The sequence below is a fragment of the Rhea pennata genome, chromosome 3 (genome assembly GCF_028389875.1).
Source record: "Rhea pennata isolate bPtePen1 chromosome 3, bPtePen1.pri, whole genome shotgun sequence".
Lineage (NCBI taxonomy): Eukaryota > Metazoa > Chordata > Aves > Rheiformes > Rheidae > Rhea > Rhea pennata.
The window spans coordinates 94360585-94504763 of record NC_084665.1 but is presented as its reverse complement, the minus strand read 5'-3'; the positions used below and the strand labels follow the sequence as shown (position 1 = coordinate 94504763).

The 144179-nt window shown below is 36.3% G+C and overlaps 1 protein-coding gene across 1 annotated transcript; it reads left to right on the top strand.

Annotated features, from left to right (window-relative positions):
* Positions 1 to 53191: 53191 nt before the first annotated feature.
* MEI4 (meiotic double-stranded break formation protein 4) lies at positions 53192 to 114016 on the top strand (the record flags this gene model as incomplete). The annotated part of the gene is made up of 4 exons (XM_062571059.1): positions 53192 to 53444; positions 64580 to 65139; positions 82602 to 82733; positions 113765 to 114016. Coding segments are annotated over 4 exons (1197 nt in total), but the record flags the coding sequence as incomplete, so codon positions are not given.
* Positions 114017 to 144179: the final 30163 nt, after the last annotated feature.

The following is a 144179-nucleotide window of genomic DNA, read 5'->3' as shown; positions in this document are numbered from 1 at the left end:
CTTGTGACAGATTTTTTCATTTAATTATCTATATCTCACATTTTAATTTATATTATAGTTTTTGACATTGTTAGTAACTTCTAAATATAATCTATTTTGAAGTAGGTGGCTCAATGAAAATATAAGTATGCAGAATTAAAGTCTATTACCTAATCACATTTTGAACTGAATAACAATACATTCTGGAAAGGATAATGGGCATCTTGTGGCTCTGCAATTTTTAAAGAAAATATCCAAGTAAGTATTAGTAGTACAAAAATACCATTTTTATTAGAGCAGTGGAAGGATTTGGAAGGTTTTGGTTGTTTTTTTGGTGGAGGGAAAGCTAGGAGCTATTGCAAGTAATGGTTGCCTGGTAACATACCTAGGATTATGAGATAGCAAGGTCATTGCTGTAGCTTTATTTCCACGGTAATGCAGAAAAAAACCTTAAAACCCACCCCAGGAAACTCTGTTGTTTGACAAGTTCTGCTTTTTAGTCTTTTGTGAGAAACTTAGTTGTGCCGAGCTTTTAGAAATATATTTTCTAGAAATGCAGGAACAGAGTAGAGCCATAGTAGTCATTGCCATTGTTGCAGCAATAACAAATCCAGCTTTGCCTTTGGGCTTGGATTAGATTTATTTTCATTTGGCTTGCACGTCAGTTTTCAAATATACAACAAGCTTTGGATGCTCCTTTGAATGCCCTTCTGCTTTAATAAATACTTGTTGATTGGTCTTTTGTAATATCTTTGGACTTGGTTCTGCAAATCTAACTCATATTGAAAGCAAAATTTATATAGTAAGATCGCTCAGGTATTCAGTTACTACTTCTTATCACTAAGAAGTGATGGTGTACTATGGAAATGTACACCAGTCAGATTTTCTAGCATATCAACTTAAATCTATATTTAGGCATTCGGCTGCTGAAACAGTATTCTAATTTTCACTGAGATTGAGTACCTACAATGAACTTTGCTTGCCATGGACATTTTTGCTCCTCAGCATACCTTGATTTAAGTAGCATTTAACAATTTTGATGTTAAAGTGTGGCTGAAATACAGGCAGCTATGCTTGAAGTTGTTGGTGAGCAAATATAGTTGTTACTGCCGTATTCTTAAACCCACCTTTTTTTTGCCAAATATGTCCTATCTTTTTGACAGAAAGTCTTCTCCAGCCAAACTGGGGACAGCTACACAAGTCACTTAACAAGTGATTTCTCAAAGTTTCTGCTTCTTCCCCTAATGTCTTTTATTTAACTTTCCCAAAGTCTTATTCTACTGCTAGGAACCAGGAACTCGTATCACATCATATTTTGTCTGTTGTTAAGTTTCATTTTAAAGCCTTGGTGTAAACGGGAGCTGAAAATGATTGATGGTGAATCACATGAGCAATGAGTTTCCTATGCACCAAAATTAATCATCTTGTTATTTGCATGTGTGAACTCAGTCCATGACATAACATCTATTGACCTGAAGAACAATGCAATGAATCATAGAGAACCTTGTAATAGATTTGGTTGGAGAAATTCTCTTTTGTAAACCCCCTGGAATTTCTTCATAAGAAATAGAAGCATAATCACATCAGACAGTGTTACAGTGCAACTTACTCAAATATCCAAAAGGCTCAGTCAACGAAAGAAAGGACTTTTGTTCTATACACATGTCTTACTCTGATTTCTGATTTTTCTGATCTGCGTTTTTGCTCAATAAATGATTTTGTTTTTAAACTTTTGTTAGTATTCTTTGACTCCATTGGAAAAATTTAGTTTGTAAGTAGTTTGCCATATCTGCTGAGCAGTCTTTTAATATCAGGTGTGGAAACGCTGGCTCCTTTGGAAATGGAAGCAAAAAATGGGAGAACCACTGCTATCAGCTTTTTCTTGGCATCCCAGTCATACTTCTCTTTCTTCCCTGCAAGTGGTGATCTGCCTTCCCACAGAGGAGCAGAACCTCTTCACATTCACTCTGTCCTCACAAAGTCGTGGTCCGTTGGCGCCTCTCATGTTTGTGCCATGTTTTGATCTACACAAACCTGCACCTTTTGACAGACAATATTTTCTCAGAATGTTTTAGTTATCCCTACTGACTAGTAAATGTGAGAAAGCTACCTTCATTCCTTCTACCTTTATAAAAACAAAGCAATTAAACTGTTGCTTCCTCAGGTGTCCTCACTTAGTTAGCACAGCTTTTCTGTAGTGAATATTTTTTTTTGCCTTTTCTGGTTTTGATTTATGCTCATGAAAGATCTTTACTTTTTAAATCTTCTTTGGATTTTTTTAGCATCCTGTAAGGTCTCATTTCTAACATTATTTCATAATTAAAGTAGATAGAAGCATCTCCTCTCTATTTTCTATCTTCACCAAAAAAAAAAAAAAAAAAAAAAAAAATCTCTTGAGTATTCTGACTCTTTTAATTATACTCCCAAATTTGATTTAGTTTTTTTGTCACTCAAAGTTATTTTGCTTGCCAGCAATTAGAGATAGCGTATTGTACGACAAACTGTTCCAAACACTGGGAGAAACCTCAGAAAAATAGTTTCCATGGCGTTTAGTTAGACTTGCATAACTGTTGCTTAGAGAGGAAAATTATACAAGGGTGCTTAACAGCAAGAAGACAGAGGGAACTTGATGTTCTGGGTTTCAAACTGTCTGTTTGGTTATACTGGCCAGTATTAGGGTTCATCCAGCCAGCATGCTTATGTGCTGTGCTATAGTACGTGGTATTTTACAGAAAATAATTTATTCAAGGTTCTCAGTCCGAGGGCCAGAAAATCATCTGATTTGCTTTCCTTTTTACTTTGACAGCTACGATGAATAAAAGATGCTGATAACATAATTTATGAGGGGGTAGATCTTCAGAACTCCTTCCTTCAAAGTCCACCTTTCTTTCCTTAGCTTATTACTCACATGCAGGAGAACGTCACTGTTCCCTGAAGAAATTTCCTTGAGACTCACGGGTATCACTCCAAAGCTTCACAGAGCCACACAGAAGTCAGAGGCCAGTGACCAGCCCTGAGTAAGTGGCAGCTCAGAGAACCACAGTTGAAACCACTGAAATGCATTGGAGCTTCTTAAAGTTAGAAGTACTGTTTATTGCTTGTGCCACCCAAAGGGCAGGGTAATCTGCATTTGTGACAGAATGCCTTATAAAACCATGTAAGAACTGAAAATTTTGTTTTAATTTGGATGAACGTACAATTCAGACACCAAACTGTACCCAGACAGGGAAAAATTGTGCTGAGAACTTCCCATGGGGTCTCCTGACGTTTCCCTCAGAAATGAAGCCAGCCCTTTCCCTTTCAAAATAATGCTCCTAAACAGAGAGGAGTAATGTGTTTTTCCTGTTTGTTTACTAACACAATCTGACAAATCTTTTTCCTTCCCCACTTTTGCACAGAGGCCTTAAATGTAAGCCTCACTAGCCCCAGCACAGTTCTCCAGAGCTGCTTGTCTCACTAACAGAGCATCTAGAGGCCTGGTTTGAGGTGGGGAGTCCCGAGTCTCGGTGGCACAGCCTCTGCCGTATGGCACACTGGTTGGTGCGGCTCTTGAGCCCCCTTTGCTGAGGCTGGAGGCCCGGGAGCTTCAGCTGGGATAAATTTAGCTTGAGGAGCTCTTGTCCCCCAGTTCCTTGCTGCTGTGGCAAATAGAAAAGCAAATGTCTCATATATCACTCCTATGAGGCAGCTGGTCTGAGGGACATGAGATGGATAGCTAAATTGCGTTCTGCTTATGGGCACACTTGCATCTGCTTGTTTTATTACCCTCCCTAAGCAAAGTTCCTCCAGCAGCGCTGTGCAAATGGTATAGAGCCCTGGCTCTCTCTGGGCTGTTCCCCATCTAGCTATGGCTTTAGTTATTACATTACACTGACTTAACAGTCTCTATTAACTCCATCCCCTGTAGATACTGTCCTGCATTTTTCGTCAAGCTAGAAAAAAATCTTTAATGAGTTAAGCCAACTTCTGCCCACAAGTGATCCATTAATTCTATCAAATCTATTTTGGTCTTACTTTTGCCATTCATTTTACCATGTTTTGTGCCAGTTTAAACCAACAAGCTAAATTATTAAGGCTCAGATAATATGGGCACTTTCTGAGCAGCACAGGACAAAGGTTAGCAGCAGAATTCAGTAGTGGAGAATGAAGCATAGAAGGAATGTAACATAAATCTGTCTCTAGTTTTCTAGCCAGTCCTGGCATTAATGTGGTTATTACATTTCCCATGACCATCCTCTATCAACTTAGTTTTGTAGATTGGGACTGGGGAGGAGAACTGCTCTTCTGTGGAAAAGGGGAGAGAAAACTATTTGAGTATTAAAGCAGAAATAGCAGGAATGGAGACAGGGAAGGCGATAGAATTGTCTGTGAAAAGGAAAGTGTTTCATTTGACTTTCCTTGCACTATAAAATAAGTGTGCAATGAATTCCACTTTCATAGAATTGGTAAGGTTGGAAGGGACCTCTGGAGATCATGTAGTCCAATCCCCCTGCTCAAGCAAGATCACCTAGAATCACAGAATCGGGAAGGTTGGAAGGGACCTCTGGAGATCATCTAGTCCAACCTCCCCGCTCAGCACGGTCACCTAGAGCATGTTAGACAGAGTTGCATCCAGGTGGGCCTTGAAGATCTCCAGAGAAGGAGACTCCACAACCTCTCTGGGCAACCTGTGCCAGTGCTCCATCACGCTCACAGGGAAGAAATTCCCCCTCAAGGTTAGGCAGAACTTCCTGTGCTTCAGTTTCTGCCCATTGCCTCTTGTCCTGTCACATGGGACAACTGAAGAGAGTTTGCTTTGGTAATAATTTTAGTTTAAAGTACATCACAAATGCAACTGGGTTCATTTCTGGATGAAGCTTATTTTTTTTACTGAAGAATTGTACTCTGCCTAGGACAGAAAGTAAGGACTAAAACCTGGATTTATTCCTTCTAAACGGAGGAGTTAGGTGTCAAGATCTCATATCCCAGCCCATTTCATTCCCCAAATATGCCTAAAACTGCAAATACGCCTCAGTTTGCATACGGAGGTGAAACATTTGAATGATTGGGCTGAATCTTTCCCCATATCTTGTCCATACTATCAACAGAGATTTTCCACTGTTGGTGTGCCTTTCTGATTCATAATATTCAGGAGGTGGAGGGGAGATCCTAACCCCACTTAACTTTCCATAAATGACTTACACATGATTGAGTCCACCTAATGCAGGGAATACTACCATCTGTATGCAGAGATCATCTCACCCTGACTTTCATGTTAGCTGGAGAGGAAGCAAGCAAAAAGGGATTGAGTGAAATAAGCAATGATTATTTTTTTTTAATGGACATTTGAAAATTAGAGCAGGTGTGAGGATAAACTAAACTGCTGTGTATTGGAAGTTATCAGCAGGTTTTAGGGAGAAAGCTTAAAAGGGAAAGAGGGCTACAATAAAGGACAATCAGTTGAGGACTTGTACTTTCCTTGAAGAGCTTGTGAACTGATCAAATTCTCTATGGGATGCTGGCAGATACATGACCTATGGGCATACTATGGGTATTGACATACTATTGTATGTATGTCAATATCAGGGAGTTCATGAGAAAACAAAACATAGCTAAAAAGACACTAGATCAGCTCAGTATAAATGTGGCAGAGTGCAACCTTTCATTGTTATCTGTGGGGCTCTGTCATGATACCCTTACGTAGTCCAGGCTTGGTTTCTTCACCCTCCTCCCCTTCACGCAATTCTCTGAACAGGAAGCCCTTTGGTAAGTAAGCATCCTTCCAGTAGACCCTGTTCCTTGGGCTACTCTTCCCTCTTAACATAAACCAGTAGTGAGTTCCCACTCTTCATGAGTGCCTGCTAGTAGTTGGCTAGTTGCACCTTGTAACTTCACAAGAATTTGTACCTCCTTTTTCTTTCCCTTGCCTCCATTGTACATTTCCAGCCAAAGGAGAGCTTCAGGGACCTCATCCATCACACTGTGGCTTCGTTCTGGAGTGGAGATTTTCCCATTGTGGTACAGGCATCTGCTGTTACGAAAAGATGAACAGCTCTGAAATTTTTGCTGTAGCTAGAAAATTATCTTTGCCTTGGGAGATAAAGGATGAGGACAGTTTGTCAACAATATGGAGGAGAAGGTAGGGGAAGAAGAGGAGGTTGCTTGAGCTAAGAAGTCATATACACTGGAAGTCTGTGAAAAAGCATGTGTAAACTAACAACAGACTGGCAAGGGAATCAAAAAATCACTTCAGTTTGTTTCAACTCCCACTAGTTTGAATGCAGTTCTCAGGTTGGAACAAATCACCTGAGCTTAGAATGGGTGGTGGTAATTGCTCAAATTTGGTTAGGAAATTGGCTCTGTAAAGAGTCAGTGACCTCTGTCACTCACAGGGTTGTCTGCAACCTTGAGGGACCTAATGTGGACTCATTGCACTTTACAGCTGATACTGCTTCTGTGTGGTGCTTTTATTATGGGGACATTGATTAAGTGTATTTCAGAAGGAAAAATGCCATCTTCTAAATCAAACAATTTCAATTTCCTTCCAAATCTGGATTTAATATTTGTAGACTCCCACATTATTTTCCTTTTTTAAAAAATATATTCCTCCTCCAAAATCTGTGTCAGAAGGGTAAAAAGGAGAAGCATGCTTATTCATAAGATTAAATTGCTTTTATCTTCCTTACCACCAGGCCTCACTTGAATAAGACAAGATAGGTTAGGATGTCTCTGTAAAACCCAGAGTTCCAGTTCTCTTCTTTCATAGTAGAGACCTTTTAATCTCTTCTTAATATTTCTTATTACTCCCATCTACACCCTTAGAAAGAGTATATTTTGAGACAGGTTAACCTGAGGACAGTACTCCTAGCTCAGCAGATCAATCTTGTTATATACATAGGATTATGATCTTTTTCTTTTTTATTCATAGGGCTACAAAGATGATCAGACGGCTGGAGCATCTGCCCTATGAGGAAAGGCTGCAAGAGCTGGGCCTCTTCAGCCTGGGGAAGAGAAGCCTGAGGGGGGATCTTATCGATGTGTAAAAGTGCCTGAAGGGAGGGTGTCAAGGGGACAGGGACAAACTCTTTTCAGTTGCCCCATGTGACAGGACAAGAGGCAATGGGCAGAAATTGAAGCACAGGAAGTTCTGCCTAACCTTGAGGGGGAATTTCTTCCCTGTGAGAGTGACAGAGCACTGGCACAGGTTGCCCAGAGAGGTTGTGGAGTCTCCTTCTCTGGAGATCTTCAAGGCTCGCCTGGATGCAACCCTGTCTAACGCTCTACGTGACCCTGCTAAGCAAGGGGGGGGGGGTGGACTAGATGATCTCCAGAGGTCCCTTCCAACCTTCCCGATTCTATGATTCTGTGATTCTTCATACCCAGCTTTTGGAGCCTAACATTCTATTTGCTTTCTGATATTCATCACTGTTGGGCAGTGACTCCTAGCAAGCTGTCATTAGTTAATTTAGGAGAGCATCCCATTTCACTTTAGCACTGAAATTCGTATTGTCGCCTCACTACACTGCCTATATCCCAATGTTAGTCTGTATAGCTTTTCCTGGTTTCGCTTGACCTGCACAATTTTGCTATCTTGCTGTTTATTGCCCTCTTCATAACACTGCTGCACATATACAACTGCACAGACCTTGTGAAGATTCTTGCTTTAGCTTAACACTCACCTTTAGTTTGGTTTGGGTTTTTTGTCTCTCAGCCAATTTCTAGTCCACGGCAATAAATTGCCTCTTACTCTGATGAATTTTCTTACTCAATTGCCTTACTGAATTTCTTTAGCAGTCCCATGTGAGGGATTTGTCAAAGGCAGTTTCAAAAATCTAAATAAATTATGTCAATTAATGTTTTTTCCCCTACAAAATATTTTACTGGCGTATTGAAAGAGAGCTAAATGGATAAAGAGACACTATCTCCCTTTTGGCTTACTCACCCTGACTGAACCGTGTGGTCATGAGCTTTTAGAGGAAATATAATTCTAGTTACGATTATCCCCATAACCAATTCACAAAGTACAAATTCAAGAGATCAGAATTTTTCTAATTGAAAGAATGATATTTATCAGGCATTAACAATATATTTGAATAAGAATAAATACTTCAGTAGTCAAAAGCTAATGCTTTTGATTCATTTTTCAATAGCAAACTAATTTAGGCACTGTGGAAGCTGACTGGCATTCAAAGGGTAAGCTTCCCCTCCGCAAGTCATTTGTGCATCCAAGGGGAGGCCACATGGTGTTATGCTGATCCTTTAGAATAAGTTAGCCATATGGGAGATCTCAGCGCTACTGGTGTTTTCAATTACAGTAATCTTGTGTAGCAAAAAAGTCCTTCTAACAGTTAGGTGAGTTTTTCCTTCAGGACCCTCTCAGTTGTTACATGGGCCTATTGTCTCCATCCATCTGAGAACTTGTTGAAGTATAATGGCATATATCAAACATGATTATATAAAATACTGATTCATTTTGCTTTAGTGCTGACCTGGCATTAATTTGACATATTTGCTCATTTAGACAAACAGTTTAATTAAAGATTATAAGCCATCAGATTGCAGCACCTTAAAGACTAACAGAATGGCTTTTCTGATTAAATAGAAATCAGCTTTGTTAAGTAGCAAATGAAAATATTAGATCGTATTTTTTCCTCAGTTTGCCTCCAAAATCTTTCATCATTTTTATAAGAGATTACAATTGGTGCTATTCCTAATTTAACTGGTCAAAATATGTCATCCCAGTATGCTCATCTCCATAGGTTCCTGCTCTTTTTCTATGTGATGACCATTTTTCCCCATTTCAATTTGCCACAGTCTGTTATTACAGACAGCTCTGTTGCAACCCATTCTAAGCAATGTACAATTTTCTCCACATTATTCCCCTTTCTTGTAAATGAGATAAATGGGATAAAGCTTTCCTAAGCTTTAGAAAGGTTTTGGAGGCCCCAGAATGAAACATGCATCTTTCAGAGGGAGATTCAACCCATCCTCAGGCAGGCAACTGAAAGAGCGAGCATATATTGCCTTCTGGAAACACCTCCCTCTCCCCCCTGACTACATGAAACGTGGTTTGGAAACCCGTACCATACACGTGTATGACGCAGTGCAGTGCTACACAGAGATGCCTGAGCTTGCACCATAATGCGAAGCACCGTGGCCACCTCAGCTGCATGAATTAGTCCTTATGAAAAAGCACTAAGGTGGCTGCTTAAAGGATCTGAGCTGGTACCTCTGCTTGACACTGGTATTCGGAGCTGCCCAGTGATCTTTACAACGCAATACACTGCATGAAGCAGGCGTGCCATACAAGCCTAGGCAAATGCCAGATGCACACGGCAAGTCCAGGCTCAGGAGCTGTCAGGAATGCAGATATATTTTGCTTTCGACACCATCCTCATCAGAGTCTCACAGAAACCCAGGGTAATGTGCTAATGCTAGAAAGTCTGATGGGAAGCTTCTGGCTTTAAAATTATTGAAATAACATCATGGAGAGAATAAAATTTCTCTAACAGTTTAAGAATTTCAAGTTCTTGACTGATTATGGAAGATATTTTTAAATCTATGGATTCATTTCCCTATTATAACAATGAATTTCTTTCCATTTTAATGTGTAGATTTTCTGTGTTTATAGAAAGACAATCTGACTTTTTTATTTTATTTTAACAGACTATCACTCTGAATACAGATATAATGTAAGACTGCTTGAAGAAAAACAGATTTTCATGATGGAAAACTGTAAGAAGAAAACCAAATAAAGAACATTACTTATAACAAGTTAAGGCCGTTATTTGTGTGCTAAACACTATTTTCTACATGCAAATCTTGACAGAATAAGATGCAACAAGTGGAACCTTCTCTAAGGTACCATATGCAACATTTTTTTAAGAAAAAATGATTACTGTGTATGACTTATGTGCCTTGTTTTCTCTCTAGAGCCCAGGCTAGTTGCTCGCTGAAGCTGATAATAGATCTAGTCTAAACAGGACTAATGCTTTTAACCAGATGGCTGTACTGATAGCTCTTTTTCAATTATTTTTTTCAATATTTTCTTCCTGGGTCTCTTATCTATATTTAAGCTTTTAGCACTGTGCATCCATTTTACATACATTTTAATTACTTAGACTTGTTTCATTTTCTTATATTTTTCTTTTTTTTTCATGAAAGACTCCAGAAAACAGTGAAATAACCAAACTGTTAAAATTCATGGCCTTTTTTTTCCTGGTCACACTCTAATATCTTTTCATCTTCCACTTAAAAGTAATTCTGGTACCTTATCCAAATACTGCTGCATCTTCTGAAATATTCCAAAGAGCTTTATTTTCAGAAAATACAAAAAGTTTGTCCATTCATTGAGCAAGATGTTCATGAAGACCAAGTTCTGTATCTATCACATACCACTGTCAGGTGGTGAATTTGCAAGAAGTGAGGTTGTTTTTACATAGAAAAAAACACATAATCTTCCTTTATAATGGGAATCTGTGTGAATGAACAATTGATTTTGCAAGTAATTTTGGTGACTGCACAAATATGTCTCCAGTTTGGGACTGTATTCTCCACTGAGGTTTTTAAATTTTATTTATTTGAATAATGTTATGCAAATGCTCTCTTTCTGTAAAATTAAACATGTTGCATGTACATTTTCTAACTAATATTATATATATATATAGCAGTATTGGTTCTTGAACAAGAGTTTCAGATAATTGCTGAAGTAATCTGCAAAGATAAGAACTATTTTAATATGTGCAACCAATTGTTTCAGCAAAAAACACAGCTTCTATCGCAACACAGTTTCTATTGCAACTAACTATTTGTCCTTAGGTGTCTTAAATTAGGCATAGATCATATTGATTCATTACATCTTCCTGGATGTACCTTAGGAAAAGAGGGACTTTCTTCTTATTATCTTTGAGTCTTTTGTTCAGCGTCTCTTTCTACTTGTAAAATATTGGCACATGGTTTCTTCTCATCACCTCCAAGCTGCCAGTACAATCATCAGTGTATATTTACATAATTTTGCTGGTAATTTTGTTTGTGCTATCTTGAATAAAAGTGAAATTGCTTCTCCTTTGGAGGTAACAACTCTTAAACTTTTGTCTTAATTTGCTGCTGTGAAAACAGTACCCTCTAAAAAGTCAAAATGTATCATGCTGATGCAAGCACTTTTAAATACTTTCAGCAGAGCTTAAATAAAGTCTTTCAACTTCTGAAAGATTTTATTTAAAGAATTTTGTAGAGAGAGGAAAAAAACCCTCGTTCTCAGAAAGAAGAAAAGCTAATTAACATTGGCAATGGAGCCACACAGAGGAAACAACATTTCTTTCATATAGTCAAATAAATGATACTTTTATACTCACTAAGTCAGAAAGCTGACATCTTGCCAAACAGTACAGTTCTGTGGTCCAAATACCACATTCTGAAACTAAATAAAAGCAGATTGTGGCACATGTGCTGGACAATTTGTTCTCAGATTGCCTGTAACGCAATGTAATGCCCTTTTCCGCAGAGCGTGGTGGGCTCAAGTGGTGCCTCCAGAGGGTGGGCGAGATGGTCGCCAGCCCCACAGCACGTGGGGCCTTTCAGGCTGAAGACTGAGACCACGCAGAAAAAAAGGGGGAGAATAAGTGGTCTGAGAGTGGGAGAGTCATGGAGAGAAGCTAGGAGCCTGCAGCCCCTGGAGACGCTGCTGAAGAGAAAAGGGGCTGCTCCGCAGCTCCATGCCCACAGCAGTGGAGAGAAGCATTTTAGGCATCAGAGGGGATGCTGCTCTTGGGTTTGGGGATTGTTTGGCTGGTTGATTTTAATTTTTGAAAATTCCCAGTCAGCTCTACATGTCAGTTATAAAACTACTACACTTAATTTGGGTTAGAAATTTTTACTGCATTCTCAAACAAAAAAACTTTCAAGTTAGTTAACAGTCACTGTATTTTTTTAGCCTGGCACTAGGAAGCAGTATGGTTGGGACTGACCTACTGCTTCTCCCACTGGCTGCTTTCCCCATTTGGATTTAGTCCTAGATCATCCAGGAACTTGGGAGAAATCTCCAAATACCCTAACTGTTTTTGACTTACAGAAGTATTCTTCTTCTGATTCATATTATTCTGATTCACGAAGTATTAATACTTCAGGAAGGTATTATCTTCCTGAAGTATTAAGTAATGACCATACGTTTCTGCTTATAGGTATATAATAGAAACCTTACATTTCAATATTACTTTTAATACTGTTCTGTAGCTAGATAAGACCTACTTCAATTCCCAGAATAACTGCGCTATTTTCAGTCTCTGACTCTCTGTCTCCCTATTCGTGCTCTCCCCATATCTCCTCCTTCGCAGTATTTCCGTTCTGTCCTGCTAGCTTTGTATGGTCTCTTCCATTTACCACAAACATGACTCTCGAGAGCTGAGAAGGGTCATCCAAAAAAGCTCCTTAGTTCTGTGGGAAAGGCATAAACAGTCTTGGGTTACCATGTTTTGTTATTTCTTTACATACAAGCTGAGATCCTAATTCCTTAGTTTGAGCTGATTCGAAGTAAACTAAGAGTTGTATTAATTTTGGCCAAGCAGCTGAAATTACCTATAACTGATGTTTCTCTGATTTTTAACCAGAGTTAAATGCTTAACAAAGCTATGTTTGAGATGTTAAATAGATTCCTAACCCAGGTACAAGAATATATTTCGGGTATCCATTTTTTTGTTTCAGAAATTTTGATTTTTTTTTAGAAATTTTGATTTATAATGTCAGGTATCTAGGAAATTCTTATCAAACATATTTCTGTTTATTTCCCTCCCTACTTTCTTAAAAATTGAATGTTGAAATTGCACAATAGCATGTCTTTACATTTAGGATTCTGTTTTACTTATTTTCTTTGGTTTTTATAATTATAGTAAAATTCTGTAATGTCCTCTAACACTTTCTAGTTGACAATCTGAAAGCAGCTGTATCACTTCTTTATTACATGTGGTTACTATTTTCTTCAAACACGTAACATTTTCTATAAGAGTCTACATAGCTTGTGCTTTACTATTTACCTTTGGTTAAAAGTAAATGAGAACATCTCAAAGCACATCCAGTTTTCTCATTCCCACACAGTTACATAGGTATATATCTCTATATGTGTGTGTATGTACACATATCCATACATATATAACAATTTTAAACCCAGAAGAGAGGGTTTTATAACTGCCCCAGGTCCATGTGTGAATATTCTGAAGCTATTGAATGCTTTACTTTTACACCGACATTATGCAAGTTGTCATAGAATATATGGCATTTTCTATTTTAAGGATCTAAAACTCTGTAATCTCTATACAATTACATTATTATTATTTGTAAAAAATGTTCCAAATGTTACATTGCCCACAGTAACTCTTCTCAGACCTGGGGAAATTTGGACAAATAATTAAAAAATCTTCTGCCATATTCCTTTGTCTTGTTGAGTTGATGGTTTGATTTTGGATTTTTATATTGCTTATATGCTTTCAGAACATCAAGTTATGCTAAACTACAATTTGTTGTGTATGAAATTAGTTTTCTGGAATCTCTGTTACTAAGATCTAAGACTGAAATAATGTATTTTCTGTCTTTCTATAGATAAGAAATCTTTCCGATGCTTTCAGATCTGTAGATAACATCTTTCAGAATGTGAAGGTCTGGAAATTATTCTAATGCATAAATTGCCTTTCAGGTACTTCAGTTAAAATAATATCTATCATCTGTAACGTGTCTAGCCTGTAATAGTTCTGTTCCTTGTTTAGCCTGATTTGAAAGGCTAAACCTTTCAGAGATAACCAATGAAAGGCTGAGGAACCAAGGATTAGTTTGAGGACATGACCTTATGCCTTGATCTTTAAAATGTTGAACTGTTTTTCTAGATAAGTTGTATGTTATGTTTCCTGACACCTTAAACTTTTGGGTTAACAGCTGCCTTGGAATAAGCATCCAGTAAACAATACTTTTGCCTCAATCCACTTATTTTTATTTTGAAAACAGTGACAGCTATGCAGAAATGGAATGAAAAATAGAAAACAATAAAAAAATAAACAGCTAGACCGGAAATAGCAAACTAGTTGTCACATTACCCAGATGACTTATCCTGTTACTAGTTAAGAACTGCTTGATCTCCAGAGGTCCCATCCAACCTTACCAATTCTATGATTCTATGATTCACAGTTTTACAAAGAAAGCTTCTTCATATGTCTTATTCCAAGGGAATCGCTATATTCTCTTGCAGACAAGATTTTTTTCTGTACCTTTTCTAATCTAATGCTAAGAACTTTAATACACTTAATCTTCACTTGATTTGTTCATCTACTTTATTTTTAAAACAGTGATTACATATTTGATCTCTGGGATGGGTTTTCTCCTGTATTTTTATAAACTTGCAATCCTGTGTGCTGGAAATTTATCAGAAGTCATCTTAGTCAGGCTTGAATTCAATTACATGGCTGTTGTGTTTTACCTTCCATATTTGTGTAAGGTGATTTCATCTGGAATAGTGCTTGGCTTGTCCATTATCATGCAAAACAGTATTTCTAAATAATTTCCCCTCTTATTTATAATTTGCTTTCTCCTGGCTCCTTCCTACTGCTTCAAAAATTTCCTGTTTGATTTTCCACTGTCTGACTCTCTTACCAGCATACAAACCGGACTACTTGGCTATCTAAGTATTTTGAAGCTCCTCAGATTGCTGCTACTAGTTTCCTTTCGTCTGAGCTCAGCATCCCCCTACCCTCCCCTTTTCCCATCACTTTAGCAATCTTCTTTCCTTTGAGTGTCTTGCAGAGCAAGCATCCTGTGAGTAATGTGGTGCTTTGCTGGCTCTCTAATGCTGCTTCTCTTATCCTGTGGAAGACTTCCAATTATACAGTTCTGCCTCTAACAGTGTGGTTGTCATGATATGTGAAGAGCAGACAACTTTTTAGTTCTTCACATTTTTAAACCAGGCTATCTTTGAGGTACTTTGTAGACTTTTAAAACAACAAAAATCCTTTCCAAGGTCTGGAAATCATTGTACAAAAGCAGAGATCACACGAATCTCTACACCACAAGCAGGTTGCCTGTATGCCACCGAAGGGCTAGATCTGGAGACACAAAAATGCTAGTCATTAGGCATAAATTTCTGTGCTTCAGGAGCTATAATCTTAGAAGCTCTTGGGATTCCAAGCTTTCTGATAGATGCAAATAAAGGTTTTAGCTCTACCTATAATATCTAACCCTGAGAAAGGTAAGGATAGTTCTCAAATGCACAAAAGAAAGTATATACATTGGGCTTGCTGCCCAAGAAAGATAAGATGAAAGTGATGGGGCTAAGAATCAATGCGGCAGTAGCCAGCAGTGAAATAAAGGTAAGAAAGTTGAAAACAGAAAGAATTTTGGTCAGTTGTGCTTTGAAAGGATTGCAAAAGAGATTTCTCTGAGGCACTGTCATCAGGTCAAGTGAATGAAGATCCCTGTATTTCTAGTAAATTCATGCTACTGGGAATAAAATTTTCAAAGTATATGCTGGTGGATGTTTATAAATAATAATTATCAGGCCTAGTTATTATTAGATAACCAGTGGCACAAGAATAACAAACATACTGCAAAAACAGCCTTAATGAAGATATAGGTGTCTGCAACAAAAGGCTGAAACTAAAGGCTGGGAGTGTTGTATTCAAGTGAGGGTATTATAAAATAACTGTTTTAAAAAACCCAAACAAACAAACAAACAAAAAAACCCAACGTAGATGGGTAATTTGAAATTGTTTAAGTTTAAATGAAATAGAATAATACATAAAAATAGTTGGTAACTTAAGACTTTCTAAAAGACCTGATTTTCAGAAATGAGGAACACATAAGGACTCTAAAGAAATTATGCCAGACCAATCAGAAAAATCTCTTTAGTCAAAACTAATATCCTAAAAAAAGGATACGTGGTAGGTTTTACATCACAAGGTGTTAACGAGCAGTTCATATTTGAAATAGTGATACTTCATATTTGGGAAAAGATTAGTGGCACAGATAATTTATAAATCTGTAAAATGTGTGGGTGACTGGTTACTTGAGAGGTACAAGAGGCTGTGTCAGAAGAATTGTTTGGCCTAAGAGAAGTCACTAGTGAAATTCCCCTAAGACTGGGCTTGAAACTGATCTGTTCAAGATTCACATTAATGACCTGGGAGCAAATCAAGGAACTATGCTAATGAAACATGTAAATGACACAAAGGTAGGAGGCCTTATCAATAGAGGAAGAACTGAAATATCATATTTGGAGAATTAAATAAATGGATTAGTCTGAGTTATTGGAAATGAGACAACATTTAGCAGCACAAAATGCTAGGACAAGGATAAGAGAGCAATTTCTTCAGTTTCCGCAGTAAGCTAGGTGCTCACCTAGTTGGAAGAATAGATGAAGAAAATTGCTATCTGGAAGTCATCCCATGACAGACTGATGTGAAGCAGCCATATAAGAAGAAAAGAAATGCTCAGAGATGTGAAAGCACTGAACAAAACTCTGTCAGGAGTTTATTTGGAATCTCACGTACAATTACAGCCAATCATAGAAATGAATTAAACAGGATGAAAGAGAGAAACACCTCTAAGGTGATTAGGGAAGAAAGGTTATCTTCTGAGAAGAACTTGGCTTCAACAAAAAGAAGGTCTATAATGTTGTTACACTAGATACACTAGAGAAAAGCCATTTTAACTAAGGGCCAGTGTTGGCATAAGAGCAAATGGATATAAACTGGCCATTAATAAATTTATCCCGAAAAGTAGCAGAAGGTTTCTAAGCACCAGAGCAACAAAGTTGTGGAATAGATTCTGTAATTGCAAGAAAAAAAAAAATAATAAAAAAAAGTGGCACGATCATCACTAGGATTAAATGATGTGATTGACCAAAATAACACAACTGCAGTGCTTTCCTACAGTGTATATTACTAGCAGGAAACATTACCTGAGGGCAATAGAGGTGTAGATCCCGTATTTCTAGAAATGTTTCTGAATTCAGTGCATGCATAATACAATGTCTGTTTTTTGCTGTTTTTAATCTTTCATCGCTTCCTGCTTGGTAAGTACTGCCTATATGTGTTGTTTATAACCAAAAGTTCATGAATTTGATTATATGTTGATTTCCTAGTGTTTAGGTACTCAACAACATCTCAGGCAGTAAATATGCATTTATGCTTTTCATCATATAAATAAAATTTTATTCTTACAGCATGACATATCTTTTTAATATACGGTGAATCTTTTAGTTATATTGTTACATTTCAATTTTTTATGCCTATGTGTGATGTCCATTCCCCTCTCCTCTTGAGGTTTTATTAATTGCCCTAGCTACCAGCTCTTGTTCTTCTCATGTCACTTATGTAGGCTAAATTCTTAATGACACTAAATGTGTCATCACATCTATCTTGTTGTTTCTGTTTTGTGGAATGGTAAGGCACCCAACTTGTTATGAAGAACATTTCCGAAGAACTGAATATAGCTTATCGGCATGACAGTCTTGACTCACAGAGCTGAGCCGCTGCGCTGACATATTTTTAAAATCCATATTAACAATAACCCAGCAAGGTCTTGGACGTGCTGCAACACAATCTATCTTGATATTTAATACTTAATCTATTAAAACACTTGGCTCTCTTTGCACACAGTTGGGGGACCAATTAAAAGTCCAGAAAAACTATACAAAGTTTCTTGTGTAATTAGATGTTTTAGAGCATGCTATTAAGGGCCATCTGTTCTCCTGGTTGACTGAGTAAGACTGAGAAATGAGACACTTTCTTTTTGTACTTGAGGTTCTGACAGTATTTGATTCCATATTTGATTAACAGATTATGGGAGTGGGGGATGAATTTATTTAAAGATTTTAATTTGTATAGTACAGTAAGTATGGTTTATTGGTAGGATGTTGAACTGTTTAGCATTCTAGATGCACTTTATTGTTTCAGTGAGCATAACTCCCTAAAACATTGGTCTAGCATGATCTAAGTTGTTTTTATCTTGTTTACTTTTCCCTATCATCTGTTTCTCCATTTTACCAGCAATCCACTGTCTTGGAGTAAATGGGTACAATCACAAAGAAGTCAGCGTAAGTCATGCATTTTAAATTTTGCCAGCAAACTCATGCAGATCAGAGCATTAAAGAAAGTATGTTATAAAGTTACGAGAACTGGCTTAGTGTGTCCTCTGTAACATCTGTGCTGTCCCACTGCAGGCAACTCAGAATATGTCTGTATCGCAGACTGCAGCACAATGTGCAGATATCTAAACTAACTTTTAATTCAGGTATTTCTGCTATTCTGCCAGCCCTGATGAGTAAATATATTTAAAAGCAGAATTCCGTCACTTTATATCAGTACAGCTGCTTCTCAACATTCTTCCTCCTACACACCTCTAAATCCTAACAGAACAATCAAACTAAGTCAAACAAAAGTGCTACTGTAAGTTCAGGCAAATAAGATCAGAGGTCTCACATGCTCTGCATACAGCAAAATATTTACAAATCTGCGTCAAGCCATCTGACCATCCTGTCTTGGATAGGGTACAGTGTTTTATCTACTGTGCTTTAACTGTAAGTTCTTTGGGACAGGTGTTTATGAAGTTCATTCACTATATGTACAGCACTATGTACAGTGATAGCACTATTCAGACAACAATCATTTTGGACATTCATTCAAATTCATAAGTTCATTCACTCAGATGCTATACTGTATGAAGAAGAATCTGAAAAATAAGTTTATGGAAGAGATGGCCGCTGCACACTGAGCACTGCTAATGCCACTGCTCTGGCATCACCCTTAAGCATGTTATCCCTGGCACTTGTCCAGCTGGGATGGCTTCCTGTTGATTTTAGGAATGGTTGCCAAAAATCAATAAGCAATTAAAAATATATATTTGAAAGTAATTGTGGTCATTTAGGGTAGTATCATCTCATCAAAATTTAGACATCTAAAATTTGGTTAAGGACTAAGCTTGTTATCTTGGCTCCCTTTAGAGTCAGCAGAGATAAATTTCCAAACACTGGAATTTCTAAGTGACAATTATATTCTCTATCATCTACCTAATTTAGAGTGAGACAAACCACCTAGGAATCTGCATCCCTCATCACTCCCTATAAGAGGAGCCCAGCTCTGACCTCTGCTTCCACCTTTCAGACATCTGAAATTAACTTCATCTCCTCTAAGAGCATACGTGGTTTCATGGCCTTAATTGGGATGAAATCAGCATTTTTCACTGTTCAAAGCTGACTCTGTCTGGAGATACTTGTTCTCTCTCTGGAGGGGGAAGGATATGTATTTTTCAACATGAAAAGTATGAGTGCAACCACTAAAACTATGAAGCTCCAGCTGTTCATGGCATACACCAAAACTAACATGGTTAATACAGTCATTTGAAATTTATTATCTAGTGAGAAGGAGATGTGTGTACTTTTGAATGTAGTTGTGAAGAGGACTTAACCTCTTTTCTAAAGAATTCTCCCTGAAACAAAGACTTCCATCTTTTATTTAAAGTGGTCTTGCTTAAAGAACAAAATAAAAGCTAGTCAAAAACTTTGTTGGAAGTTTTGCTCTGGTGCAATGTAGAACTGTGTTAATTTTAACCCAAATATAACCCCAATAAAAGAGACAGAATTAACTATATCATAACTTTCTGTTATAATAGTTCTACAGACTAAAATATGTATCATTTTTTCCTTCACAAATTATTTCATTTCAAATTTTGTAATTACTTTATAATCAGAAAACTGAAATTTTATAGATTTTTTTTCTAGGATGTTTCTTTTTTAAAGCATTTGAAAGGTTCAGGATTAGGTGAGAAATTAGATCATTCAAGAACTGGAATTTTCATCCTTACAGAAACTCTGCTTAAAGGGTCACCTTACAAATGATTTCTCATCTTGGCAATGTAGTTCTTGCAGTTTATATAAAATGGAGAATGATCCATATCATTGCAGGTTATATCATTACTAGATAATAAAAATAATGATCTTATGGGTATTTTTGTATAATATGTGAAGTTACATGCATTTTAAGATCTCTATCTTCCAGGTGCTACTATAATGGCTGCTTTTTCAAAATTAAGTGTTTTCACAACCATCAGGAATCACTGGCATATTCCTCACCATTTTTTTTTTTTTTTTTGCCATTTTCATGCTTCTCAAGAATATATATACTGTTACACAGGAACTGAAAAAATAATAGGGACATGAAAGCCAAGGTCCGAAGAATGGCTACACTAGAGTAGGATGAAATATGGTGATTTCCTCAATCCTCTTAGCTTGGCCAGGTCCCAGGGAAAATATACACACTCCTCAAGCTTCTCCCCAGTCTCAGCAAAACTGTTTATAAATAACTGAAAGGGCCAAGATTTCTTATCATTGAGATCCAGTGGTCAGAGATTCAGCAGTCTTTCCTTTTCGGTAGTAATTGGCCTTTGCAATGTTTTTCCTAGAGATACAGCAGATCCTTTAATCCTATGACTATAGATGTGTGAAAGCTCTCCTTTTAGGCAGAATATTTCAGACTTGTTTGTGTTTGATCGTTATTTTAATCAAGGATACCATATATACCAAAATAGTTTGTAATATAGACTGAACATTAGTGATATTTTAACAAGAAAAAAGAACGATGAGTTCAGCAAATTAACACAGGAAATGCCTGGAAAATCAGATTCAACGACCTTTTAATCATTGGCTTTCTCAGTCACTGGCTTCATTTATTTTCTCTATTCTTCAGTTCCTTTCTGTACAATGGGGACAGTAACACTGTTTGCTTGACATAAGTCTTGTGGAGAGAAATGTTAAATATTGGCAGTTGCTCATGGGTTTAGATCAAAGGGTCAGAATAGCTACTTAGTTGAGGTAAGTAAATTATATATGTAGGTATAGTATTTCAAAGTAAAATCAGTCATGAAAGCATGGCATGGTAGGTAGCAGTCCTTCCAGACTCTGAACAGAGGCTACCAGAGCACCTGTCGTATTTTACAAGACATCTGAGCCACGGGGGAAAAAACAACTGGACATTAAAGAATCTTTGACAGTTTTCAAAGGAGAAGAGGAGGGATCACGTTTAAATCTGGAATTATAGATAATTGCATTTTCCTCCCTCAATCCCTCTGCAGTTCTGATTAGAGATGCTATTTCTCCAATCCCTTCCCAAAATGTGGTGCACTGCTGCTATGCGTTATTGAACAGTGACCTTATTTGACCGCCGAGGTCCAGCAGGAGGACTCAGAAGACGACTGCTCTTTGGAGCTGCGTGGAGTGAGCCGCACAGATTCCTTGACTACATCAGAGATATTCCGACTAGCTTAATTAGATAATGCTCAGGAAGTGTTGCGAGATACTTGGATTAAAGGCATTATGCGCGGCCAAATTAATTACGAAGTTTAATACAATCTTATCTAAAGAGCAATTTGAATAAAGGGTAAAATAATAATGAGATATATGTGAGTCATGTATCAGAGTGCTTTGCTTCTCCATGTAAAATATCTCCCACATCATTTATAATGTTTCTGGAGAGCAGAGCAGGGTAGCGCCTCTCAGAAGTGACAGTAATATGCGCTGCCAAATGTGAGTCATAGTTGAACTCCAACATTCAATTCTTTGTTCATATTTTCAGCATAAGACATCCTGTTCCCTACTAGAGAATTGCCTAAAGGTACCTTAATAGAATAGAAAGTGAATCTGTCAGACTAAGGGAGTTTTGTTTTGGTTTGTTTTCTTTTCTTTTCTTTGGGGGGGTGTAATTATTTTCATCCCTTATGAGAACCTGTGGTAATATTGCACACCCATACTTGTCTCCGGGGGAAATTCTGACATCTCTGAAATCAAGGAAACTTTTCCGCTGATTTCAGTGGAACCAGGACTCCAACCACTTAAATGATTTAGATTTTTCTTTCAGACAAGGAAATGTGGAAAGGCTGGAAATGATGTTTCATCCCCCCCCCCCCCAAAAAAAAAAAGAAAAAAAAAAGTAGAAAATAGAAAAATCAGACTGCACTGAAGCTTCAACTCTGTCTTGAGATGTGGGTAGCCAGCAGAGGTTTCCATTTCAGCTTTTTATTTGATGAAGTTTATACATTTTGTGAGTACTTAGAAAAAATCGTATCAAATTTATTAATTTATTTAATGAGATCTGAATGTATGGGGATCTGATTTCTAAGAAAGTCTAAACTTTTTATGTCATCTAGGGTGGATTCTTTTGATTAAATATACATTTATACAAGATATATATAAAACTTTGAATTTAGGATGAACTGAGTTGTTCTCTAGATCTCTATTGACTCTAAGAAGAACCTATAGTAACAAACTACATTTAATCAGATGAATTTTATGGTAAGTGTTTGGGGGTTTTAATGAAATAAGTCTGAAATATTGAATTATTTAATGTTACTAAGCTAGTTACCAAAGAAATATGAGCACAAAATTGTATTTTAAGGTTAGAAGCAGTGTATCTCTGCAAATTTCTCACTTTGATTCCTACTTAATTATTTGAACTGAATAACTATTATGTTTTCAGATATTGGACAAGCATCCTTCATGACTATTCTTCCCACAAACTCCACTTAAAATACTAGATTTTCACTTTCAGACTTCCTTGCTATGTAAAATCTCAGTTGACTGACTAAAGCAGAGCATATAAATGACTTTCTGAACATTTGGCTCTAGTCCTTTTATTTTTGTTTACTTCCATGCTTCATTATAATGAGATACACACATTTTTGTGTATCTGGTATTGTAATTACTCATGCCCATAGAACAGCTCACTAGAGAGTATAATTATTTCTTATATTTTAGCTCAAAGCAAGAATTAGACTAGAAAGTCTGACACGGTCATGACTCTTACATTTTAATTTGTTCACCTCTCTGTAGCACCTAACAGATTATCTATGCCTCTCTTAATTTTTCAGTACAAAAGGATTAAACTCTTGCTTCCACATTCTTTCTTGTGAGGAAGATACTCATATTTCAAAATAAACATCTTATTCACAAAGACACAAGACTGTCTGAATTGTCGCTTCGTGCAAGGACAGGGATGGCACACAGGGCCAGCTGGCTGCATGTGCAACACATCTAATGGTACTGAAACACCTGAGGCCGAAGAGATACATCAGAGACAGAGGGAGAGTTCAGCAAGGGCTTGGGTTAAGCTATGGATCTACTATGGCTATTTATTCAGGCTAGCAATTGCATATCTGTTGTTCATGAGCTCCATGTAGATGAAGAAACAGCTAATGTGGATTCTGAGGACTCCCTGAAGATGCAGGCTACCGGGGCATACGCACAGGGTCTGCATCACACGCTCTGTGTAGCTGCTCTGCATGGTTCTCTCTTTCTAGGTGCAACTTGGTCCAGAATTCAAAAGTGCTTTTTGCACAGGAAGAAACTGGATTGCCTTTTATTGGCCTGAAGAGTGAGAGCAGAGGGAGGCTACCTAGCACAAGTTGCTATTCCTTTGCTATGGGCTTATATGCACTTATTATTTGTGTATGGATTATATGGACTTGTGCACTACTGGCACTGCTGGTTTCTTTTATTTTTTATCTGTGGTGCACAGTTTAATTTCCTGGGAACTGTAACACTTCAGTCTAACAAAAGTCTTCAGGGTTTAACATAGTATATTTAATAAAGCATTAGGGTCTGTGATATACCTTGGGCTAAACTAAACAAGTTAAGCTCTATCAAGCAATAAAAACTGGCAACATCATTTTGTCTCTTACCAGTGAATCCGAGGCCTCTAAATTGAATAATATCTAGCAGTCAGACTTTGCCTGGGCTGGATTAGTCTGAGTTTGTGTAAGGATTTTTACAAAGCAGAGAACAAAGCCCTGACTTCAGAGTTATATTGCAGGGCACATTATGCATGAACATAGCTTGGGAACTACAACCCTCGTTATAACACTAATGTTCACCAAGACTTCTCCATGAGGCCTTGGTGAGGTGCTTTAGTGCAATGTCTATAGAAAGGTGGCAATTCTGCTCTCTGTGCTAGGAATGAGTGACAGAGAGGCCACGTTCTCTCTGCCCTCTTGGTTCAGATCTTTCCTTTCACAGTGATATTGGTTATAGCTTGCTGCACTGATTCCAGATGGGCTGTGTCCATGTCTGCCGTTTCATTCCTTCTCCTGAACATGGTTTGCACTTTATCACAACATTTTTAACGTTAGAAATTAGTTGTTACGTATGACCATTGTATGAGCATTAGGAGCTTTGCTGAATATGATATCATGCTTTTTTATAAAAAAAACTTAAAAATCATAATTTTGTAATTCAATCTAGGATTAGAACTCATGAGCACCATACAGACACAAAATTTTAATGACTTAAAAAACACCACTACTTATCTCATGCCTGAATTTAGTGCAAAACAACTTATTACAAAGCAATAATAACCTTTCAGATAATTATCTGCATTCCAGAAATGCTGGAAATGGTAAGAGGAGAGTGAACAAGCTAGCTGTAAAATATTACACATTCAGTTTCAATATCTCTCAACAGTAAATGTTCATAACCAAAAGTAAATCAAGAAGCTCATTCTGCATCTTTTAAATTCCTTTTGCCTACTTCTTTTTTATTTCTGTCTCCCAGCATAGTTTTAGATGGTTTTACAAAATTGCTTCTAAAGAGACCATTTCGTAGTATTTACATACACTTGATATATATATCTTTGTAATCATTCGTTATAGTGCATCTTTTTAGTTACAGAATAAAGACTTCTCAAATAAAAGACTTCTGTTGAGACAACCCATGTAATTTCTTTATAACAAACGGAATAGAAAACATAACATTAAAAGATTTCAAGATGGGAAAAATAAACTTGCTCTTGAGAGCAAAACTCTTGAATGATAACATCAACAGTGACGCTGAATTCCTAGTTATTTAATGAAATCCTGGTAAGCAGTACTTTATCCCATATATGTTATGATTTCTCAGTGTGAGAAAATGAACATTGGTTCTGATGCATGCTCTGGGACAGCAAGACACTCAGATAATACTATTGCAAGCCTTTTCAAACTTAATTTGCTCAGTTATCTTTGATGGCAGCTTGGGTGCTGATAACAGCAATTCCTGATTCTCTGCCACGTCATACACATGTGCAAGAAAATACTTGCCCCTATCCTTTCCTTCCCCTCTGACCTCTTGTGTTCCTTCATGTTGACCTATAATCCATGTCTCCACCTCTCTTCCCCAAATCACTAACTGGGACCCACCTACTACATTCACCACAAATCCTTCTTCACTATCATGCCACTTTGCTTGTCCTCTGCAAGTCAGAGTCTGAACACGTGCTCTTGGTGGTACTTTGGAGGCCTTTGGAAAGCTTTGTTTGCACACAGGAAGCATGTGTCTTCCTGACTCCTCAGAGCAGGGTCCATGTTTGGGGTGCCAACAGCTGCTGTAGTGCACAGCAGTGAGCTGCCCTCACCCATCGCTGTCTGCCACCTCTACGCGAATGCTCTGGTCAGCATCTTCAGTCAGCAGCTGTCACTCTGAGGCACCCCGTGTTGTCAGCGGTACCTGTTCCTCAGCAGCGTAATGTCTGCATTAATGTGTTAAGCCTGAGGATGGAATTCATCTCGCCTAACTTCAGGTTTCTAAAGCTTAGACATCTAGATGCCTATTCGGATCCCTTTCTCATTCATGGAAGGAGACAGGAACAGCTGGGCTCAGAGCCTAGGCTTCAGGTAGACCTAACCACTTTCTGAAGGTGTCTGTCCTGCATCTACAGAGACTTTAGTAGGCTGACACTAACTGCATATGTCACTCTTAGGTCTCTAGAGTCACCAGAGATAGATCTTGCCCTTAATATGCACCAGACTCATTCTAGCATTAACAGAAGTCCCTTTTCCCAGTCAATGAATAGCTACACATAGGGAAAGATACACACATGGTCATTGTAGCATCTAGTTTCAGTATTTCAAATTTCTTTTGCAGATTATAAGTGCAATGCAAACAAAAATATATTCTCAGTGATGAAGAAACATTGTAGTTAGGAGCCAATGAAATAACTTTCTACACATTCTTACACTGGTTTGCCAATAGCCTAAGACCAGACTGAGCTGCCTCAAAAGGATTTTAATGACTGACTTTTGAAAATAAATAAAACAGATAAAAATAATATTATCTAATATTATCTGAGCTAAATTAAAGATGCAATAAAGAAAGGTAGAAGTAAATTATTTGCAAGTTTCAAAGAGTATTGCTAGAAGTGTATTTATGTCTATAAATAACAAAAGCAAAAATTGAAACTCGCATATGCTGAAAGTCAGCATATCCGAAGTAATTTTCCATATATTGATCCATATAGCACAGAAAAACAGTGTTTTCATGATGTGAACTGTTTCATAATAAACAACTGTGCTAGAGTTTGTGCAACTAGATATCCAGTGTAAATCTGTCTCCTTCATAACCTGCACAGAACAAGATAAAATTGATCAGTGGCATAAAAAACATCAGCTGTATCAGGTTTTGTACAAAATAAAGTTGTTGTTTAGAGCCAAATTACACTTTCTTCGACTTATTCTCATGTAACTGCTTTCTGATTTTTTATGTTAAAGAGTTATAGTAAACCAAAGTCATATCTTATATTTGCAACTAAGAAATAACATGAAATTTGATTAAATATACTTGATCAAATGTCAAGCCAGGCACAAGGTTGTAATTGTGAAGCCCATACAATACAGTAAAGGACTTCTAAGCTCTTTCTATCAAGGAAAAATATACTTGCTTCCTTTCTAGCATTAGCGTTTATGTTTTAAAAATACACTTTCTGTACCTTACTTTTTGTAATGGAGTTCTTTTGTCTGATCCTGTATTTTTAAAAGTCAGTGAAAAATTCTTTTCCTGAAGCAGGACCCTTGATCAGACTCCTTTTTTTTTTTTAACTCCTTTTAAAGCTGAAATAGATATAGAAGTATTTTTGTTAGTACCTTTACAGCAACCTTTTCTTCTGCTCATGGACAAAGAACTCAGGAATGTAGAAAAAAGGGGATTGCTGAGGGATTTGTCTGGGCAGAATAGAAAGGTTAAAATAAATGAAAAAGAAATCCATAGGTTCTCCTTAAACAGGCCATCTCTATCCTGTTTCCTTCCTCTTCCGATGTGTGTCTTGCGGACGGAGGGTTTCGAGCTGCTTAGCGACATTTGAGGACTGGCATAACTACCAGGTGTGGCTTGGGGGTGGGGGCAAGGGCTTGTGGTGGTGGTGAGGAATGTTTATAAAATGCTTCTTCCAGCCTGACCTGGCAGAAGGACTTTGCACACTAGAGCAGGTGAGCCTTCAGCCATGGGAGAGGAGGCTATCCAAAGTGGAGAAGGGAATAAAGCATGAAGCTAAGCCTGAGCTAAGCTCCTCCTCTGTCTTTGCATACACTGGAGAGTGTATGTACCCAAGTTGGCCCACCTAGTAGCTGTGGCAGATGCAGAAAGAGGAAGAAACAGAGTAAGATGCTTCTAATGGCTCCTTTTCTCTGTCATCTTTGTAGATCTGAACCCAAATGAAAAGAGTACAAGTGGGCTGGAGAAGAATGTCTCTTTTTTGAGAAACTTGTAGGGGGGCATTTTACAGCTGTGGGCTTGGAAGCATACAGAAGACAACAACAGCTTGTAAAGGAAGTTAAGGAATTTCTTGGGTCCTAACACAGCAGTCTTAACTGCCTTAATTTCTAGTAACCTTTCAGTATGTTTATCTCCCATCATGATCATATGTCACTTAAGGTTTTCCTATGTTTCAACAGCCATTATATTCTTCCCCTTGTTTTTCTTTTCATGTTTATTGAAATGAGGGAAAAATAGTTCTTTAGGTCAAACACTTCCATATTCTTTGCATGTCACTAGACTCATCTGCAGTTGTTCCTACTCCAGTAACTTTTCTGCACTGTTAGTTTAGAAAGTCATTAGAAGAGATGAGATTCTTTTCTTACATTGCATCCATCCCAGAAAATGCAAAATGAATCATCTGAGTGTGAATGTTTATGTACATATATGTGTGTACACATATACATATATACATGAATATATATGTAGATATATACATATATATGAATACATACACATACCCACACACCCACACACTATATGCACACACATACACACATTATTACCAGTCATACTTCCAACATCTACACCAAAAAATAAAAAGGAGGACTGTTTAAGATGCCCATACTGAACCAAAAAGATGAGGATATCTCTTTTTTAAAAGATTCTTACTAAGACTGCCAACTAATCTGACATAGGCAACCTACCTATCATCAATTAGCTTTTTAATTGACATAAATCTAAAAAACATATTTAAAACAAAGACTGAGGCATGAAATTCCATAGTTACATACTACTCCACTAAAACAGTCAAATCTCTTCAGATTTAATTTACTGACAGGAAAATATCAAGGAATCTGAAGATTTTCTTTGATCAACCTTTAAACCTTTTGAGATCTCTGGCAAGACTCAATCATTATCAATCATTACTCATTGATATAAACAAGTTAAACATTGGTAAAGAAAGTGATTGAAATGTCTGAAACTATTGAAATACTTAAGAGAATGGGTTCCCTCTAGAAGACTTTTTCCTGAATTAACTGACCTGAGAGTGCCCAATAAAACTGAATAGCTTATGGTAGCAAATATCAGAAACTATTTGTTCTTTTGTTAGTCAGCTTCTTGACAAGAAGTTGATGTAACCGACAATAACCCTTGTGTCCGACTGGGAATACATCTGGCTCTAGATAGCATTTAAGAGCAGAAGTTTTGTCAACAAAGTAACAAATAGTTTCCATGTAACTTTAAATTTTCATTTTGTTTCTTTAAATTATATAAGGAGATGGCATTCTATTTTCTCACATACCGAAAAGGAGCTAGGGAAATTTAACAACTACCTTAATAGCCTAGATGGTTACACATGATATACAGCCTATTGCAATAGGATGTGACATGTTGCATATTGTAAATGACACGAATCATTAAATACTTGAATGTTAAAGACCCTTAAGTAATTCATGTAATTTTTTGTCTAGTCCACAAGTCAGTGTTTCAAGATTAATATTACACAGTGATGGATTGTTGAACACTGTCAGTGGTCAGTTCCTTTCTTTTCCTGCCACCTGATTTTGTGGTTATCATTACTGATATCACTAAATGCTTTATTGAACATCCATTTGCCTATTTTCTCAGTATGCAGAAACTTACGATATTTGTGGTCCCTGCAGCCAAGTGCCAACAGAACAGTACAAATACTTTCTCTTTAAAATGTGTCACACTGAATACATTCTTAAGCACACAAAAATTGCTCAGATTCAATGGCCAGTAATTATTGAGAGAGGGTAACAGTGATTAAATATGCTTGTCAAGCCAATCTCAAATATAATTACCAAATTCTTATTTTTCTTCTAGATTCATACATTTATTGAATTATATGTTTGCACAGTTCATAAAAAATACTGGGATCACATCCTGACTTTGTCATTTCTGCTGATTTTGTAACAGTACACGCTCCACTACATCATCTTAGAAAAATAGGCAGGCAAAAGAACGACAATTGTATTTTTCTATTCATCATTGCTATTCTGAGCTATCTGAAGTCGTTCGTGAAGATTTACTATTAAATAGTTACTGAAATATACACACAACTATAGGGAGAAGTCTGTTGACTCAGTTAAAATGAAAAATCAGATGTCGAGCACCAAAAATTCCACAAATCGTTAACTATTCCTTTAACATCATCAAGTCCTATCAGCTAACTATGAAAACAGATGACTTCTTTGCTGGAGAGAATACCAGGCCAAATGCTAGTACTGCACCTTTTCATTTTAAGATAATTTGCACAATGTCAAAATATTTTAAGTTATCTCATATTTTATTTTTCCAGTGCACCTCTTTATATGTGTTAAGAGATTTGTTATCATGAAATGAATGGAAAGAAGAGAACTGTGGAAATAAAAATTAGTAAATAATAAAAAAAAATCAAGACAAAAATAAAGTATCTCTAGTTATCTATCTCTGTAAAAAGCATAAATATCCTTGACATTAGGATAATTGACTGGTATGTGTGACACAAGTGTAGAGGAGGCATTGGCTCACTCGGAAGTCATACCACCTTTTGCCGGTGACATTCATGTTTATGGGGTCCTTGCAGCATGAAGTCCACCTGCAGATGAGCTGCAGTTCAGTCCACATCTACTATGTGCTTTGACTTGGTCACTTTTTTCACATGAAACCTCTGAGGATGTGATTGGCATGATGTGACTTGTCTCACTTTTTAGGGAGGTAGGATAGGAACAGCATGTCCTAACTGTGGCTGGCGCATGCAGCATTTGTACCCTTCATGGCATGATTCCCTTGCACTACTCAGTGATTCCCAGCATTAAATTAGACTCACCCTACATGAGAAATCAATTACACCCATGAGAAATGTAAATACATTATAAAGTGCAGTGAAGAGAGGATGGATAAATAGAGACATTTTTGTGGTGAGCATTCCTCTTCTGTTAATCATACGAATAAGCAAAATCACTTGCAGTCTTAGGTCTGGGAATACAAGCAACTGTAACGGCTCATCACCTAGTTTACATTTTGCAAAACAGGCACATATTCTTGTATTCTCATTGCACGAACAAGACAAGATTGCAAGAGCTCAGAGAAACAAAGACAGCCCCATGGGGACTGCAGGTATTTATTTAATCACTGCACCATTTACCTGATTTTGTTAAGCTATGCATATATTGCTCAGGAATAAACAATTCACCAAACTTTGAGATATCAGAACAAGTCTGCTTTATCTGATTAACTAAACTGAAAGGAAAATTTCAGAGTCTCTGGCACATTAGAAGATAAAAATCTTCCCTCCTCCCTTTGCTGTCCCCCACACGCTTACTCCTTGCTTCTAGCAGTATGTCACATGAGAAAGAAACTTGTCACTTACCAAAACTTTTACCACTAAGACTGGGATTAGAGAGTATATAGAAACATGTTTTCAAAATTAATGCAGTGAAGAAATGTGGCAGTAATAAAGGCAGCCTTATCCTTTGTTTTAATACTTCCTCAATTTGGTTATTGGTTTGTGATATTGGCATCTCATTAGAGCCTAAGCTACAAAGAAAGCTTCAAGATAATAGACCTTGCTTTAGGCTCCAGCATTTGAATGGAAAAGGACAATTTAATATTTTAAAGTCAGTGGAACTATGTGTGGGCATTAAGAGGAAGAGAGGCTTATCTTTAGATTTGCTGTGGAATAATTACACTCCTGCGAATTCTAAATCCTTTTCCTACTCACAATTAAAGGCATAGGTAACTTCTTAATGTACGCCAGCTGACGGTTCAGATGACTGAAAGCCAATATCTATCAGTCTCTGTTTACCTCTTAGTCTGTATGGGGAAAATCAGACACATGCAGAATCCATTTGGGACAAAAAGAGCTTGACTAGTAGTGCAGAGATTATTTCTAGTATAGAAGTTTCATCCATCAGCTCCCTTCAGCAAGAAAGGATGAGGTGCTTTGTTTGTATGGCACAGGAGGAGATACCTGTTCAACAAGAAAGGGAAAACTTCATTTAGGCAGAATTTTAAGCTACTAAATGACTTCCTTCAGAGACCTTGAATGGATCTTTGACTTTTTCTTTTTTTAAGAAAGGCAATTCCCACAAAACTTGATTTGAACTAGCAAATGTTCATGGGGAAAGCTGTGGAAAAGGATAAGGTATAGGATATTTACAGGATACCACGGATCAAACCCTGAAGTTTTTTTCAATTTGTATTTTACAGCTTATTCAAAACTAAACAAAACTGGTGGAAATTCCAGCACTTCAGAGATTCCAGAATATGGCCTGCTTTTTTTGGCTATGGAGCTTCTACTTCCACCTATTAAACATTATGTTTTAATATTTGTGCTTCTAAATTTAGTTTATTTCATTAGTAAAATTTATCCAACACACCTACAAAGGATATGTTTAATGTACATTTTTACTGTCCTCTAGCAGAGCAAAAGGTTATTTTTAGTGCACGTTTTTACTGTCTTCTAGCAGGGCAAGCCATGAAAAATTATTCTGTGGCTCTCCCCAGGTTCTTTGGAGACAAGAGGCTTGCCCGTATGTTACAGGATTGCACGATCAAGGAATTATTGCTTTGGGGATTCGACCTGCACGACACTTGGATTGTCAGCTTAGAGACTTTTGTAACTCTCTTTTGTGTCCTTATTTTTCTTATCAACCTCATAGTTTAAAGGAAAACTGACAAACTAAACCGTGCGAAATAGAAGTTTGAATTTCCTCCAAAATATCAGTTAAAGCATCTAATTTTTCAAATTAATTTTCACATTTCTTTCTTCTCCCTCCTGCACTTCCCTGACAAATCCATAGAAGATTCCAGGCTCATCCTTACTTGTCATGATTTTCAAGGAATTTGTTTATTTAAGAGGAATTTAATAAAGATGATTATAAAATGTCACTTGTTCTAATTATAGATTAACTGCGTATGGGCAGAGGAGACCGAAAACATGACTTCCATCTGCCAACATTTGTGGGTCCAAACCCAGAAGCCTGATGCTTTGTATATGCAAAAAAACCATGAATCTGTTTGCACGTGCAGTGTCCATTTGCCTAGATTACCTGCCTAGGCCTAGCAGCAAGATGAAAGTCCGTGAGACTCCCGCTAAAAGCTGAAGAGCAGTAAGTTCTTCTGTTGACCTCAGCAGGAAATGAACCAGTTTCCTGAGCCCTAACCCAAAGGCCAACTCTTCTAAGAGACGTGTGGAAGGAGCTGAATGTAAACTGTGAGGATTCTTTCTTGAAAAAAAGGGAATATTCTTCCCCACTACTGATAATTCAAGTCCCTCTAATTCCTTGACCTCCAAAACATTTGCCAGAAGAGACTCATAACCTACAATCTTGGGAAAATCTGGTAGCTGGTATATTGTTTCACCTCAGTGACACAAATGATACAAAACCACTCTGTGTCATTTGTGCTCCTTCAGGATTACATTGCTGGTTCAGTGAGACCGGTAGCAAACTAGGCCAGAGGTACAGATAGCTGGTAGTGATCTGAAGTGAAATGACTTATTTCCTTCTTATTAATTGATATAAGTGACTGAAGATCACCCTTGTCGAAGCTGGTATCAAAAAAGCAGGATCAGCTTTTTCACATCACTGGTTATATTAGTGCATGTCTTTACAGTGGTGTTTTTAGTTTTGGAAAGGAAGGATCCTTGTTTCATGCAATTTATATCAATAATTTTTTTTAATCAGTTCAGTTATACCTGAATAGCATATTTATATTCTTAAACGTGACTGAGCAGAGACTTGCATCAAGGAAACCAATTAAATGTATTGTAATGATCTGGAGATCTTGGTGGCAGTTTCTACGCAGACAGTTTCTATAGTTTTTTCTATCCAAGACTCTCTCTGAGTCTTGGTGTTAATTTGCATTACTATTATTATTATTAGTGACTATTTAAACAAGAAGGCATTTTATTATGACTGTTGGGCTTTTTTTCTGATTAGATATCAGAAGAAGCCTGTCTGAAAAAATTTAAAAACATACTTTAAAATGAGGTAACTACCGGAATGTTTAACATCTTTTGAAATCAGTAGTGTACTTACCTCTAATAACATAGAGACAGCATAGAACAGCATAGTTTTTGTATTATTTACTGCTGGGATTTTGGGGAGTTGGCTACTAAGCAGAATACTGCTTTCTTTTTCACTCTTTGAAACTATTAAGGGATTGTTCAATGTACCCTTATTGAAAAGCACCTTCTAATCACCATGGAAGTCACTTCTAAGAAGTGATCTTAGAAATCAGAAAGAGGTACTACTTGTTAACCTTTATCATACGGGGAAAAAATAATGAAGAAGCTAGAAAAATTTCCAATACACTTTTCCCTGTGATTTTGGAAAGTCTCAATATTATATTAAATCTTTTTATTTCAATTTTAAAGATCTAAAATAGAAATCTAGGTTTTTTATTTTTTTCTTTTTAGCTTGAACTGTTTTAGTCACCTAATAATCCATTATTCATGATTTTCTGATATTAATACCTCTAAAATTCCCTTTCAAGGATCTCATTTGAACACTTACTGTTTAAAACCTTTTAAAAGTCTGATTTCAGTTGCATTTATGATTTTTTAGTCAAGAATCTGTCAGTTTTACTATTGTAAAGTTTTATTTTCAAGGACTTTTACATGATCTTTGAATCCTTTAGGGACATCTGAATGATCCTTTTAGGGTCTCCTATATTTGATGGGATTTTGCAAGGTTCTGTGAGCTACTTAGATATTTCACAGGGACTTTCTTAGCCCCATGGTGCAAACTTACCGCAAATAGCTAGTAGAACTGTAACTTAAGCATAGAAAATTGGTGTAGGATGAAATTTGTCACAGTACTTGGTAGTAATTTGCTCAGGTACAAATAGGGTAATATCTTTATTTGGGAGTGTATTACAAAAATGTAAATACTCTGTCCTGAAAATTTGCAGAGCACTTAGAATTACATTTGGAATAGTGGTTTGGACACATGTTAAAACCTACTCAATTTAAAAATAATTTACCTAAGCATCCAGTTGTCTGAAAATATGAATTAATATCTTTTGTGTAAGGATTTCTTTAGAGAATATATATAGTGATGTTGTATATAGCTACAGCATGAATTACAGCTGTCATTTCACCAAAGAAGCAAAAAGAAAAAACTGTTCCCTACTGTGTAATTCAAGTTTAAAAAATCAGTATTGCCTTCACTTTCCATTAGTTTCATATGTAGAAAGCTTAACATTGTTTAACATTCACATTCAGAAGAATCTTTCAGGAAAAGAGTAAAGTAAATACTTGTAAAATTTAGACTACACTGAGTAGTTTTGAGGGCAATATGAGTGGAAAGCGGCTAGTTTTTAAAGAGAAAGGCAAATTAATGGAAACCAACCTCCCCTTAACATCTCCAAGTTTTTTTACTCCATGCTTTGTCAGCGTCCTTAAACTCCTCCTTTATGCTCTTTTACTGAAGACAACTCCTTCATCATCTAAAGATTTTGTTGTCTTCTCCGATTGACCTATTTCCATCGTTAATGGAATGGCTAATGGCTAAGAGATTTTTCCTATGGAAAACCAGCCAGTCATCTTGAATATGATCACCAGCATTTGGATAAGCTCTGATTAAAACCAACAACTAGAACAGTAGTGAACATCTGTGTAATTTGCATTTTTGGTTTAAGCATCACAAAAAAGAAAATTTAATGGAAGATCTTGAAAATAAATAAGCACACACTGAAGAAGGTAAAATAAATTATCTACAAATCAGCTAGGTTAAATAGAGTTGGCAAGACTTCCGTTAGTTGTCATTTAACATCTTTGTCAATCACATGGGTCAAATAGGCTAACTAAATCTAATTTAGCAGAGTGTTAGTAACGAAGCTGGAGACGGAAGTGCACTTGATTCCCTGCACACCTCTGCTTTGTAAAGAGGAAACAATAGCTCTTCCTACCCTGAAGACGGCCAAATAAAAACATCAAGATGCTCAGCTATGGCAGCAAAGGGTGGCTCAAAACTGCCTAAGAACTGAAACAACATGCACTGCAGAAAACAGATGCCAACGAATAATCTTTAAGTAATATCCTAGCAGCCTTTCCCACTTTGATCTGACCCACTGGGACATTTCTTGTATTTTTACTTGGCATATACTTTCATTTCTGGGGTTGCTGCTGGACTTACCAGATGGAGATTCAGGTGAAATCCTATTGACAGACAGTGTAAGGAATGAACTGTTAGACAAAGGGAGGATTTATTTGGCTGTTGGTATCAACTTGAGGTCGAACTAAACTCTTGGAGCATTCTGATTGTCTCTTCTGGTTTCCACAACAAAAATAAAAATAGCAAGGGGCAGCTGGTCTTCATGAAAATTAGCAAAGCAATTTCTAGTCCTGAAAACAGGCATAGAAGTAATTATTTCTGAGGAAGAGAAAGATTCTTAATGGTAAGTAGTTAATGTTAGCATAACTTTTAGTGTAATTAGAAAATAAGTATTTTAGTTGAACTAAGTTTCTATTAATATGAATTGCTGCTTTGTATTGTTGTAACTTGTGTAGTAAATTTTGAGCTTTGAGACAAGTTGTGGAGTCATGTAGTAAATCTCCTTCTCTCCCTCCTCCCCTTCCTCACACCACGTGAAACCTCATGGTCTGGGACTGTAAAGATAGTTGGTCATCCCATGACTTCAGTGATTTAAAAACTGTGACCAGTCTGGAATATTTAAAGTATTATTCCTTGAAGATATTTAATGAAAGGAATGCTGTTCTGAGGGCTATCCAAACAAACATTTCAAATGAGTAAACAAATAGCAAAACGTCTTTTTTACTTTTTATAGCATCTCACTTGCAATGGCCATAATTATGTTTGAGAAGGTATTTCTATTATGACATCTAAAGGTTTAAAAATATGAATGGTGGTGTTAATATTTTTCATGTTTATTCACTACTCAAATACAAATTATTGAGAAAGTGTGCTAAAAGTCCAGTCTGGCTGTTCTCAGTTATTGGATATGAGCAAATAGATTTTTCCATCATTTGAAAAATGTCTAGGGCGCCCTTTTATACTCCAATTCAAGTAACTTTCAGTTTGACATATATCTGCTGTTGGCATGTTTGAAGAAATCTGGTTTTGAAATAATCAAGTCACGCATCTTAAAACTGCCTTCCTCAATCACAACTCTGCCACATTGCATATTTATTAAAGGCCACGTTTTCCCTTGAGAGATGTGTGCATGATGCCCAGTGAAGTCATATACATGCCAGTTGGTAGAATTTGACTATAAAGCATTATAAAATAATGGAGTAAGAGAAGGAATGAAAATTATAAACATTCCCCTCCCTTCCAAATTCAAGATGCATGGTAATACAAGAGGATTATCTCTTTAAATAGATTGCTTGGTCTAATTTCACCTCAGGGTCTCACAACTCAGTGCAGAGGAAAACTTCTCATTAAACTTCAGTTTCAACTCTCTTACAGACCTTAAAGATATCACTGAACTCAGATTTCTTTATTTTTAGATATGAACTATTCAAGCAGCCTACCTAAGAATTTTGCTCTGTTGACTTGCTACTTTTTCCTTCATTTTCCCCCTAATCCTCAAGATCTCAAGTTATACACCCAATTAAGACTATACTAAAGAGCATGTTTTATACAGATTTAACCAAATTTTACAATGAAAATGAAAAAAACTATACATTAATTTTACAAATCATATCTTGAAAATCAAATGGATTATTTCAACAAAAGTCTAGAATCAAAGCTATTGCTTGCTTAATTCAGTTCATTTTCATGATCTGTAATCTTTTCATGGATTTGAATGAAGCATCCTCTGCTCTAATGGGAGTCTTAGTGAGGTCAGAAGTCATGACATCAGTCTAGTCAGCTCAGACTAAATATCCAAAAATATACATATCACAAAACTTAGGTTCACCTTCATTGCATCCACTTTCCTCCTAATAAAATTTGTTCTAGACAGATTTATTAATTGTGAAACAGAGTTGATAACCTTGTTAATTTTTTTTTTTTTTAATATTTATTTCTGAGGTATCTCTTTTCCATCATTCAGCAGAAACATGACTAAGACTGCTCACATTCTTTGGCAGACCAGTGAATGCCTGTTAAATCCTGTTATGGAATGGAAATTTGGGGAGACCTACTGGCATGTGCAATTTTCTCCCTTTAAATAAGCACAGTCTGGAGTTTGTGGTTCTAAGCTGTGGGCTGAGGCCTGCTTACGGACCTTCAGCTTTCTGGACAATTGCATCTAGAGATGGCTTGTACTGACTATATTTAAATTTGAAATTGTAACTTGAGTCATGCCATGCCATCCAAGTTTTAATGGTTTTTCTTTAATCAGTCTCTCTACTGTTCTGTACAGAGAAAACAAAAAAGCTCTTACAGAAGTATTTTGTTAGGTCAATGATGAAATGCAAATGCAGAAAATTGACACATCGTCATATGTGTATTTAAACATGTTTACACTACAGAATGACTATCATTCTGATTACTTGTTAAAATATTTTACCCTTTCTTCTTACCTAGTGCTATGGGAGTCTATATTGGTTTCCAAACAGTAAAATTCTTTGAAGTAAAGCTTTTATCTGTGTTCATGTATAGCTTACAGAAGAGAATGGAATCTGTTGTCATTATCTTCTGTGTTTATCTAATTTTATGGTGTTATATAAGGGCTAACATTTAAATAAAGCACTGTAAAGTATCTACCCATACCATCATAGCTGATAGTATGTTGCCTCTTATTAGTAGCGAGTTTTATTTGTTTCCCTGTTTTCTGCAAATTAGGTCTAATCTATTGTATTTTGCTTTTGTAGTGGATAGGTTTTCATTGCATCTGATGCTGAAGTGTTATATTTCTTTCCCGATGGTGCTGCTTTATTTCCGAACAGGAACAAAGAAGTTATTGCATAATTCCCTGAACATCCTAAACCAGGTGATTCATTGTTTAGAATTTCAGCTTATGATCAAAAGGGCTAATATATACTTCAAACACATTTCTGTCATCATAATTACATACAACATAAAGCCATTGTAAACACATTATAGTCTACTCCGATAAGCGTGTGAAGCTGAATAATGAAGAATCATGATGACAAAGTTTTTACCTTTGATTAAATACAGGGCTATGTCACAGAGGAATGAAAGCTCAAACAAGAAGATACCTACACTCTTGATAGTGATTCTCACACATTCTTCTCAAGCTGGTATATCTCCTGTTCCAGACTACTTAAACACAATTGCAAGAGACATCAATTGTGACAACTCTTTTCACACTTGAGACATCTCCAGCTCTTAGGCAAACTGAGATGCATTAAAATATAAAGCAAATGTCTAATGAATTCTATCAAATGGTAGTTCTGCAAACGAAAAGTTATTTTTCAGGCTTGCTCAAATTGTTATTGATGCTGTAGGCATCCAGTAAGAGCAGGGCCTGTATGACCTACAGTAAGATAGTTTATTTACTCTTCACAATTGATTGAAACCTGTGTCTTTGGAATTTGTTAGCATAGAAAACTTAGTGGACCATTGACTTATCTGTAATTATTCAGCATATAGATTGGTTAAATACTAATGTATGAGCCCTAATGTGATCAAAAACCCGCTCTGATTTGATATTTAATTATTAATAAAAGCATCTAATTATTTTGCATGACCTTTTGCCATGAACCTATCCTTTCACTGTTTTTTAGATCAAAAGTCAGATTTAAAAACAGAGATCAAAAGAATTTATCTGCAGCAAGTAGAATCAGAATCCTTCCTGATGTACAAACTGCTTATTTGAAATCAAAGCTTGATTTTACTGTTGGTTCACTCAAGATTATGTATAATGCTAATCACCCACTGTTTGGATATTAAAATGGAGATTGTATCTTATTTTTTATTTATCGGACATAGCTATCATACACACGACACATGCACACACAAACCTTGTTCATATAGTATAAAGCTGATAGACTATGTAATCAGTGTGAATATTCTGTGCATAAAGTTGATAGAAGCTTACAAAAAGATAAAATGTTCTTCACACATCTCAAAGTGAATCTGCAGCTGATTGTGCCCAGGCTTTGCTGGTTTCTGATGAATAACGAAGTCTTTAGAGACTCTTCTCTGTTTAGGGAGGAAGAATCAGCTTTTTTGCACTTTAAAAATATTGGGGCACTTCAATTTATTTGAAAAGCAAACCTAAAAACTGTAAAAAGTGTACCATGGCTGGTATTCTGAAAGATGGATACAATAACTTTGAGAGACATTCATGTTAGCTACTACGAGCTCCAAATCCAAGAAAGGACTATGCATCTAAAACCAAAATTAAGCAGATCTTGGATGTTTAAGTACAAAATAATAAGCCAAAAGAAAACTCCCTTAAGGCAGCTATATAATACTAGGAGGTCTCACACTTGCTAGGTGCCTCTTAATATTTCCACACTTGCTGGTAGGACTGGTACACTCACAAAAATTAGTCACAGCCATTTTCTTTTTTAAAATAGTAATAATGCAGCTTTTGCTTAATTCTGCTTTTTAAATTCAACTCTCTGGAAGGCTGGTCCACAAAACACAGGTTTGCAGGTATAAGCTCCAATGCCTCTCAGTCATTTCTTCTTTCAGCTGTAATTCAAAAGGTCACCCGAAAATGTGGAAATTTCTTTCGACATAATGAATGTCCAGTTCTGGAAAATATCTGCATCACTTACATATTCTGTCATGGTAGATGAAACTAAATCTGAGATTGATAGATTCAGCTACTATCCTTTGAAGATAGTTGCTGAAGAGAAATGCACAGAAATTTAGAAATGCTAAATAGTGTAAGTGCTGATATGTCACTACAGTAAAAGACTGGAGAATGTTTTGTTTTGCTACTTTTTCCGTAGGGCTAGACTGAGAAATAAGTAGTGCTATCAGTCTTTAAATTATTCAGGGTAATTTATTTTTATCATTTTAAGTCTAAAACGAAAGCTCCAATGTGTTAACAGTTTTCTGTAGTTGGGATGCTAAGTTTATTTTTCAAATTATAAAACTAGAAGACACTAGATCAGAAGCTTATCACTAGGTATCTCGATAAAAAAAGCTATTCAGATTTTCCAAGAACAGAAAACAAGGGTGAGAATTTAAAACTATCTATTTTTTTCACATCTGAGTACCCCTCTGTTTTACTTAGGTCAATCCTACTATACTTGAGATTTTTTTTTTTTCATTTTGATAAGCCTAACTGTATCTAATAGATCAGACTTAGTTGCTGATTTCTCTCTCTCCTGTTCTCTCTCCTCCTCTTCCTCGACTGAAGAGACTTAATTTCTGGCCAAGACTGTCAATAAGAACTATATAGCAAGGTTTGTGTAAAGAATATTATTTTGTGTATAATAAGAATTTCCTAAGTTGACTAGTGAGGTCCGATCACAAGCCTTCAGCTAAAAAGGAGCATGTATTTCCAACGTGCAATTAAACAACTGCTGTTTTGATGTTTCCAAGTCTAATTAGTCTTAGGGTATTCAAAACCAAGAAATGTTTTAAAAGACCTACACTAATCAATAAAACAGTTCAAGGCACCTCCATAGTAGTAAAAATAACGTGGACTTGAAACCAAGCATATGGCAGTGTAGAAGGGCTCCAGGGCCCCCCCAGTAACAGCCGAGGAACACGGTACCTGCGTTTATTTCCATGCCGAATCCCTCAGGGGGTGGCGCAGGGCTCGAAGCCGAGCCCGAGAGGCCCCTCCGAGCCCCGTGGGCCCCGGCGGCCGTGGGCCGCGGTCGCGGTCAGCACGACGAAGCACTAGGCCGCCCCGAGCCCGGGCGAGGCCTGGCAGCGGCGCCCGCTGGGGCAGCCGCCCGCCGCGGCGCCCCTCAGCCGCGGCCGCGGGCTGGCGCCGCCCGCGAGGGGGCAGCGCGCGCCCGGCTGCGCGGGGCGCCTGTGAGGGCGCCCGCGGCCGCGGCGCCTGGCATGGAGGCGGGGGGCGGCCGCCGTGGCGGGGCTCCCGCCGCAGGTGGGTTGGAGCCTCGGCCCGGCCGCGGGCAGGTTCGCCCGCCCGCCCCGCCGCCGGGCACGCGGGGAGGGAGGCCGCGGCCGCCATTTCGGGGTGGCTGTGGGCGCGCTGCCCCCGCCGTCGCGGCGTTTGGGGACATCATTTGCGTCTGTGAAGTGCGCTGCTTTGCACAAAGACCTGGTTGTTACCAGAACAGCAATGGCAAGTCTAGCAAGAGGTGCGGGCGTCTTCCTGGAGAGCAGGGTGCCGCCTGGCTGGGCTCGTAGCCGGGGCCCTGGGGGAGCTCCGCGGCCGGCTTCTCTCTGATGGGCTGTGCCCTGCACCCAGGGCAGATCAGTTTGGGTCTGAGGGCTAGTTCTGATGCAAGTCAGCACGCAAGCGACTTCGCTTTAAAGAGCTGGGGATTAGTCTTCTGTGGCAGGAGGACTTGAATATTTTGGGGGTAAATTTCCTGAAGAAAGGTGGTAATTGGTTTATTTCTTTGTTTGTTTGTTTTTTAAGAAGGGCCTTCACATAAAAGGTGATCTGATTCTCGCTTTTTTTATTAATGAAGAAGCTAGGCTGTGAATAAGTAAATACTTGTGTAATTTCACTACATTTATTTAGAGTCTTAATTTTTTTAACACGTTAAAAACTGAAGATTTTTTCTTATTTGTCTGATGAATGACAAAGAATCAGTTGTCAAGTTGTCAAGAATCAGAGTCAAGTTGTATTGCATGGATCCTGGAAGGCAATTAATACCTTTAATGCTCTGCTTTTTAGTTAAGGGTGCATTAATTATGCAGATGCATCAGAAAAAAATATAGTTTTTACCGAAAATTGATTATTTCTAATGTCAGTGAACTAAAATGATTGTTTCTGATAACTTTAACCTTAATAATGTAAAAATAATAGAGTCAATTTTTCATTGACTGAAAGAGAAAAGTAGTTTTTCTTTTCATTTCTGATCAGTTTTTTATTTTGAATAAACTAGCTATTGAGCTGAATTAAAATGAAGTTAAAAATTAACTTGCAGAAGGGATTGTAAGGGTAAAAAAATATTTTTACAGACATAGATGCAAATGCTTGGCAAGTCAAATCTGTTGTCCGTCGTCTTTTACATCTTCTAGTCCTTCATAAACTAATATTCAAGTAGTACATATTTAATAGTGGTTATAGTTCATTAGATACTGTACACTTTATAGAGTGCTAGATTCCTAGTGTTACTACCATTCTTTCTCTGCCTTGGCTGATCTTCCTTTGTTTTGGCCAGTCTCACCTTTCATTCTGCCAGTATGCAAGTTCTGTAGAAAGCCAAGAGTTGGGGGTTTAGAATACAACAGATGCTTTCTGGTAAGTTATCTGAAGTAACCTTGTTCATTGAAAGATATTGATCTTGAAGGCTGAAAAACTTCTGGAAATGGAAGGATCCAGATAAAGGTTGCACTTGCAAAATTGAGAAGGAAAAGTTTGGTGCTATGTTAGTTAATGTATTTTAATATGGGAAGAGGAGCGATGCAAAATAAGCAGTGCATAATGACTCAAACGATTCACAATTGCCTTTTTTTTTGGACTCTAAAGTTCTAGAGTCGAGAATTAATGCAGTAGTTAAAGTATGTAAAACCTGGAGGTATTGTTTCTTTGTTGTTGCTGCTTGGCAGTATATAAAGACTGGGATTATTTCTAAAGTCCTCAATGTCAACTGAAAATCTATAGTTAATGTAATTAAGTGTTAGTAGCACATGTGAAACTATGTAAATGATTAAGGGTCTGACTTTCATGGGCTCTCTTGTAAAGCTGTAGTGAAAAGTATAACATCAGTTTGCAAGCCAAAGGGAGTTACAACCTATTGATTAAGTGATTACAGCTTTGTTTTGGGAGATGAAAAAACTTTATACCAAAATAAGAATAGATAAATCTGCACCATTGAGTTAGATTTTAATTTCTGAAAGCAGGCTTTATAGAATAACTTCTCTTATTTTATACTTTTATGTGTGTATACAGTAATGAGAATAGTGGTGGTAGGGTGGTTTTTTTTAAGTGGTGGTAACAGTCTGTGGTGCCAGATTCACTAGATATCAGTGTGACACAGCAAAAGTAGTCTGTTGGAGAGGAAAAGACAGCATGAAAGGAAGAACAGCTGGTAGGGAGAACATATACATAATTTAAAACTGATCAGAAATCTCAGGTTTACATTAGGGTTTTTACTTGGCCTGTTCTAATGGGAATAAAACAGAAGAATCCTTTTATCTTTTCAAGGCTCCTGTAGTGGATAAGCTGTCCTTGTCATCAAGACTTTGTAATTTTTCTTTAATAATTGAAGTTGACAGAGTTGAACTCTTGAGTAACTTAGGATTCTTGTATGTAAAATCTGATACAGTATTTTTCTTCTGATCATGTCACTATAACAGCATATTAGAAGACAGATAATAATAATAACAAAAAAAGTCGGCTGAATCTGACCAAAAAAAAAAAAAAAATGCCAGAACTGTCAAAACCTGGGAAGATTTAATCTAAACATATAATATGGGAGTATCAATAACTTGTTGCAGAGAAGGAAGTTTTATTTGGTAGCTTAAGATGGAAGTCTACACATTTTTCAAGAGGAAGGGAAAAAAAGTATAATCTCATGTATGATCTTACTCAGGAGTAATGCACAGTAACTTTATAAGGGGTGTGAAGGTTCAGTTGCTTTGTACTCCTTCTGGGCATTCCTAACACTTCTCATGCATTTTACTTTGAAGCTGTACGCTATTTTTTGTGTGTGGACAATGTATAAATGTTCACAAGGTTCTCAAAAATTTTTTCCATAATTTGGGGGAATTTTATTCTAAAAAACTTAAATTTTTCAGAGATACTCAGAAGACAGTATTACAAACTCCTTTTGAAATGTACTGACTTTAGATCTGCAGAATTTCACTCATTGGTCAGGTGCTTAAATACTTCTAGAGGCTCTGGGCTTTAGTCATCTGTGGTGCACCAACTCATCTCACTTTAAGTGAGCTGTTCACAGTACAGATGTGTGCATCTGAGCCAGTCTTTTCAATTTCCTTTGTAATCTATGCAGGGAAATAGGTGTTTCTGGGGATGACTTACCTTACTAAAAAGCGGATGTCAAAAATGAGCCAAATAATTTGTATTTTGGAAGTCTCTATTTTTGTCCATTGATCATAAAGGGAGTCTGGACAGGTAGTTCAGCTGTGAGCTTCTGGACTGTAGATTTCTAGTTAGGGGAGGTGCATCCTACCTCTAAAGTCTCAGTGAAATCTCGTGGAGTTAGCCTTGCTTAAATTCTTAAGTGCTGTGAAACACTTATAATTTGTGAATGTTAAAAAGCTTTAAAGTATTTCTCTGATTCCTCTTATTTATTCGTAGAGAATTTAAATGGCAAGATATTTACAAGCTAAAATGATATAAGTATTTGAAGAAATACACCCAAGGTTTATGTTTAATCAAACTTCCTTTTGGCTTTGATATATTTAAATAGTTACTATTTTCAATATCATTTTAGCATCCTGAGTCATTAAAGAAAGAGTATACTGGAGCTTACAGCAGTAAAACTGAATTTTTCTTTTGGAGAGTATGTCCATGTTACATATCTTTTAATATTATGAGTGTATGTTGTTTAAAAATGACACTATCAACTAGCCTCAGTTTAATATACATTTTTACAATAAGAGCTATTTAATTACAGCTCAAGACATATTTTAGTTCATCTTGATTATGCAGCTGTGCCATTATCATTATTTATTATATACATAAAAGACTATTATCATAGGCATACCAATTATATCAGGTTTGTTTAAGTGTTGTTTAATATTATAGCCATATGTGTCTAGAACTTAGTTCTGGTAGAGCACTTGCATTATTTTGTGACCTATTTTGTGTTTCACTATAATAGGTCAGTATCTTGGTTGCTAGTATGTAATTCAGAATGCGATTACAAAAATGTGGGTAATTTTTCACCTTTATCTGCAGTATGTAATTGACAGACTAGCTAAAGTAAAATCATGCCAGCTAGACAGCTTTTCCTGTTATGTTTGTGCCATTAAAGTGACAGACCACACAATTTAGTAGGAAAAAGTTTCTTGATATTTTTCTTGCATACTGTTATTTAGGATTGTTAAAGGTTTTAGGTGTGTGGCAGGGGTGGATGACAACTTGTTTCTTTCCTGATAAATCCTTTAGTATGTTCCATCTGTTTCAAATATAAAGGAAACTAAGCACTTGAATGACTTGGAAATTGAGAAACTGGCTATTTTGTGATTACTCCATTATTTTTTTGTAATGTTCAATCTTAGCTGATAATGATCCAAATAAGGAATAAATGTCCTGTTGTAAACAGTACGACTTTTGTCTATCTATCTCATTTGAAGATTTTTTTTTTCAATTATTGTCCATGAGCTATGTGGGTAAACATGATGATCATGTCTAAGGTGTGCAGTCCTGCATTGACAAGAGTGAATATTCCTAAAATACTGAATTATTTCCAACAAGTTTAAATTTGTTCTTCATTTTGAGATGCTATATCATTTTAAAGTGCAGTGTAGCTGTGTTTTTATGAAAACGTTCATTTAACCTTTCCCATCATTCTATGATTTCCTTGTTTCCAAGGTCAGTCAGAAAACTATAGGTAGCATTCAGAAAGATAAGTAATTTAAAATTTGCCTCCTTCAGCCATAAACACCTCTTGAAGGACTTCTTTAAAGTATTGAGTTGAGGATTTGTCTCTGGCAGCTGATGAGCTAGGTGCAACACCCACTTTTGTGGGAAGGAAATGGTAGAGGAACCCAAACCTGGCTGACAGGCACCACAGAACTTGGGCTTCAGAGCCAGGAGGGCCAGGGCCACTGAGCTTTTTTTGTCAGAGAACAGTACATTTTGACCTGGCTGCAGTCTTAAGTTTAACTCTTTCTGGGTCAATCCTGCTTGAGAGGCTGATTCACTTGTTTATCTGTACAAATACAAAGAATAACAAATAGGTCATCCCTGCACTTCTGTTAAAGACTGAGAATTACTGTTACCTGTCTGCCAGTTGGTGCTAGTTCAGTTCTGTTGCAGGAACAAAAAAGAGACCCAGATAATATCCAGGAAGACTTTTTGTCTCATGCTACTCAGTGTTGTGTGCAGCAATGAAAGTGACTGTTGTCCATAGAGGCAGTGAATCTAGCTGCACTCATCAGCTGTGTGTAGTTAACAGTGAAAAACGGATCAGCAAAAAGTCAGGAGGTTAAGAGGTAGAAAGGCATCTTCTGACAGCCAAGAGAGCATTAGGGAAGGAAGGGAAGCTTTCTTAATGTTTTTGTGCCTGTAGAGGGCTTGGGAAGTTGTCTTGTGCAGTTGGATGCATGGATGACCTCAACTTTCACGCTTTGACAACGTGGTATCAGTAGGAAAGTGGAGCCCACTAACTAGCAAGGTGCATAGAGAGCCATCTGTGATGCTGCCTTTGTTCTGCAGCCAGCTGATATGAACAAGGATGCTTGACTTTCTGACAGATCTTTACTAAATTTCAGAGCTTTCACCTTGGTTTCCAGCACATGCAAATGTATGTTCCTCACAGGTATTTCTGTTCATGGTCAAATTTTATATTTCCAAACTAGGCTATTTTAATTTTTTTTTACATGTAAAATAATTCAAATCTAAAGTAAAATAGGATATTTTGTAGCTTTTTAAATGATACCAATATACCTTTTTAAATGAGTAGTTTAAATTTATCTGCAAGTTTCTTGGCTTTAATGGATGTTTGGAGTTACCAAAAACTTTAATGAATGATTTGAGTCATTTTGTATCAATGATGTGAAATCATCTGCCTTTAGTATGATGCTAAATATGCAAAGTTTCAAGCTGAAAAGAAAACTAACAAAAAAGGTAATCAGCTGAAAATAGCGTGTGTGTAATATGTCAGGCGTTGTTTCCTCTTTACAATTAGAAAACTACATAAAACTTAACGGAAATTTAGCCTGCTGCAATTAATTGTTTAATATGAGCTTGTACATCAAGGGCCACTACAAAACAGCAGAACCTGACAAATTAGTGGAGTAGGGTAGAATTTACGATTCAGATTTATTTTGATTCTTTCTGTTACCCTGTTTCCTGTTTCTGTGTAAGATCCTTCAAGGGATGTTATACGACCTCTTAGTTCCCTTGGTTATCTAACACTGAGCTGTACAGGACAGTTCAGGGTTCATTTGTAATTGCTTCAGCAGTTACAACTAAGTTTGCTGGAACAGCCTTTCATAGCCAGGACCTGAATGGGGTTGTGGGTCCTCAGTACCCTCTTGCTCTCTGAAAGTAGGAAGGCTGGAAATAGAGGGTCTCTTTTGTGTATCAGAAATCTGGAGACCCAGTCTCATTCCACAGCTGGTTTAGCTGATTCTGCCTGGTACGGGTTGTGCATTGAGGTTTTACTTAGGGCACCTGTGACCAGATGGTGTTGGTGGTTAGAATGCTGTTCCCCACTCCTAACAGGGCTTGCAGGTGGTTAGGGACTCTCTCCTTAACACCAAGTAAAAATACGAATGCAACTTTATTAGCAAGTAGTTACTCTTACTGAGTAACTCGAGTAATCAAGTAAAAATACAAAGGAAGCCCAGGTTCCAGATATACTTTTTTTTCTACCTAATCATTGATGTTATTTCTATGCTGACATGAGGAGAAATATTATTGATGAAACTCTGTAGCTGCCAATATGCTCTTAGCGGAATGCATTCGCGTTTGGTGATCTTCAGTGCAGCACTTCTTCAGGGAAACAGATTACTGTGCATTTTTTGCTAATGCGTAGTTGGCCGACATCTCTGTATCTCTGACAGCATCATCCAGTGAAATTTTGAATCAGTTCTTAGAATTGTCTGCCTCTTATCCCACAAACTTCGCTTTTTCTGATTGGGAAAAAAGAAAAGAGGAGAGAGGTGTGGTGGTAGTGACAGTAATAGATGAGATGAAAGAGTTCTGCATTCTCTATGTAGTTTTTATGGAATCTACTGTTGCCAGAAATACATGCAGGTGTATCACTATTTCTCACTACCTGCTTTTAAACAAGTTGTTTTATGATTATAGTAGAATTACTCATCCAAAAACTGCCTTGATTGTGTCCTGTTCCTAAGGAAGACCAACTTTATGTGAGTTATTTAGCTTTTTTTTTAATGTCATCTCTACAAGGAATTATTGTGGAATAGAAATCATACAATCATAGAATCAGTAAGCTTGGAAGGGACCTCTGGAGATCATCTAGTCCAACCTCCCCGCTCAGCACGGTCACCTAGAGCATGTTAGATGGGGTTTCATCCAGGCGGGCCTTGAAGATCTCCAGAGAAGGAGACTCCACAACCTCTCTGGGCAACCTGTGCCAGTGCTCCGTCACTCTCATAGGGAAGAAATTCTCCCTCATGGTCAGGCGGAACTTCCTGTGGCTCAATTTCTGCCCATTGCCTCTTGTCCTGTCACATGGGACAACTGAAAAGAGTTTGTCCCCGTCCCCTTGACACCCTCCCTTCAGGCACTTATGCACATTGATAAGATCCCCCCTCAGTCTTCTCTTCCCCAGGCTGAAGAGGCCCAGCTCTCGCAGCTGTTCCTCCTAGGGCAGATGCTCCAGCCCTCTCATCATCTTCATAGCCCTACACTGGACTCTCCCCAGTACCTCCATGTCTCTCTCGTACTGGGGAGCCCAGAACTGGACACAGTACTCAAGATGAGACCTCAACAGGGTGGATAGGATCACCTCCCTCCACCTGCTGGCAACACTCTTCCTAATGCACCCCAGGATACCGTTGGCCTTCTTGGCCACAAGGGCACATTGCTGGCTCATGGTCGATTTGTCATCCACCAGCACTCCCAGGTTCTTCTCTGCAGAGCTGCTCTCCAGAGGTCAGCATCCAGCTTGTACTGGTGCCTAGAGTTATTTTTCCCTAGGTGCAGGACTCTGCACTTTTCCTTGTTGAACCTCAGGAGGTTCCTCTCCACCCAGCTCTCCAGCCTGTCCAGGTACCTCTGAATGGCAGCACAGCCCTCAGGTGTGTCAGCCACTCCTCCCAGCTTGGGATCATCAGCAAACTTGCTGAGGAGGCACTCTGTCCCCTCATCCAGGTCACTGATGAAGAAGCTGAACAGGATGGGACCCAGTATTGAGCCCTGGGGGACGCCACTAGCCACAGCACTGAAAGCCTCTTGCAAGATAGCTTTCTGCCTTCCTTAATTTGTGGCTCTGCTCTACAAAGGAACTTTGTAAGAATGGACTTTTACATATGCTATATGAATGATACTAGCTGAAATGTCTGCTAAAAAGACCAGCTAATTTGGGGAACACCTTTCAAGTTCAAAGCTAAAGATTTTGTATACTTTATTGTTACTACTTGTTACTGTTTCAGTATGGCTCCATATGTTTCATTCATTGCTTTGAAGGCAGCTGCATTACTTGCATGGATCTGTGTTTGTAAAACGTTTCCTTTGATGTATAAGGCAAAAGAAAAAAAAATATCTTGCATCAATTTTTCAAGAGAGGTGTTGATTCTTTGGAGCTGAGAGAATTAACTTCCATTAAAATAATATTTTTTAACTGGAACTCTTAGATATGAGTGAAAAATTGTATGAAATAAGTTTTCCAGTAAGAAGTCATGCAAAGAATATAATTTATTTAGCATATAGGTGCTTTAGAACACAGGTATTGATAGTACAGTTTATACTCTTGTACTCATTATTAACTTTTTCATTGATCTTTAGTAGCAGAAGACAAATTTCATCATATATAACTTAGTTCATTATTTGTTCTGTATTTCCTACCAAACTACTATCCCAGCAAAAGTAGGTTATATGAATATTTTCACTTGTGTAATTTTAAAAATTTTACTGCTGTTTTAATGCTGATCATTGTAATCATTATTTAGAAAACAACACAATTTGAACAAGTAATCATTATTCATGAGTGCATTTCTAGGTCTTCCATAAATTACTGTCTAAATTTAAACTTTGCATTTGCTGTAAAATTAACTTAACTGATCAACTGAAATTGAATTTAATACCTTTTCATGTAAGCCTTCTATTAAAGGAGTTCAGTGTGCAGCATTGTCTTACATATTCCTACTTTGTTAAATCATCATAATTTCAGATACTATATCTGACAGAGGTTATGGTCTCTACAGACACCTGCAAAAGGTACAACTCTCAAATAACTGATTATAGAAAATCTTACCTTTGTTACAGTAGTCAGAATAACTCAGTTTAAAAAGAAGAATTTCATCAAGAATACGAAACCTGTCTATTTCGGGCATGCAGGCTGCCATATGTGTATTGTATGGATTTATGGTTCTTTTATTGTGTCAAAAAAATAATTTTCACATTTAAGAGAAGAAGAAAAACAGAAGAAAGAATACAAGAATGACAATGCCAGAACTTTCAGAATTTCCTAAACTTGTTTTCTATTTTCAAGCTGAGTGTAATTTATATCATATTTTAGCTTTTAAGGTGAAGTATTTAAACTGTGTAGGACCCATTAGTATTAAGTATGCTGCATAGCTGCAGTGCACTGGTGCTTTGAAATTAAATTTCTTTTCATCTTCAGTTTTTATTTCTGGTGTTACTGTCTGGCTCCCAAGAGGTCTCCCAGGTTCTGTGATTATACCCTTGCCTCTCTTACTCCGTCTGGCGGCTTGCAAGGAAACCTCTTGTACAGCTCTGGGTCAGTGTCTGCAATGATGCTGCCTTTCTGGTAGATCTGTGCATTCAGTCAAACTGAGTTTTGGCTGGTTTGCCAAACGGGATACTTTTCATGTGTTTCAGTTAGTACTTGCAAGTGTTTTTTCAAGAATTGTTATTAACTAGAATCCTTAGTTCTTTAATGCTTACTCCCAAATGTAGTACGCCGTACACACATGAAAAAGATTGTTGTAATGATTTCCTTGAGCTACTTGTGTATAAAGTAAGCCTGTATTTAACTGATTTTGTTTTGCTGAAATCATAGAATCATAGAATGGTAAGGTTGGAAGGGACCTCTGGAGATCATCTAGTCCAGCCCTCAGCATAGCCCATATGGGGATCGAACCCGTGACCTTGGCATTAGCACCACCACGCTCTACCCAACTGAACTGAGCTAAACCTGCCCCCCAATCTGAACTGAAATTATTGATCAGCATGGAAACAGCTTTATGTGGTTGAGGAATACAGCATTTTCACTGGTGCCTTAGGCTAGAATAGTAAATTACAACAGAGCGGTGGGTATGCCCCAAGGAATTTTTACAGCCACTGTGCTTTCTACATTTTAAAATGTGACTGACTAGTGTATCTGAATGAATGTACAAGGAATCTACATGAATTGCTTGTGCATTTCAGAAGTATTTAAAAGATGGAGTAGAATCCTCTTTTTGTAAGTGACTTTGCTAGATAAATAAAAACATGATGATATATGATTTGTTCTCCAAAATTGAGGAGAATTAAAGGAAGTAATCAGCTTAGTTGTATCAGATGATTTGGTGAAAGAATGATATAAAATACTTAAACCAAAACTGTTCTAATACTGAACAAATTTATTATAAGCCTAACTTGCAATTTTCTTGGATAACAACAAAAATAGTAGTAGTGTGTTATGGAGAATTAGTTTGTACAGAGACCAGCATGAAACTATAGAAAGGTATTTTGGGGGAGGGGTGGGGAGGTATTTTGTAAGGCGTATTTTTTTTCAAGTAAAAAAAATGCAGTGAAGTACTGAAAGAAAATGATGTGGAATTATCACCTGCACGCACACACACACACACACACACACACACACACACACACAGAGAGAGATTATGTAAGCTAGGTATTATTCATTTTATTTTATCTTATTTTTTCCCCTTCTGTTCCCAGGTTCCATGCGGTTGCCCATTATGTAATTATCTAGATAAATCTTTTTCTCCTCCTCTGAATTTTTTGCTCCTGCTCTGTTTGTAACAGTGCTGATACTATCTTCTTTGCTTATGTTGATAGCAATTTACATCACTTTAAATAGCTTTTGTCTCCTGTTGCGTTGTAGCCACATTCTGTTTTCACTTGAAAGTCTTTCCTCTCTACTTTTCTCTGTTTGCTCTTGTAATGTATAACATCAGAAAAGCTTTAGGCCTTTTTTCTTTTGGTGATGTTATTTGTTATTTGCTTGAGTTTATTTTATTATAAAATTTTGATTAATATGGACTTACTTAGCTTTATTTCATCTTTAATCTGCATTTTGTAATGGTACCTGTCTGCACAGATCATTCTATAGGTTTGAGGCATAATGTACAGTTAGAACCACAAGTGCAGGAATCTCCAAACTCAGAAACTGTCAGTGTCATCAGAATTTTTTTTTTTTTTTTTTTTTTTTTTTTTTTTTTGAGATTTGGGAATTTTTTGGTTATATTTTCAAGAAATAGTATGTGTTGCATACTATTTCTCAGTATAACTCAGTATGCATTTTCAGCCAAGGAGTTAGAATTTACCTAGTGTTTGAGTGGGATAACATTTGCATTTAGAATTTTGATATGATTATAATTTCCCTAGAATAAACCTATTTGAAGTACTTACTATTCCTACAATTATTTTCAGTCTCCAGCTGAGTTTTACAGTTGTAGCTGGAATGCATCCTATGTATATTTTATTCTCACATTGTGGACAGCTTGTTGTGTTTTTCTTGATTGATTTAGGAATACTCTGGAAATAAAATAATTGATGTTATTGAGTTTTCTAAGCAAAGAAAATATTATCCATAATTTGTTTAATAAAGTCATGGTAAAGTTGCCTTTTGTTTTCTATTTTTCTAATCTAACAGAAATCAAAGGCAGAAGAGAAAATCAAGTCTGGTATTTGAAAATATCAAAACTGGCACTGGCTTTTGCAATTATCCACTCGAAACCACCAGGCAAGAGCTGTAAAGAATATACTGAGCATCTTGCCAAAATTGTATCTGAACAAGATTTTGGATGGAAGTCAAAAGTTGAAGCACTGGAAGCTGAAGTTCTTCGATTACGTCAGGAACTTCTTTTGAACAAGATCTGTCCAAGATTCTGCTTGGAAAACAGTAAGTTTCTGAAATGATTTCTGACTATGTTGCAATAGAAAGGAAACAAACTGCTTTCATGTTGTCTACCCCACTGCTTTTGCCTAGATACTAGTCTTGAAAGTGCAGAGTGCAGTGTCTCAAAGTGTTATTTAGTATCCCAACACCTGTATGTCATTCTTGAGAGATTTTTATTTAAGTTCAGTAGTCATTCCAGGCACTTTGTTTCAGTGCTTCTGTAATTGTATTAGAGGAAGGATTTGTTTTGTTTTTACTGGTGCATAATGACTTTTTCATAATGAAGAACTTAAGTCTTTTTGTTTTGCCAAGGCGAAGTCTGACATTTTTTTTTTCATCTTAAGCCTTTACAAGTTCATATTGGAATTGGTTTAAAAAGTGTATGTAGGGGGAAGCATTCCTTGAACACATCAGATTATTTCTGTTACTTGGGCACACAGAGAGAGCCTTCTTGCTCCTCTCTCTGAGAGATCAATGACACAGGAGGAGTTTGGAAATCAGGCAGTGGAGTATGTCTCTGGGTTCTGGAGAAACATCCTCTTGGAGATACGGACGAAAGCTCTCTAAAGTGGAGAAGACGGTTCATACTTGAAGGTATCTCTAAAATCAAAATATCTAGCTAATTGCTTTCTAACTTGTGATTGTTAGAAAGTTCTCTGCTCAAAAAATTTGATGAGGCCTTTATACTGGAACAGTGGTTACCTTTGGAAAAGATTTGGATTTTAATTTTTAATTTAATCTTTTTTAATTTTAATCTTTTTGACCGGGAGGGGTATATTAGACTTTCAAGTAGAAGTTTTAATGATTTCTTTTTAATAAAGCCTTCTCTAGAGAAGTGATTTTAATGACTATTCCTATTTAGTTGTTGTTTGTGTGTTCTGGCAGTTATTCAGCTTATACGCTATCAGAAGACTAGAAATTAAATTGATTCATCTGCAACCTCTGCATTCAAAATCTAATATTTTGTAGATTTTTTTTTATCACATACTGTTGAGCTGAACAATACTTATATCTCATTTGTCAAACAAGGAATGAGCTCTTTTCATTGTGAGACAGGCAGAGAAAAGCATCTGTCCATGGCAAATAACATCTCTTCCAATGTATATTAATTCTCATTGCCCTAGTCACAGTACATTTGGTTCATAGACCTAAAATGAGCTAAATCTCATCTAATTTTAGATGTCTATAGATGCACGAACTTCTCTGTGATCTCTTCATTATCTTTAGATGGAAGTAACACACAAGGTACAGTTCAGTTGACCCAATTGTGATATCCATTGATATGAGGGGTAAATTGTCCTCAGAAGATAACCTTCCTGCCCTACTGATAAGGGACCATAAGGGACCAACTGGCTTAGATAGTCCCATGATCCCTAATAACATCTGTTAAGCGAGGCTGTGCTCTTTTTCACAGATAAGCTGTTAAGATCTCTTATGGTCTTAGCAGCCTGGTCAGACATGACTTGAATAGTTGACCAAGCCTCATTGTTCAGTGAAGTCAAACATTAATTTTAGGCTTTGTTTAACTAATGAAATCACAGATAGTAGAGAAGATATGTTATATCTGTGCTTTATTTCAGTTCTTCCAGAGGACCAATACCCTGTTATCTAAAGGACCAAAGTGTAGCTGCTTTATCCTTCAAGTATTTGTTTTTATGTATAATTACACTTAATAAACCTTTTAGCCAGAAATATTTGATGCTGAAATATTTATAAGAGCTCATATCATTTCCTCGTACATTATATGCTGTAGGACATAGTATTTCACTTCAATTTCTTTTAACCACTTACATGAGAAGGAGCAAAAATGTCTAAAAATTTGGCTTGTATTAGTCTCTCTCTTTATACAGGTTTTCCATAACATTGCAGAAGATCCTTTCTAGTCTTGAAAATTAACTTTGAGACTGCTATTTTTGATGGCTATTCTTTCTTTTACTGACTTTTTTTCTCCCTCTAAGCTTAGATGGGCGTATGGATTCTTCCCATTTGAACAGTATATTATTTTGCAAGGAATACATTCTTCATCAGACAGATTTAGCTGCAGGTGTTGGTTCATGGTTACAGTTGTGTTAGAGACAGATATTCAGCCTGTTGTCTTTGAGTTAAGAAAGATCATTACTGGTATCTGATGATATATCTGTTGATGAGATCTGTGCACTCTTATGTTGGTCCTACTGGCAGTGTTTATTGAAAGTACCTAACGTTGCTATTTAAAGGAAGAAGATGTTTGTAGAGCAGAGCCTTCCTGAAATAAGTGTGACTTTACTGCTGAAATCTGCTCCAGGGAGAAGTATTTTCCTCTCCTGTGTGCTTTGTCAGTTTTGAGATTTTCGAGTTCATGGAGGTTAGATACTAAGAGGTACCTGCTACAGTGATAGGAAGCACGAAGAATTTTAATAAGTTGAAGCGGAAAGTGGTACAAGTAGTGGTCCATCCTCTTCATCTGAAGGCTACTACTGATCTGTTAAGCCATTGTTAAGGCTTATTATTAAGAGTATATATCTTGCATTTGCTACCTAATGTTACAGCAGAGTAGTTGTCTTTAGTGTTGAGGATAACTGTGGGCTTGTTCCTGGGGCCAGGTAATCTAAAGATATTATGGATCTTTTTTCTCCTCCAGTTGTTTCTCCAGCCTCAGTTTTTCGTTTAGCACTCTGCCTAAAACAAAGCAGCTTATAGAACGGTTGAAACCCTTAGCTCTTGTTTGGCTCCCTTGTGTTCTAGTTAACACTTCTGTAGATGCAAGAGCACCAGTCTTTCACAAAATCCATCACCAGAAAGATCTCATAAAGGAATAAAATGTGTTAAACATCAAATATTGCATATCTATTTCCTACTGCATATTTAGAGCTGAAGAGTTGGAGTTCTTCAACCAAGGTTCACTTAGCAGCTGTACCTTCCCTGCTGTGTGTTCTGAATCTGAGGGTGTTCCTTTCCTGCCTGCTGTTAGTGATAGTAGGTCTTTCAGAGGCTTAGGGAATGATTAGAGACTGCCCGTTGAAATTTATTTCTCTCATGTGGGAAATTTGAGAGGCCCATGAAGGTGTAGTGTACATAAAGGAGAAAGAACAAAGGACCCATTTTTAAATATATGTTGTCTAAATTATTTTTATTCTGCTGTACTAAACTCTTGTCCTCTGAGGCCCTAAAAAGTTTGGGTTTCCTTGCTGAGGAGGAGGAGCATGCCTTGCTGCAGATAAACAATCTATTTTGCAGTATAGATTGTTACAGCTTACTGTGTGGTTTATAAAATCTGTGTGGTATTCAGTGACTCTGTTTTGTCTGGAAACTCATTATTTGACTCAATGTATAGTTGCCTTTCTGAGTACAAGGATGCTAGTATTACTTTTATTATAATGGCACTTCCAACTGTACATCAGCCATTCAAGGAGGAAAAGCAAATCTTTTTGTAATTTTCCATTCCTTACCAATACTATCCTGACAACTATGAAGACCCATGGATAGAAAAAAAAATCAAAGTTTGTTGCCTTTCTTTTGATTAAGATTAAAATTTGACAGAGAGAAGAGAGAGAATCACTGGCATTTTTCCAGAAATAAGAAGCTAAAGCATTTGAGCATACTGTTGTCTCTTTCTTTGTCTTTTCATGTAGTTCCAAAGCAGAAAGTCTTACAAAGCACTGACTGATTGATTCATGGGTTGAAGCACCTATCCTCTAAGGCAAGATTCCTTAACCATTATCAGCTCATCAAATCAACAATCATATTGTTACTTGGCAGCCTCTATTAAAGAGATCTGTAAAGCTTGCAGCTGTTTTTTCCAACTCAAGAAGACATAAATGGAGTACTTTACCCTTTTTTGTCCAGCATGTATTTGGGGAATGATGATTTAGAGGATGAATGTTTATTGCCTCTGTTGCTTTAGGCCGATACACTTGAATGATTATAATTGAAGATACAGCCATTTTTTTTTAACAAAACTTTTACACAGTATATTCTCTATTCCTTATCTTCACTACTATCTTGGTTCATATTATTTCCTTCTTAGTTAGTGGATAGGAATTTATAGAACTGCTTGTTCCTCTAATAAGTAATCTTTTCTTCTCCGCTTTTTTAGAATTAGTTTATTCTTCCTTTTATAAATAATTTACAATAGAACTTCATCTTCCATTCACTGAAGTTCTCTCCTGTTTTCTCAGCCTCCATAGTAGTAGACAGCTACCAGCCCCCTCCTTCCATTGTGGGTGTGTGTTAGGGAGATGCTGAACTCTGAATCAGAACACGTGATTAACATAAATGTATGATTTTTAGCTGTCCTGAGGTTGCATTTGACTTCTCAAGACACTGTCCCCTAAATTTTGCTTCCGTGTGCTGAGACATTTGCAGCAACTTGTGTCCCTTCGAGGAATAAGATAGGGACAAAAGAAGTTTGTATCCCTTACTTCTTACTATCTAACTTTGATTTAGCCCTTTAGCTGTACATGTGGAAAAAGGAGTAGTTTCCTTTGTAGGTTGTTGTGAATGGAGACATTTCAGTCTCATTTTCTCTTGCTGGAAGCTCAAACTTTCTGCAAAAGCAGAAAGTCTGGACTGAGCAGAGGATTTTAACCAACCAGCTCAGCAGCTGAAATAAACTCATCTCCTTAGGTTTACCAGCAGCCTTGTTTTGTGCCACAGAATTCAGCCATCTTTTCCTTTCCACCTCTGTGAGTTGCTTGTTCAGTAGCAGAAACTTCTCAGCTCAACTCAACTTTGACCCTGTTAGCATTGCCCTGGAGGCAAAAGAGGGAGTCAAGTAAGTTCTGCTTCCATGAGAAAAGGAAGAGTGCTAGCCAGTCAAGACCTTTTCTGAATAATTTGATTCAAGTCTCTGAAAGGGCAAGACTTTCCACAGTGACTTAAATAACTTCATTGGTGGTGCTTTTCCTGTCTGCTTACATAAAAAGGAGCAATAGAGGAAAATCACTGGTGTCAGATTTTTCAACTCATTTTCGGAGAGAGATGAACCAGATAAATTCAGAAAGGCCAGATCAAAACATATGCATTCCTTAATGAGTATGTTATCTGTAGCCCTGTAAAGGAAACTGCTACTTTAGTGGAGGGAGCAGCCGTCCCAATCAGACTGAGTAGTAATAGTAAAAACCTATTAGAATATTAGGAGAAATGACTTTCCTCCCCAGAAGGTATACAACTGGTGTGAAATGTTTACAACTGCCTAAAAGAATATATAGCTGAACTTTCCAGTTCCTTCAACGTGGTGTAGAATGGGAAATAGAAACGTACCCCTATAACTTGAAAATTCTGGTTTACATATAGCTACTTCTTCAGGACTGTATGTTTGAAAGATTTACTTTTTTCAGATTGTAGTGTCCTGTCACCTACTTTTTTTCTGTGACATTTGGCAGGGGCCAAGGAATGCAAAAGGACAGTTGCAGAACTGTCAGGCTCTAAGGGGCATCTCTGGCTTCTTTCTTTTTCTAGCTTCCTTTTTCCAAAGTGAGCAGATTCCCTACTGGGCAGCAGTCAACACTCAGTTTGATGTTGGTATGGAAAATAGATCTGATTATTTTTGTCCAGTGCTTAGGGAAGCGGTATGTCTACAAAAGTAGATTCCCTTTCCTCACCCAGTAAATGTGATGCACTCTATACAGACCCAAAAGAGGCAGCTGAGTCTATTTAGCCATCATCTCAGCCTTTTCTCTAAGGCATGATGGTATCAGACAGACAGAGCTTCAAAAATAAGCTGTCATTTGACATCTTATATATGCTAGTGTACTCCCATTTTTCTATCAGCAGTACTAATGAGAGTAGGCAGCATTGCAAGGAAAGTGTCAAAACCTAAGTATTTTATTTTATTTATTTAGGAGGAGAGCAAGGAAGTGAGAGAACAGATATGTGAGTTGACAAAAACGGGGTTAAAAAGTTTTTAGTGCCAATTTATGGGAACACAGCTCTTGGAATAAGATGATGAGATAAATCTGTTCCCCTTAATTGTAGTGACACAATGGGGAACTTTATGAAAGCTGAGGCCTTTTCGGGATAATTAAATAAGTCAATTTGCAATCTGGAAAAAACACCAGCTGGAGCATAATGATTCACTGAAATCTCAGAGTGCTGCTCCTTCCATGGATAACAGGTCTGTTCTGCTTGTGGAAGCTTCCTCCCTTTGAAAGCAGATGCTCTCTGTGTTGTCAGGTGGCATTGCTGCAGCTGTTCTAAGCACATACTTGGGGCAGAGGGAAGGAGGAGGACATTCATCCTGTTCTTTCCAGTCTTCTGTATAAGGAACCCATTCAGAGACAGAAACAACTCAGTTCTGTCCCCAGGAGAAGGGGTTTGTGATTGTCTCTACCTTCCCTGCTACATGTTAAGCTCCTGATGTGATGCGTGGTGATTTTTAGGAATAATGTTCATAAAAGTGACTGGAAATCAAAATTAAATGCAGAGCCGCTGCCTTTATTTTCAGGAACAGAGTGGTAGTTTGTGGGAAAACTGAGTATGTATTGTAGAAATTAGTTTAGGAATGTGGCTGTGGTAATGGGGATCCTCTTATGATTCTAGTATGGGGACTAAATCTCTTTTCCTCTGGAAATATTAAAGTTCACTTCAGCCTCTAAATCAGGATCTGTGGTTCTTATGTGGTGAATGACAACATGTGTAAGAACATTGATAGCTACCTTTAACTATCAGATATGAGAAGAGTTCAAATATAGAAATGATACTCTTTTCTCTTTTTTGTCAGGATATAGGCATTAGCATTCATGCCTGTTAATGTGCCTTTAGTTAGGTCTTAGAATCTTACTGAAGAGGCTTGCTGGTATACAACTAGTTTATATACAAACTTTGTTCCATTTGGTGGTGCAAAGTGCACATTTAATTACTGTGTTCAGTCAGGAAACTTAATTTTGAATTCCTCAAGCTGATTTTTTTTTTTTTGGGGGGGGGGGGAGGGGGAGGCTTCTGGGAATATGTATGAAGTACAAACTTTGTAATATTTGATGTTCAAGAAAATAAACATTTTTGGGAATTCTTCTGCTAACTGGTTTCTTGGGGACTCCGCTTAGGTCACAGAGAATAACTTTGGAACTACATTCTACTCATTACAGTACTATCCAGGTCATTGCTGCCTGCATTTATTTATAATTCTTGTCTGTTAGAAGAGCTGATGTTTTTTGACAGTGCAGATTGTTTTTAGTAAGACCTAATATTGTATTTCCAATTCAGACAGGTAGTCTTCACAGGTAGTTCACTAAATATCTTGAAATATTCCCTCTCTAGTTTAATACTCAAATTCCAGTCATTTCATTGATGTAGTCAGTATTTTAAAGAGTGTATCAATCTTCGGTCTTGAGATTTGCCTGGTAAGCATTAGTTGACCAAAATATTTGTTGATCACCTGATTATAGATCCTTCCTTATGACTTTTTCATTTTTCATTTGACTTGAACCACAAAAAAATTGCCTTCTACCTTCTACAGAAATTCTCTAAAAAATGTTTGTATCCTCAAAATTCTTCTCAGTTATTACTGAATTCTAAATGTTAGCTGCTTTGTGTAAGTAAAATCCCTAACAGATTGAAGTATCTACTTTTAAGATTTCTCAGAAACTTTTAAATCCTAGCACTAAAGAGTTAATTTGAGAATTCTAGGTACTCCGTCCTGTGTTTATTTCTGTGAATTACTCCTAAATGAGACAAAGCTTGTCAGTATCAAATACTTTACCTTTAAATAGAAGAGCTTTCTTTTCCAAGCTGCTTATAAAAATCCACTGAAATGCAGACACAAAGTGCTTATTTTTTTTTCTTTTTTTTCCCCAAGATCCTTAAATAATAATGACTTGAGTATTTGAGAGACTTGGACAAAATTGCTTTTATATATACAGAAATAGGCCTTGCTTTCAGATCAGGACAATCTCTCAGTGTGATAGGTAGAAGTTCATGAGAAAGAAATTGAGTTTTATGGGGTTTTTTAGAAGAGAATAAATTTGATTCATCATCCATGGAAAGTGCACTTGTAACGAATCAATCAGTGAAGATTAAATGAAGGATAACAGAGTCCTGAAAAATCCAGAAGTGAAGCAGAAATGAACACAATGGGGGGGGGGGGAAAGCTGAATCATTTCTCATGTGTTTTCTTCTCTTTTCAAAAGTTATTGACTGTGTGCTTACTTGGACGTTTTTAAAATTGTGGTTATTAATTTTATTTTATAAATTAACTGTATTTTTAGAAGTGGAACTGAGTCTATTAATTTTAATTAAGTTTTAAGAGAGTTTTAGATGTCCAGTATTATTGTTTTTGATCTCAAGTGGTAATCTACATATATACTCATGAAGCGAGAGAATGTCTAATGCTTGAGACTGTAGTTAAATATATGTTTTTTTTCTGTGTAGAATTCAGATTATCTCTTCACTTCTTCTCACATCTGCCAACTTCAAGCTTGCTTTCTGATTTAGAATCCTTGCTCATGGTATTGCTGTAGGTATATGAAGTTTTGCAGAGGACTTGAAGGCCATTTTGCAGTTCCACAGCAATTTCATCAGTTGGAGAATCCACTTCAATTCTTAAATTTTGCAGACGACTTTCCTCATTCAAAAGCTGTCCTGTCTGTGTCAGCTAGAAATGTAGTATCTGAGACAACATTACGCCCAACCCCCTTCCCATCCCAACTACCACATGGGTATTATAAATGCTGTTTTTTCTGTTTCACCTAGGTAGGACCATGAAAAGTATCATTTCCTTGTCTTGTCACAGCTGGCAGTGGGTACTCTGGAGAAAATGGTGTTTCTGTCATCTTAAGTTCAGATTTCACAGATATTTCTGTATCATTTCTTTTCTTACCTTTTCCTGTCTTTCATTCCCCTTTTCTCCCCCATCTAGCAACATTTTTACTTCAGCAAATCAACAAATATACATGTTTTTGCACACATTTCTGTGCTTTGCTTCTCTTGAAATTACTTCCCCTTGAGCAATTTTCGTGTAGTCCTGTGGGAGTAAGAACTGAACAAAATACCCATGCAGTGATATTATAGGAGTAGAAGCTTATTTTCCTTAAACAGCAACAAAATATATATTCTTTTTCCTGGAATATTTTTTTGCTCAAAATACTGGGGAAAGAAGACATGGAAAATTGATTGCTTGTTTTTGTTAGTCAGACAATGTGCTTTGCTTGTTTGCTTGTTTTCCAAGTTTGGGAATCCAAGGCATTTGAGAGCAGTGTTAATATCTAAAATGCTAGGTTATCCTTACAAGCCCTGCTTCTCCTGCTTCCTAGAAATGTCAGTTGATTTCCCTGGCAGTTCGCTTGTTCGTCATGAGTCAATTGGTGCTGATCTTGTTCAATGCCTGAGTATGCCTGATTATTAAAGTCATGGAATTGGTAAAGTCATGGAGCACCCCTCCACCCCCAGTAAATAAATAAATAAATAAATAAAGCTTTATTTTAATTAGGATGCTATTTCTGAGGTCAAAACTCATCTGGTATGTGTTCAGAAACAGAAGTATAGTCAGAATTCAATTATAAATTGTGTATTTATTGAAATCTGCATAGACTTTTTCTGAGTAGTCTTTCATTAATGATCATAATACTGTACATTGTTTGTAGATTGCTGCCCTGTGACATTTCATTTGTTAAAAATACCTTTTTTAAGCTTGTCAGGGAATCTTCTGTTTGTTTAAGAGTATAAAAGCAAAAAGGTAGATCGTTGTGAAAGATATGGACAATATACTTTTTTTTAATGATTTATTTTTTACTGATTATTTCAGAGGATGTTTCCAGAAGAGCATAATTAAAGTTGTGCATGCAACAATATGTATTTCATTAGTTTAGTGTATAAGAAAGGTTAGGAAGCATATAAAGACTAGCATATTGTTGCAATGGATCTGCGATGGTTCTTGGGGATTTTTTTATTGTCACTTTAATCTCTTTCAGTAGAAGCATTTTATGAGCCATACAAAATGATGCAAGATTTGTTCTGCTGACAAAAATATCTCCTTTTCAATTGTTCCTTTTTTTAAGTAGTAGCGGAGCTGGCTACATATTTTGGATTTCTTTTCTATTTCTTTTTAGTTGTGTTGTTTTGATTTGGGGGAGCTTTTTTTTTTAACATGACATTTACATATGTGATCCATTTTGGAATGCTATTTTTCTTTTCCCTCAGGATAAACAAATGCACAGATTTGCTATTGTGAGTGGATAGTAACATAAAAATGGTGTACCAAGTCACACTAAAAATCTTCCTAGTATGGTGACAGTAACAAGGTGGCCCTTAAAAAAGGACATAAGAACAAAGCAAGGATACTTTACTCTCATACAGAGAGAAATTGAATACTCTCCCAGGCTTTGAAGTTTTTTAGCATCACCTGAAAACCCATATTTAAAGCACAGATTCAGACATCTTAGGAGCTAATGTTTTTTATAGTCAGCCTTGAGTAACTGGCACTTCAAGAACACAAGGCATCTTCTCCTAAGGCAGGTACCTCAACTAGACCAGAGGTGTACATTGAATGCAAAGGGAACTGAGTGAGTACTTTAGAGGTAGACCTCTATAGTACAGGCACCTCTGCTGAAAGAAATCCTACTGGTAGCTTGTGAGAATTTTTTCATTCCACAGCATAAACGGAAATAAACAAACTTTCTTTATTTGCTTAAATCGTAAAGTTAAAAACAAGAAACAAACAAAGCCCTTTAATGTAAAAATATTCCTACAGATTGGGAAGACTGATTATCTGATGCAATTACAATAACAGCCTTTTTTCTGTTCTCTAAAAAAACCCCTAAGTTCTTGGGGATAGAAGCAGTGGAAAATGTTTTGACAGGCAGAATTTGCATACATTTTCTTCCTGGGAATATCCATGGACATACAAATATCCACTTAAATTGTCCATATGAAGACTTTGAAGCCATCAGGATTTCTAAACTCACCATTACTGTTAATATTACCATCTACATGAGACATCTGGGTCACAAATAAAGTCTATTGACTTTATCTTCTGAAAGTTTTGACTTTAAATTAAACACGTCACCTTTCTTCTCAGCTAAATTCTGGTGGTGTGGAATTCGTGGGGAACGAGCATATGTGTATGACTTGCAATTTTGCATGGAAGTAAAAGGAGAAGGAGGTAAATACATATTTATGAAAGTATCTTCAGTATTATAAATGTAACTTTCACATTTGTATTTCAGGAAAACCAGGTGCCTCTACTGAAAATCTTCTGGTTCAGGAATGCACATACCCTATGAGTTACTCAAGCCAGCTAGAAGACTCTGGGTGTGATGTATCTAATGACTATACATTTGATTCTTTAGACATAGCTTCTGATTTTCAGCAATCTGAGCGTAGTCTTGACACTTCCAAATATTGCTTGGAAATAGTTCCTCCATTGAATATTTGCTGTACTAACAAGGAAGAACCTCTGACTGCTCCAGTACAGTTTTTGCAACATCTGCTTGAAATAAGAAAACTGTCAGAAATAGGAATTCTGCAAGCAGACTTCACAAAGCTTGAAAATGATTCTTTCACCATATGCAGTTCTGTGTCTCAGTTGCTTGATGGACTGACTGTTTTTTACAACAGTCCTAAATTTCCAGTTTCAGATATTCTCTCTGAAGCAATTTGTGTTTTGATCAGTTTAATAGCTGATACTAAGTTATCTAATCATGTTCTGAAAAAGTGTTTCAAGAAGCTGGAAGAATTTAAGAAAAAATTAATTCAAATTATTTTGAGAAACAGCAGTACCAATAGGGTAAGTTTAAAGCATATTTTCTATACTATTTCAGTGTAACATAAAACTTGAATTGATTTTTTTAATATTAGTTTGGCTTATGATATTTTGAAGAGCACTTTTTATAGAATAGATCATTTTTGTAATTGTTGTTTTGTGATATAGCCAATAAATGTTTTAATGCATTTTTAAATTTTTTTGTTCAAGCATGCAAGTTCTCCTCATCTATTCCTGCATACAAGATTTGTTAAAACCATTTAAATGGCAGATTAAAACAATTTTTTAGAAAATACAGGTGAAAAACATGTTTCTCTTTCTATATGTGAATATAGTCTAGATAGTCACAAAGTAATGAGTAAACAATTTCTTTATCCTTTGTTGTGCACCTAGATTAAATGTTTTGATTTGCTTCAGACACTCTACAAGTTTGCGAAATGCATTTAAAAATATATTAACAAAGAAAGAATATATGCCATGAATGACATGTCCCTGGCACTTTCATCAAAGAAATCTGAGATGTATGTTGTCTATATTCATCACTTTGTGTTCTTCTATGCACCTTCTTACTAGTTTCCTCATCCAGTTGGCACATCACTAGTTTCTCTTCACAAGACTTTACACAACTAATGCATTTCATTGTCTGTCTTAGAATTTTTGATTTTTATTCTATCTTTTAGTAGTATGACTGGAAAAAAAATAGTGGGGTTGTTTGAGATTTAGACATCTAAATTTGTTTTCTACATATAAGTAACTACAGTGCCATCATAGTTGATGAAGATTATATCCTTATAATCAGTGGAGCCTGAAGAATGATTCAGCTTACTAGTTACTAGGTGTTTATTTTAGGATGAGCTTTCCAGTTCCTTTGAATAAAAAGAGAGCTTAGACATCTGCTACACCTGTAAACATATATGTGCATTTGTCTTAATTTAATGAATCCTGCCCACTGTGTACTAATTAGCCCAGAATGCAAACGTCAAAGAAATATCATTAGCAAAACAAAAAAGGAGGAGGCGAGGATACGCCTGTATTTTGGTTACAAGTAGCAGAATTAAAGCATTCAAAAGGAACTGTTCATACACTGTGATTTTTCCAGAACTATAGCCTTGGGTATCTAATATCAAGGTGCTTTCTATTCAGTGTCAACGTGGTATGATATTTAGAGGTGTCCCTGGCCAGTATTTCAAAAGGATGTGAGCCATCAGACATCCTAATTCTGTGGTGCTAGGAATGTGGAGTTACACAGGTGTGACTTAAAAGGGAACTTATGAACTTTTTTTTTTTTTTTTAAGTAAAACTAATGTTAATTTTAGGAGAGTATCTAAGAGATTATCCAAAGAAGGATTAGTCATTGATTGGAAAAGTTTGGAGAAAAGAGAGAAGGAAAAGCAAAGTTGTAGTTAGAGATATGACATTTTAAATGGGGGAAAATCTGCTAGTAGATCAGAGAAGTTTGAAGTCTTCAAAGTGCTCTTAGAAATCTTTCAGAAAGAGCGAAGTATGTCCACATAATTTGCAAATGTCATCCTTTTTGTAACTATCTTCACTGAAACAGGTGACTTTCATGAGATGTTTTATGACCCCAGTGTTGACCTAGTAAGAGATAATCCTGGTAGTTCCTAGATCTCCAGGGAAAAAGTGAAGATGTTAATGTAGTAATCACAGTATTTATAAAGCTTTATCAAAAAAAAAAGTTTCTTCAGAATGTTTTAATTGAATCACAAATGAAAAAAAATGGGTGGAATTTAGAATTAATAGTGGAAATTAGGCAACTAATTCTTCATGTGCCATGTACCAGATATCTCCCAGAGACACTTTATGTTTTAATCATCACTGTTTATTCAAGTGGTGATTGAAATGTCAAGATTATAGGTTTAAAATAAAATTACCATTAATTACAGTGCTGTCATCTGGAAAGAGTGGTAAACTGCATGAATTTTGATTCCAGGAGGATGCTTAAATGACTGCAGTACAAAAATATTAGAAACTCTGTTGTATCTAATGCTACCGAGTGTTGAAAAGCACTGGTACAAGCTGCCATTAATGCACATGCAGTAAACTCTCTCTTTGCCGTTCTCACCTATAAAGCTGTCAGGAGCTGTCAGGGAGGACAACAGGCCATGAGAAACACCTTCAGAAAGTGGAAAAAAAAGGCAAAATGACTGTGGATTACTTTTAACACCTCATCTCCAAAAGCAATCGGAGCATTTTGCAGGGTAGATTAAATAACTTAAAAGACCTCTGAGAATTGGAGAAGACATAATTATCTCAACATTAGATGTAAAGGGGAAAAAGAACAGTAGTAGACATACTAGCTATAATTGCCAAGTCCTATTGTTTGTGATGTTTCTATTTATGAAGCAATAGAAGTACTGTAGGATCCTGCAAAGGCTTCTACTCAAAGTTCTCTGTGTAGATTCAGTTGCCTAGAACTGCATTTTGGCTAGAAGTTTTTAACTTGAAACAAACTGACATAAATATTAAAAGGAAAAAAAAAGTCATGAGAGATAGAATAAAAGGAAATATACTTAAAATATAAAACCATTTTAAATCAAGAACTACAAATAAAAGTAGCCTCTTGAATTTCCCTTACTTTTCCTCCTTTCTCTCATCTTTGGGGAGGCAGCTCAGAAGTCTGCATGCAACTGTTGAGCACACCAGATGTTTGGGAAACCTTCTAGAAGGAGTCTTAAATCACAGCTGCTCAAGGTGGATCCTGGGTGCTACAAGGCTAAATCTTCTGCTAGAAGGCCTGCCTTTACAACCGTAGACTGACATGATCTTGCAATCTTCTATAGCTAACACAGAAAATCTTGTGAGGATCTGCAGCTTGATCCTGTGTCTAATTTGGGTACAGATGAGCTGTTGCTTTGTGTTACAAAATCTGTGACAGTCACTGCCGATCTAGGGATCAGGTACTTTGTCACTAGTTCTTGACTATTCAACAGTGAGAGTCTTGGAGGACTATATGCATCCACATTGGTGCCTTACCTTTCAGTGTGTGAACAGTTCATATTAAGAGTCATTCCACTGTCGACAAAACCACTGTCCTAGGTATGCAGCTCCTTTTTTAGTCCTGCTTAAAACATAGCTCTACTTTTTAAATCAACTGTTCTCTGATACCTAACCAAACAGGCATTATTTCTCTCAGAGAAAACTTCCATGGAACCTGCAGTATATAATCACAGCTCCAGTGGAGTAGGAACTTAGTGTCTCTTCTCTTTCAGAGAGGAGGCACAGAAATGTTAGTCTTACTTAATCTATCAATATGGGAAGGGACAACAGCTATCTCCTTCTTCTTCTACTGAGACATAGTGTATGTGCATCTCTCCTGTTCATCTATGAACATCTCCATGATGTGTCACTTGAGGTGGATCTGTTCTGTTGAGGTGCATCTCTGTTGTCCAGAACGCCTTGGAACAAGGAATGCTTTCTCCTGTTTTAGAATATTCAGGTCAGAGGCACTGAGGGATTTCTAACCCCCTGTGCTGTTCAGAATAGCATATATGTTGCATACTTCTATTGAGGATTTTGCACAGCTCATTGCAGTAAGTCACTTGAGAGGACAGCAAATTCTTTTTTTCCTGTGCAACATTCTGGATCCTGTTCATCTACTGTGGTGAGCCTGAGCTTTCCAGTTTCATAGCACGTGCAATCATCTTTAAAAGTCGAGTCCCTGCAATCCAGTAACTTTATACATATTTTAATGCTATCCCTTTTATATACAGCTATTCAAAATAAGTATAAAACAATTCTTGTTAAGGAGTTTACTGTCTCACTCTCTATTTTGGAGAGAAAAGAAAAATACTTTCTTATCTAGTTTCTTTCAGTGCAATTAAGCTGTTTACTAGGCTGTAGTAGCTAAATACAGTCACAGAGTGCTGAATTATGTAGTATTTATGCAATCCTGAGTGTGTGATCCTTAGTGGTGCTGCACTAGTTGCAGTTCCTCAGCGTTATTGGCAAAATTTCAGTTCACTGGTTGTACTTCTTTTAAGTGAAGCAGATACTGTAACTCAGGGCAGGCTTTCACACTGGGGCCTATATGGAGATCTGTGTGTGTATTTTGGACCTCTTTTTTTAAGGAGTTAATCAAAACACTGTGATGGAAGAGATGCTACATCATTTTCAGGATTCTAGAGTAAAGTTAAGTTATTTAGGGCTCTCAGAAAAGACAACTTTCTGGTGTCCCTCTTCAACAAATACCTCAATGATCTGCCATTGTCACATTTTCATAATCTTTCAAACAGAACCCAGAAAGAAAAAGAAAGGGAACAAAAGCCTACATTTCAGTAAATTGTGGTTGTTTGCTTCTTCTGGTGTTATGTTTATTGCATCAATACTGCCTTGAGAAGATGCTGTCAAGAATCATGAATGGCCTACTCCACTTAAAAGTTGTATGCCATTTCCATTCCTTTTTTTCCCTTAACCCTTTGGAAATTGGCTATCCTACCTAAAGCTATTTGTGTTGGAATATCTGGATGGATACCAAGACATGAATTGAGTGTCCAGGGTCTTGTCTTTTCCATCCTGTTTGGGCCTTCATTGCCCCTTCTTTTTTCTCTCTTCTATTCAATCTGAGAGTCTTTATGTAAAATTTTATAAAAACTTAGATGTTACTGATGATATATTTAGTAGAAAAGGAAATGCAAGAATTCTAAGTAGTACTTTAATGCTTTTTCAGATTTTTTTTCTGAGAAAGTAGTCACAATTCTTAATGAAAATATCACATTGAAATGTAGCACAGCTCACAGATGGTGAGCAATGTTTGATTTGGGGGTTGGACTAGATGATCTCCAGAGGTCCCTTCCAACCTTACTGATTCTATGATTCTGTGATTCTCATTGGTAATTATAAAATGTATGGAAGCATGTTTGTACATGTTAAAAAACAAAGATTAATCAGAACCAGGGTTTTCAACTTTTTTATCTGGGATGCAATTATGTGATTCATTAATGACTGAAATTGCCTAAGAGGAGAGTAACCATAACTTATTCTGATGGCTTTATTACATGCAGTAGTGCTCAAACTAACTCTTGGTGACAATAAATTCTCCTAGACATATATAGTTTGGAATATCTTTTGTCAGCAACTGCCAGGAGAGTACTTGACTCATCAGTTTTGCCTGCTCAGGGACAAATAATATTTAAAAATAGATTTACTCATGTTTCCAACGCCTTCCAACTATGAAATTAGTGGGCTTTAGTTTTCCTAAATTAATTGAATCTCAAGGGGAATATCATGGCTCTTGAGACACAGTGCATTTTGATCGGCTGAAGAACTTTGCTTATATAGTGGAACAGCAGTTCATTTGTATGAATATTAATATGTTATACCAGGATTTTATGGTCTAGTAAAAGAGTCAATGTTTGAATCTTGATCATTGAATTAAGTTTTCTTAGCAAGCTGTTGTCCTGTGTAAAGAGCTATTTAAGTGAAATTATAATCAAAATCCATTGTCTTCTAAAGCACCGAAGTCTAAAGCAATCACCAAGTTGACTGACTGTTATTTACTTCAGTAAAGTATATCATAAGAATAATCAGACAGAGGAATGAATGAAGAAAATTTGGTGTGCCTTTTGGACTCTTGTCCCCCTTCCTTCCTCATCCTTCCTCAGTTAATACACATCATACACTAAAGCTACAATTGTTGAAGAGTTACAGGACTAAGTTTGATGGATTTTTCCTACCATGGGGCAAAGAAGTTTCACTGATGGTTTCTAATGTGCCTGTAATGCTGTATTGGCAAGATTGAGCTTTCTGTCTAGTAAAAAAGCACTATTAGTGTCTCTTTTTATCCAGGTGATTAACTAAAATTCAGGGTGTTGCTGGCTATTTCTGCTAGGTGGAGGAAAAAAGTGATGGAATGGGACATGCTTTTACCATTCTGTTGATATACAAATTATATATACAGGAGCCCTTTATGCAAGAATACAGGGAGTTCTAGCTTGTGTTCAATATGATAATGTTTGTTTATCAAGAGCTTTTTTTTTTGTATTTCTTTTGCCCCAAATCTATCTCCAATGAATGTTTTCTGTAAAAGCCTGCTTAACTTTCTGTAGCATCACATTATCAGTATTGCTGTCTTCGGCATGTCTCTGTGATGTTTTCAGCTGAGACCATGTGGCACAGTTGTGTAAACACCTTTGTCTTTCACTTATCACACCTGTGTAAAAGCATTATTTTCTATCGTTCCAGCAGTATTACTGAACAAAAGGGATAGAATTATTCTCTCCTTTTGATGTTAGGGTGTATAACATTAGGTAGCTATTCAAAGAATTGATTTATCTGCTTTAGCCCCATTATATTACTAACCCCAGCTGTTTGGTTCATGTTAGTTACTTCCTGATGGAGATCTATGGTTGTTCTTGTGTAAGGCATGTATTTCTCTTCCAGAAGTTCAGAATTTCTTTTTTTAACCGAGATGATGCTTTTTTTGTCTCAGGAGAAAATTACCTGTTGTGTCCTCTTGGATTTGAGGATGGCCATATATCCCAAGTGGAAAATTTGTGTTGGGTTTTTGGTAAGAGTCCCCAACCATTGCTTAAATGTTTTTGCATTCTTTAATGAAGAGAATCTTAGGGGTTCTCTGTTTATTCTTTTGCTTGCAACTAATGAACCTTTTCTCATAGCTGCAGTTCATCGTCTTTCTCTAAGAAATCTTTTTGTGTGACCAAATAGTGTTTCTTATGTTCTTATGATGATAGAATAGAAATTAAAAATAAGCTAGATAGTGTTATTTACAGCCAGTTCCACAGAGAGTTCAGTTTTCCTTTGCCTAACTTTTTGGTGCTTAGCTGCAATAGTGAAATCCACAGCCCTGAAGAAAGTACCTCTGTTCTCTTTATGTAATGCATGCCAGTTTCTTGGCAGCTGTGAGTGGTATTCAAAATAGCCTACACATTGTGGACAGAGGGGAGGAAGGAGTAAGATTAGGAAATAAATATTTGAAATAGGTATTCTTTTCCAGGTGCTGTCTGTAGCTCTTAGTCACTTAAAAGAGGACCAGTTCCTTCTTTAGGGAAAAAGCTAAAAATTAAGAAGTGTCTACTTTATGTATTTTAGCCGATGACTGTTTCTAAACACTTCTCATGTTAAAGCTTGAATCCATATATTTTCCAGTGCTGGGCTACACTCACAGTTGTTGCTTATTGACTTCTGGATCCATTAATAGGGCGTAGTGACTCAGTAGCAGCAGGAGAAACAGGCTATTCTTCCACCTTGCAGGCTTCTGACCAGGACTAGTTAAGAAGTGGAAATCAAGAGAAACATTGATTTTAATCTCTTGGGCAGAGGAAGATGCATCTGGAGTGCATTCTTCCTAATCAGTACAATATTTATTTATTTTTTTTTAAACGGGCAAATGCAACATCTGCAAGCATTCTCCAAATTGAAGTTTTTGTCTGATAGTTTCTTACTCTTTAGAACGTTTACTGGATCTGGCCTCTTGGGTCATTTAGATATGGAGATAACTACTCTGTGAATCCCAAAACTTAGGTTCAAATATTGAGCTCTGCCAAGACAGCATTGTTTGAAGTAAATTTATCAGTCAAAACTGGTGCCTGTAGCATCTCCAGTGTCTTAAGTAGTTAGCTGGAGTTCTTTGTAGATCAGTTACTTAGTCTTTAAATGAATTGATGACTTGTCTGTGTGGGCTAAATGGTAATGTGTTTTCTATAAAGTTGAACATTGGTGTGAGCAAGGATATAAGCAAGATGCTTACTTTTGGTGTATGGAAATGGAAATTACCATGTTGAGGTAGAAGCTTAAGTTAAAGGACTGATTTACAGCTCTTTAAAGATGTCAAGTTCACTTTTTAGTTAAGACAACAACAACAAAAACCCCAAGCCCCCAAACCTATACACAACAGGGTCTGTTTTACCTCTTTTATTTAACAAACTTTATGTGTTTGTTTTATGTATTTTCACCAACAGAGAAGAATGTAATGTGTTCAAATTAGGAAAGATAAGATAAATCTATCCTATAAAATTGAATAGAAAAACCCTTGTGAAATTAAAAGGTTAGAATCAAAGACAAATGCATATACTAGCTTGAAAGTGGTGTTATCATGACTGTAAAATTTCTAATATAGCATGCTATATATTGGAGAGTGAAAGTTAAGAGGAAGTTATGTGGATAGTGGGTTATCTCAATAGCATACAAAGCTTTAGAGCAAAGTTGAAAGAAAGAAAAAAATAATTAAAGATTCATAAGTAAATGATATAAAATGCAACATGAGTTTACCGGAGGTAAGCTGTGGCAGAACAACCTAGTGGTATTCTTTGTAAGATAGACTGTGTTTATAGATGGAAGATTTGGTAGCTCTTATCTGTCTGGCATTCATTAAAGCATTTGATACGGTACTCGTACTAGAAAATATTAGTGAAACTGAAAAACATTTTCTTTAATGCAGTAGTCTTTTGGAATTGGATAAGGAAGTGGCTGAAGAAGTAACAGCAAGTTGTGCTAGGTACTGAGTGCTTATCCTTGACAGGAAGAGGGGAAATGTTTGTATATGTCAGTCGATCAAAGGGGACTTTGACTGACTTAAGCATAGTCCAGTCTCTGCAGCTGCCAGAGCTAATCTGAGTCTATCCTCCTTACTTCCGCAGCTATAGCTATCCCCTGTGCAAGGAAGGGGAGCAAAAACACATAGAAAATAGTCTGGGAAGCCTGCCACTGCCAGAGCACTGGATGGTGTGAATAAGAAGTAAGGGGGGCAGATAGGAAGATGGCTGCAAGTGTGTGCAACGAAATCTTCACAGTGATGCCTGCGGTCTCTCAACTCTTCCACTCCTTCCTGTTGTGGCAGTAGCAGTGTGGGTGATTGTGTTAGCCTGCGGACAGGAGCTAGCAGATGCATTAATTATTGTATGTTTACTTAGGAAACTATTACTCGGTTGGATAAAATGTTGCTGGATATTGGGAGCCAGCAGGATCGTGCTAATCAGAGAATCAGAGGGTGTCTTTTAGGCAGCCATGGAAAGATAAATCTAAGAAAGGTATTTTCAATCTGTGAGTGAAAGACGTCCACCCTCACACTTCTGCTCCCACATTCCAGCTTCATGGACAGCAAAGGAGACAGGGAGTTCATGAAGTGCTCCTTCTTGGAGATCTTCACTCCTCACTCCACAAATCCATCAAAGCTGCACTTAAAATTGCACATTCCTTTCAGTGAGTACCAGAGTACCAGAATCATGTTTTTCCAGCATCATTCACCAAAGCATTCCCATTTTCAGAACATTTAACAGGCTGACTGTTCCCCATCCCCACCCCCTGCACTGCATGCAGTCATGGTATTACCCCAATACACTTCCCAGAAAGCGAAACAGCTTATTTTTGCTTTCATTAATTTCCCCATCCCCACCTTTTCCTTTGTTAGAAAAATTGCACGTGCCTTTTGCATTTTAGTTTGATTTTTGTAAACATTCATGCTACATAAATTAGAATGTGTTGCAAATAGTCTTGGCTCTATTGTATGTTATGCTGTCTGTTAGAATAGATTTCAGCCAAAACTCTGCAGCCAAAACAGTACTGAAGTGTTCTAATAAAAAAGGCAGCTTGCAGCAGTGCAGCTAGATGATGGTCCTAGAAGAGAACACAAGGTTTGGAGGAATGGAAAGATGCACAAAGATTATAAAGGGGTAAAGGGAGCACAAGCCTTTCAGATGAAGCTTATAAAACAAAGAATTGGAATAATATGTAGCAAATTACCAACACTTGAAAATAGAAATAGTAGCATAAGCAATGAGAAGAAATGACAACCATGAAATTAGCTAAGGAAGTAACATGACAGTAAGGTAAGAGAAGGGATACTAATACTCTCTGTATAAAAATGAAAAATATGGCATTGATGAATTGGGAGTGAAAGTTATGATGGATTAAATGGGCAAAGTAAAGGAGTGATGTGACTGAGGGTAAAATTGTTATTTTGCTTGTTTTTAACACCTGCCTGCTTCCTCTACAATTTGAGGATACTTGTTTAATTACTTGCCTTAGTTCTGCATTGCCAAATATGCCAGTCCCTTGAGGAAGAGAGGAGAGCTGTTAATTGGCATGAAAGTTGTAGATTTGTCAAACAGAAATTAAGGTCCGGTTTTTGTAGTTGCAGGGTGCAGTGAATCATGCAACTCATGCAGGGATTATTTTGCTTCTGTAAGAATTGATAATTTTAAAACTTGAGTTCGAGATAACCTGTTATTAAAGAAAAATTTAACACACTATGATAAATGAATTCTAAATAAATAATTCATTGTTCAAAAGCTGTTCAAAATTACTTGGAAAGAGAAGTGGAGATTTCAAAGATATATGATCCACTAGGCTTCTTTAAAATGAGTCTCTGAGTGTGAGGGGGGGAGACCAGATTAGTATGTCTGAGGAAGCAGAACACTGATTTTATACATTAATTTTTGCAGCAGTCAGGTAGACAATTAGTTCACATGTCTTTGTCAGCCACTGGCTGCAGCATTGCTACCTCTTTCTCAAGAAAAATGGGAAAAGAGAGGCAGCTGGGGAACGGAAGGAGGGCTAGGGGCAAATGATACAGTTCCAGAATAGCGTACTGGGCTCCGTTGTTGTCTTGTTTCTGATAACCAGTATGACTTTCAAAATTTAATTTTGTGACTATTTTTTAACAGAAACTCTCTAAACAGCATAGATTTAACTTCATCTATGCCATTAAGCAAGCTCAAGAGATTAAAAGATTACTTTTAAAACTTTTATTTGATGGATTTGAGAGCTGATGATTTTTTTTTTTTAATGAAACTGCATATTATTTGAACTATTATCAGTTTAAATGTTTGCCATTGTTTCCAGAGATGAATTAACGATACAGGAACAACACTATGAGAGACAAAATTTTGTCTGTTATCAGGTTTGTTGTAAAGTTGTGTATGAAGTTAATGATAGTCATGAGGGTTATTTTTAACTTTAATCCTTACTTTATTACATACATATTTTTAAAAAACACATTAGAAGAACTACCAAAATGCAAAAATCAAATCTATATTTTTTAATAAATCAATTAGCAGATGGGTTTTTCAAAGTAATCAATACCCATATGCCAAGCACCCTAACTACTGTTATTACAAAATCCCTATTTACTTTGATTAATAGAGCCATAGACTTTAATTTTGAAGATTCCCATCTTTTTCTGGTCCTACAAAATTCCTGCTAGAAAATGATAACTCTTGTCAAACAAGGAAAACTACAGGAATTTTGTAAAAAAAAAAAAAAAAAGGGGGGGGGGGAATCCTCTTTTAGGTAAATTTTGATTGCCAGCACTAATAATTAGGGGAAGTAAAATTTACATTTGTCTCACTATCTACCTTAAATTCCTGTAATCAAGTAGAAGTAGGAGAGCCTAAAAAATCATAATAATATACATACATACATATATATATATATAAAAAACATGTATTTTTTAGTATATCTGTTAGTTCTTTAGAGAAAAGTAACATTAAAAAAATGCTTTGTTGCTTCTATTGCAGACTGAATTCCTATTTAGTTTCTACATTTGAACTGTTGCTAAATTACAAGTGCCTGTGTGAAAATTGGGGAATATTGATTAATGAAATTTCATTCATTTTTTTTACAGATGTTAAGCATGTTATGTGTGACTCCTTTCTTTTTCCTCTAATGTAAGATTTATTCACACTTTTCATGTAGTAAAGCTCAATGTAGAATAGAGCTATCCTTGATAAGATGTAGGCAAAACTTCTTCATTCTGCGCAGAGAAACTTTAAAAGCATTTAAAATAAAATAGCTAAATTTACTCTAGTTTGAACTTATTTAATGTAATCAGTTCAAATGGCTTTTGCAAAACCGTTATGTAATAATTTCCACTATCATTCTACTGGGAAAAAAAAAAGATGTTGATGGTGATCTTACTGGCTAGAAGAGGTGATTTGTGAATGGAGAAGTTGATAAGCTACAAAGGGTAGACTCTGGAGTGTCTTCAGAGTATGTTTCATTCCTTCAGTTATTTGGCGCTTTTTTTTTTTTTTTTTTTTTTTTTTTTTTTTTTTTTTGTGCTAGTGATAGCTGTAGGTATTGTTTATGGAAGAATTATGCAGAACATAATAGGTAACTTACACTAAACAGGAAAATCAGGAAATCATATATTAAAATACATCAGTTTCCATAGACAAACTACCTAAATGTGTGCATTTAAATTTGAGTTATAGCTAATGCTTACTTTATTTATGATTAGTTTAGGAATGTCATATATTATTTAGGAAAAATATTTTACTGTTCTGTATTCAAGCCATTTTTATTGTAACTGCTAGGAAGAAAGGATTACGATTGGTAGGCTGCCTTATATTCTGCAAGATGCACAGCATAGTGGATCTCAGGGACATCCAAACCAATTTTCTTGTTCTCAAACATGAGGTTTCTACAAAAGACTGAGAAAGCAATGGTGCAGCAGTAGCTAATAAAACAAATAGACACTCTGTGAAACATGCAGAAGATTCTGTATATATATTTATAGTTTTCATATTGAAATGAAACTGAAACTTTGTAAATACGTTCTTTGGGGCAGAAGAAAAGTGTAAGGAGAAGGAAGGAGGGATCATAGGCCTGGAATAGCCAGTAGGCACGTGACTAGAGCATTTGCAGGAGTATTGATTCACTTAGGTTCAAGTATTCACACTAAGCAGAGTTCAGTGTTCTGACTTCAGACAGCATATATTTGGGCAGGAATAGCTTATATCTCTCGCATCTCACAGCGAGTGCTGTAATTCAGCAAACAGGAATTCCAGGGTCTCTTGTTCTCTCAGATATTGAAAAGTAACACTGCTCTGAATTTTGTCTAGTTCTCTGGTCACCAAAGGCAAATTAGCAGATATTCTCAACGTTAAGTCTAAAATTGTAGATCTGTAAAATATGTATCCATCCTTAATTAATTTTAAAAAGTACTAAAGTGAAAATGAGTTGTGGACTAAAATAGGAAATTTGATATTTTTTAGCATTTGTTAAACCTCTGAGTTTCAGGGTCAGGGTCCAATCACTATTTGGAGCATATTCCATAATCTTACGGAATATGCAAGCAAGAAGGCAGAACTATCTAGGTATTGTAAACATTATTTCTGTCATAGGGTTGAGTTGATACTGTGGAGATCTTAAATATTTGGAGGAGCCCTTCCTTTTTTAGAGTGTGTATACTTCCAATGTATTGTCTAATTTTGAACTTACATATCCTCAAAAGATATATAGATGCATTCATTATGTTATCCTTTCCTACCACTTTAATTGTTCAGAAACAATTTCTGTCTTACCTTCATTCACATTTAATCTTGTTCAGTCTTTCATGTTTATGTTTATGGAGGATTTTACTCTAACTAAAGTTTTCAAAACTCTATGTGTACAATTTAGGAATTCTCTTTAATATTGGGAGTTCACTGAGATGCTGTGTCAGGCTACAGATCTAGTACTGAGCATAAGACTTGTCTATAGTTTTCTTTTTATATTTGTTTTGGGATTACATACTAAGATGAGGTCATTAACAGCAAAGATTAATTAAAATATGTTTGTTATGACTGGGAATAGGAGATTGTCACATATTGTGCACAGGAAAGCTGAGCTGATCAAACTCATCTGCTGTGACAGGCTGGTAAATAGGCATTGCCTCAACTGGCAGAGACAATTTGATCATCTGATCAGACAGATAAGCAGTAACCATAAATGGGAAGCTATCTTATGAGCTGTTTTTACAGCAAAGGCAAGAGACAGATGAGAGGAGGAAGATCATGCATTGCTTTAACAGATTGTGATCATATGCTCCTTAGTCATGGAAAAAACAAATTTGAGAAACTATTTATTATCATTTTCCTTGGATAGTATGCTTTTGTTCTGTTTGAATTGAAAACTAACTTTCAGGATATATTTCTGAAATCTTAATACATTCAAATAGCATGGGCACTCAAATAGAATAAATGTAAATTACAAGGTCATTAATGATGTTGCCCCATGGGAGAAAAGGGACTTGAGCAACTGGAGAACTGGGGGAAACCAGTACAAGTTACGTGGTGGAATACAGAGCCTCAACTCCCTGACCAGCTGGAGTGCAGGCAAACATCTGCAGTATGAGTGTGCCTGTAGATACAAAACTGGTGTTGTGGATGTTTCTCTGATTCCATAAGCTTAAATAAATCAGGTACAGTGTTTAGGATTCAAACAGCCTGATAAATGTCCAGCAGAGCAAGTGATACTAAAAGTATGATATAACTTCTAGTGGACTTAGCTGTTAAATGACAGTCAATCCTTTTATAACCTGAAAATTGATAAAAAGTGTATATTCTTTCTAACAAGTGGACTGAGAGGGGATCTTATCAATGTCTACAAATACCTTAAGGGAGGATATCAAGAGAATGGGGCCAGATTCTTTATAGTGATGAAAAGTAACAGGACAAGAAGCAACAGGCACAAACTGAAACACAGGAAATTCTGTCTGAACATGAGGAAAAACTTCTTTCCTGTGAGAGTGACAGAGCACTGGAACAAGTTACCCAGAGAGGTTGTGGAGTCTCCTTCTCTGGAGAAACCTGCCCAGATGCAATCTTGTGCAGTGTGCTCTAGGTGACCCTGCTTGAGCAGGGGGGTTGAACTAGATGATCTCCAGAGGTCCCTTCCAACCTCAACCATTCTGTGATTCTGTGAAACCTTTAGAAAGTAGATAACCAGACACTTGAATATATCCTATCTATCATTTAATCACTTTGAAAATATGGTTGTTTTTGTGCCTCTGCAAGCTTTTTTTTTAAGTAAAACTGAAGATATCATTAACTATGTTTTGGTACTCACGAACCTTACACTAGTATTTTCCGGTATATAGGCACTACCTTTTAATATGTGAAGTCTGCTTGTGTTGTTTTTGATCTTTAGTTGTAGCAGTGGTGTAATGCAAGCTAGTACCAGTTGACTTGCATGTAATATCTTGAAAAATGACAAAAATATAAACATATAATCAGAATGGCTGAGGTTGGAAGGGACGTCTAAATATTTTCTAGTCCAACCAACCTTCCTCAAAGCAGAGTCAATTAGAGCAGGTTGCTGAGGGCTATGTCCAGTCAGTTCTGAATATCTCCAAGGATGGAGACTTTACAGCCTTTCTGGGCAACCTGTTTTAGTGTTCAGTCTCCCTTACAGTAAAGCAGATTTTTTTCTTATGTTTAAACAATTTCTTGTAATTTCATTTGTGCCCCTTTTCTCTTCTTCTCGTTTCACTGGGCACCACTGGGATAGTCTGGCTCATCTAGTTTACATTCTCTCAGGAGGTATTTGCAAACATTGATAAGATGCTCCTGAGCCTTCTCTTCTCCAGGCTGAACATTTCCAGCTGTCTCAGCCTCTCCTTCTATAAGAGATGCTATGATCCCTTCATCATTGTCTTGTCTGTTTGTTGGTCTCAATCCAGTGTGTCTTGTCTTTCTTATATTGGAGAGCCCAGAACTAGATCCAGCACTCCAGAGGGGTCTCACCAGGGCTCAGTAGATGGGAGAGATCACCTCCCTCTGCCTCGTGCAGTCCAAGATGCTGTTGGCCTTCTTTGATATGAAAGCACATTCATGCCCTCATGCCTCAGCTTTTTGCCCAGCAGGAAACCCAGGTCATTTTCTGCCAAACTGCCTTCCAGCCAGTTGGCCCCCAGTGTGTACTGTTGTATGGAGTTACTCCTCTCCAGGAGCAGGACTTGGCTCTTCCCTTTGTTGAACTTCACAAGATTCCCATTGGGTCATTTCTCTAGCTTCTCAAGGCCCCTAAGAGTGTGAGCATACCCATCTGGTATTTCAGCCATTCCTCCCAGTTTTGTATCATCTACAAAATTGCTGAGGGTACACTATGTCCCATCATCTAGGCCATTAATGAAGATATTAAACCTACTGGCCCTGGGGTTTGACACTTGTGAGTCGTCTCCAGCTGGATTTTGTGTTGCTTATCACAACTCTTTGAGCCCTGCAGTTCAGTCATTTCGGTCCACCTCATCATCTATTTATCTAGCCCCATATTTCATCAGTTTGTCTGTGAGGATGCTATGGGGACAGTGTTGAAAGTCTTGCAAAAGTCAAGATAATCGGCATCCACTGCTCTCCGCTCATCCGCCGAACTACATTCATCTCATCACAGAATGCTGTCAGGTTGGTTAAGCATAATTTCCCCTTTGTAAATCCATGCTGACTACTCCCAGTCACGTCTTTTGTCCTTCATGTGTTTGAAAATGGCTTCCAGGAGGATTTGTCCTATACGAAATCGCTAAATGGTAGGTAAGTTTAGGATGCAAGTATACACCTTATAGCCAGACAGCATAGGCTGGGAACAAGAGGTAGTTAAATTGCAATATGATGTATAGTCATGTACAGCTAGATGAACAAAGATGTGATGGTCTCTTTTGAGTTGTTCAGATATTTTAACTCTTAGACCTATGAATGAGGGATGGAGTATCCTTCTGTCAATCAAAAATATTCAGCAATAGTATTTTGTCAGTACGAACAGAAAATGTGCAAGAGATACTGAATATTAATGCTATAGGGGTATAAAAGTTTTATAGTCATTATTTTTAAGGTACTCCTTTTTTTTTCTTTGAAGGGACTTGGATACATTTATATACAGAAATGAGAAATTTTTATGGTAGTGTTTAAGAAATAATGACTTGTTTACTTTGTAGAGCAGTATATTTCATGACATAATGACTATACATTTCTACTTCTGAGCAGTAAGAAAATAGTTTTTATCTTTTTAATAGGAAAGATTGTATGGCAAAAAAATTACAAATATAATTCTCATTTATATTCAAATCACTCCTATGATTTGAGAGTAATGTCTTGTTTGCAGCTCATTAAATGACAATATGAAAGTGGTCTGTTTGAAAATTCAGTGCATCCTCTGTCAGTTAACATTTAATCAAGTTTATTCCTTATGACATCGTTGACTATAAACTCCAGTTTAACTCTTACTTATGTGTTTGAATTTTAAAAAATTTGATTGTTCATTTGTCTGTCTGAGACAAAGAGTTACTCTTTATGCAGGATAGTCACCCGCTTTCTGTGGCAGCAGAATGGGCTTGATGACAGCTAATGCTGAAAAGATATCTCCTGGGGAATTCGCACTCCTGGAGGAGTTTGTTCACATGACAGTTTCCTGTAGTACTAACCTTTGAAAAAGGTTTCTAGTTAATGGTTGTGAACTTCAAATACGTACATATGCATATAGGCACGTGCACACACACACACACACATATATAAGTATATATATGTGTGAGTATGTGTATATATGTGTGTGTGTGTACATATACAAATAAATATATTTATATTATATTTAAATATTTAATTTAGTTTTAAGCTGTATAAAATTTTGAATTTGTTGACTCTTTTCCTTTAAAAAAAATTAATTTGTAAATCCTGTTTTGGTTTAAGCAGACCCTTTGGGGTAAAAGACTGTGACAGATTTTGAAAGATGAAATTTACTGTTACTTATTTATTGTTCAGTTTCAGGCACTGTATGCTGTATCCCACATGCTTGTTTTGCTAGGAAGGAACAACATACTAAGAAATTCTTTAATATCTCTCCTACTCTCAGAAGTGCATCAGTTTGCTGAGCTGCTGTGGCAAGCTCACCAGGTACTGTTTTCTTTTCTTTTGGAGAAAGACCCAAGAGTAATATTGGGGAATATTTTATCTACATCTGTTTGTCTCATAAAATGTAATGAGTGGATCATTCTGTAGAATATGCAGGTTTAAGAGCCCGATGAATGTTTGCCCTTAACTTTACCTAGCAGATTCAAAAAAGAGATACAAAGTAAAAGAAAAAATCCTTATGGACAAAATTTATCACTCTGTATAATAAATAGTGTATGTAGGTTTTGAGATTAAGCTGTGAAATTTTGAAAGTACTTGAAGCAGATAGTTAAAATAATTATTGCTACCTGTAACATGTGGGTTATGAAGGCTTGTAGTTTAGGTATCTGGTTGGATGAACAAAACATTATGGTTCTCTCTAGCTCATGTAGACCTGGAAATGAGCTTACGTTATTTTCTTTCAGAATTATATTTCACATTTCACATTATAATGCTAATTTGTATGCGATAAATGTTATCCTTGCCTATCTACTCTTCTTCTCCCATGCATTAAAATAACCTAATTACATTTTAAGAGCAGAGTAGAATGGAGATCATATTTTCTGGTAAAATTGACTTCTTATGTTAAATTTGTATTTTGAAACTATGCAATAGGTGGAACAAGCATAACTTTTCCAGTAAACTATTGATTTAAAAACAAGACAGAGGAAGTAGATGTTCCTTTAACATCTGTAGAACAGATGTATGAAATCAGTTGGGTATTCCTAGATTTTTAATGAGCCTCTATGTGTGGGCATATATTTAATGCAAACTGTACAGTCTCACTTGAGATTATGACTTGATTGTATAATACTCTGGAAGAATCAGTGAAAAGAAAGCACACAACACTAGTAGAATATTTGATGGAAAAGCAAACTATTGACATGTATAGAGAATACTCATCTTAAATGTATCAGCAAATACTCTGGTCAGTTTAATAACTGTTTTAGGTGTTGCTCAAACAGAGTTAACTTGGTTTTCTCTAGCATAGGATATGAGAATTAGTTCTAACTACTCACAAGTGAACGTGTAATTTCCAACCTGCATATATAGTATGATAAATTTATGTTCTGAAAAGGCTTCAGAAAGACCATTTTTGAAGAAGTTCAACAATGTGTCTTACTTAAGTCACTAGTAGCATATCAGAGTTATTGGTAGTAGCCAAAAGCACGCATACTTTAAACAATTGTAAAGATAGGGAAATATATAATTTAACTCGCCAGATAAAGTTGTTTCAATCAGTTTCTGCTGTGCTCACAGTGATAGGTGGCTTGCACTGGATTATAGGCACTTTTCTTGCATACTGAAATTATTTTTATGTATTACTTTCCTGTTTGGTTCATAAAATTTATTTCCAATAATTTGTTAGGTTTGGCTCCTCTTTGGCATTGCTTTATATTGCAAAGAATCATGTATTTTATTTTAAGATTAAAATAGGATCGATTGTAAAACTACCTATCTTGCCATTGGGAAAATGGAAGTAAATTAATATTCTGTGATTTTAACTATCAAAGAGCCTCTTTTAGTCCATGAGAGAGGTTTGGCTCTTTCTAGTGGCAAATGTTTTTATTACTGGCACTGTAATTTGTAAATTTATGGGAAAATAATGAAAGTTGATTCATATAAAAATGTAGAGAAGTTGGTAATTTATTCCTTAAACAATTCTTATACAACGGCTGATATGATAAATTATTTAAATCTCTGTGTCATAGGATGGTTTGATGCCCCCTTTATTGACATGTAGAGCAGCTTTCCTCTTTTACCTGTGGGAAGGCTGTCTCTCTTCCCAAATTTTTAGTGTCAAAACCAAAGCCTTCTTCCTGAAATGTCTGAAGAAAGTTGTATCCAGCACTGCAGTGAAGGTGCCTATTGAGAGAGAAAGAGGCAACTTTGTCATGGAAAGGGACGAGCTATCCAGACTTCACTTTGGAGAAAACAGAAGTAAAGCCCAGACGTTGTTTTGGGGAGGCCTGTTTACCATTTCCTAAGCATGAAAGATTTTGATGAGGTATCGCTGGTACTAAGCTAAGAACAGAAGAGTCTAGCATAGTATATGCAAAAGAACCCTGTGCTCAGAACAGGAGCTGCTTCTATAAGAAGAGTGTAGGAGAAAACTATTTCAAAAGATGCTGCGGTATTTTTCCTTCCTCCCTAATTGGTTCTTTTTTCCCCTCTATAAATCCGTCGGCCAACCTTCTTACCATCTTCCTCCTCCTGGAGGAGAGTCTTCATGCAGTAGTTCTTCATGTTGAGAGCTGACCCAATTTAAGAGCTCGAGAGAATTCCTGAAGTGACAGGCGTTTGTACTCCTTTATTCAAAAGGAAAAATAAATATGTTTTTGATCTTGTACATTCATTCCATTTCTTCTTACTTAATATATGTGAACTGAAATTCAGGACAGTTTGATCCAGGCACTTAATCTTCCGGACTAACTCTTTCTTTCAGCTTTAAGACTTTGCTGTCCATAGGCCTCCATCTGTCTGATTTCAATTACTTTCATATTTGTGCTTGCTGCAAATCTTAGTTTTGTCAGTACACTGTAACAATTTTTAGATTTTCTACTGACAAAATCCTCCTCAAAATGTGTCCTACCTTTACAAGTGAGCATGTGTTTACGTTTACTATTATGCAGAGAGAAAATAGGAAGACACTTTATAAGGTTCTCTCTCCCAATTTTATCAGTAGCCCTTTTTGTTCACCCAGAGAAATAACTTATTTCTCTCAGATTCAAGAATTCTTAGAGCTGTGTTAATATTAGGAGAGATCCTTGTTCTGCTTTTGTTTCTTTTCCCTAAGTGATCAATCTTCTGCTGTTGAAACATGTTACTTTCCTCTTTCATTTTAAACAGGGTCATTTGGTGGTAATAAAGGCATATTACCTTCTGATACACTATTTAATTTATATTTTCCTGACCTAGTGCTGGCAGTGGTTCTTAGAAGAGGAATGCACTTCGATCAACCAACCAAAAAAAACTCATCTGAAATAGGACTTTTGTATAATCTTTCCAAAGCTTATAGAGCTTCATTCTGAGTCCCTTGTGATATGATCTTTTTATCACTTTTCTGCATTTAAGTGACCATTAGAAAAATAAGTGAGCTTCAGGCACTTGGGTAGACTCTCCGATGGCTGTTTTTACAGTGACGAAGTGTCTTGTACGTTATGAAATGTTCACCCCAACATAATGTCAGTTTCTATTAATCACAGAGTTTTACCCATGTCCCTGTAAACATATACATTGTATCTGTGGAAAAAACAATGCAGGTCACATTTTTTTGTATGTCTGTTCATTCAAGAGCTGGCTGCTCTAAACATGAGGCCCCTTTATCTCAAAGACTAAATGGATAACCCACCGCCCTGTACTACCAGTTGGCTGAAATGTCAGCCCTGCTGCCTACTGAAGCCTGCTTGACCACTGACGTCTTCCTCTTTTCAAAGTGTGCCGTATGCTAACCATCTTCAATCAAATAAAAGACTCCTGACCGTATCTGGCTGCTAGAGCTGATGCTCAGCTGCTGGGAATGATATTTTTAATGCCACAGATCTAGTGGATACTACATATGCATGCTTTTGATACTGCACGTGCTTGCCATCTTCAAGAGATGTTGTGATTTGTTGCTTTCATCTACAAGGAAAAATACTGGAAAAAAATAAAGTTATATGACCTGTGGAACCAGATGCTTCAAAAAGCTTTAGTCGTTGAGGTTGTGCTCCATCTCCATCTTGATCGTTGCTGTTCATTGTGCTTGATGAAGGAGGCTTTGAGCTAGTGGAGTTGAAGGCCTTATTTTTCTAGTGATTTTTTTTAACCTTTACAGTGAGCAGCAGGGGGCACAGGGTGGCTGAATTTGCAGCTGCCGATGTTCTAGAGTTTCCAGTACTGTATACGTGTATCTGTAGGTACGCACATCAGAGGACAAGATCTTGAAATGCTGCAGTTCATATATTGGGCAGGTAACTAAAATTCTAGTTTGCTTAGCTTGCTAAGAAGTTAATGTTCCTAAAATCTATGCATTATTGCGTAGATTTATTTCTGTGCTGTTTTTCAAACTGCAGTTTAATCCCCATGATAGCTTTAGATATGTATAATTGGCATAGTTCCACTAGATGTTTTATGTTCATTTACACTTATATTTTCTGTATGTAACAATTAAAATTGGAAATATAGAATACCTTTTTTTACTTATCAAAAGAAGTCACTAAACTCTAGTATTCCTGGCAACCTGGTTTATGGGCCTGCTTCTGAATGTTTCTAACGTTGTGTAACGTTGCCTTTGGGTGGCATGATTCTGGAAAGGATTAAAATATTTTTCTTATTTTATAATCTAAAGTAAAAATAAGGTATCAGTTTGAAATATATAAAGTGACAGCTTTAGAAAAAATTACTCATAAATATTTAAATAACAATTTGCCAAAGGGTAATACTTAATACAATCAAATTTCATTAGTTGGCAAGTGTCCTAATCCTGTTTGTTACTCAAGCAAGACTGCTATTAATTGCCAAGGCATTTCACGGCTACCCTTTGAGTCAATTACATTATGGACTTTGAATCCTAGTTATGATTAGAGGTGTGCAAATATCTGCTTTTTCTTTTGTTTTGTTTTGGGTTTTCTTTTGTTTCTGTCTTCTTGCTTCTGTATCTTTGTTGGCAGATAAGAAAAATCGAGAAGTCAGGAGGAGAATGTATTCATATTAGCCTGCACTTAATTTTTGAACATGTAGTGAACCACAGAAACTTAAAAAATAGGTTTTGATCCCAGCAGTTTTGTTTGAAAAATTATGTATTTTTTTAGTTTGAAGATGTTTTTTAACATTGGTTTGGGTTGAAAAAAATCCTTTTGACTTTTCCAAATTAATTTGCTAGATACTTCAGGTTTTTTTAAAAAAATTTCCTTGATAAGACTTGAGGAGAGCCACAATTATTATATAAAATGTTTGCATCCCAGAATGTACAGCTTTCTGTTTAATCATTTCTGCAATAAAAAATGTACTCAGCTCAGCTAATGTATGTTTGTGGATATGTACTTTCAGAAACATTGAACATACTTGACTTTAAAATTCTGAATTGTTTTAATAGGAGTTTACCTGTGTCCCTGTGGAACAATCCTAACTGTCTATGGCCCACAACTTTAAAAAGCTGTATGTGGCCCTAGAGTTAGAAGTTGAAATAAAGGTTCACTGTAGGAGAATGTCTGTAATGAACTAAACCAGAAAAGTACAGAAATGACTATTATTTTTATCTTGTTCCCTAACTGGTTAAATCTATTTATCTTATAATGTGACAAACCAACATGAAAAAGTTTTGTTTAATATTTGTAACTAATATTCTCACATGTTAATACAATAAATAAAAGGAACTAAGGTGCATATAAAACAGTAATTTTCCTGATTTTTTCACCCTATTAAACTCACTTTTATGATAGTAAACCTTAAAATAGGTAGTAATTTCACTTAAGCTTCTTAAAATACTTCATCCTTTGCTGAAAGTAAAGCCTATACTTCAGTACTTTGCTGACTCCATGACATTCATTTCTAGGCAATAGAATATTAATATAAACTTGGTTGTGTCCTTTAATTTTTATTGGTGTAGCATATGTACTTTGTATTTTTATCCATAATAGAAGCCTTTCATGCTGCATAAATGTGATATATAAAAATACAATAACTACACCTTATCTTCCTCTGGAATAGAAATCTCTTGACACCCAATAGGATTCCTTCTACTGAGAAGATACAATTTTAAGATACTAAGATTTCAGAATGATACTGTAGAAGGTGGATTATTTTTCAAATGTTGAGCTTCTCATTGTGATAGCAAATCTTCCTTTACGATAACTGTTTCAAAGGCAGAGGACCAGAAATGAAAAGCACCTACTAGTTCACTGGCTATTTCTGACCTTCTAGGTGATAATTCCAAGAACTCTGAAAAATTAATTTATGGTTAATCCTATTTCTGATGAAACCAGAAAATAGATATGAAAATAGAAGGAATGCATACAATGAGTTTTTGGAAAGCCTTGTTATTCAAAATTTGCTGATATATAGCTTGTATGGCATTAGATTCCTACATTGTATTACTTTCTGGACAGTATTTTTCCATTCTCAAATCCTAAAAATATTTCCATCACAAAAACTGTACCTTGAGTACATTTTTTAAATGTGAAACAGAAAGATACATGTTTTTTCTTGACACTGTGTGTAAGCCTTAAGTCCAGATCCTCAAAGGCATTTGGACTAACTTTTCTCCTAAAATTAATGGAGTGGTTAGATACTGACATAGGTCTTAGAGTGGGATTCATCATATTTACTTTAGACATAGGTAGTGGAGAATACTGTCATTCTCATAGAAGTTAACCAAGCAGCTAATACAGTTAACTAGAAAACTTCTTAAAATTAAGACAGATAATTGTTCAAAGCATTGTTGAATGTTATATAAATTCTCCAGAATTAGGCTTATTCTGACAGAACAGCTTTGACTCGCGTCAGCCAGTAGAGGTCTTTAGAGGGTTGAGAGATATATGGTGCCATTTGTCTCCCTAACTTCAGATTTTCATAATGTTTCCATCTGATTTGCTTGCTTTAGTTTCTGTAGCCAAGGAAGGGAAATAGGTATTTCTTGGGAGCAGCTCAACTTGACCTATTTTGCATGTCCACATTATGATATGATAGAATAATTGCCCCTGGAGATGCCTGTTTCTCTCTGCTGGCTATAAGGAAAGAAACATAAGTTGAATAGCTCAATTGTAGACATTCATATTGGAGGCATCTAAAGTTAAGTGAAATGAATCTCATCATACCCCTCTAAAGACCGAGCCAAAAAAAAGCCTGATTCTGCAGAACTGTTGTAACAGATAAGTATGGAAGGCATACTTGTATCTGATCACTTGACAAATTTATGTAATTACCCTTATCAGATGTCTGTCTGAGCTTTATGAGGATGGTAGAAAGATGTACTTCAGTTAACTTATATAATTTCTTATTTTTCAGTTGTTCAAAGCCTTTAAGTGCAGCCTTTGTTAAAAAAGATTGATGATAAACTAGAGTGCAGAGTATGCGTATTGGAGCTTGCTGTAACCCACATTCAGCAGTGATCTTTCTGATCCATATGCCACTGAGTAGGAAGGTCTGTTAAGCTGACAGTTGATGCAGGAAATACGTTTTGGAAGGAAAAGAACAATAAGGAGCATGGATACAGTAGAATTTTGAGTATTTTTATAGATTTTTTGTTGCCATTCAGCACTGTGTAACAGTCATGTCACTGAAATGTCAAACTGCATGCCAACTGTTCTGTACAGAGGCAAATGAAGGGCTGAATTATTCCTGTGGCTAGAAAGACATTTTTTCTAACATGTCTCTGTCCTGGGGACATGTGGAATGTCAAGATGGACAAGCTCAGTTGGTAATCAATCCATCATGGAAAACGGAGTTTGCCTGAGGCTCTGTTCAGCTAGATAACAAAAAGGTTCAGAGTGCTAAGAATTGAGCTATTAATGTCAGGACTTGTCTCCATAAACATTTCCCCATGCAGCAATTCTGCATTCACTGGATGTTCTGGGCAGCTATGATACCCACCACATGCTTTATTCCATGTGCAGATTTGTCTGATGCAGAGAATTGTTCAAATAACCTTCTCTGTTCAAGAAGTCTGCTCTGTTAACGCAGTGTATCTAATCTCTTTAGCCAAAAGTTTATTTACATTACAGTTAAATTTTTACATAGAAAGAGTCTTTACTGCTTTTTTCAAATATGGTAGAAAATGACTTAAACTGTTAACTTTCAGGATAAAATGAACTGTCCTGTCCAGCAGAAAAAAATAGGCGAGAATATTATGCAATTAGAGAAGCTATATGTACTTTCCTGTCTTTCCGGTCTCTTAGATTTTGTATAGTTTCCAGTGATGACTTCAACTTACACATCAAATCAATAGAATTTACCCAAGTAAAACAAAAGGAATTCATGTCATGTAGACCTCAGGAAAATAACTAAACTTGCAGTTCTACAATATGTGGACATCTGTTCGTGCTTTTTAAGATGTCATTTCTTTCATTATTATGCCTGTAAGCACAGACTTTTAATGCACTTGAAATTATGAACTATTAGGGCTTTACTATATACAACAGTAATAGAGCTGGAAAAGATATCTCAAAATAGTGCTGTGGGTAAATACAGGATTACTTTTTATTCCATGTGATTGATGGTGCTATTGCTAAGTAAGGAATTAATGGCTGTATAGAATAATAATCAATGGATCTGCATTGTCTCATAGACATGTACCTAATTTGAAGATGGGGGCTTGTGAAAGAAATCTCTCCCATAATAGACCAGGAGGAAAGATTCAGTCAAGACTCAGTATAGATCAGAGGAGTATCGTACACCTTTGAAGTGTACACCTGCTTTTGCTGCAGATGTCATCCCCTGTTATAGGTTAGACAGATTTTAAGATGCGTACAAAATAGCGCAGAATGTCAGACAGAATAGGAGAATGACAAATGGTTCGTGCAGTTTCTCTGTTCCTTCTCATACTATCATAAAATGATAGTATTAAGGAGAAAGGAATTTAAAAATATTCTTACAGAGCTAAAAAGTAGCAGGGCTTTGACTATACTTAGGAGCTTGGCAAAATTGATGATGACAGGTAATCAAAAAACTCGTGTGTTGGAGAGTAAACAAAGCAGGTATCGATTATATGAGGAGAACTCTCTATTATTGTTGACTAGAGAATTAGTCTTAAGAATTTAGCACTGATGAATCATCTCATTCATGGAAACATAAGTACTAGAAAAGGAGAAATGTCATAACAACAAAAGTCAGGATTTACCATACATATTTCAGCAAGTAAACAGGTAATGTTCCTCAAAATCTTATTGTTTCAAATCATGAACAAAGTATAGACTTTAAAAAAAGTCTGTTCAGAAAGCCCCCCAAAAAGCATAATTATAAATTAAAATGAACTATTGGAATTCCTGCTACAGTAAAATATATTAAATGAATGTTTGCCTAGATTAATGCTGCTGTTGGCATTTACTTCCTTATTCTGATTGCTAATTCTGTCCTTTTGCTATTGCTTGCTCTAGAGCTCAATAATCCATCTGCGTGCTTGAAAGGAGAAGCATTGTGGCATACATTGTATACCCACTAATCCAGAAGACCATTTGATTATTACTTAATCTGTGCTTCCAAATAGGTAGTTAGAACGCTCATTTTAACCAGCTTTCTTGACAAGGCATTCCTGATTACCGGCAGTGTTTTGCAAAAGGGAATGATGTTATAGAAAATAAAGCACTGCTTCTGTCATGATTTTGGATGTTTCAGTTATCTATGTGAATTAGCAGATAGACCATCTGCGCTCTTAAAAGTTCAGTTTATGGGCAGGGCAGCATATTTTTTTAACTGATGTTGATTTTCTTTCTGATATTTTTTTCTTTTGGAGAACATTTTAAATTCTTCATTACAATTCATTTTTAACATAGTTTCACTAAATACTTTGCTAGTTACAGTGTAAGTGCATAGTTGGGGTGTCAGTGGCCTCACAATTTATTTGCTGCTTTTGTGTTTCATGTCTACATATAACAGAAGAGGTAAGAGTTGTAGCCCTGCGATTCCATGGCCTAATTAGAAGTTGCTGGTATTCTGTTTGGGATAGTAATTATAGTTGATAGTTAAGCTGTCTGTAAATAACAGCCTAGATAAATGCAGTACAATATGAATGGAAAACTGTTGAAAGATGCTGATTTACCTGTGAAATTGTATCTTCATCTTTCTTTCATAATGTTCTCTCCAATTACAGGACACAATAATATCTTTGGATTTTGTATCTTTTCACTCACTCGTCTCTAAAAATGTGGGACAGACTTGCACATAATAACTTAGAATATAGGACCTCATTTATTGTTAATTTTTTTTTTTGCCTAAAATACCTTGGAATACCTATAGAACTTATGCATAGCCATTACTACTTAAATCATGCTAGCAGGAGGATTAGCTGATGTTTGTTCAGTGTTTAAATGTTAAAGTGCTTTTGAAAAGCTCATTATGCATCTCAGTATGAGAGGTTATATGTGCATATGCACAGTGGCATGTCTTCTCCAGTAATGCTCCAGTAATGCCATCAGGTGTAGAGCAGCCACCTCTGTTCTTTACGTGTTCTTCTTTGAAAACTTTCATTCTTCTTTGTCTTCTCTTTTTTGCGTCTGTGTGGACTCGAAGCTTGGGCTGAGTTCTGTTCTCTTCAGGAGTCCACATGGTCTAGTTTAGATTGTTAGTTGGTAAGGATGGCTGGAGTGGGTTTAAAACAACATATAAGATTTGCACTGGGTTTAGCTTTAGGACTGATAAAACAAGGTTATGACCATGAAGGGAAATGCTTGCAAGATTGTGTTTAGGAGTGGTTCTGTCAAGACCTACCTGACTGCTTGTTCTACTAGCTGGCTGTTAATCAGGGCTAGAGCTGTTGTTAGAGCCAACTGGCTAAATTTTGCAATTGAAACTGTCACAGATAAAAGTAGTTGTGATGGTGTAGATTTATGCTGCTCATGCTGGTCAGCTGCAACAAATGCCACTTCTGAAAGGAGCTACCGTCCTAGGTCTGGTTCCACAACAAGCAGATTGCTCAGAACTTGCACCATGAGATGTACAAGTGATTAGTAGAGTAGGTGCATATCTGAGTTGAAAAGGGTGACTAGCTAGAGTTTGTTTTATAGCTGAGAGTGGAATTAGAGTTGGCATGGTTGAGACAAGTGCAGTAGGTTAAAGTTGGTTTTGTAGTTGATCTTTGAATTTACTCTAGGTTTTGTGTGACAGCACTCAACTGACTGATAAGGATTTGGTCTGGCAGGGCAGCAAGTTAGTATTAATGCTGTGCCCTTTGCAGAAGGAGTCAGTGAACTAAATTTAGAGTTGTCGTGCCAAGAGCTTAGGAGTCTGGGGCACCAGTTTTAGTTAGGGATTAATGAGGTAGCCTTCTCAGTTCACAGCTAATTCTGTGGATGTAATGTATTGTTGGGCTAGGGTAAATGTAAGGAGAACTGAGTTTAGTAATGCCTTTGGGACTTGCAGGAACTTTGGAGGTACAATAATGTGATTGAAGGGCTAGGTTTATAGTGGGAAGAAAAGGGAACAGCAGTTGTCATGAGTTGTTGAACTAGCATTAAGATAAAGAGTAAGGTTTGGAGGTTCAGGATTTGGTGCAGTAGAGAATCCTTTGCTAAAGTTGGAGGTATTCCAGAAAGAGGAGCTGAAATATGTTTGGCCAAGATTTATATGGCTTGATTAGAGCTAGGATTAAGACACTGTTGGCTACATTTACGGACTTGGATGAAATACAGGCAACTAGATACCTTTGTTGGCCAGAACCATAATTGTAAACACATGAGCACACACGGACTTGGATGAAATACAGGCAACTAGATACCTTTGTTGGCCAGAACCATAATTGTAAACACATGAGCACACACGGGCACAGTAACAGAATAATTTATAGCAATACAATCTGTATTGCGTATCTTTTGGAATTATTTATTTCTTGCTGAAAGAGGCATTTGAAATGTATGCATTAACATTAACTGTATGCACTAGCACTAATAGTGTAGAATTAAAATTAGTTTTTAGGAAATGATGTTCTTGAATCTACCCCAATTTAATTTCCTGTTGTTTAAGAATGGATTATTTTCACTTGATTCCAATAAAAATCCATGTAGGCAGAAATAAATTGAGTCAAATAGCCAGAACAAGAAAATGGGGAAAATAGAAGAAAAAATGTATTTATTTCTCCCTCTTTTTAATAACAGCATCCCATGTTGCATGATGTCTTTGAAGATTTAACTTGCTTGTCTGTTAAGAGAGTCAAATTAGGCTTACAGTGTTATTATGTTGATTTAAATTTGCCATTCCTAGTTAAAAGCAGATAGCTAGTAGTACATTAAGAAACCATATAAAGTAAATGGGAGAATTAATTTGCAATATTATAGACCATATTCTGAATCAGTGATCACAGAATCAGTGATTCTGTGATCTTAATTTCCTCGGCATTTCATGATTCTGCTAAATGACCAATGAATTCTTTGATGGGCCTTTGGAATATACCTTGCTAGTTCATGTCTCCATGCAGGTTGCTCAAGAATCACTCAGAGCTAAGTACTTAGAGGAAGGTTTGCTTTGATTAGTGTCTGAGTTTAGTGAATGAGCAGTTTATCATACTGTCTGTAAGATACAACATCTGATTCCAGTTTGTGGTTCTGGAGCCTTTTAAGATGCAGCTTTCCATGGTCACACATTCTTACAATTAATTAATTATCATATGCCAGACATCTCACTGTAAACTGCGCCTGTTTTTCTTATTTTTTTCTTACTATTTTGTCATATTTTCCTTAATGTAGGTACCACTGTAGAAAAAATGGAGAAGGTTGGCTTTCAGGGAAAGTGTAAATCTTTGAGACTTTCCGTATGCATGTTTTAACACTAATGAAAAGGAAGAGGATTTTAGCCCTTCAATGGTTTGTAGGCATGTGGAGATGAAACTGCTTATAGAATTCTTTTTTTTAGGTAATACCGTTGTATTATTTTCCATATGACATTTCAAGACAGCTTTAAAGTGTAACTTACTCTTTAAATTGTGTAAGATTAATATTTTGCTCAACTTTTATCTGTTTTCCTTAGTATTAATGAATAGACTAAACTGTAAAAGGTGTTTTATAATGAGAAGCATGGAATGTTGCCCAACATTCATTAAAGTTCATGTTATTATGTCAGTAGACAAGTTGCAGTGTAAAGAACCCATTGATCTAAATATCAAGAATGCATTCTGTTTTCTAAAAATAATGATTTTTGGTAACTTGTTTTCATGTAATATTTTTTAACTGAATGATATATTTAAAAGTACACTGAAACACAGAGCATTTTTTTGCCTAATAGGAAATTTGCACTAGATTTTTATGTGTGTCTCTAATGTATATTGAGGTATTAACAAAATATAAACTTCCATAAAGTGTTGAAGGTGCTGGAATCACATGCTCTAAAAAAGAGATGACTGAGGAGGAAGAGCAGTAGTAATAGTCTTTTAGAGTGTAAAAAGTTACTGTACAAGGAATAGTCCTGTAGGGTTCCTAGAGTGAAAAAAAGGAAATGCATTTGGTGTTTAAAGTTAGGTGTTATGAGAAACTTTTTACGTGTTAAAATGATTAAACCCTTGAAACAGACTATCTAACTTTTTCGAAGAAGATGTTGGATGCTTCTAGGATGGGTAGCTAGAGCGCTCAGGAACAGGCAAGGCTGAAGATTCCCTTCTCCTTTACTGTACGTTTCCAAGTACAGATGCAATGAATATCTTTTGTGGATGACTTGTGTATATTTGAACCTGCCTCAAGGTAGGAACAGAGTCTAGAAATCGATCTCTTGAGGACCCTTTCAGCCCTAAATCTGAACTCTCTGCTCTTAGTTATGTATTATATTAACATAGATAATTATGGTCAAAATTTGAATCAGTTAAAAGGAAAGGAAGAAGAGAACTCCATTGCTTGTTCACAGCTGGTTCTGAGTTTTGGGAGAAATTGAGGTACTGTTCCAATTAAATTTGCGAGTGCTAATTTGGGGGGGAGGGGGTTGGTGTAATGATGATCTTGTTATTAATGACTTTAATAATGTTTGAAAGCATGCTAGTACATCAGGAAAGAGGTTTTGGCTAAAATTTGCAAAACTTTGACTCTTATTCTAGAGAACTTACAAACATGCCCCCAAATCAGGATTTCAAAGTATAGGAAGTTAAAACTCTCTTCTTCAAGCAGTAATGCAACTCAGGGTATAGATAAGATATGTCCTGGCAAGGATTTTGAAGGGGTAATTTTTGCACAGAAATGACTTGTTTGCGTCAGAGGAAGCCTCTTGGGATTTCCATATTTGGAGTCCTGTGAATACTGTATTTATCAAACAGATTGCTTTTGATAGCCCAGCATATATTAAGTATTCACTGTAATGTCTGTGTATATATTCCTTATCCACAGAACTGAAGAAAGTAATTTTAAGAAAGATCTCAAGAATAGGGAGAAAATGTAGCTGAAGACTGGACTAAACAATTAGTTTAGTTTAGTTTAGTTTTAATTAGTAGAGACTTTTGATTAATCATAGAGTTGTGCTCAGATACAGTGGCGCTTATGTGTATATGTGAGAATCTGAATAATGGGTAGCTTACAGCTGTGTTTACTTGAATAGCATTTCAGAGAATATGTACTGTTCTGGGTTGTATTATGTTAATGAAAAATAATATTCAAGTGGTTTTTGCTATTTATTGCTTATTTTTAAATATTTCTGTCATAAATGCTGTTCTTTAAATGTGTTTTAACATACATTCCAGTTTCAGAATGTACATCTAAAATTCCTTGCAAACAATTTTAAATGCATTTGAAAGTTAAATTATATTATTGATTCATAGATTCATAGATTCTAAGGTCAGAAAGAATCATTGCAATTGAATTTTCCAGAAGCAGTATTTAAATATTCCTTTGTTAATACATCTAATCTGAAAACTATTATTAATTCTATTCATTGTTTACAATTATTTTTCTTCTCTAAATTGGTAATAGGTTGTGGTTATTTTCTTTATCTGAATACTGTTGCTTAGAAGTAACAGTTAAAAAAAAATCAGGACTGGTAGAATATGCTGTGATAGTATTATAGCTGCATAAAGTGACCAGCAATATTGTTTTTTTTTAAACATAGTCTACACAATGAACTCAATGAACAGATAGAGAGTCTACAAATGAACTCAAGTCTGACACCTAGCAAGTTAGAAAACCTTTTCTCTCCCCCCTCTTTTTTTCTTTCTTCACTCAGATTACATAGAGGAATATATGTGTTTGAAAAACCTGCAAAAAATTAAGCAATGTCCTTTGTGGCAAGAGTAAAATATGGTACCAGCCAATATGTTTCAGAGATTAAAATGGATTTCTGAATATAAAGTTCTAACAGATGCCATTCAATACAAATACTAGAAAAATATTTTATTTTTTTTAAAAACAAAATATTCTATAGTAAGCTAGATAAGTGATGAAGAAAGTGTAAGCAATTGTCCAAGCACTTAGTTTTGTGTTGAATCAACCTGAATCAATAGTATTAACTAAATGTTAATTTGTTTTGGTATTTATTATATATTTGTTATAATTTCTATTTCAGAAAAAAGAAGAGCTGATAAGCACAAACTTTTTATTAGAACTCATTTGAAAGAAGTGTTACAAATGTCTGCAGTATCACTTAAGATAGTTGAAAATGATCAAATCTTGGCCATTTTGTGTTCTAGTCACGTTCTGTGTGCTGCTAGCCCCATTTTAACTCAAAAGTTAAAGACCAGATCAAGAGCCTTTTGAGCCTTTTGCAATCTGCAGAAGATTCAGATTTCAGTCAAATTGCATTAAACATTTGGATTTATAATTTCATAGAATAAACACAGTTGCTGAGTACAGAAGACTTTCCTTTAAAATAATAGGATAAGTATGTAAAACAAGAATTGAAAATTTGTTTACTTAAGCATAATTGGTTTTCCTTTTATTTGAGGGGTCATCATTTTTCTTCTACTTCAGTAAGCCTTACTTTGTATCAGTAATTTTTTATTATGGGCCTTTTTAAGGCATAAATCCCTCAGTTTTTGATGTTTAGGAAAATAAACTCTCAAAAAGTACTGCCTTCTCTTACCAGTGATATTTGCCTTGACTGTCTCTCCTACCTGATGCTCTGAAATAGGATTCTCTGTGTCAATCTCATTCTTTGCAGAGAGTGACCAAATTTAACAAATTTGCAGTACTTCATTCATACTTTCAAACTTCTTATCAGCCACTTCTCTTGTAATTCCTGTAAGAAAGCAGGAAAATCCTAGAATAGAAAATCTCAGCTTTTTACTAGTTGTATTGTATTTAAAGATGCATGCCTCATAGGACTTTCTTCTCCTAGAAGGCAATATAGTATTTAGAGAGAAAGAAAGAAAAAGATTTTTTTTTCCTCCAGTCACTGTACAGTTCTGAATTCTCTGGGAGTCACTGGGGATGGTGACTGAGCAATAAATGTGATTTTGTATTTAGGATATACAAAGTGGGCTAGTCAATCACTGTCCATTTGGCTTTTTTTTTTTTTTTTAACTTTTCAGTTATGGCTGACTATGTTTAAAAGCAAAACTGTTACTCATTTTTATTAAGTATTTGTATTTTGTACCTTCTGTGTTTCTTGATATTAAAAAATACAAAACAATATAAATTGTTTTTCACTGTAAGATGAAATGTTGTATCACAGAGAAACATAACTGAAGAAATATCACAGTGTTTTAGTTGTGTGTTTAGTTTGAAACTCCCAAGCTTCTGATAGCGCTGGGAGAGAGATGAATATTTCAGCATAGGCTTGACAGCAATAACTACAGTGAGCAAGAAAGACCTATTCTAAGAATTAGGAAAAGTTGAAGAGATTAATGTTTCTTAAATTTTACTTTTCTATGTAACTCAAGCTTTAGGGATTGCAATTTCCAGACCCAAAGTAGTTTCTTCAGTTGAAGCACCTTATTTCTTTCTTTTCAAGTTGGAAATAGAAAAGAAACAGTTTGCAGAGATCTTAAAATAGATTATCACATTTGCATTAATGTTTAAGCATTTGTGTCAATAAGTTTTAATGGTTTAATTATAGTGCTGTACCTTTGTAAAGCAATTCAGAACTCAGTTGTCTGTCTCTTTAATGAATACTGCAGCTACTAGAATAACCACTAAACTTGAATTATTTAAGTTTTTTTTAAAAAAATGATTTTTTAAAAAATAAAGACAATAGAAATGCTGTCAGACTAGCGCTAAGTCAAATGTGACTTAAAAAAAAAAAAAAAAAAAAAAAAAGTACTTAATGTTCCTGCAAAATTATTTCCGCCAGGCAGTGGCTGTCTTCTCAAAGGCATTTAATATAAATGCAAGGAGAACTTTTCAAAAAACAACAACAACAAAAAAAAAGGCAATTGACTTATATTCAAAACTGCTTACAAACATGAATATTATAAAAAACAGTATAACTGCAATTACAGTCTGTGTAGAATATTAATGTGCTAATTTGCATGAAGTGGGCCTTTGTTATGAGCTCATTTTCTAGGTGAGCCAGTGTAGATTTTTTTCGGTAGAAAATGTGAAATACAGTTGTATTAATCAAATCTTGTTGCACATATTGCCTTCTCTTAATATGCAATTAAGGACAGTTTTAAACCCAAAACAGATCATAATGCAGTGCGAGAGTAGTAAATTAAAAACCACTGCAAGTATTTTGTCATTATTCTTTGATCAGTTATTGTAGGAAGTTGATGTTAGCTATACAGATTCAAATTCTGAGGGTTTTAGTTATTGTAATTCTATTCATAACTGTGATATATATTATTTTGTTTTGCACTTAAGAATTAGTTCTTTAGATTTAATTCTGTGCTGTTTACCAAGCACAGAAAATATGCTTGTGGCTACTTTATTTCCATGCAGAGCAACTATTCTAGAATATTTTAGCATTATCAGATAAACTGATAAAGGTAAGAATGATCAGTTGCAGTAAATTTTGTCAGATGATAATGTCTTCTCAGAAAATATGTAGCAAAATAGAAAGGGTTCAGGTAGGAGTAGCAAATTTAGAGACATTTAAAGTTATCTATTCTGAGAAAGATTTGTGATTTAAAGAGGAAACAAATGAGGGGGTATGATAGAAGTACACAAAATAATGTACAATGTAAAGAAGATAAACTGAGTCTTCTTTATGCTTTATCATTATGAAGAACTAGATGGCATTAAAAACTGCAGGTAAGAAACTTGCATCTGATAAAAGGATACTTTTATTCAAGGTAATACCTAGTTTTACACACTTGCAGAGTTTTGCACACTTGCAGAGTGAAGCAAATGTTCTCTAATTGTCATTGTTGTCATCACATTAACCTGTGCCTGCAACTTTATAGCTAATCACTGTATGTGCATATTCCATGAAAATACTTGTCATATGAGCCAGTTCTCTGTAGTCTTTGTTTCCTCTCTGCTTAACTCTTTATCTTTGATACCACTTCAAGTGGTGTCTACTGGTACCACTTCAAGTGTGTTTCACTCTAAGACAGTCATTTTCAGCCAATACTTCATGATTCTCTGAAAATCAACATCTAATGGATCCTAAAGAGTGAATAAAAAAGTAGGTTCAGGAGGTAGAGTGATTCTAACCTTTATCTTGTTCTCCCAAAATGTCATCAAAGCCCGCTGTAATTTATACAAGAATTCCTAAATGTGCTAAAGAATTCAAAAGTTGCAGTAGCTTTGGGAAAAAAAAAAACTCACTTAATGTTTCTGAATGTTTCCAAAGCTGTTTTAAGTTTCTCAGAAGGAAAATGGGGCACTTGGACAAATGGTCCAGAAGACCAGATATGAGTGGAACAAGTTTCCTTGCTGCAGTAGTCTCCCATCTTCAAATAGTGGTTACTTCCAGGTACAAAGGATATGGATTATTTCCATAAAAATATTTTGAGTGCTACCCACCTGATCTCTTAATTTTTTTTCTAACCAGTACAGATGACTATGTGGTGACAAACAGCACTGGTTCAGGAAGAATGTTCTGTTGACCTTCTGACTCTCCATACTGTTAGAATGAATGAATTATAGGACACTATTTTTCCTGCTAATAGTACAATATTCTTTCTGTTGTTGCTACTGTTCAATTTTGTTTGATAGTAAAGCTGTAACTTAAGGCAGGCAATATGAACTTGGAGTTCAGAGAGAGTTATGAAAGGAGAGATGTTCATCCCAAAGAATGATTTGCAACTACTGAGAGAAAAGAGCAGAAAGCTACCTTTACAGTTACTACTACTTATTTCTTTCATTAAGAAATTCACAAAGCTATGGAATTAACAGCTGCTGCTGTTACTGTAGTTGTCAGTTAACTCAAAGACAAATAAAAACCCCATTGATTTTAATCAAGAGTGTTGTGTCTCATGCTTCAGCTCTAGCAGAAGTTGCATATGCCATGTCTGGCATCACTTCTCTTCTTGCTATTGAAACGTCATGATATATTGGGAGAATTATCCTTGGAACTTCTTGGATTCTTTTAGCTCACCTTGTTATTGACTAGATGACTTGGGGATTTGTGTACCGAGACACTTTTTTTTTCCTCAGACCATGATGCTCCTTAGTACCACACCTACCTTGCTTCTGATTTCACAGGAGCACAGTGACTCTACCGCTCTCACTCTCTGAACCACTCTCAGTTCCTCTTTTCAGTTGTTGAATGAGTATGTGCGTAGGATAAACTATGTACTTCAAACACTCTGTAGAGACTCAATAGTCTCAGTACAAAAAAAGATGAGGATTTGGAATTCCAGATTGTCCACTCACATCACCTCCTTACCATGGCTTTATGTGGTCTAATACATTCGTATTAGTATATTCAGGATAGCAATGAGTTATTCAATGGAAATGCTGCGAGATCTTTGTATTACTACAGGTTCTTCTAGAAAGTTACTTTTCTTCTTCATGAAAGTCATAAGAGGGAGTATTTCACAGCTGAACTGATGTATTCTGTATGCATCTGGGAGGAGTTTTTTTTTCCTACCCTGAGAATGATCACTGAATGACTAGCTAAAAGACTAATTCTAGTTGTTTGATGATAAGATGCCTTTTGGAGAATACATCCTTTGTCATCAAATGTCAACAAGATACTTCTATTAATAAGACCATCTTAGAGCTGGCAGTGTCATTATGAAAGTCTCCAGTTTCAAGCTATAATAAATACACAAATGAAAAGATACCAAGATAGACTGACTTTTCATTTGGATTTGGGGGTGGGGGGACTTTATTGGTACTTCTGTGACCACACAGGAAGAAGATGATGGATTAGAAAGTAAAATGGTCAAGTTCTAGAGATAAGACCAGAGACATGACAACAAAATTGAGAAGCTGTGGATGCCATAAGCTTCTTTAGTCTAATTACCAGGCTCCCTAATCCAGTACAAATTCAAAGTTCTTCATTAATGGACCCCTGAACCAATTCCTGTTTCATAGTGACATTCAGAAAAATACTATTTCCAAGGCCTGTTCGTTCATTGTAAGGATGTTACAGGCAGCAATGGATGCACGGATACTCCCTCTCAAACAAAAAGTTTTATGTTTCTTATGTGGAACATCCCCTATTTTAGTTTTGTTTACCTAGAGAAATGCATTCCTCCATGGTGATCTACCTTTTCATAACTTAATTCTTTCTAATAACAGAGAGGATGAAATCTTTCATTTTATTAAGGATTTTAGAACCATATTAAGATCCCTTGGCTTAACGACAAACACAAGAATCCAGGTACATAGATCATCTTTAAAAGGACACACTTCTTGGCTGTTCCATATGTACAGCCACAGTTTGATCCACAGGAATAGTGGTAACAGTGTCACCCACATGAAGATCTAGTTCGAGAAAAGTTCCATGAGATAGCTCTCTCACATTGCAGATACGCCCAAGAGGCCTGTTTCATTTCTCTTCTAATTTACTTTTTTTGAGTTTTGGCTATAATCCCTTCTTTTGGAAGTGCATATGTTCTGTGTCTGAATGCACAGAATTTTATTACCATGGTCAGCAGCTGTTCAATTTAGTTTTCCTTACTGTCATCCTGAACCCCTCTTATTCTTCCCCCTTCTCAAGGATGCTGCTCATGATAGTCTTTCACAGTAGGTTAATTTTTTTTTGTGGTTGGAGAAAAAAAAGACCAGTTTCCTACCAAAGAAGAGGAGAAGGCTCTGCAGATCGTAGGTTCTTCCTTAAGAAAAGGAGTATTAAGATCACTCGAGAACCTAGAGACTAAGTGCCTTCATCTATAAGTGAACATTCAGTTTAATAACCTTGAGGTAATATCACTCGGTTGACGTTGTGGAGAGAGAGCAGGGAAACACATAGGTAAGATTACTTCCTGCTTGCTGGGTAATTGCTATGTCACTTGGGAGCAATGAGTGGCAGTGGTTTGGAATCGTGCTTGAGGTGTGTTTTATTCTGAAAAGAGATTAGAGCTATCAAGAAAGCTATCTTCATGGGAAGGTAAAGCAACATACAGATTGACAATGACATTGCTGATGTCCAAAGACTGACCTTGTACTGCACTGAGGAATAGTAGGTGGGAAAATTCTAGTTAATCCTTTAGGATTAAGCATTTCAAAATGTTTCAATTCTTATCAGCCAGAAGACTGAGGACTGAAATGAGCATTAAATAAACCATAGTTCTGCATGATGATAATCTCATCTCTTCCATCTCCAGTAGAGAATCTGAAATACATTATACTAAAAATGAGAAGTGGACCTGTGACAAAATCAAATGCCAAATTTTTAAGCATTTACAAAATGGGAAGATTAAAAACTTTCCTAAAGCAATGGCTGTATGCCAGTAGAATGTAGAAGAACCTGAGTTAGCTTTAAATAAGTCCAGTAACAGAAATAGTCACAGCATGAGTTTCTTATCAGCTAATTTGCTATCAGCAGGGAAACTGGAATGGTTGTGTTGAATGCTACCTTAAAACCATTAAATTGTAGTAGCAGTAGAGTTGCTTGCTTGTTTGTTTTCAGCCTGCAAATTACTGCATTGTTTTGGAAGTTTTCTCTGTGCTATATCATGCATATTCTCTGTAATAAAGCTGATACGAGTAGAACCAGCCCCCTGTCCTCCTCCCAAAAAATCACTCAGATTCAGAATAGTGACTTTCTTCTAATGAAATAAGTTGGAGCATTAAAAAAGGGGCTTTTTTAGTCCTGTGGCTGATGTTATGGTTACTATTCCATGTAGGTTATAACTTCTAATAACTAGGAATTTGCTAGATGTCAATTACAGTATAACTAAGATGATATGTACACCTGAATTTTGATGGAATTTGATTTTTTTCTGATGTTAATGATTCAATATGTAATAATTTCCTGTCATATTTTTGGTAATGTGTTTCCTGCTGTCATCTGAGATCATTTTGAAGACCTAGGTGCCCTGTGTCTTTAATATGAATTGTTAATATGATCTTTTAATAAATTTTGTATTATTTGAAGTGATTTTAATCCTACCTAATAAATCAAGCAATTATGTTAAATTACATTAAATGTACAGTATTATATTTATTTAATTAGAAGAACACAAAATCTGAGAAAAGAGAATGCCACTGTGTTACTAAAGGACTTAAAGAAGCATTGCTACATTCTTGTGTGTATTACCTACTGATAATTATTAAATTGAATTAGTTGATTGCAAATAGCTGTGTGTGTAAAAATAAAGTAGCAGGTGTTTCAGAATTAAATCTGGTCCACGGTTAGAAAAATGCATGTTTTTCAATTTAAGTGGTCCTGAACAAAAAATAAAACATCTGTCTCAAACTGAAGCTCAGCTGTCATTCTGGAAGGTTAGTCATCCTCTGAAATGTTGGAATTTTTGTAATTTTTCAAGACAAATTCATCATAATGACAGGTGCTGTACCTAACACTGCATTCTGATTGCACAGTAATGACATTAGCATTCCTTTTAGTAGATTTAATAAGTAGCTACTACTGTGGTACCTGCAGAAAGAATAGAACAATCTTTGAGAGTCTGTTCAGAGTATCGATTGGCTTAATTCTTCTAGTATGATGTTAATTTTTATTTTACACAAAAGGTTATGTGCTGTCTTAGTGGCAATGAGGATTAGGGACTATTTTTTGTAACCTTGCAACTGTATTAAGCTCTGAAATTGTTTAGGTTAATTCTAACTGCATTTTTAAACTCTGCTTTTCACAGAGGCAGCATGTACTATTTGTAATTCTTAAAAATCACTAATTATTCTGCTACTGCAGTTCCTTCTATAGTTATAGAGTGAATGTAAGGAGCTTTATATCTTTTTCTTCAATCTGCAGATTTGATCATTTCCCACGTTTTGTTATTTTTATCCCCCACTGCCACCTCAAGACAGTGTTCTAGTAGGAAGATCAAATAAAAAAAAGTGTATTTTATTCAGATTCAGGATTCAGATATGTTAAAGAGCAAAAGAGTTTGTGGTTATCATTGAAATGTAACCTACTGTGTGTTTCAGATTAGTATGGTTCAGCTGTTAGCCCAGAGATATGATCATGCCTATGGGATGCATTATCTGTCCTGCTGTTTTTTCAGAGGCAAGGGGGAGAAGATAGAGAAGAACTAAAAAGATAGAAATTGAGATCCAGAGGGAAAGGCATGATGGGGCAGGTTCTGACTGCTGAGGAAGATCGTGAGGAGAGGTTTTCTGATATGGTTCACCTAATACTGGTGAACCATGGCTGGTTCGGGGTCATTACAGAACATCATTAGCTTAGCTGAAACGTGGATTTGAACACATTTTCTGTAAAATTCAGTTCCATCAACGATAAGTATATTCCTGATTTCCATCTGTGTCACAGAATGACATGCTGTTTTATTACTGAAGTTGTTTATATTATTCTTTGGTTGATTGATTGATACCCTGGAGCTTCTTTTATGCAGCTATCATACAATGTTCACATGAATGACAATCTGTTTCTGGAAACTTCAGTTTAATAATTTTCATCAGGGTCCCATAAACACCTACAGATACATTTATGTTAGCATTCTTCAGTAGCTCCAAGAGACACGTCAGTCTTCTGCCTAAAACACTATCTTTTAGGTTTCTCAGTGCAGATATTATTTCACTGTGCTTTGTTCAGTCTTTTCTGACTTTGAATATACTTTAACTTCTGACTGGGCAACTTTTTCTAATGATTTCTGTAATTGGTGCTTTCATTTCAAAATCAGATTTATATGTTTTAAGTTTCTCTGATACCTGCAATTTGGATGCAGTAGTCTCCTTTTTGGGAAATGAATGAAATACGGTATTCTTCTAGTATTTTTTGACTTTATTGTTCTGAGGACTCTGGTTTACCAAAGCTATTTGATAGAACTGGCCACCTTTTTTGGAGGGTATTCAGCTCTTAGGTGCCCAACTCAACAATAGTGTATTATCCTTCAAATGGCTTCTTCTATCCAGGACGGATGGGCCTTACTTCTCCACTACTTGTCAGTTCTAGTTAATGTTACTGAGCTGCAGATTCTCACTGAGGACACTCCCTACAAAAATGGTGCCAAAGATGGAAAATTTCACATATTTCTCCTGTTGTAGGTAAGTCGGTCTAACATTTCTTTAACTTTCTTCTAAATCGTTTCAAATCCTGCCATTCCCAGCTGCATCATTTCTCAATGTCATCCTGCTAGCACAAGGAATGAGTCATGCTGTAAATGACAGTGTGGTTGCTGAAAATGATGCATCCAAATTTTGGCTTAACTTTACACTCTTTGAAATAATTTCCTTTAATTAAGGCCAGTTGTGCTGTTGCCAACTGACACACCTAAATTTTTCAGAATAATCCAGTTTGCAAATTTGGCCATGTGCAAACTCACTTGCATAGCAGATAACTTTTCCCAAACTAAGTTGAATGAGAGTCTAACTATTCCGAATTTAGTTATAGAAAGTTCTTGGGCTTTGCATGGCCTGACCTAATATATTTCACTGGTAGTAACAATGTTCAATTTTTTCTACACAATCCTGTCTGGATAATCTTTACATTTCTTTCTAGTTCAAAATTGAAAGAAAAACTATTTGGGTTTTGGCAATCAATTTGTAGTTTAACCCCTTTCAAGTTTGTATTGTTTTTTTCAGATTCTGTCATGTTGCTGCAATTGTCATATAAAATTGGAGAAAACTGTTAGTTTCAAAAGGCTGAAGCTCTCAGGACTTTTTATCCAATTGTATTTATGTGATATCTTAAAAAAAAAGAAAAAAAGAAAAGGCAAATACCTCCTTATCCCTGAGCAGTTTCATTAAATGATTTTTGTAGTTTTCTTTGTCCTTTTTCCCCTGATAGCATATTTGGATGGGACTGTCTAGCCCACTGTGTTTTTGTTTTGATTGTAATTATGCTTAAGTGGTCCATTTGGGTTGGAAGGACCCATGTTGTGATAGATACCCTCACAAACTCTATTTCATATTCTTTTCTAGAAAAAAAAAAGTATTTCATGCTTTAGCTTGTAAAGGATTGCACCATTTTTTTTGTAATGTATTACAGAAATAACATATGACAGTTCAGGTTTATGCCTTGCAGATTGGAGTGAAATTGGTTTATAAATTCCTATTACCTCAAGAACAAGGTTCATACATTCTTTCTTTGTTGTTGTTGTTCTCTGTAAATAATATTTCTTCATGGCTCATATTTTAGCTTTCTTTAACAGAATAATGGGGATTAGAATTTGTATTTTAAAGCTATGTCTTGGTTATGTTGCTTCCAATGTCTGTGTGCCTTACTGCTGGTGTATTTAATTTTTTGCAGTATGTAATGGAAATCATATTACTGGATAAGAATAATATTGCTTAAGGAGGCATGGGAATTTCTTGTAATTCAATATATCGTATTAGTTACTAGTAACAGATGACCCTGCTAAATGATATGTGGAAGAGACACAATACATAGATGTCTTTGGGATAAGCATCTTTCCCTTGGGTGATAGAATGTAAAGTGCTTGTTCCCATTGCCATCAAAAATGTTTTCTAGGGTATGCCAAATTATAGTTTCTGGGCAGACATCATTTCTGGAGAGGTCTTACTGTTGTTTCTGAAACCTCTCTAGAGTGAGGCTAGCTGGGACTTGTAAAATGTTGTTGACAAAATATTGCTTAAAATTGTAATCATAGCACACACTGTAGCTACAGATGCATTTATTCCGAGAGTTTAGCTGACATTTCCCCCCTCTGGAATTTAACTTTTTCAAATATTAATAATTCCTTGACCCTTTCTCCAGACAAGTTTTATCTTGATCTGTAAGTAAAACTGTTGAACCTTTTGGAGTTACTTGAGGATAAAGCAATAGAATGAATAAAGATGACGAAACTGGACCTTTGCATCGCATTGAATCAAAGATCAAAATGTTCTGAAAATGTTTTTTAATAGAAATGCATATGTTTACATGTAAATGTAAAAATGTAAATAAGGAATTGCAGGTGGTAAAAATTTTGCTTTAAGTACTGAAAGAGGATATAGATCAATTTGAGCTTTCATGGCAAGCAAATATTAATGTGCTTAATGAAATTATGGTCACTGGGAAGGATGTTAGGGAAAAATGAATGTAAAAAGAACAATACAAAAAGACATTAAAGAGAAATACTAATTAGCAAAAGACTGGATCCTGAGGCACAGCAGTTTGTAAGGTAATGACCTTTTACCTGAAGACAATGGTGTTAAAGTCAGAACCAAAGTATTTCCAGAAAAGTCTTTCATAGATGCCTACATTAAATATTTTAGAAATACTTATCAACAGGTTTTCTAAACTTTAATCAGCAATCAGAGATAACCTCTTGTGTCCTAGTGTGTGATCTCTGATAGATTGTTGGGTTTGTAAATTTTAATTATTCAAATAATGGTTATTTACATGCTTGTGGAACATCCAGTTAAAAGACTTTCTACATCACTTTGATATAAAATGCCAGTTGTCCAAACATACATGCAGCACTCTGAAAAATATATTTGTCTTGTCTTTATAATATGAACATAGCAATGAATAGACTGAATAAGGATTTCTCAAAGGAAGAACAAAGTGGCAAGATCAGAATTCCCTGTGAGAATTAATCTTCTTTGTTCATAAAATTGAGAGAGAGAATGTATCACTACCCGAGGACACAGTTTAGTCATTCTTGAAACACATTTCCATTAACCTCTGACTTGGGTTGAATAAGTAGTATTAAAAATAGGCTATACACATGGTGATGTATGAGAAGAAAAGAATATTTTCAATGAACTTCTCATTCCTTGAAACTTCAGTTTGTCAGGATTACCTTAAAAAGAATACGTAATTTACCAAATGCTGAGTGGTAGAGCTCCAGACAGATATTTCTTTCTCATTTGTCACTGTGATGATTTAGAAACATTTTTCCTAAAAATGTGATATGCTCAAATATACCTCAAAAATACCTTTTTATTTACTGGCTTGTTTTTATGATGCTGTAGTTGTTAGGAGAGTTCTGAGTTTCAGAAGAACTGCTATATGTAGGAAAAATGACTACAGAAATTGTTTTTCATTTCTGTGAACACTGATGGCTGCATTAGATTATCAGTACCTTTTTATTTCAATCCCAGGTACACATTCCTATTGGTTTAGGCAAGCTGTTTTACTTGCAAAAAAATTAAGACGGCAAATTATGGAACACATTGAAAGGCAGTGAGTAAGTAAAGAAACATGATGTACCTATGGCAGTGGAGAGTGTTTTAAAGTAACATACTTTGATTCTGATAGTAATTTCTTAGAATAAAAAATGCCAAATACTGAAGTGAAGATATCACCAGAAGTGGATTACACACTTTGATTAACTATTAACTCCCATTTAAATCATAGCTTTATAAGAGTACTCTCATTCTTTATAGGACAGAAATGTGTCTAAAATCATTATGTTAACTGATAAATTAGTAACTTAGGAAGTGATTGTTAGGTGTCAGTGGCGGTACCGGCATGCTGGGTCTGTCTGTCCAGTTTTTCTCCCGTTAGCCACGGAAAGCCCCCCTCCTCCTCTGACTGCTCTGTCGTGCTGACCTCCTGCAGAAGCACTTTGGACTGGCATGGTATGGTCAGAACAACAGGTTTGGTTGATTGTCCTGATTTAGGCTGCGGTGATCAAGTGCAGGGCAGCCCAGCGGGTACCCCAAACAGCGCTGATCGCGTGGTCCTCCCATTGCTTAGCCTTCCTTTTTGTACCTCTTGTACTTCTTTTCTCCGTCTCCATCTTCCCTCATAAACTACCTGACCCAAACTACTTTTTCCTCATTGCTCCGAGTTTTATGCATCTGTACCCAGAGCTGTTTCTCATAATGTTATCTAGAGCTCACCCTTATATATTATGTTATTTTGTATTGCATTATGTGCTTACTTAGGTCTTACTTAGGTGCAAGACTGTTCTCTCCAAAAAGTTCGCAGTACTGCTCTTCAGCTATCCTGTGAAGTCTGGCTGTATACCACATGGCTTCTCCTTAACTAACTGTAGTTGCAGTAGTAGTAGTAGTAGTTGTTGTTGTTTCATCTGCTAAATTCCTGAATGTAAAAATCTTTTTAACCAGGGAGAAGATGGTGCTGCCTCTAACTTCTGCTTCCAGTCCTCCCTCCCATGAAAGCATTAACTGCCACGTTGGCACAAACTGAACTTTATTTAGGGACTGATCCAGCTGAAAGCTAAGCTGACTTAAAATAAATGTTAGGTTTCAACCAGACCTTTTATTTTCTCAGATTCAGAACGCAACCCCATGAACAAACTCTGGCACCAAGTAGGGAATGGGAGCAAGTGGCCAACAATATAGCGGGAAGGTGGAACTTGCTGTTTCAGAGCCTGGCTGGATCCCTACAAAATCAAATTGCTCCTAGAACAGTGGCATAGATTGTTTTTATTAATAGCCTGAGTTTTCCTAGAAATAGATGTAACAGAAGAACATAACTTAAAACATTTGAAATTACTCATTTTAATAAGTAATTCCCTAGAAAAATCATCTTGAGTACAACAATATTAAATAGATTATAGTAAGGAGGAAAAAATGCTTGTGATCAGAAAGGAGATAGCAACTACTGGTAAATGAAGAAGGAGGAAAGCATTAAACAAATATAATGGACATATTTTTACAGTAGCAAAAGTAGCTATCTAAAACTTGTAACGTTTAAAGGCATTGGGCACTTAACTCCTTTCCAGCCTAAACAGATGGGATGTATCACTAGAATGTGTGTTTTGACCAGTAAATGATATAAGAATTGTAGAGAAGTTCTTTAAAGCTAGCATTTATTGTTTTTGTTTTATATTGCTGTTACTGAGTGCATTTGAGTAAATTATATAAATTGATATGAACCATCAAGCCTCAAAACCAAAAATATTCTGTGTGCAAAATTTGTGCAAACACTTAGGATTTTTTGTGTCTCTGATTGAATAACCTAACCTTCAGAAATTACATCTACCATTCTGTGATAGTTACTTGAATTATTTCTCTGCTTCCACACTCTTTTATTCACCCCAAATTTTGCTGAAAATCTAAACTCAAAATCTGTCCAATAAAACAAGAATGACTTGGAAACTTGCACAGGGACATATGAAAAGAGTTTGGTAGTTACTTTGCAAACAGAGGAAGAATAATAAAGACTGAAGGGTCCAGAACACAGATTGCCTTTAAGCATCCTGTCAGTGTTGCTTGATTTTTTAAACGATTTCCTTTAACATGCTAGTGGTGTTTCTTAAGATAGTATTGTAAAGAAGACAGGTGAGATAACTTCTTCCTTGCTATCAGATGTAGTAAATTTGTACTGTCCTAGGTGGTAATCCTGTAATATGGGGAAAACAGAAGAATTCATTGCAGCCAAAAATTTTGACATTCCCTACATGCTGAACCTGATGATGTAAATATGTGAATTATAAGCAGATCATCAAAACTACCCAGGAGATCCCCTGTACCTTTTTAAATTATGTTTCCATCTTAACTGTAACTCAGACCTGTACACTTAATCACTTTTAAATACAAGATTTAACTTTGAAAAATTTAATCAGATTGAGAAATCAGAACAAGTAAAAGAAAATAATTTTTAAGTTTAAATTCAAAACTGAGGCTATTACAAAATGATGCAAAATAGTATCTAGCCTACCAACAAGGCAGAAGCCAAAAGCCAGATATGAGTTTTTCTGAAGAAGAATCTATAAAGGTCCAGCTACTCAATAGCCAGAGGCTAAATAAATATTGCCCAAAACAGTGTCAAACTTTTACTGATATTATAAAGCAATATTTCAAAGTGCATTTGTCCCCTGAAAAGAATTATCTCAGAAAATGTTTCTCCATGACATCAGACTTACCCTTTCTATTCAAAGTCACTTTTGTATGGCTAAAATAATTTTTCTTTAGTGTAGTAGAATTTGCAGAGGAAACAATTCATTAGCTGGTGGTTGCTGTTATTCATAATCAATTCAGTAATTTATTAATTTGCTATCTGTTGTGGAATTCAAGACACACTAAAAGTAACACAGTTGCTTAACTGCTTGAAAAAACCTGAGGTTGCAGGGATAAGAGAAGTGATATAATTTGCCTTTCTAAAACATTTTATGTTGATTACTCATGTAATGAGAAAGGAAGATATGAGCAAATTTACAGGATCAACACTTAAAGTCAACACAGTTTTTTTCTTGTAATGTTGTACTTCTGATATTCAAATTATAGGAACTCAAAGCATGGAACTTCAGTTTTGCTTCTACGTGGTAACTTTTCTGGACAGGATCATAGTTTATCATTGTAGGTTCTATATTTCTTCCTTCACTATTTTGAAGAGGGTACTAACATGAATGAATAAGCCATTAATCTACCGTTGGAAAAAAAAAAATGCATTTTTGTAGGATAGCCATGCAATGATGACATGATAGTGTCTTCTAGCAAATGTCAGAAGCAAAGAATCCTTATGTCGTGCAAGTTGTGGTTTAAAGTTATAGAACTGTCAAAAAGACTTGTCTGAAAGAGCCAGAGAAACAAAAGTGAATTTTGTTTTCTTGGTGTACTTTTAGTGGTAAGCTAAAGAAACAAGGCTTTTAGAGTACATTCATAGAAAAGAGTAAGTTTGGTGTGGGTTAAATCCAGGGAGACTGTTTTTTATTACCTATTTCTGTCCTTTCAGAAATTTCCTTTTCTAGCCCCAAAATCTCCGAAAATGGAAATCCAGCAATTTCAATTACAAAATTAAAACAAACAAAACTTTTTTGTGATCATAGATCATTATTATGTGCCACAGCTCATGGATAATTAAGTAGACAAAGCCGTAGCTGACTGCGGAACAGGAGGTTATGTTGACTCTTTATTTAATAATAATGATGGAGAGTTAGCAATTCAGCTTTTTTTTAGCAGAAATTGTATTTGAATATGTAGTCATTCTGATTATATAGATATTACTGCAGATTTTAACATTGTTCCCTAAACTGTCATCTGAGATGGTGGGCTACAAAAGCATTTTCACATTATGCTTATGCATTGCTTTTTCTCTGTTCCCAGATCCAGGCCATGTATGACATTACCCAGTATGAGAATATTTTTTCTCTGTTCATGATTCTGGAACAACTTCTTCAAAGTGAGACAGAAGAAAGTAACATTTCAAGCTCAGAGTATGATAGGGAAGAAAGAAAGAAATTTCTGAAGAACCTTGATCAAATTATTCTTCACCTTTCAGATGAATTCCCTTTGTTTTCTTTATATTTATGGAGAGTCAGTGTTCTTTTGAACTCAGCTCAAATACAAACTGATTAAAAGAGATCTACTTTCTAACAGTGAATTTGTTATGGGAATGTATTGGAAAATGTTTAAACCAGACATGAAAATAGTCGATATTGTAAAATATTTACTTTAAACTATTATGCTATAGAGCAGTTTCTGAGATAATGCAGTTTATTTCTGATTTTAAATATAGAAAAAAATGTAATAGTTTGGGTGCCATTTTGAATAAACACTGTTTCGTCATAATGGAAAACAACAGAGTGGTTTTTGCCTATGCAGGCAAAAAGGGCAGCAAGGAGAGCTATTTCAAGTGATATTTAAAATAAGCAGTATCAACTTCTAAGTCTAGACATAACAAGGCTTCCAACCTAGGCAGCTAAATAAATGTATGTCTTTTTTAAGAGTTGTGTAGCATCTATGTGCTTTACAAACATTGGATGGTTGGTGGTATTGATAATACCAAATAGCCTTAACACTTGGAAAAGATGGGGTGATATATTAAAAGCGATGTAGCAAAGATTGCTGTCTGATAATGGAATCAGAAATAAAATAAATATATTTTTAAACTTGGTAACTTATTGCTACCAATTGTTTTAGAACGCTCTTAGTTTCTGGTTTAATCAAAATAAGTTATCTGAGCTAAATAAAGTCTGATATTTAATTTTACAACTTTATTACTTTCATTGTGTACTGCTTGGCTGTACTTGTATATGCATATGCAGTCAGCCTAATTTACTCTGAGTTGACTAATGATTCACTTGAATAAATCGATCCCTTTTTATGATTCCCTTAAACCTTCCTTTCTAAGACAAAAGAATATTGATAAAATCTCCATTGTAATTTGTGTATTATAGTGATTTTACTCTTTTTTTTTCCCTATCGGAATGAAATTATATTCATAGGAATAAATAAAGTTACATGTTTAATAGAAATCAGCATAAACATAAAAGGCCTTTAAAATAAGAGTTCAACAATAGCTTAACTCATCCACAGTCTTTGATAAATTTGGAGGGTAATTATAATGAGTAGCAGTTTTTCTAATAGTCAGATATTTTAACTTCCTTGTTTACCATAAATATAAAACAATTTTAACATTTGTCCTTATTCTTCCACTTGCACTTTTTTTCAGATCCATTTTTATATCAGCAAAATTGTCTGAAGCAAAATTTAATTGATACTATAAATAATTGATCTTGTTAATTTGAATTCATTACAGGTAATTAACCTAAGTAATCTATACAAGGGTTTGGGCTGGCAAGGGGTTGCTAGTAAGAGATGTGGTTGTGTATGTTTAGTGACTATGTTAAAGTGGTAATTGTTGTGAATTTTATAAGTTTGTGTTGATTTCTGTTCACAGCACTTTAAAGATTAGATATTGATGATTTAATATGAAATTGGGAAGAGAGAGGTACATTTTTATTTACAGTGGTTGAAAGGACAGTTGGTACATTAAGTTTAGTAGTCTATATTTTTTGTAATTAAGTAATTTTGTCATTTAGTATTTTGTGCCTTTGTTAGAACTTCGCTCTTAGTCATAAAAGTTCTGTTTTTATAGGCTCTTTTTCATAAGATTTTTTTTATCAAAAACCTTCAAAACTTCAAAAGATTTTTAATATTAGAAACATACATATTTTGAAATTTGCAGTTTAAGTTCTAAAAATACAGGCCAGCTGTATCCAATGTCAACTTTTACATCTATCAGACTTCAGTTTGCCCAGATTTAGGATTTAGAGAGAATCCTCTTCTAGCAAAGACAGTCTTTTACTCACAAAAACAAAAATATGAATTCACTGGCTGAGCTTATGAATCATTTCAAAGAAAATATGTAAAGCATAAGTTGAGTATAGAGTTGAAAGTACTGACCTAACAATTTGCTTTAATTCAAAACTCTAATGAAATTTTGAGAATACTTACTTTTACATGAAATATAGTTTCTACATTTTTGAAGTTTCACAATTTTATCCTATTAGAATCCTATCTCAGAATTTCACTTAGTCTTTCTTTAACATAGTATGATTTTGTAATGGTACACAGAATTGTGCAGAGATATACTTCTACTATTCATGTACTATAATAACTGAAACTTCTATTATTTGAATTGTTATATTATCTTGGTTTTAAATCTTAAAGCAGCTGTTGTTCAATTCTGCTTGAAACATCTTGTCATTTCCTATTTGGTGCGTCCAGTTTGAAACTTAAGGGGTTCCTAAACTCACAGTCTCTTAAGTGAGGGCTGTGACACAGAACAACAAAGAATATCTGTCCTTAATTTTTTTTTTGTTTTAAATAGATAAACAAAGAAAAATATTTCTGTTCAGGTGTCATTTACTGCTTTCCAATTTGAGAAAGAATAGGAAAGCCGCCTCTGGATTTAATGTTATCTTTATTTCTGGCCAATGCCAAAAACAAAGAGTGAGAAGAATGTCAATTAAAGATTAGAAGTAGCCTGTTAATTTTCTATTAAATTTTCCTCAATTTTTCAGTTGTTTGTTTTAACTATAAACTGAAAGAAATTGTTATATCTGAACCATTTCTCAAAAATGCTTTGAAACAACTGTATATGTTAGCCCTTTAAAGGCATAAATACCTGTTAGGAGACTAAATCCATAATTTTTACTCGAGTTGCTCTACCAGGTATCTATTCACACCTTTGAGAAGTCTTTATTTTCCCTCTGAACTGATAATATGATCCAGCTGAATAGATCCAGCCAAGTGATCTCCTCTTTTGTCCCTGTTACAGACCCAGCTGCAGAGGTCCTTTCTTTAGAATTATGTGTGTACTTAGACATATACTGAAAACTGTATAGACATTCATATACCTTGAAAAATTAGCGCTATCCTCTTTCCTAAAGTATCCGGTGCCTTAACTTTCAGAAAGCAAGCAGTAAGAAAAGAAAAAAAAAAACAATTTGGTTGTTTAAAAAGAAGACAGAAAATGTAATTGTGGAATGGCCCTAAACCAAGAGACCTGTAGAGCATGCTGTTTACAGCAGTAATTGAATTTTTTGCTACAATATCATTTTGAAGTAGAAAATTCACTACTGTATCGTAGAAAAAATTGCTATAAATCTTTTTTTTTTTTTTTTTTTTTTTTTTTTTTTTTCAGTTTTATCTCTTTTGAATTACTTCTGTCTATCTACTTACTGGTGGCTGGTGGCCATAAAGCATTCTTTTTACATATATAAAGTTTGTATAACTTTGTTAAGTACTAGACTTCCAATATCTGCATTTCCTTTTCTCTCTCAGGTTAGTTCTGTTTAGAATGTTGCATATATTTTCAACTTAAACCTTATAGGCATTATTTACATTCCAGTTAACTTGTCTCATTCAAAAAATAATTACACCTAAGAACAAGATTATTTCAGTATTTTGTATTCAAAAAAGCCTAGGACTACAAGTGACTCAATAAAGTACTAATATTTAAGGATTTCATTCAGCAGATTAAATTCCATTAAGTACAGAACAAAGTTGTTTAGACAAATGTCAACAATGAGTTCTGTAGAAACAAGTGTTGTTCATTAATCAGTTGGAACCTGTTAACATACAGGTCTTTGAATAAATAAGCTGCAACTGTATTGGAATATAATACTCTGATGAAATAACTACAAAGTTTGTCTCTTTCTGAAAGCTTTTCCTAATGCCTCACTGATTTCTGTTTCCTATCAATAAGTTTTGACCTGATTAGTGTTAAACTTTGATGTAAAGGAACAGTTTTAAACTGTTAATCTTCCTTTCATATTTCTTCTTTCAGCAGTGGTCTTTCTATAAAAGATGCTGTTCTGTATGAAAGTTGCCATTCCATTTACTGCTAAAAAATGCTGAGGTGATGAGGGTGGGGAAATTGCCATAATTATGCAAATACATGTGTTTTCTGATACAGCAGTCTCACAGCTGCCTAAGTATTATTTAAAGATAAGACTGATCAGTAAGCAAAATTTTACTGACTGAATATTTTAAGTCTTTTACATTAACTTCATTACAGTAAGAAAATAAAGCTTGACCAGGAATAGGTCTCTCACCTGGAATAATCAAGACCAAAGTTCAAGCTTTCACTCTGCTGCAATTGGATAAAGCAAGGTCTTGAACCCATTTCTGTCACATTATGCCTGCCTTTGCTTACTAGACTGTCATTCTGTGTCTTTTGCAATTCATATATTTTTAATCTGATTAAGATCTGATTAATCTGGTATTTTAAATCCAATTAAAAGTTCTACTCAAGAAAACTTTTTCAGAAGAAAAAGAGAAAAATTGATAAAATCTTTTCTTTAATAAGGTTCATCTTCAACAGCTGGATATTCCTTCCCCCCACACCTGCAACTGTAATTTTGTTAAAGTTTCCAATCAGCTGTACTTAGTCCTTACAGAGGTGAAGCAGTTTGCTACTGTAAATCATGCTCAGCACTTAAAGATAATTTGTGGAGCAATTAAAATATCTACTAAGATTTTATGGTGTGCAATTAGTTTCTTCCATCAAAACATCATTAGTAGAAAACTTGTTTACCCTTGCAAGAAGAGCTTGTTAAATACAAAGAAAAATGCAACTTGCAAGCAACAAAGGGCAGATGAAGGGACAAATTAGATGCCTAAGAAGTTCTGTTTAAGTGGGGTTTTTGTGTGCTCAGCTTCATTTTTCTAGCCTTCACTGCGGTAAAGATACAGAGCTAAGCAAACATATTGAAGCATACGTAGCTGTTGACAATTGCAAATGCAAATTTTTGCATAAGTAATATAGTAGGTGGTATACTTAAGTAAAAATGTAGTATGTGCTTAACCAATCTAGTCAGTACTGTGTTGTGACATTCACCTGTTTTGCTCAGAGTTTTAGTGAATCTTCAAAAGCTGCCTAAATGTACTTAGGATCGTAGGAAAACTCAGGTTGGAAGGAATCTCAGGAGGTCTCTAGTCCAGCCTCCTGCTCAAGGCAGGAGCAGCTATGGGATGAGATGAGGTTGCTCAGTGGTTCATGCAGTTGGGTCTTGAAAGAATCCTAGGATGAAGACTGCACAACCTTTCTGGGCAAAATGCTTACTGTTTGGTTGGTCTCATCAGGAAAAAAGCTTATTACCCAGTCTGAACCTCTCTTGTTCCAACTTATGCCTGTTGGCTCTTGTTCCCCCTCCATACACCACTCTAAAAAGCCTACGTCTGTCTCCTTGAAATTCTCCCCATAGGCACTGGCAGGCTGCTGTCAGGTCCACCTTGAAGGCATCTCTTCTCCAGGCTCAACAAGCCCAGCTCCCTCAGCCTCTTCTTGCTGAGCAAGTCACCAGCCAGCCTAGTGGCCTCTGCTGAACTCACTCGACTTTGTTGTCTGTTCTGTGTTGGGAACACAAAATAGATTGTGGTCTAACAAGTTCTGAGCAGAGGGAGATTATCTTTTCCCTCAGTCAACAAGCTATGCTCCTGTTAATACAGCCCATGGTGTTGATGGCCTGCTTTGCTGCCAGGACACACCACTGGGTCATGCTCAACTTGCTGCACACAAGGACCTCCTTCCCCAGATCTACTCCCCAGCAAGTCAGTCCCAGCCTGTATTGTTGCAAAGGATTCTTCCGTCTCTAATGTCCCTTTTTCCTAATTTTCCTTCTGTCCTTGTCCTTGCTGAATTTTATAAGGTCACTGTCTGTTCTTCCAGCCTGTGTAGGTCCTTCTGAATGGTGGACCATGCATATGATCAGCTCTCATAAAAGAATGACATTTTTGCTATAAATGTCTCTGCTTTACAATAGATTGTACGTTAATTCTTATGTGAAGTTATTTTTTGGCATGTACTTCAGGGAACTGCCTGAATAGGGCATTCAAATAAATGCCTAACTTTAAGCACATATACATGAGTAATTCTACCCCAATTCAATAGTAATCCTTGTTTTTAAAAAATTACAGTTAAGCCTTGTAACTGTGGTACTCTGAAAGTACTCTCAAAGTAACATGATGTGCTGAAAAGGTCTGAATTCAATATGTGCTTAAGCATTTTTTCCAGAAAAACAAGCTGTACACAATACTATACTGTTGCAGAAATGCTGAACATGATATTGAAGTGTGTAAGAGGAATGTAACTTTCAAAACATGAAGTCATTCCTCTACATCCTGATACTGTAAGGCCACAAGAAGAATGAGGACCAGCAGCAGAGAGGCTTTTTGTTTTAACTTACTAATGACTGGAGATATAACTATGACTTCCGGGAGAATGCTGGAAAATTTGGATTGTTTAGGCTGATTAAGAAAAGACTTAAGGGAGCCATGATAATAATTTTTAAATATATAAAAGAAGAAGTTAATTTTTTTATCTGATTCTTCAATTCTGATTCATATGTAATACTCTGGAGTTTACAGGACTGCTTCCATGAATCAGCATGGCAGAACTGAATTGTTGGATGGAGCATCCTCTAGCTGAAAAACTGCTGAAAAAAATGTGCTTTAAAACACAAAACTAAGTCATGCTTTACTCTGTGTCAGAAACTTGGGCTTTCAGCTGAAGACAAAAAGAAGCACAAATTAATTAGAGGTGTTAATTCTATTTAACTCATCGAAATGAGAACAGGTAAAAATTGAGTGAGAATAAAGTCAGGTTAGCAAAGAGGAAATGGCCAAATCACTTATTATTTTCTAGGCATCCTCATGTTTTGTGGAGAAAATGGAGGATGGAAAAGGAAGCTTCTGTGTTTGTTCAATACGCTGTTCAAAAGTGGTAGAATTTGTTTCTTTTTTTTCTTGCCAGTGTTCCTGGAAATAAATAGAAGTAGCTCATCCCTGCAACAGTGTGCTGGATCCTAGATGTCCCTATTGAAGATATGCTTACTTTCTCATTTCAGGTTTGAACTGAAAAGTCTACTATTTTGGCTAGTCTTGTCTTCTTTGGGGGATGAAGCAGACCAGTTCCTACTTTAAACTCTAGACAGAATAGAAGTGGAAGAGGTCAGTGAGTACATAATAACTTCAGTAGTAAAATAGACTTCTACACAACTTCACTCATATGCTTATTTATTCTTCTCAATTGTCATCTCTTACTAGACAGCACCATAGATGAACATGGAATTTACAGCATAGTAAAAAGATAAGTTTATACACTGAATAACTTTGAATCTAAATTTAAATTTAACTCAGCAATGTGCCAGAGTTAGGAAAATAGGCATAACAGCAGCTGTTGTAATTATAAAGTAGTTTCTTGTTGCAAATTTTTAACCTTAAAAATGCTTTGAATTTAGAGGGTGATGTCCAGAAGGCAAATACGATATATTAATCCATGTTCAGGCTTAACTCCAATACTCTTGATAAATCCTGATATTAAAGTTATGTAAAGTGGCATTTCAAATTCTAATAGGTAGTCCACAGACACATTGAAATTCTGGGTGTGCATATACCAAATTTTTCACACTGAAGGCTTGTTCACCTTTGAGATATTCATAGCTTATTGCCCAAACATTCCTGCCTTTGATGATCTGTGGAAGAACATCATTAATAAGGGATGCAAAATGCATGATGATTTTCATTTCCCTTTCTGTTCAGCTGTTCAGAATAGATGGAATATTTTATAGCCAGCAGTTCTGTTCCTGTTAATATAGCTTCTCTTTCATCACTTACTGGTTTGCTTTGGCCATGGAAGGTTTTATTTATGTATTGGTCTTAATGTTTTCATTTGTTTTTGTCATTTCATCATCAACCACCAATTTCCAGCTACGCAATGGCTGAATACACTGACTACGTTAGTTGTTTCTATTGCTAAAGAACATCTCAGGAAAATGAGACTAACCTCGAGAAATGACTGCACTATCAGGTCCTGGATCTGTCCTCCAAGTATGCTAGTGCTGGAGACTGGAAGCCTTCAGTTCCTTGTCTGGAATGTGTTATATCTTTTGGTAGCAATAAAGTTCTCTGATGCTAAATCTTGAAAGCCCCTTAGAGGTCATTCCCTTAATGAATGACCTGATACAAGTAGATTCCAGTTCCCTCAATTTCTCTGGTTAGCCTAGTTCCAAGGGCTTTTCCGTATGCTTCCATGAATTCATGAATCATATCACCTGAGGCTGCATTATGCGTGTTTTGCCTTTGCTGTTTCACAGCTTCTCTTTTCTGGGGATCTTTCTCAAGAAATAAGGAAGAATATAGTCTTCAGGAGCCCATTTTACAAGCCCTTAGTAATCTGTTTATTAGATGTCTTTCTGCTTTTGATAGCATCACCAGAAAGGTAAAAACAAGTTTGAGTTCTACAGTCCCCTATCTGTAAAGATCCAGTATATGTGGGATCCCTGCAGTTTCTGAGATTTATCTATTTCAGAGAGCTAGTCTAATTGTGATCTACCCAGAACTTCATATCCCAGAAGTGGAACAATTCTTCAACATTTTCTTTGTAAAAAGGGTTTTGCATGACCCCACAAGAGACAATCCCCAAGGTTGTTTTTGCTAATAATTGGGAAAGCTAAATATATGATTATCTCCCTGTTGAGACTCATAAGCTAGATAAATGAGATGTATCAATATCCAGTATGAGACTACCATGATGGAGACTCTTCAGCTGTCTTTGGAATTCAATAAAAGTTCAATCAATACAAACAGTTGGATATAAGTAGTACTGATAAGGAAAGTGTCAGTAGTAGTGTTGCAATTACTGTTAGATACCAAATTACTACCTCTACCAACATGCAGGTTATCAAGTATTGTAGTATCTCAGTGGCATGGGTGACTGGTAAGCACTGGGTAGTTTGGGCCTGTATTCTTTGATTTTTGGTAGGACTCTGAGACCTATCCCCAGGTAACTGATCTGCAGGGATTAGTTATGAGTCATCCATAGTCTAAATGTGCATACAGGCAACCCCTCAAAGGTATATAAAAATAAAATAGTTATTCAGCACATTCATACTCCCTTCTTTTCCTAGAATCCTTCAGACATTCTTAACTCTAGGATTCTCAGGATGAGATAGTGTGAGATGAGCTCCACCCTTTCCATTTATGAATAGGGCATTCCTGTCCTTGAAGACACCATAAAACTGAAATTAAAAATTAAAACCTGAATCATTCTTGAATAATTTGAATGGAATATAAGCACACTCACAGAGTGACCACATCGTAAGGAACTGCAGTTACTAGGGACGTATTTTTTGAGTCTGATTGAAGTGAGCATTAATTTTGAAATGAGGTTACATATTGGAGTGTCAGTCTCTGAGCAACGATCATAGTAAATTTCTCAGGAAGTTTACTTCCCATGTCTGTAAGACTCTGATATTAGGGTTTAAATTGTGTCTTCTGGTATCTCCTAGTATCCTTGGGTCCCGCTCCAGCAGTCATACATACTTTTTGGATGAGCCCCTTTCCTGGTACAACATAGACTAGTAGAAAGTTGACTTTCTGGTTCCCAGTCTTCAGCTCAGCCTCTGAACACTTTCTTGTTTTGCTCTTTAGGCATTCTTTTCTCATTTTCTTGGCCTTGGCTTGTTCTGGCCACGACTATGCAGTTCCTGTGTCAGCTGCTTTTTCTTGCTACACTTCTCTTTTGGCCTCAAAGTCTTCCTCTCATTTGTTCCCAAACTGTATGCCTGACAACTCCCATTGAGATTAAGGGTACTGAAGTAGAGTTGCAGACCTAAAAAGTCTACTTGACCTGAACATTCCCTTTTCCAAAGTTAGCCTTTTAAATATGTTTAACTGAGATGAAAGAAATGTTACTAGGGCTGCTCTGTAAAGTTTTCAATAAAGCTATTTTTAAGTCATCTATTTTTAAGTCATCTGTTAATTTCTGTGAGTGAAGCATGAGTAAAAAGTCATTTGAGCAGTAATGAGATTTTAGCATTTGAATTAAGTGAAATTACTTTAATCTATTTCTCCACAATTAGCTAAGTTTATCTCACTGCCCTTTTAGGTGAACTCTCTGAGCTAAATTAGGAATGGACATTCAAGTCTTTTAACTGTTAAGGCTATGGTGGCAGACAGAGCATTAGTTAATAGATAAGAAAGGATTGGAGGGTCAGTATTTTGGTTGTTTTCTTAAGTAATGAATACTACATCTTCCAGCAGTCCCTCATTGCATAATTTAAAAAAGACATTTTTTCCTATATTAGTCTCATTATTTGTTTATCCTCTGTATTATCTCAGTGACTTGATAATTTCATGATTGAGGAGAACGTTTTTGTCAACTCATTGGTCTATTGATTCAATCTTTCAGTTGATTTATTCGTTATTTATTTTCAATTAGCTGAACAATTTACAGTAATTTAGCCCTAGTAATAGTTACGTTTTTCTCTACTCACTTCCTCCTTTAAATCAAAATCCATACAGAGAATATCCATAAAGAGAGTTATTTCAAATTACATCATTAGCTCCAAGTTTGTCAATAACTCAACCAATAACTTAGTTAATGAAGTCATTCTTCTAAATTACTGCTTTTATCTCCCCCAAATCAACTAAAAAGACAGTCAGTAATGAAAAGCTAGTGAGAAAAAGTGGCGAGTTTTGAGGGGAAGCTGTACCATGGTTAAATAAAGGCTGAGAGATCTTTATAGATACATGGTTCATTGCATCAGTCAGGAACTTCCAGTGCGTTGTGACTAGTATGTGATAAGGTGTGGCATTTCTTGAGGAAGATATGAAAGTTAAAAGATACACAATATATGGACTTCCCTCAGAACTTAGAGTCAAAGCCTTTACCTCTAAATGGCCTGCACTCAAACTCTAAATACCTTCCTGAGCCTCTGAGTGACACAGTGACTATCTCTACAGCTTAGGCACTAAGGAGCTTTCTCTCTATGCCAGGAACAGGGTATTCTGAAATGCTTGTTCAAGATGAATTCCTTCAGTAGAGTTAATGACTATCAGAAATCTTCACCACCCTTTGCTCCAAATGCAAAATGTGCTTTTTCTGAAACCTTAAAATAAACCTACAATAGCATAGACATTGACCTCTTGCGGAAAAGCTCTTCCTCCTCCTACTACCCAAACAGCCCTTTACTTGCATTGTTATAGCTGGAGCTCATCTTTCTCAAACATCTGCAATCCAGTGTGTGCACAGCATTCCAAATGTGGTTTCACCATGTTGTTGATGAAAAGTAATAGGGGGCTGAAATAGCTCAGCTAGAAGAGCATTAGACTGAAGATCTAAAGGTCTCTGGTTCAAGCCTGGGCTTCAGCAAGGGGGGGTCCTTGTTGCTGCAGCCCTGTCTAACATGCTGTAGGTCACCCTGCTTGAGCAGGGGGGTTGGACTAGATGATCTCCAGAGGTCCCTTCCAACCTTACCAGTTTTATGATTGACAGTTCATTTATCCTATCAATGAATCCATACTCTTGTCACTTCCTCTTCTTCTGTGGCTTTTAGCTGATTAGCTCCATTTGTGACACATTAAGTTCCAAGTGCATAGCCTGCTCTCTTCTACTAATTGTGATACATTATTCTGAACCTTTTCTCTTTTGACAGTACTTCCCAACTTCATGTCTGTAATCCATTAGATTCATTATCATTTTCCTTTATTTATGAAAGTATTTATATTAATAAATAAGTTTGGTCCAACAAGTGATCCTTGATGGAAAACCCTCTCTGACCATTTAGTAAAACTTGCTACAGTTTTCCTTTACCCAGCTCTCGATGGTTTATTCAGACTGCACAAAACTGTGCTTCTTTCACTATATGCAATTCAAACAAGGTAACAGTATTCCTAATTAGCATTTTGAAACAGTGCTAACTTGCCAGGGGCAACTATCAATAGATGTGTTTTTACTTTCAAGAAACTCCATGAGAGCGCAAATTGATACATCTTCTAACTGTATTTTTCCCTGTATTATGCATGCACTTTGGCTTGTTTATGCTTTTTGAGAAACTCAGAGCTATAGTATTCTTTTTTTCCTTTAAGAATGAAAACATAAGAATCTGGAGACCTGGCCTAACACAATCTTGAGCACTGAAACAATTCTGTGATGTTCTCCTGATATATTACTCCTGACACCATGTGACAAGTTTATGGGAAACACTCGTAAAATGTTCTGATTTATTATCCTTCCATAGTAGATATTTCTGAATTTGTAAAAATACAGTGAAATTAAATAGGATTTTCATGAAATTATGCATGCAATAGCATTTTGGTATGAATGAGATATCACTACTTTAATTTTATTTTAATATGTGCTTTGATCCTTTACTGTTGTGTTAATTGTATAGTCCTTGTAAGCTGTGGTGTTTTCTTGTTAACATTTGAGTCATGCTCTAAGGTATTTATGAAAATACGTGGGAACTAAGTGCAGAAACTTTCTATAGGTGCTTCATTCCGTGGGTTGTAAACTTGTTGTAGAAGGGCATGCAATTAAAAATATATTTGCAACATAGTTCATATTCTTTGTGAAATAAGAAATCAGAAATACATCAGAAGTATATGATACTGTCTCCTCTTAACATTGTTTGATGATGACTTGTTGTAAGCTGACCTCTGTGAGCTCAAGTCATTCGGGCTGAGAAGGGGCAGTCCTGACTCTCACCACCAGTTCCTGAGGTGTGTTTACCAAGGGAATAAGGCATCACTACCCCTGCCGGACAAGCAGCAAGCACTGTGGCAGTGTAGCGCCACGTTTGCCTTCAAAAAAATACAAATGCCTTTGACTCTGTCTTAAAAACATAGAAAATCAGAAGAACATTAATAGCAGAGACAGCAGATGCCTGCCTGACATGAAGACAGAGAAAGACCTTCGGTAGGCTGAGACAAAAAATCATATCCTGGGAAAGGAAGGAGTGTTCTGGTACTTGGTTTTCTGTACAACTAAGAACAGTTATTTACTTGAAGGTAATACTTAAACTGTTCCCCAGAAGCATTGTATGACATTACGTTTCTCTAACAGTGTGGTAGTTGAAGGACTTGGAATAATTTGTAGATAAACATAAAATATTCTTTCAAAAGTTTGCAGTAGATTATATGGTCTAAACTGTATTTAAATTGCATAAATTTTCTCATTCTAGACTGGGTTTGGAATAATTTCACATGGTGTAAATTCACAAAACGAAAATAATGTTTCAGTTTAGGTTCACAAACTAACATCTGAATTTAAAAATAGGATCTAAAAATAAGATCTAAAGATTATTTGTGCATCAGTGGTAATCAAACCTTATGTTTATTTCTAAATTCTAAGGCTCCTCTTTTGACAGTGCTGGGGATCAGATGATGCAGGGTAAGCAGTGGGCATATTTTCTTGATAATATTGAAATGTATTTGGAAAACTCAGACAAAAGTAAGAAAAGTCTTTTTCTCTCAAATTTTTTTCTTCCTAGTCTTAGAAAATGCACTTATCATCAACATCTTATTTCTTAATCCTGTATGCATTCAACCTGGGGAAAATAATAATCTTCAAAAGGCTTATTTAATTTTTGGTTCCAAACATTTCCAACATATGCCACCTGGGTTGTATTATGATTATTAGAGCAAAACTCATCCACTTTGAAAGAGTGACATTTTTACTTCAGCAGACTGCGATAGGAACAAATTTAGTGATAGAAATCAGAAAAGCTTAATCAATTGGCCTTTTTACTACAGTGAAAAGGTTTTGTAGTAGAACAAATAATCTTTTTTTGTTGTACTTTGCAGTGTTACAAATGAAGTACTTTAGAGTGATTGCAAAACTGATGTTAGTGTTTTACAGGGAAAACATTCTATTGATTAATGCAGTGAAACAAGTAACGAAAGGACCAAGATCTCCATATAAGTATGAACATTAGGAAGCATTGCAAACTAAAAACATTGATAAAGTTTTTATTGTCTTCCACAAGAAACACATGGCTTTTTTGAATGTTTTGTTTATATTGCAGTAACATCAGGAATTTAGGATTTGACAGACTCGTAACTGATGAGTAGTTTAAGGAGTTTTATTACATCAAAAATGAATTTAGGATTAATGGCTTTACCATCTCCATTATTGTAGTAAGTGTGTACATAATACACTTGTCAGCTAGTAAACCATTTTTCCATTGAGTGAATGTGTTGAATACCATAGGAACAAGGGGGCGTTCCACAAAAAATTACCTTTCCATGCAAGGCAGAATCTCAGCAGTACTCCTACATATCTATGCATTTGTTACATTCCAACCATGTATGGCCATTGAAAAAAAATCATTTAATTTTATTTACATTAAGTTAGTGTTGGGATTTTCAGCAAGGAAACTCATTTATTCATTTAGTTTCATTTAACTTTTTTACCTCATAACAGGATTATATCTTAAAATACATACGATAAAATACAGTCAGTCTCACAAAGGAAATCTTTATCAAATAAGCATAATGTCTTTGTTTCAAAACTTTTACTAGGATTCTTTAAATTCCATGGTTACTGGAATCCTACTTCAATAATCTTAGTTTACTAATGTCTTACACATCAGATATCTGTATTCTCAAGTTTTTAAATGCTTTACCATGTTGATAACTCAGTCTGCATTTGATCTGTGGTTTAGTTCCATTTTCTCTGCACCTATTTCCTTTTTTTTTGTTTCTGTCATAAACTTCTCACCATTAATGTCTCTGTGGAAGTTGGGTTTGAGAAAGTAAGGAGATGGAAAGACTTTGGAGGTAGTGGAGAAGATAGTGCTGCAGCAAATCTGCAGAACAAACTAAAACGGAGGTGGTTGTGGCTCATACTGACCCTGAGGAGGAAGCAGATCTATCACCTCTGATTGCAAACTCCTCTTGCACTCCTTGACAAGTACCAAAGCTGCAGCAAATCATCACAGCTAGTTCCCATCCTGTATGTCAAGTGGAAGATGTTAAAAAAAACAGCTATTTGTTGATGATAGGAGAAGAAGAGGTTACAGGCTGTTGTACACGAATACACTGGACTGTGCATGTTACCGTCTGCTGCTCCTACAGGTAGGTAGTTGAAGAAGGTAGCAGCACAGAAGGTAGCTGAACTGTAAGGGGCTTAAATCAGGCCAATATTTCTCCGAGCTGGGGCATTTTGTCCCCGTGTGACACAACAGTGAATCAACACCAGAGGCAAAAATGCAATCTGGCAATTTAAAAGAGGCAGGCCTATTGCTAAGTAGTTCTCTCTCATAATTACTATTTTTTCCTTAAAACAAAATCAAAGAAGAAATAAAAACCATGAATTTTCCTGTCCCGTAGAATAAACAACTCTTTTTTCAAAAACACTACTAAAACCTGTGTGTTCTTCTCAAACATTTTAAAACTGGAATACTTTCCCCATTAGAATTATTTTACAACTTCATTTCCTGTGAAAATATTTTCTCTGCTTTTTATTCTAATTTCATCTGCACAGCAGTCAGTAAACATATAAATTATGCTTATTTTGTATTCTAAATCCTAACAAACTATAATTTCATAACAAAACTGTTGCCGCATATGATAATGAAAACTCAAGATTTGATAATGAAGTATGCATGCAAGTTACAGTGAAATACATGCACAAGAGCTCACCTAATTACCAGTGATAAGAAATCACTGTCAGGTTTTTACACTGTAATGTGTAAAACCACCATGCTGTTTAAGACCCACTTTACATTTATTGCATATCCCAAACTCTCAGTGAAGTTAGGAGGAGTGGATTAAAAAAAAAAAAAAAAAAAGACAGGACCCAAAGGACTTCCATATTGGCTGTCTGGTGAATTTTAAAATACTACTGGGTATATCATGTAGTTTATCACAGGAGTCTAATAAAGTAAATATGGCTTGCATTTCTGTAGAACTGAAGGGTTGCTACAGAGAAATACATTTCAGCTGTTCTGAAAACACTGTAGCTTTTAATTCTGTATAAGTAAATAGAATCCATACGGGTTTGCTGTGTGAATGTCACCTATTCTAGCAGGATGATTTATACACATCATTCAGATAGCAACAGTAAGAGGATTTATTATACCATGTTATGATTTTCACTCTGACTAATAAGAAAAGGAAATAAGACAAAGTTACCTAAGCAATGAGGAAAAAAAATGCATATCTTATTTTGTTATGAACATATTTTACATCAGACCCTTGTGTCGTATGCATAGAGCCACATACATTACTGGGTGGCCTAACAGTCATATGCCAGTAGAAAAGTTCTTTCATATAGCTATGACAAAGAGCAGAATAGGAGGTTGAATTTAGCAACTTCGAAGTTAGATTTGAAAACTTTCAGAAGTGAGCTAGTGAGAGGGGACTTGCATGATGAGAGAGAAAGGGAAAGGAAAATGTGTTTCAGTGTCAAAGGCTAAACTGTAAAGTTTTTAATATAAACCAGAGTCTCAGATATGGAGAAAATCTTAAGGATGTGTAGAATGGTGTGAATATAGGAGACAGAGGGGAAGGCGAGATCAGAGGTATAGAGTAAGCATGGAGGAGAGTGCATGAAATCATGCATGAATCAGAGAGTCCACTGGGGATCCTTAAAAGTAGGAAGAAAAGTTTTAATTTGATTTAAAAATACCACAGAGGCTAAGGAAATCTGAGGGAAGAGGTTGATGATATGCAGCTGCTTGATTAGAGAATACACCTCCCTTGATATGTGATCTGTAAGGACTGAGTAAAGCTTTAAGAGAAGATGAGCAACATTCAAGATGAGAAGGACTTAAGTCTGAAAGTGTTCAAGACTGTTAAAGCAGATACAATGGTAATGTAAGGATAAATTATACTGAGGTTTTAAGGATGGGGATAGGCTTCATTATAGTAAAAATGATATGAAGGAAAAACACCTGCTAGTTATGAAAGACTCTTAAGGTTTATTATAATAACTAGGCTTTAGAACAAAGCCAGGGTCTGAGACTCAGAACCTAATCAAGGTGCTGAGCAGAAAATAATAATAGCATGCTGAAACTAAGTAGCCTACATCAGAACTCTCTGGCTTATCCTCCTGAGATGTGTAAAGTAGTGCAAAGCTTAGAGGGGAAGGAGATGCAACATGGTATATCAGTGTGTAAAAGACAAAACTGTTACTGAAGCCCTAGGCACCCCAAATGGAGTCCTGAACATAGATAAAGATAGCTAGATCCCTAAAATTCAAGTAGGTGGGTTGTAGAATCACCAAGATTTAGGGGAGAATGCAGTTACACAAAACTAATGAAACAGAGTAATATTGCAGATAAAATCTGAAAGTCTAGACCTCCTGATTCTCATTGCTTTGGAATCCACAGCCTTAATAGTCTTGAACCTATATTTGCCTTTTTAAAGAGCTGAAAAGGGATTCCTCATCTGTAAAACAGCTACTCTACACCAGAGTTTACAAGATACAAGGTATCCCGGGCCGAATGCAGATTTTGAAGAGTACCTTTTGCCTGTTTCATGCAGAATAACTGGTACAGAACAGGATCTCAACATTCCCCCAAATTTTTTAATGTGTTTAGTCCCTTTTACCAAAGCTCCCCAAGAGTTTTTGCAGCATCAGTATCGCTAGTGCCTTATATTATCTTCTGCCATGCTTGTTAAAGAGAATTATTTTCTCCATATGTCTGGAATAGGTGCTAAATGCAAAAGCACACAGCTATCACACAGATATCACAGCTGTTTCTTTTTCCTTCACCAGCATCTGAGGTGAGATGACAAAAGGATCTAGGAATTAGCCAGCTACTTAGCAAAATTTGAGGATGGCTGGAATGAAGTGGGACATCTGGTTTCTGTGGAAGCCAATAGCATTATACCAGAAGTAAAATCAGCTCCCTTTAAGCCAGATGTCACTAAATTAGGAACAGATCCAATAAAGGAGTTAAATACTGATGTATTATATTGAGATACTGTAATGTTGTAATTTGAATTTTGTTCTTGACAAGGGAATCCAAAGCACAGCTAGGTACATAATCATAACAGTCTTTGTGTGAGGAACGTCTGCTATGTCAGAATGTAATCCAAAACAGCTAAAGCACTGAGCAAGGAGTTGATTAAGACTAGCTGTCTACAGGAGTTGAGGGCTAAAGGGCTGTATTTTGAATTACTGCCTTGAAATTCCAGAACAGGTTCCTTCCAGGTACCTATAGGAAGGGCCTCCTCTTGGATCTGGCTGCTATGCATGTGTGTGTGTGTGTGTAGTCATCTCCTTGTGCTATGTGTCTATAATTATCCATTAATAATGGAGCAAGGCTCACCCTTTTCTTTTAAAGGTTAGCTATTTGGTGGTGTTGCCTACTTCTTTTATACACTCAAAGTTGAATGTCCTAAGAAAAAATCAATGATCAATATTCTTCTCAGCCCCTCATATTGGCTGTAGTCCATCAGAAGATTATCCTATCCACCAATTTAGAGGTTAGGGTAGGCAGAGGGATGCAGAGTCACCTTTTTAACTTTTTGTGTTAATTCTGTGACACCTTGCAGAAAGGCATATGAGATTTATCAGGGTGAGGAGAGAGAGAAGATAAGTGAATGCTTGACACCACTAGCAATTACCACAGTAGTCAAGGAATTCACCTTTTTCTGTGAGCAGCTCTGTCCTGCTGTCTTTTAGGTGTGACACCAGCCGAGCAGCTCTGTCAACCTGATTCTTTCTTGGGAGACTTCAGGTAGGAAAGTTGCTGGCTGTTGCACCAAAGCTGGACTTTGACCAAGTAAAGCTCAGAACTGCTCCGGCACAAGTGAGCAGTTCCTCGGGCACATGCAGAGGACAAATTGCAATACATAAGAAATTTCAAACTAAATAAAGAAGCCCACATGGTGTTTTAGTACTTTGACAGTTAGACAGCAGCAGAGTTGGGTTTTCAAGACTGTGAGCATTGTATATATACTCCACCTTTTTTATTTAATTATTTTTGCATACTAGTCCACATTGGGTTTTGTGCTTAGGCAAAGTATGAATAGATTTTGTACTGTACATTTAAAATCTTTTGAAAGTGAAATATGGAGAAAGTGGGTGCTTTTTTTATAAAAGATGATATATAGTATTAAAAGGTTAAGTCAAAATGATGAATACAGGTTGATGGTGACAAGGTAATTTATGAGATGTTAATTGGCATATGGTATATTTCAAAATCATGCATTACAGAATAGAAGGAATGCCAGCTGTGTATGTTAATATTGATAACACCATACAAGCAACATGTGACAGCTACAGCTGGGTAGCTATAAAGGAACAGGTGTTTCCTTTACACTATGCTGGTAAAAGGCATACAGACAAATGAAATAGTGTTTCCTGTATTTTATATAATCAGTTATGGTTATTTAAATTAATAAAGCTGGATTAATAGAGAAAATAGTTATATTCTTGCACAAAACAGTTTTCCTAAAAATAGGATGAGCCAACAAGAAAGTCAATATTTCTTCAGAAGGAATGGACACTAGGAGAAAAGATTGATTAATTAGTTTAATAAAATTAGAATGATCATATTGTGAATACGGGTACAAGTCTTACATAGTGCTGATTAAAAATTCAAGTGCTTCAGATTTTTAGAACATAAATCTTACCTGCAAGAGACTGTAAAGACCAGAATTCATCCAACAAGACTTGAAAAATCTGAAGCTTACACAAATATTTAGTGCTCTGTTGTGAAGAGGCACTGGTGACTGGGGAGATGTAAGAATAACCGGTTGAGAACATCCATCTCAGGAGAGTCTAGTTCAAACCAGTGCTGCTTTGCAAGTTTATGCAAGGGGTTGTCACTGACACATCCCTTTCCTTCCTTCATAATCTTTATTTTTGTAATCTTGGTTAGCCTATTTATTGTTTTATTAATGACTGTCAGTAACACATTTGGGCTTAGATTTCTTATCTAAGAACTTACAGTTTAGATACTTTACCAGAAAGCATTAAAGAATATGAACAATTATAAACAAGCTGGGACTAGATTTTTTTTGTTTTAGCCATCTACTGTCCCAGGTCAAACTTTTAATTCCTGAACAAGCTCCCAGAGAAGTTACCTTAAGGTTAATTCATAAGTCATCTAGTTGACACTTATAGACATGCATAAGATATGGACCTGAAATAGCACTGATATATGGGCTTTTTGACTTAAAGAACTGAGATGAGGTATGGAAAATCTGGCAGGGATCCAGAGAAATGCATAATAATTTGAGTTCTTCCTGGGCAGATGCATCCAAAAAGCAGTAGTGAGGTAAAGCACTTCTGAAAATATGACAACATGACAACCTGACAAACTATATGCAAAAAGAACTTCAAGAATGTGGTCAGTACTTAGATTATGAAGGATATTGTCGCTTTTCAGAATGTCTTGGATTTGTTTACTCTTTTTCTCTGGCTTTCTGGCATATTTAAAGATTTTACAATAGCTCAGCCTTTCCACTCTTCTTTTAGGAAAAAGCAAAGCCACTTCATTAATTCAGATGTCTCCCTATGCTGTTAGTCCAATTCTACTCATCTTACTATATCCTCTGCTAGGTCCAGAAGAATTTCTCACCACGTGACAAATTCACATTCACAAAAAACTGTAGAGTTGAAAGGATTCCCCAGAACTCATTTGGTCCCACTGGGGCAAGTTCAGCAGTACCTAGACACTTTAGGAACATTTCTCTAACCTGTTCCTAAAAATCTTCTGAGCTTTAGCATATGGACTTATTTTTTCTTAATAAAAATTACACTGTACTGGAAAAGCTAAATTGAAAACATTTTTTTTACTATAAATTTTTAGAAGCCTTTTCAATTTCAAAAATATACATTTGCATCTTTTAATTTTAGCATTATTAGATAAGAATTGTATTCTATCCTCTTTGTTCATCATAAGCAGCTGCTTACTTATTTATAATGAAATAATAAATCAACTAGATGAAATCTCTGAGTAAAACAAATGGAATTGTTAACAGTTTCCAAAAAGTATTTGATCTCTCTGGTGATAAATGACTTCCCTAGATGAATGTCATACTGTAGGTCATTTCATTGCATTGTCATGACAGAAAGACTTAACAGCCCAGTTTTAATCTGAACAACGGCAAAACTCCACTGCATCTTCCTGATGCAAATATTGCTCGGAAATGACCTCCATCACAATGTTAAAAATTAGATATTTTCAAACTGGTCTATCTTCTTCTACTAATGATAAAGGCTATTTCTAGAAGAGTTTAATCTATAAAATAGGCTCAATAGTATTCTGGTGATGTTAGTACGAGTTTTGCTATTGTCTGAAATTTTAGAATTTTCTTTGTCTGTTCTGAGTACCAGTTAAAATGCTCATTTTAAAACAGCATCACTATAGTGGTCTCATCTATACACATAAGAGTGCACATGTTCAAATTCAGAATATATAAGGAGGATCTTTTTGGGTGAAATAATGTGTGTTTAAAACTTACAAATTTATTTTGAGGATTTTTTTTGTAGAAATTCTTTTCTTCTCTTAAGAATATTTTTATTCTAGATGTCATATAAACTGCACTAATAGTTTGTCTTTGAGCTGTATCTTTTTCCTAGGCTAATTTATTTCAGTTGTGTGTGATTTGGTCAGTCAGAAAGGCCAGCTTTTAAATGGTATTTTTATGATGAGTTAATATACATAATAGCACAAGAGTGTATGAAAAGAATCTGTTAGCATCGTCCATTGAGCATTGTTATTTTTTTGTACGGACTACATCGCTAGCCTTGTTTTTAAATTACAGTCCGCTGGCAAGTGAAATGATCCTTTATCTCTGTTGTTACACTCTAATCAAACAGCACTAATCTTGTTGCTGCTCTGTTAGCCTTCTGCAGAGGGAAATAATGGCCAGGACACGCTGGGAGTGAGAAGAGGCAGAAGGGTGTCAGAAGGAAACTGCAGAGCTCAGGGAAATGTGTACTGTAAAGGATGACTGCTGTAGTTGCTGTAAGATGATAGAATTACTTGGTGTCACATTTCCAGAGGTGTCCCTTTTCTCAAAAGGATTGACCATAGTTTGTCGTTTGTGTTGGGACAACATGCAGCTTAGCTGCTGGTGGATTCCTGACAGACATGAAATTAGATACGTAAAATTGTCTGTGCTTGCTAGAGTTTAAATTATAGTGGAAAAGACCAGTCTGTGTCTTACTGTGCAACAGTAAATAGTTCTTATTCAAGCTTCAGTCTGAGGACTGTACGGAGACTTCAGAGGATGATCTCTTACAATCTTGCCCAGGTGTTTTTAAAGACACAGAGGAGGAATGAGCTAGTTTAAAATGGGTCTTCTCCTTAGTCTGCACCTCTTGCATCAGAAATTGTACCCATAAAAAATACCCCCTTGATGTTTTTAATGCAGATCAATCCGACTGTGGTGCTGCCTTGTTGAGGTGACTGCCTTCTCTCTGGTTTGAGCATGGCAGACCTCTTGGACCTTTCAGTTACCGTCACAACTCCATCTCTTAAAAGCATTTTCCCTGTCAACAGCAGCTCTATGAATGAGATTTCTTGTCTTCCACCACAAATTCACTACCTTTTGGGGATGCTTTTTATGTCTGCTTGCTTGACAAACATGTAAAGCAACCAACCTGTAGTCGGAGTTAGGGTACTATGTCCGGTTCTGAGCTCCCGAGTATAAAAGAGACATGGAGCTTCAGGGGAGAGTCCAGCACAGGGCTACGAAGATGATTAGGGGACTGGAGCATCTGCCCTATGAGGAACAGCTGCGAGAGCTGGGCCTCTTCAGCCTGGGGAAGAGAAGACTGAGGGGGGATCTTATCAATGTGCATAGGTATCTGAAGGAAGGGTGTCAGGGGAACAGAGACAAACTCTTTTCAGTTGTCCCATGTGACAGGACAAGAGGCAGTGGGCAGAAATTGAAGCACAGGAAGTTCCGCCTGGATGTGAGGGGGAATTTCTTCCCTGTGAGAGTGACAGAGCACTGGCACAGGTTGCCCAGAGAGGTTGTGGAGTCTCCTTCTCTGGAGATCTTCAAGGCTCGCCTGGATGCAACCCTGTCTTAACATGCTCAAGGTGACCCTGCTGAGCATGGGGGTTGGACTAGATGATCTCCAGAGGTCCCTTCCAATCTTACTGATTCTATGATTCTGTGAAAACTTCGTTACTGTGAGAGTACTGTGATCACTGGCACAGGTTGTCCAGAGAAGTTGTGGAGTCTCCCTCTCTGGAGATATTCAAAACCTGTGATCCTGTCTAACATGCTCTAAATGACCCTGCTTAAGCAGTGTTTTGGGGCTAGATGATCTCCAGAGGTCCCTTCCAACCTCAACCATTCTATAATTCAGAGCACTATGCCTGCCTCTGTGCAACAGTGAAGATCTTGCCATTCACCCCCAAAAGAATGATTTATATCACTGAGTGCTGCTGGCTCCAATACAATTCCTCTCTGATTAAATGTCTGAAATAATCTTTGTTCCCGTTGTAGCCCCACATGTCCCCAAGACTCTAACCACCAATGATGTTGAAATCACCTTCACTTTGCAGCTCTACTCTCATAAATATTAAGAAAAAGAACAGTCTAAAATATGCAACAAATAGACAGAAGATCTCTATAATTCTAGTTACTTTTCAATGATTGTCTTCTCCTTTGTGACTGAGATTCATCTGAACTAATTTGAGATAACAAAATTAGTTTTCTAGTCACACTGGCTTTCCTAAACTTACTAGGGAACAGGCATCTCAAAGGCAATTTGTCTAGTGTGTTTTACGTTATTCCCACTAGCTGTTTTTTTCCATTCATTATAAAGGATAGAACAACTGGTATAGTCTTACATAACTACTAATTTAGATACCTAAATTAGGTAAGATATGTCCCACCTGAAATACTTGTCTACTCTGATAGTTGTAAGGGATTTATGCATGTATGCATGGGAACCCAAGTTTTCCTTTGTTTTTCAGTAAATTACTGACACAAAGCAATGATCTTGTGAAAAATGAACATTCACTTCCAGTAAAAATTTAATGCAGCAAGATACTGTTAATATGTCAGAATTTTAACTCTTGCAAATAAGATTTCATGGTAGGTTTCTTTTTTGCTGAAATAACATATATCTTTACTTTCTTAATTCACTGAGGAAAAAAGGCACATTTTTATCTGACAGTGGATTTTAGAAGAGCAATGAAGGGTGAGGAATAAGTGGAAATAGCATGTAATTGCTTATGAAAGGCAGAGGAAAGTCAAAATTTTAGTCATGTTGCCAAACCTCTTCTTAAAAGTATTGAAGGCTGCCAGTGGGAACAGTAGTAGACTATTCAAATTTATTTCTCAGATAAGCAAGAAAGATAAAAATATACTTCCTTCTGCAGCATTTTTTCAGTTTTATGTCACTGAAAACTTTCATTCTAATCCTTCATCTTGAAATGTGCTCTTTCCACTCATGCTGCCAGCTTTTACTCCTCAGCTTGCTCGTTTGTTGATACTGTTGCTGCAGTTCTGCCCTCTGTTCTAAGGAAGATGAAAACAAAAGGACTGATAGAGGAGAAAGGGGAAAATAAGAAAATTATAGGCAAAAATAAATAGATCAGGCAAGTAAGTGAGAGAAAAACAAAAAATGGAGAGAAAAGATTAGGGGAAAAGGATAGAAAAGGCTTTACAGAAAGCATAGTTGCTGGAGTGGTGAATGAAGAAGCATGAAAGGTCAGCCAGTCATTCAAGAAAGAAAAAATCTGTGGCTAACAGAAGAGGTTAATTAAGCCATTATATTAGCCCCAAAATCATAGCATTTTAAAAAAACATATTTTGTTTGTTTTGATTTGGCATTTAGTGTTCAAGCTCCTCTACCATCCCAAGTATGTGTACAGCATGCAGACATACATTTATTTGATGACAGGATTACTAGATCTCCCCGTTAACAGTGGGCACCATTGCTAGGTAACTATGTCACCTACTGCAGGAGATCATTCCTCCGCCTGCTCCACCATGGATCTGTCCCTGCAACTGCTACACTAGTACTGCCAGCCCCTCATATGTCTCTAGGACATGTGGAGGAAATTAAGCTAGGCTTGTTCCTAGGTTTTCTGAAGGAAATTAAGCTTGGTTTGTTCCTGCACCTCCAGTTCTCTCCTCCGCCATGAATGATGTCAGGTTTCTGGGAAGAGAAGGGAAATTACACAGACTCTTTCCTGTAGGCATCTTGCTTGGTTCTCAGCTTATGGAAGTCACCTAGGGAGTAGATGCCTCCAGGTCAAGCTAAGCTCCCACTGGAAGGGTGTGCGTCATCACCAAACTACCTCCAACTTCAGCAGAAAATGTTATCCACAAGAAATTTGCAAATGTCACAAACCTTGGGATATGAATGGTTGTGATGGTGGTGGTAACATACCCAGAACACTGTGTAACATGTTCCTGTTACTTTTGCTGTCCTTTCTCTGCTGAGAAAGCCTTCTCAGGGCAGCACCTGGCTCCCTGCACTAGGGCAAGGCACAGAGACACCATATGGTGACTTACAGCCTGGGGAAGCAGTTGCTGACCTTTGCTGGGGTTGGGCTACAGTATTAAGTGCTTTGCCATGGAAAACATTTTATCAGCTTTGCTTTTGAGCCTCTTTACTTCATGTGGCTGAAAACAACCTCAGAGGTCGTGGGAGCCACAGAGTATTTGGAAGCCATGTGCTGGTGACCGTTGCTGTAGGCATTAGCCAGCTCTCTTCTCCCATCTGTCAGAGAGCAAAGGGAAAGGCCACAGAGTTTAATCAGTGTAGGAAGAACTCTTTGGCACCATCTATTGCTGAACACTGGAAATTACAAGGATTTTATTTATTTGCCTTCCTATCCATGATTTGGAAGCTGCTGTATACAGGTACAGGGGCTGAGACAGAAGCTCAAGATTTCTGCACAGTCCTGCTTCCCACTGGGCTCCCAGAAGTTTGGAAAAACAGTTAAAGGGTTATATACACAGCTAATACTCACAAAAGATTCTCAGTAGGGTGAATAGGGCTCTTTATTAAAGCTGTAGGTGACAGCAGTGGAGCTGAGTCCTAGTGAACTTCCATCCACTAAGAAACTATGTAAACTGAAGTTGCTATAACAGACTTAAATGATGGAGTCACAAGATCAGGTGAAGTGTCTCAGGAGAAATGGAAAACACCAAACTTGTGAAGGAGTGGGGCGTGGGTTGGAGTGGAGAAGAATCAATGTGCAGTAAAGGAATATTTGCCTATCAAACATATCAACAGATGTATAAGGGCCAGTAGAGGTAGGCTAGGTAGACTACTTACTGTCAATGTTAACAAGAAGAAAACTTGATTTACCATTTAGTGATGTCTTATTTTTCCCAAGTTGATGCTATGTTCTCATGCTAGCTCACTTTTTACAAAAAGGGAAATGTGGAAGCATGGCATATTAAGGTCACCCAAGGAAGGCATTTAGCTTGGCCAGAGGAAATTTCAGCTGGTGGTTCTTTCCTTGGCAGGTCCTTGGCTTTGCTGGCAAAAGGCATATATTTCTTAAAAAGTCTGTTTCTAGCTGGTCCAGAGGTGAGCAGTGGTACTTGCAGCTCCGTCCTTTGCAGTGAGAAGCAGTTTTGAGGAGTTGGCATTTAGGGGGCTTGTAGGTAGCTTGACTGTATAACAAAGGAATGTAGCATCCATAAAAAGATTTTTCCTCCAATCCTGTGGCAATTTAGTTCCTGTAATAACATTTATTTAAGAGTCTTCTCAGGGGCTTTTGGAGAACACAGTGTATTGGATCTGCTGCATCACCGTCATCTACATGCTTACTGACACTCTGCTCAAATGCCAAAAGGTTAGTGAGGTAGGTACAGATGCCATGTTGACTTGTTCCTTGCAGCCTGTCTCTATCTGCATACTCCATATTCTTGTTTGTAACTGTGGACTCCAATGTCTCACCAGGGATGTAATGAGCCTAACTAGTCTGTGGTGTCCAGGTTGCCTTGCAGAGTCCTTTCTGCAGATGGGAGTTAAATTGTCAGTCTTTTGGCATCATGGTTGTTTGAATGGCAGGCTACACACTGGCATTTCACATTTGAGTTCCTCTAGAGCTCTTGTGTGAGTACCAACCTATCCTGAGGCCTTACTGGCATCTGGTTTAGTTCTCCCTGTGTATCTGTGTCAGTGTTGGAGTCCATGCCATGCTGTCTCCATTGCTATTGTGGTCTGTGATAAAGTCCTACAACTGTGCTGTTTGTTTTGCTGCTTTGACACACCACAGTAAGACATTCAGTAGGTCCATCTCACTGGTTCTTGTGTTCACCTCTAGTGATTGCTTATGTAAGAGCAAAGACACCTGAGTAGTTTGATCAAGCCTCTAACCTGAGTTAATAGATCAGTTTCTTGGCCTTAATATATATATAGCTGTGTGAGACAGAACTATACCCTTTCATGGGATACAGCAACTATATAATGTGACTATATAAAGTGATTCAGATGAATCTGAATTTTGTTATTTGTCTATACCTACATAAAATTCAGTAAATAATGGTCATTAATATATGTTTAACTGATAAGGTCAGCAATATCTGTCCTGATATGTCAGAATATATGCAATTGCTTCCTTCACAACCAATAAACAATCCACAGTCAATACAAGGTATTTTGCTTTATACCAGGGAAAGTCTGTCTTCAGTCTGTGGAAGAGAATGACAGGTAATGAAGAAAATGCATTAACTATGCAGCAAATTTCTTTTTCATAAGTCCTTAACAGTCACAGCTGCCATCTCTTTTCCAGGCACGCTGTCTTTGGTTCTTGCCTTGAAGCACTAGCATCACATGCTGCAGCACAATTGAGCTCATCTGTTAATATCTCATGCCAGAAGAGAATGACTAATTTAGGTGGGAAGGAAAGGTGTTCAGCTCAAGGTTGTCTGCTGCTTCCATTATTTAAAGTTTCTTTGTAAAAGGATGTTTTGACTACAGGTAAGACTTATTAGACTGACAAAAAGTAAGTGGTGTACTCAAAAGAAATACCTGAGCAGATGAAATGCAATGTTCTTCAGGCTGTCTCTGCAGACTCTGAGAGCTGGAATGTCAGCTCATATTCAGAGGAAATCAGTACAGTACTAGACTCATTCTTTTTAAAAGATTTTGAGTATCCAATGCTAATGAAGTAGCAAGGAGGCTGCACATCTGGAAAATGCCAGCGTTCAGCGCTTTGGAAATTTCAGTGTATTGGAACAAAAGATTAGCATAGTAAAGCTAGATTACTCTAATAAATGATGTTCTAACTAATGCCAAATTTAACTCAACATTAGAGATTTCGTCTTGCTTTAGTTTAATATTTGAAAATGCAGAATTTCATACTGGCAGAGTGTTTTTCACTTTCCCCTTGCAATATGCTGTTACAGAAGGAATTGCTTTGAGGAAACATACAGCCTTGAACAAATCAGAGCACAGTGTTCCCCTGACTTCTGTTCTGTTTTAAGGCCTGCTTACACAGATGTAGTTAGCTATGGGCATATAAAGAGTCCTCTTTTCTTGAAGTGGTTGCTAATTAAGAGAGTGGGACTAAATCATCCTGTCTCTATTTAGTGCTTTTGAGCTTGACGTTCTTTACCCTTCTAATTAAGAGTGAACATTTGCAATGAGGTATTGAAATTTCTGGGTGTGCTTATTAACTCATAAAGAGTTGGGGGGTGAAAATCATCAGACTGACTGCTCTCTCACCCTGGAGAGCTGAAGTTCATGGTGCAGCTCATGCTCAGAAAATAAAATAATTGGGCACTAACTATTAACCAATATTATTTTAAAAAACAAAATATTTATTGAAGCATCAACAGTTAGAAATAAGATGAGTCATTCACAGGCTGCTATATAGATGTCATAGAGATTATATTAATATAAAATAAAAAAGAAATTGTTAGAGGAATGCCCTTCCTTGCACACCTCAGGTTCATGTCTGCACACACATATACAAACAGGACAGGGCATATGAAGTCTTGTAGTTAGACTTACCTTTCACTGAGCAGTCCAGAATTGTCACATCTGCCATTCTTGTTCATGCCCTCACTTGGACCATTCTTCCTCCTTATGTTCATTCTAATAGTGTGAATTTGTGTGCGCATTGAGTATTAGCAGTTTTTGAAATTTTGAAAGCTGAGTGTGTCTGAGACTTCATTAAAAAATGATAACAGAAATGGATTTAAATTCTTCATTTACCACCCACAGAAGCAGTGAACTGTATCACAGTTATGACAGATGTACTTCATTGCTTCCTGGACTACTGCCCCTTGAAATAGCACCTCTCCAAACCTTGTTTTGGTAAAGATGCAAAGTTCTTCGTATTTTATTGTTGTTGCTTTTGGTTTTTTGTTTTTTATTTTTTTAATAGCTGCACTTTTAATTTAACTACTCTTTCTCTAATTCAGTCATTTCATTAATACTCTCAGAATATTCAGCCTTTTGGGGGGCATTGTGCATGTTCTGTTTGGGATAGCTTCTCTTTCTGCACACTATTCCTAAGAATAAAATTGTCATTTCAAGTAGTTATGGCATCTTTGGAATCACAAACAAGTAAGCTGGAACACATCTAGTGGGGTTATATAGTCTATTCTTCTACCCAGAAGAAGAGTGGTGGAGACAACTTTTTATTGTTACCTTCTTCCAAAAATCAGAATTTGTGACTATTATCCCATGTTTTATATAGACATGCAAATTTAGGCTGGAGAATGAGAAGCCAAGAATGGATCTAGGTAGAAAAGGAGGAAGAGGATGAGGAAAAAGATTCTCTTACATTTTCTTATATCAAAAGGACTGCCTGTCTGCAACTCTTTTGTGAAACTGTGTGGCACTCATAGCATGGGAGCGCAACAGGGCTCCCATGCCCTGGACAGAAGTCCAGAAAATTGTGGAAGAGTCTATCATACATATTATATACTAAATAGTAGCATAATAAGCATGATTAAGATGGCTTAATTTCTACTTAGAGTTAAATTTGTACACAGCCACAGCTGTGCTACTATTGTGGGGAAGGAAGTGTGATGGTTGGGCATTAGTTGACTGGTCTTACAAGGTCCTTTCATTATCTGAGCAACAGTTTCAAATATTCTGTACAAGTACTAAAAAGGGTGCAGGATAGATAGCGATGCTTGCAACATCTCCTTCCTTTCCATTTCTGTGCAAAATTATCTTTATTCCAAGCAGAACCATAGTTCTCAGTTCCCAAAGCACTTGCTTCTCTGTCCCTTTTCTTTTCCTAGACCTCTGTAACTGGTCTCTGCACCTACTTTTGTATGAAAGGCCCTGTATAAAGTGCAAATTACTGGCACTGGAAGCAGAGGGAGAAGGATGCTTTTCCAGATGCCTTTGCTTATGTGAAGTTCTGTTTCTTTGTCCTTTCTTGAACTCACTGAAGAGTGGTGCCAAGTATTATTGTGTTGCTCATAATAAAATGTCCTCAGATAATCAGCGCTCTCCTATGGTTTAAAAAGGCTACCTCTGTGTACTCTGAAAGCCTTTTCTGTTTTCACAAGGTTAATAAGGGATAAAGCTGTTTTC